Genomic DNA, 128,441 nt, shown 5'->3' on the forward strand with positions numbered 1-128,441 from the left:
TCTAAGACTCCTGGGCAGATTTTCTGAGCTGCTGCCTGAAGTTAAACCTCACAAGAACAGCAGCAGCCCTGCATGGAGGGAGGAGGCTCCAACTCTGCTTGTGACGGCCTTGAGAATTCCCAGAGGCTGATTACCCAGTTCAGGTGGCACTGGGAAATCCCAGCCGCCATAGAAGTGAACCTAATGAACTTTGTAGGAATAATAATTGGGCTCTAGAAAGAGGTCAGGGAAGGACAGGTATGTGGAAAGTGCAAGTCGCATTTTTTTTTCCTTTGGAAAGTGTTTTATCAGCTGGATTTCAGCTTTTATTTCCCCTGAAATTACTGTATTAGTGCAGCTTTCTGTGACACCTCTCACTGTCATTAGCAATGTTGGCGTTGTTTGCAGGGCTGTACGTTTCTGTCTGTAAAATTGCCAAGGATACTCAGCCTTCTGTCCTACAGATGTTGCTGGGAAGGTGGTGGTTTTTCATGCTCCCAAAAATAACATCTTGGAGATGGGAAGCCTACACATGGTGCACTGCTGTCAGCATCACTGGCTTTCTACAAAATGAGAGAACACTCCTGCAGTAGAAAAATGGACCTTTATTTTCCTCTCTCTTGAGCTCACAGTTGTGGCAAGCACCTCAAATTTGTTGAGTCATGGAAAGTCAGAACCAACCAAGGTGCCTTGAATTTTAAGTTCATTGTACTTTGTGATTATGTACCAGGTGCAGTTTGTTTCTTAACTCTTAGAATGCAGAGAAAAAACAGACTCTGTTGCAAGGAGTACTCAGTAAAAATGAGACTAAATGACTCAAATGTGCTGCAAACAGGATTGCTAGGTGACAGCCTTATTGCTTAAAGATCAGGAAAACCTGCCTGAGACCTGCTACATTGGCAGCAGAAACAACTCATGGTGAGTGTTCTCACTTTCATAGGAGCCCATAGAATGGCATCCACGTTCACCACTTTATTCTTCTCTCACCCTTTGGAGCATAATGATCCTTCTAGAAGGAGTCTGGTCATCTAGCCCTTCTAGTAATTAAATGGTGTGAGTAGGAAGGGACCCTTTATAGCCATCTGGTCCAACTCACCTGTACTGAACAGGAACACCCAGAGATGATCAGGTGCTCAGAGCCCCATCCTGTCCATTTGCTCCCCCTGGCTGGGAGATGAGTTATAATGAATTTCTTTGAAGCTTGAATTGGACAAAGAGAACAGAGCCAGCCCAGTAATTCAATGTGGCCCTTTTTAATGCTGCTACAGACCCCAGCAGTGGCCACGGGCAGGTAAGTTGTTATTTCAAACAAGCACAGAAATCTCCTGCTTTGGAGATACAGCAAAGACAGAGGGAAGGATTTCAGCGGATCATTTTCATCTGGTTTTCTGGGCTCATTGCCTCAGCTCAATAGCACAGCAAACTGCTATGCTAACACATCACTTTACTTTCTGTTAGTTAGCAGTATTTTAAACCCTGAAAGTAAAAAGAACCAAGCAAATGATTTACTGGGGAGAGGCACGAAGGACAACATTTGCTTGAAGTCTTTAGGAGACGTTCTAAATTTAAAAGCACAGTCAAAAGGAAAAGGAAAAAAGGAACAATTGAAACACAACACCCCTTATGGCTCATACCAGAGAAAACAAAACAGTAAAAGCAACCAACCAACTAAAAAGAAAAGTAATCTAGCAGAAAAGCCCGACACCAAAACTGTCTGTGTGGTCATTTCAATGAAAAACAAACGTGTTATGAAATAACTATCATATCTAAGGAACAGACCAATAAATACCCTGGAAGAGCTGAGCTGTCAGTCGGTTGTTGAACAGGGAGGCACCAGCATCTAAAAAGCAGCGCTGCACAAAATGATTTAACTGAAGAGCTTTCCCAAGCCAGATGGAGAGTATATCATATTTGCAAACTGCAATAAAAGAGAATTGAATTTTAACCTTCCTGCTAGGGAAACATAAAGGCTTTATAATTGACTCTGGTTATAACATTGAAGAGAGTCAGATAGTGCAGAATGCCCATCTATGAGAAAAGTAAACTAGTTTGTGTATGAATTTGTTTACCACAAACTTCTCTCTGTATATATAGATAGATAGATAGATCATAAATATGCTGTTATCTATATAGTAGCAGAATAATTGTGCCAAGAACAGACTCCATAAGATAAAAGAATTTGGGAATAGCTTGCTTTATAAAATTCCTTGGTGTAACAGCACAGAGCACATTTGTTGTGGTGTATTAACAGCCCCAGCAGTAGTCTGGGGTAACTTGTGGGTGTTCTACAGACAGAGGCTCATGGCCACAACTATGAGCTGGAGGTCAACGTTGGCCTGAAAGTCATCCTGTCCCTCCTGTTTCTGGTAGAGAACAGAAAAAATGGAGAGGAAGAGACTGAGCAAAGCCTGTTCAGGTCACTTTGAGTCTTCAAAGAATTCAGTGTAGATAACCTCTATCTCCTTCCAAAGAGTTGAGCAAAAGATCTTTTTTCCTTATTCAAATAATGTATTTCCAATTTGAAATCTTTTCTTTTTCCTTCATAATCTTTCAGCTGGTTTTGCAGCCTGCTGCTAGGACCGATGGAAACAGCACCCAGAGAAGGACTTCATTACTACACGTCGTCTGATGGTAGCAATTAGTAGAAAACTGGCCTGACATTGTGTCCCAGAAGAAAAGTAATTATAAAAATTGGGTATTCCCATATTAAGAGAGGGGACACTAATACTTGGTTTGATGTGTGAGATTAGACTTTGCACATGCATTAATGAAACTGTTATCATTGTTAAACTGTGTTTAAATGCATGGGGCATGCTCTCCATCGTAACTATAATGCTGATAGTCTGCTTGCTGTTATTCCAGAGCAATTTAACCTCATCTCTGTGAAGAATGCTTACGTTTTCAGCAAAAGCGTATAAATGTAAGCTAAATAGGGATGCAAATTTTAGGAATCTGCTTTTAATACATGTATAGGAACTGCTGAGTCACGGCTTGAACCACTGATTGAGCACCTGGGGAAAGGACCAGGTCAGCCCTGGGAGCACAGGTGAAGGCAATTCAGTTGTGTGACTGGAAGGGGTGGAACCTGGCTGCACCTCTCTTAAGCCTCATTGAAGGGCTGACTGCCATTTGGGAAGGATTCCTGGTTGGTGTTCTTTCTCGTGTGAGTCAAGATCTTTGGAGATGGGTGAGCAATTTTCCTTTAAAATACTTTTCCATCGCTGTAGAACCTTTGTTGTTACATCTCCTGTATCATCATTCTACTGCACTGATTTTTCTGATGGTTACAATATACAACTTCAGTCATTTTGGGTAAATTTGCCTGAATAGGTTACATAGGAAGACCTTGTGTAAGTGAATGCATAAGAGCCATTCCTGTCCCACCTAGAAGGGCGTTCCCAGGTTGATTTCATTCTGTTTCGTTGCAGATGCTATGGTTTGTGGAGATGAGCAAAAGAAACGGAGTATTTAGTCACTGAATGATCTTATTTGAATTAGAGATGTGCTTTCTAATTTTATGGGGAAATGGGGATTATCTTAATTAGCTTTTTTCATTAATTAGCAGACTGCATGTTGTTCTGTATTCTGTTTCATGTTTTCATTATTTTTGCTCTCAGTGATATTCTTATTGACTTGCTGCAAAACACATTTCTATATATTATACAGTCCATACATTTTCTTCCATAACAATTTCACTGAGTTCAACTTTTGCTTTACTCTTTTAACCCTTCCTGTGTAACCATTCTCAAGTCAATAATGAGGGGAAATCCAAAGATTTCCCCAGTAAAATAGAGACAAGAATCACGGAACTTGAATTTGGTGGAGCTTCAGGTGTTTGAGATCATTTTTTACAAAAATTGCCTGAAAGTGCATAAAAAGCAGTACTATCCCTAATAAGCCTTCAGTTTGGCAAAGAAATCTGCCTTGGGAGGATGTGCTATGGACATGTGGGAAGCCACGGTTTTGTGTTTCAGCATGGGGGAAAGAAGAGCACAGAATGTTACTGAGGAAAGAGGATGATGCGAACAGAAAGGTATGCAGACAGCCCTTATTATCTGAGATCAGAAGATGCATTTTCTCCAAGTACATTTTGCATGTGGATTTTGCTGTTGGGTTTTTTTTGGGGGGAATTGCTTTTGGAATCTGGAGGCTTATGTGTTTCATTCAGTTCTAAGGAATTTTTGACTTTGAGACCAGAGGTAATTATAGTTTGAAGGGCAATTTAAGTGGAGCTCTTTTGGTTCTGGCAGTATGAAGATGAGAACTTGAGGTGGCTGTGGCAAGAGACAAGAGCTACTTAAGGGCCTGAAAAACATCAGATGAGAATGGCACTTGAGAACAAGATCGGTTTAGCTTCCTCTTGGATATGCTAAAGGAAGAAGTAGAATAAAAGATTAGGGTTGGAAAAAAACACTGAGTTCACCCAGTCCAATCATCAGCCCACCCCACCAGGACCACTGACCACGTCCCTCAGAGCCACATCCTCATAGTTCTTAAACACCTCCAGGGATGGCAACTCCACCACCTCCATGGGCAGCTGTGCCTCTGCATCACTGCTCTATTGGAGAAGAAGTTTTTTCTAATAGCCAACCTGAAAGTACCGTGAGACCTGGAGGCACTGAACAAATCATAGCCACAACCATCACATACTGGACATGCACTACCACGTGCTACTTCCAGCATGGATGAGTTAGCTAGAGCAAGTGTCTGTCCTCTCACTGCTATTCATTATGGTTATTTCATAGCAATGAGAGATAGCTTGAACAATGTTAATTTAACCTATCAAACTTCTTTTGGTACTGAAAATTCAGAGGTATTGGACAATTTATTTTTACATAGCCAGTTCCCAGAATCATCCAAGGGAACAAAAATAGAATGATTTTTCTCAGAACTATTTCCTTTCACCTCTGTCTTTGGGAAATTATATGATCTGATGAGCTCTTTTCTGTACATCTTTATTCTTATTCTCTTCAGAGTTCATATAAAACATTCAAAATTCCGGGTCAAAAAAAGCACAGTAACAGAGAAAGCAATCTGGCTGTAAATGAAGGATTTGAAATAAAATGAATCCCTTATGCAGCCAGATTCTCCAGCAAAGAGAAAGATAAATGCAGTGCCCCTCTGCCTGTGCTGCCCATTACTGTTCTTCCAACCTAATCTAGAGGAGCTGGGATGAGAGAGGATTCAATTCTTTGGGTCCATAATTCTCTTCAAGGCTGGCTGACACAAATAATACTGGTTTAATGCAAGCAATGCATTAAAGAACCTAGGAATAAATGTTAAGAAGTAACACTATAGTAGACTGGTGTTCTTCACTAAAGAACTGGATTGCTCTTGTCTTTATGGTTTCAGTATGATAGAGAGCTAAATGGGCCCTTTTGCAAGCAAAAAACCTCTCGTTGTTTTGCAGAAACCGATGTGTCTTAGTGGAAATGAAACAAAATGACTGTGGTTCATTTTGTGATTGCTCTGGAAAGGTTGGTGACCTCAGGATTTACTTTAAGGAAAGATTCTTCTGTTCATTTCAGGTGGCCCTAAAAGCAGACACCATCTACTAGAAGGTGTTGAGCACACAAATTTTGGCTTATCAGGTTATGTCTGGGTATATCAAGTGCCAAATATTGGATGTGAATCTGTTTTTTAATGCATTATACATAGCAGCAACTGCAAACATATGTAAATAAGATGCGTAGCAAAAACAAAGCTGAATTGAGAAACAATTATGTTATATTTTCTCAAATCAAATATAGATCATTGCAGGATAGGTCATAAGAGCTGTGGGTCATCCATTACCCCAGGGTCCCTTCAAATACTTCCCACTATGTGTGTATCCCTTGGAACAGCATGCAGATAAAATATGTATAATATGTGGACTGTGTAAGTCATAGGTTGAGGAATAACAGCTATGAGCACGTTCATTCATCTCTGCATAATTTTCACATTATGTTGTTGTTACTCAGTATCACAAGATGTTTCTGACTGAAACCAAAATGAAAATATGGACTTGGAACATGAGTTGGTTCATCATGCCAAGTGGAAGATTTTTCCTTCTAGGGAGCAAATGACATCTTTCTGCCATGCATGCTTTGGAGTTTCTATGAGAGAGGAGAGCATCTTGCTGTAGTTCAGAGAACTGCAGGAAAAATGTCTTAAATGAACAAACCTTCCAGTCTTCTCCATTGCCAAAGGGGATGCACAGAGGCCTGTTGGGTTAAAAAGTGATCTGTCTTCAGATTTCCTTTGCAGAAAGGACAGAAAGTAATGGCCTTCAGTTGTGCCAGGGGAGGTTTGGGTTGGATGTTAGGAAAAATATGCTCTCAGAAAGAGGGGTGCTGCAATGGCACAGCTGCCCAGGGGGGTGTTCAAGAACTGCAAGGATATGACACTGAGGGATGTGGTCAGTGGGCATGGTTGGGTGGGGTGGGCTTGGACTAAAGGATCTCAGTGGCCTTTTGCAACCTGAATGATTTTCTGATTCTGTGATGCAAAAAAAGCACACCTGAGATTCAAATTGGGAAGTCTGAAACCCCAAACTCATTGAGTGTTCTGCAGAGGAGTGGAGCTGTCCTGGAGTTAGTGAGCCAAAACCTGATAGCCTTAGGGAAGTTCATGTTTCTGCTTTGCTGTCCCTGAGCCTTTCTTTTCAGTAGAGTAACTTTTGGCTGTATCAAAGCAGAACTTACATGCAGCATTTTTTTCCATTAGACAAAATAATTTCCTAGGCTTATCTTCTGCATTTTCCAGCGGGTGCTGTAAAGCAGCATGTCAAGCCCAATTTAGATAAGAACTATCATCTCTGAGGTCTTCCACCTGATGTGCTTGGTCAGATGGTATTTAGACTGCACCTGCAGGCTGATTATCCAGCTACAGCACAAACCTCACTCTGGTTCTGAGTTCAAGCTGCACAAATAGGTCTGTTATACTGCTTTTGTAGCTATTAGGTATTAGTTTATTCTGTGAGTGTGTGCTTAATTCAGGACAAATTATCAGCTCACATCAGAACCAGAGTTGTGTGGAGGGAAGAGCAGAGATACCTCCACATCTTGATTTACCAACTTCATTTATATTGTCCTTATACAACATTATAGCCTTAAAGTTACCAGATATTGGAGGAAAAGGCTGCATTCAGTTGAGGAATTTTCTTAGAGATTCTGGCACGTTAGAATTTCATTCATTGCATGGACTCAGCTGAAGATGCAAGAAAAGTTTCAGTTACTATTTCCAATAAAATCAGCTCCACTTAGTGATAAAATAAATCAGCCTCAGGCACAACAAGCAACAGTTCCACCTGAGACTTCCATTCCTTTGTGATGGAGCAGTCAGATGTTCTAAACAGATCAGGAACAATTTTCCTGTAAACAAAACTCTCTCCATTATAATAGCATCGGTGATTTGATCTTCTATGCTCAGTATAGATGAGCAATGAGAATTAAATGCTTTTCCTTGGAAGAGAAAATAAAAACCTAATGGAGTGTCATTTAATTTTTCTTTCCAAAGAGAGGGATCTAGTTGCGCCATATGCAGGTTTGTTCTGCTGCAAGCATCTTTTTAAATCAGAATAACCTCAGTTTCTCAGTTGTTTAAGAAAAAAAACTCTGCTCCAGTAAATTTAAGCTCAATTATAAGACTTTATTGCAGCAAACAAAATGCTTCAGTCCCTAGAGAAGAATAACATTAAGAATGACGAATTGTTTGCTGCTTTATGACCAAGTGCCTGTGAAGGGTCCAGTGCTGAACAAATTTCTCTTAGTTTTTGCTCATGAGAGGATTATTTTTACCTTATTAAAATAGTTTTTAAATGTCTGCCACAAATTAAAGGCCCAGAAAAATACTCCCTCTAGACCTGAGCTTCGTTGTTGTAATATAATGAGTTTTAGGGTTTTGAACTTTCAGTGTTTTAGTAACCTGCAACTTCTTTTTATGTTTTAAATAAAAGTAATAATAAAGATGGGGATTTGTATTGATTTAGCAGTGCTAGGGATTGTAACGTAATGAAAATGCAGAAAACAATCTGAATTCTATCTCAGTGTTGTTTGTGCCTGTCTGTAAGGAAGCAACCATCACAGCGTGACTGATGGAAGTTTTCACAGGGAACCCTTTGCAGACTTTCTTATTCACTGCTCAGCTCAGAGGGGAGCAGGAGGCTGTGCTGTACTTTCCAAGAAGCTTTCCATGTGGGTAGTCCCAATTTTCACTCCTTCATGCTATTCTGACCGTGCTGATGGCTGTTTTCATCCTGTGCTAAGGAATCAATCATGAATTCCTTGCAATGAGTCCTACTGTCTAGAAGAAGCTGAAAATATAGGGCAGGCTTTTATAGGCCATCCCCAAATCTGCATCCTATTCTAGGAGTGGCTCAATAGAAAGCCTTCAAAGGCTTGGAGAGGAGAGCTCTTCCCTACCATAGGGTCTGTAGTGTCTGCAATGTAGCTGAAGCTATTCCTGTTGTGCTATATTATCCACTCTTTTCTTCTGCTTTCCTTTCTCATGCTAGTGCAGTCTCTCACTCACCCACTCATCCTTCAGTGGATTAACATTGACATTCTTCTTGGATGGAATGTGATCTTCAGAAGCTCATGACTGCAATATGTGGCTATTTATAAATACCAGTGAGTTGAATAGTTATCCTGCATTGCAAAGGAACATTTCCTAATTCTGCAATGAGATAGTGCCTTTTATATAACAGTTGGATGTTTTGTCTGGGTGGATTTGGCAATGGCTCCAACAGTTTTATACAGTGCCATGAAGCCCCTAACTTTGCTACTCCACTTCTTTCTATTTGACTTTGATGCTGAATTAGAAGAAAACTGTTCAGCCTGGCACTGAGTGAAAATAGAGTACTGGGTGTTGGTGTTAATAAAAGAAGTTTATTCTTGTTAACACAAGGAGCCAGCTTGTTTAGGAAGGCCTCCTTACATTCTCCCCTCATTGCTTCTGCTGTGTTGTGCACCACATTAGCAGTGACTAATGGTGGTAGCATATTTGTGGTATCAGAATATACACAGGATTGAACTGTTACATAGATCTGATGGGTTGATGGGCCAGTAGTTGGACCAGATGATCTCAGTGGTCTCTTCCCACCTTAATGATACTATGATCAGGATAAAGTTAGTGACAGCAGTTGTTGCAGAACTATCTCCTTTATTCCCACCGCAGCATTTTGTAACACGCTGCTGTCAGTTGCTAAATGGACATACGTGCTGAGTTAAGTTTAGCCAAAAAAGTTGGAAATGGATTTTTCAAGTTCTTTTTCCATTTCCAGATACTGATGCTTGTCTCCTGAAGCTTGAAGTGTATCTTAGTTTAATAGGAAGTATGAGCAGTGGGAAATTAGCTAAAGAAGCTGGGTGAAGTATTTTGTGTTTTCAGTGCATTGCTTTACATTCTAAGAGTATTTCAAGGGGTCTTGAAAATTATTGTCCGTCTTATGACAGAAGTGACCTCTTGGATTTGGTTTCCCCTGTTTTTTGAAAAGGAATCTTTAAATATAGGAATCCTCAGGCTTCAATGGAAGGATATTCTTGGTACAAGATGGGATGTAAAATGAAACAGTGTGGAAACAGTATTGGGTTTTTCTTTTGTAGAGAGAAAGAAAGGTGGAAAACTTACAAAGTGTGAAAGCTCCGTTTGCTACATTTTATTTGAAAGATACCTACTTACACAGTACCTCAGGTGAAGACTGGCCTGCACTTCACCCCGTTATTCGTATGAATTACAGAAAGCAGAGAAAGCCTACAAAAGAAAGCAAATTCAAGAGTCAGAGAGCCTGCAGGACGAAAGGATCTAACCAATAAATCTGGGAATTATTTGCATGATGTTCTAGATAGCTGATCTTAGCTGCAGTGGTTTGGAGAACCAGGGGAATTTATATTGCTTTCATGAGGAGTCTATATGCTTCAGTCTGTGCATGTGAAAATTATTTATAGAGTTAAGTCCGAGAAAGATGTTTAGTCTGGGGGAAGATAGAAACCAGTGGGCAACAAAACAGTGGTCTAGACACGATACCTGGGGTAAACAACTTCAAGGGAGTTGAAATAACAATAACTCAATAATCAGTTGGGAAAACGCTCTTTTCCAGGCCCCAGGCACTTACACAGCTGGCTTGCCAAGTCTGAGAGCCCAGAGATCAAAAAGAATATGAATCTTAAAAGGACCTTGTTGGAACAAGAAAGGAAGGAGTGGGCTGCAAGCAGCTGTCAGGGGATGAGAGGCAGAGTCTGAAAAAGGAAGGGAATGTAGCTGAGACCAAAGATGGAGATAACTGAACACTCTGGAAAAATGAAGGCTGAAAATGCTGCACAGTGCTTATTTCAGCAGCAGGTGGAAGTAAATCCTAATGCACCTAGGAATATCATCACTAGAAATATCTGATCACTGTAAAGACTTGTACTGATACTGAGGCTTTTGATGGGGTTTGATTTTCAGTGAACGAGAAAGAGAATGAAATCTAAAACTGGGTTTGGGACCTGAAATTCCTTTTCCATCTCAGATTCAGCTTTTTGTTGTTGTTGTTCTAATATTTCCCTGAATTAGTCCAACTGTTCTTTCTGTGCAGTGGAGAAACTTAGTTATATTGCTATACTCAGAGGGATTTGTAAAGTGCTCTGTTATCAAGTGAAGTCTGTACTACAGTTGTGGTGCAGTGTAGCTGTGGGGTAAGAACACTTTTAAGAGGAGGGTTGATTCTTGGAGATGCCCAGACAAGAAAGCAAAACTGTATGCTACTTAGTTCACCACAGGTTTTAGATCCTTTTCAACTAAACTGAACAGTTTGCCACTTTTCAAGTGGTGCATTTCTTGCACACATAATAAAGTAATAAATTAAGGTCAGCAGAAGGAAGCCTCTCATTTCTTCTTCTGAATGACAATGTAATATTTGGTAACTAAAGAACATCCGTGCTCTCATCCCACTCCTTATTCTAACGAATACAGGTCATTTAGTACTTAGCAATATTCTTTTAGCATATTTTCATTAGAATTAAGATAAGGCATCAGACCAACAAATGATTTGAATAACTGATAAGGTGGCAAAGGCACAGGTTCTTACAATTTCATTTGCTGTAGGCTTGGCTGACTCAGGGATCTTTGTACCACTGTCACTTTAATACTGCTTGACTTACTATTCCCAGCAGTAACTACCAGCTCCTTGGCTATTCTTTGTTCATTTTATTTCTTTTCTGTTGTCACGGCTTCATAAACTCAAATTTGTAGAAAAAATCCAGAGAATTTAGGGATTTCTCATCTTTTCTGTCTTCATTACAAAATGTCTTCTGTTTCTTTCTCTCATTTCCTTTGTGTTGCAGATCAGATCAGATAGGTGTGTTTTAGATCTCCCAGCTACTTGAAATGAATACAAAAGCACAAAACAAGCAGGTAATGAGGATATTAGGGGAGAATTGGTCCTCGATAATACCCTTGTGTTGAAAGCTTAACAGAAATAAAAGCGCTAACAACAAATCTATAAGGACAAATTTGTTCGAACAGACAGAAGTACAGAGAAATAATTAGCAAAGTCAGTTGAGAAAATATCGTGGATTTGCCTAAAGAGGAAACTTGGTATTTTGTAGTTGCTGATATAAAAGCCACACAGAACTATGAGCTAAGGATAGGGAGACTTGCAGGGAGTGCTGTGATCCTACCTGGATGAGTAATTCAAACGGTGCAAATGGAAAGGGGGGAAAAATATATATGTTAAATAAAAGCAAACATATTTGATCAAATAAAGCTATTTCTTTAGAGACCAAGAAGTTTAAGGTTACATTAGGAATGAAAAAAAAATAAGAAATGAAACTGAAAGCTCAGGTTTAGAAAGAGAGCTGTGGGAGGTGACAGCAAGGCACTGCTGGCTATCTGCAGTATCTGCTTGTGTCATTGTCTGTTGTTGGTTGGTGGCAAAAAGGCATCCTCAAGGTTTGCTTAAAGTCTCTGCAAAAGAACGTAATGCACTGAAACTGTCTGGAAAGTACATCCCTTAAGCTTGAGCTCCTCTGGAAAATACACTGAGTTTGAACGTGACAGTGAAGTATCTTTATTTTCCCCCTTTAACTCTGATCCCAAGCCATGCAGGCTGAGACAAGCCACATTCAGGCTCTTGGTAAATTAGTTGTGCTCTTCAACATGCATCACTTCTCTGCAGACATCACATCTGTTAACTCCTGGCAGCTCCATTCCAATACAGGAAGCTTTTCTTCTGCAAACAAAGCCTCACTGAGACAACAGCATGTAACCACAAGCATTGTCTGTGTGGAATGAGAGTTTATGTTTGGAATGATTCTTTTATCTTTGAAGCCTTGAAAACCTTAATAAATATTTTGGAAGCAGATTCCCTGACTGGGAGTTGTTAGGGGTTTTTTGGAATCCCATCATGCCTTGGATTGCCATCCCATCCCACAGATTAGTCTCATTTATCTGCTGTGGCTTGAGCTGCTGTCTCCAGTGACTGTCTCATTGTGCTGGTCACTGCATGCTACCCAAATATTAGGTACAAAGTACTAACACTAAACTAAGTGGGATTCTGTTAAGCGTTCACTTATTGCTTTTGAATTTGGAATTTCTTGCTCAAATCTTCAAGAAAATATTATATTTTCCAAGAGGAAATCCCTCTTGAGGATTTACCATATAAAAGCTGTAGCCCAGAGCAGGACAGACATCATTCAGTAGTGATTTCTGTGTTGGAGTCTCTGCCATTGGAAGTGAAAGCTGAAAATAGGCTGCAATCTAGTGATAAAAAATTGCCGTTTTGGATTGGCTCATTGGTGGACATTGGGATAAATACAGTGTTTATAGATTATTAGAATTCTCCCAGTAGACTTTAACTACAATTCAATTGGCTGAGCAGTGGCTAACAGACCCCTGTGGTATAGCTGAGTCCATTCCCTCACTCCTCAATAGCATGAATGTGTGCCAACCTTATTATAGGCACACATCTGCCCCAGTTCATGTCAGTGAGGGCTCAGTCCAGGTCCACCCACAGATCAATGTGTGCAGGGAGTAGCAAGCAAAGCAACAGCTTGTTGGTTTTTTTTCCGTCTTTGCAGAGAGCCAGCCTCATGTTTCCTCTGAACATAGAACTATGCTAACTCATATAGCAGAGGGTTCAAAAGTCTATCAGAAATACTGTGCCACAGAGTCTTCAGAGTGATGTATATCCTCATTCCTCTTTAAAGTTAACATCCACCTAAGCTGTATCTCTCTGTACCGTGGCTAAGTGCCAACCACGCTCTCAGCACAAGGCAGGGAAAAGGAAGGCTCAGCCCTGCTCGCAAAGAGCTGCCATCACAAATCAGGCATTGACAGCCATGTGAAACCCATGGGAAGTGCAGCTTTTAAATCGTCACAGATTTACAGTTCTGAATCGTTGCTTTGTGGCATCCTTATTGGAGAAATCTGTTGACATGGAGAAAGTAAGGCTTGAAAAAAAGACATGAACAGTTCTGGCTCTGCACAAAATCCACCATCCAGAGAATTCTGTGCATGGCTACAAATGTTGTGCTGGCACCACTGTCTGTCATTTCAGGAATGGGATATAAAGAGCACCCATGCTGTTTTGGGACACGCATTGTGCTTGTTCAATGAGGATCTTAATGGTTCCTGCTGCATCTTCCTTCTGCTTTATCTACAGCTCTTTACCCTTTCCTAAGAATTCTCTTATTTCTTTCTGCTCTTCTTTAGCATAACAGTTCTAGGCTTTGCATTTGGTTTTGAAATGCAGTGAGTTCTTTGAACTCACCACCACCAAGATCCTTGTCCTAGGGAAAAATATACTTACAAATATCCAATAGAACTGGAAAGTATCTTCTTAAGTAGTTATCCAGAACTACTGACATTAACTGAACAGCAAAGTACAAATGCTCTTCTCTGTTGCTAATTCTCACCTAATGTCCTCCACAGAGAGAGGCTGCCTTCATGCTCTTACACTGTTTTGATCATGCAGCTCCCTGCTTTTTCTTCCCCATTGTTCTAAAGTGATCCTTAAAATAGAAATGCAATGCCTCTATATCTGTCCACCTATTTTCTACTTCCACCATGTATTCCACCAGTAATCTCTTGTAGTAAGTAAACCAATAACATACAGTATTACTTCTTGTTGCTCGGTGTTTGCTGTCCAACATTACTTCATAACCCTCTGAGTTTATTAGGGGGATTTTTGTGAGGCATTTCTGGAAAGGCCGATCAGATGTAATTCCACCAGACTGAAAGAAATATTTTTTGACTTTGCTCTGTTTTGTGTCAAAGCCAAATTTATGTCTGGGTGGATATTACTTCTTATTATTGCCAGATAAACAGTAATGCAACAAGACCGCTGTCTCTGCATTCCTCATATTTGGGGATCAGTGGCATAGCAAGCTATTACTAACAAGCTGTTTTATTTGTGTCAGAAGCATATCAGAGATGAGATAACCAGTGCCAGCATTTAGTTTGGTGGATCCTAAACAACTTTTTATTACATCTTTAAGTGGAGGGGATGCACTGGGACTGCATTTACATTCGCATCTCAGATTCTTTATTTACCTCGAGTTTGTTCTTTGCTGCAACTCTGTATTTCCCTCAGCATCTCCATCTTTCATTTTCACCCAAACAGTTTTCCTTCTATGAGCTGACTGTGAGCTTCTCTGGAGGTCCAAAGCTATTTATTTTATTGGTAGTTAACAATGCCTCAGCCTTAGCAAACTGAATTCATGAACCGAATCTGTTGAAATATTCTCACTAATAAGTTATTCTGTGTCTTATTTTTGGCCATGAATCACACGCCTGAAAGAGCAAAATGAGTCAAGATTTTACTCATCAATGGAGCAGACTTGGAATAAGATGGATTATGTTATCCTAAGTACTTCATTGTTTACCTACTGTAAACAGACGTGATGTCTCTTGACTAACTTAGAGGTAAGATGGACAACTCTATCCATCCACCTCTGTTGTTTCTGCCTTCTTGACAAGAGCCTGGCCAAAAGCTGAGCCATGAGTTAGAACTTCATTTGTTCTCACGCTTCCCCAGTGCCCCAGCTGTCTCCTTGCTGCCTCCTACACACGGATGTAAAAAAAATATGCAGTGGAAAGCAGGGTTACTTGTGTGAATCAGACTTTCAAGACAAAATATTTTCCTAGGTACAATCAGTGTCCTTAATAAAACCAAAGCACAGAAATCAGTTGGTCGAGGTGCTAAAGACCTTCATGCCATGATCACCAGCCACTGGGTGTTACTAATGTGGGAACCAAGAAGCAAAAGTATATAAGGAAGTATATAAGGAAGAGATCTTTGCAGCTTAGTAACACTGTGAGGCTTTTTTTTTTTTTTTTTTAATGGTTTGTTTGGTTTTGGTGCTTTTATTTCTGCATCACAGGTCTGATGCATGAGCTAAACTTACTGTCTTGATGACCTAAACCATATTCAGTACGTAAGTCTCATTTTACTATTTGTTTTACTCGTTCCTTAAAATGAGAAGGGCTTGTGGCAGCATTCTGCTTTAAACCACACAAAATAATGAGCGCTTGCTCATTAGGCAAGAACTGCATAATTTCACTGAATACTAACATAAAGCAGAGAAGACACTTTGAGAAATGTAATCTGAAATTCTCAGCATTGTAAACCTCTCTTTTTAACAAGTAAATCCCAATGGAAGATCTCTTACATGATTCCCCGTTTGTGCTGGACATTTTCTATCTCTAAATCACTTTTCATGTTTATCAAGAGTCGGCTTTCTCTAGTGAGAGACAAAAGTAGATCAAGTTTCTGTCATCCCAAAACTTCACCAAAAGGGGTGAAATGAACAGACAGACTCTTGGCTTCACTGAAGAAAATGAAAGCTTGTCATTGATTTGGGCTCTTGACTAGGAACTTCAGCATTTATTCTATCATAGTGCTGCAAGTTTATATCCAGGTTGAAATGGAAGGTATCTGTTTTCCTGGTACTTCTGTTTCCACCTTAAAACTTTAAATATGAGAAGTAAGCAATGTTCCCTTACTTTGCCTGTTTGTTGATTCTTTAGATTTAAAGCTTTTCAATTAATTGAGCACAGTGATGACAGTAAGGAGTTGCTGTCATATGATTTGTGGGACAATTTGGCTTCCTCAAAGCTGTCGTAGATCCAAAGGAGCAGTCCTGCAGACTAGCTGCTTTGTATGAGGGAGGAACACGGATGCTTCTGGCTATTAACTCTGTTTCCATTAAGCTACAGTTTACAGTGTGAAAGAAGTAGCGGGACCTGTGAAGCTACAGCTTAGCATTTTGTTCTTCTATTTTTCATGAAAGTATTCCACAGCACATTATGCCAGAAACACTTGCATGAACCCGCAATAGAACTGCTCTGAATCTTCTTACTTAACCCCTGAACTTTGACATACCTTAGAGATTTTCTGGGTCCTGATTCTTCTACATATGAAGCTAAACCTTGCAGAGGGAGGAATGTCCTTGATTTGCAGTGGCTCAGCCAAGGTATTAATGGATAGTCCAATCTGAGCATTGAAACCAGAATCTGGGCATCCATCTACATCTGGGTGACACTTAATTTAAATAACCTCCCGTGACCCTCGTGTGAATGGTGTTGTTCGTGTAATTACAGACAGATTGATCTTGCCCATAAATCAGGTGAACTGTGTATAAATCCTTGATGTTAGGGAGTAGGATCTTGAATGTAAGTTATGTGCGGAAAGAATATAGAACGCAGAATAAATTATTCTTGCCAGAAAAGGGTCGATTCTCTGAGTTCTGTTTAGTTTTTAATTTATAACAAACTCGCCCCATCTCATTCTTTGCACCTTCTGTTAAAATATTAAATGACGCTGTATGAAATAAATCCTCTGTGACATTAAAGGAAACAGAGGACTTAACCACGCATTAATTACACTCCAAAATGTGGCATACAGCTTAATAAACCTAATTTGAATAACCTTCAAACAATTGCACCTATGTTTGAACTGGAGCAAAGGAAAGCTGTGATGATGCACACTTTCAGACAAACTGTTTCTTATGTGGAACTGTGCTTTTCTGACCAGGTGTACTTCCTGCAGCTTGTCACATGCCTGTCTCATTAAGTAGGCTAAATTAACCTCCTGGATGTGATGGCAATAAAAGGCATTACGAGAACCAAGTAGACAGCACAGGCAACGTTAAACCAAACTTTCTGAAGAACAGATTGGATTTTGCTAAGAAAATGAAATCATTTATTTCTGTTTAAGGAAAGCACGTTGAAAGGACTGTATACGCTTCAATCCAACAATAACAGTTTAAGACGATAAATGTTATTTTAATGATCCCTATCTACTCTATTATTTGAATCATAGCACATATGTTTAGAACAGAAAATATCAAAATCTGCAAAGAAACTGTTGACATGGGGGGAAAAAATCCCTTGCAAAAGCAGAGAGAGATTAATAGTTCTAATTTACTTAAAAGACATTCGCAAAGTGTTATAAAAAACAGATTGGTCATAAGAGTTAAAGTTGTTAGCATATGCATCTCACAGATCCTGTTATGTTCCTTATGCTGACAAACTGACTAATGATTTCAAGATTGCTCTCCAGACCGAAACATGACAATCCGTGTGTTGTGTGTTGGAGCTCCTATTGCTCTGCAGCAGAATGAAATATACATTTTGCAGACAATTTTAGATATTATCTCACAATCTCTTCTGGCGAGAAGGAAATGATATAGCGGTTTAATAGATATTTCAAACAGAGACTTCTTGCAGCATGTAGGTGAATGATATATCAAGTACACTGCCCTTGTACTTCATCTTGTTTTGTTAAATACTGTAGCCACAATCTTAGTATTTGACTGTCCTGTGGATTTTTCTATTGAGAACATCTGCAGACTGTTTGGCTGTTTTCTTACAATAATGGCAATTGAGTTGTGCGTTCTGAAACCTAATGGTACTAATTAAGAATGTCGATGCTGTCAACAATCCAGCATTATTAGCTGGACGGGGCTCTGAGCACCTGATCAGCTGTAGTGAACCTGTTCAGTGCAGTGGAGTAGGACAGGATAGCCTTTAAGGGTCTCTTCCAACTCAGATTCTATGATTACCAGTACTAAGCAAGGGGAATTGGAAACATAGCCAAGGTATTTCATAACAAAATCTGATCATAAAATGAAATTTGGGGGAAAAAAAAAAAAAAAGAAAAAGAAAGAAAAAAAGGCCACACTTTACTAGCAGTAAGAGGTCTTTCTCTAACAAATCCTGGCAGACTAGAAACTGAGGGCTCACTTATTCTAGACTGTGAAAGTCTTAAGTCTTAACAGAACACCCAACTGCCTGAAAAATGTGTTCCTGTGCTCTTCTGAGCAAAAAGATGGTGCTAATGAGCTTTACAATTGATGTCAGATGACTGGGGAGTGAAGCTCCAACCCCCACATGATCCAGTGGTGAGGAAAAGTCTTGGACTTCCTGAGCCTGGCAGTGAGAACAGGAATAAATGAGCAACTACCAGCGAATTCCTCTCCTCTGTTTTAATCCCAAGACATGCCCTGCGGGATCACACTTAAGAATTCAAAAACATTGAATCACGCTATTTAATTGTGGTTAAGTAAACCTCCATTTGGCTATGCAGGGTTTGCTTCCAAAAACAAGTAAGTAAATAAATAAATTGGAATTAATCTATACTTATAACTGTGGGGTAAATTTACTCCAGAAAATAAATCATGAATAACTTAAGAAATACCTTTTCTTCACTATTGCCATTCTTTTGTCACAATACAACTTTGCATGCAGGCAGGTTTTGCAAGTGGCTCTGTGCTTCCAAGTGGTAGTTGGATAATTAGTAATTCAATGTGACCCTGAATGCTGTCACCCACAAGATGATAACCATACAGCTTATGTCTGTTTTGCTATTGCTTTGAGCAGGAGAAGGTGGAAGGATTTGCCTTCTTCACCAAGTATTTTAGTGGCAGAACTAATCTGATTCCTTTTGGTATTAATAGAAGTTCACCTTCTTTTTTCTTAATTTCAAAGAATGTTTGAGAAGAACATTTGATACTGGATATGATAGTATGAAAATATTGTGTCAATATGTTTTCCATGGAAAATATTGTAAGAAAAGATGTGTTCTGTAGATGCTGGCCTCCAGAATGCACTCCCGCTGTGGTCCTATAGTAGGGCAGTGACTGGTACATCAAAAACCCAAACACATGCCAAAGGATGTGTTTATAGGAATGAGAAAATAGTGTTCTTCATTAGTAAAATGCTGAGTATACCATATTTTTAATGACCACCTTTCATTCCAGTATGAGTGGTTGGCAACCCTGCCCATGGCAGGGGGGTTGAAAATGGATCATCTCTGAGGTCCTTTTCATTCCAGGCCATTGATTCTATGGTTCTTAAAGGTTTGGTTCACCCTAAATTCAGTGAGACAGCTGAGGGTAAACAAGGGATTCAGCACATCCAATTCTCATTTTGGCACTGGTCAATATCAAAACCATGTACACATTTCTCACTGCCCAGCATTACTATTCAAGATGAGAATCTACCCATGTGTTTCTGGTAACATTAAGCAGCTTTCAGGTAGCCGAGTCACAATTAGGAAGTCTGTCCATTCTCTCTGGAATATCTCTCCCAGGTAATGGGGATAGCAGAGGAAACACTAGCCTGATGCTTAGTATGATTAAAGGCAAATTTAGAAAAGAATCAGCTGTTAAGCACTATTCCAGGAAGCACTGGGAGCAGTACTTGCCTGTGATCCTCTATTATTACTTAGATCTGGCTAACCACATTGCACACAGCCCCCTCCTGCACTTTGTCAGTGCTCTGGTCTGTCTCCATCACGCACAGTCACTGCCAGAGATGCTGATGATGTCACTGCAGCATGGGAGAATGTGTGCAGTTCTTGTCTGTACAACCTTAATACCTGCCCCACTTGGGTCTGGAAATTGCCATTATCTCTGCAATCCTCTAATGCACTAAGGAAAATCATCTCTGATTTTGCTTTCAGTCACCATTCAATACTCTTAACTGACGGACTGTAGCTTTGAGGTAAAGCACAGTGTTCTTGAATGGCAAATCCTGGCAACATCAGATTGTGAAATGATAGCTCAGGATCTGAAGAATCAGTCACCAATCCTCCACCCCTATTCCAATCTCTTTCTTTGTCTATCCTTCTCCTTCACGCCCATGGACAGGATAAAGCCCATCATGAAAGAAGCAGCATGAAAAACAGTGGTTTACTTACATCCAACTGATAAAGCTTAAAGGGCATTTCCTTACCAAGTTCAGTGTGAGCGTGCTGGAGTGAATTTCATGCACATTTAGGGAGAAATGTCACTCTGGAGTGGGTCTTCTAAGAGGGGTTTTAATTATGCAGATGAAACTTCCTAGATCAGGAATCCCCTTAGATGCAGTTTGCTGGAAGATGTAAAAGTGCAACAGAGGGCAGCATAACTATTTGTCTTGTCTTTGCCTTGTCTTCTCAAGCATTGCAGAGATAGTGGATGTTTTTAGAATGAAAATGCTTGGGCAGGTGGGTTTTTGGGCTGATTAGATCTTATACACTGGCAGGTTTTTGCAGTGTAAGCATTCTAATGCACCCTTATTTTTACATGCTAACAGATAAAGAATTTGATTGTACTTGAGGTGATCTGGAAGGATGGATGAGAAAGAAAAATTATCTACTACTATATATATACAGCTATTAAAATATTCAAGATGGTTGTTTCTTCTTTGTCAATGCAAATGCATGAACCATAAAGCATATGGTAAGGGATGCTCCATCACTTCTAAAGCACACTTTTGCTAGTGTAGAAATGAATTATGTTGCATTCCATAATTCAGCATGTCTTTTTGAACATAATTAAGCATGTCTTTGAGAAACAGGTACACGTATCCACTCTATATCAGAAATAAAATCAAGTTGGAAGCTACCAAAAATATTTTGTGTAAGCATTTAAATGAATGGATCTGCGAAGCATTTGCATAACGTCTTGCTCATGAAATGCAAAAGCTGTCATAAATCATAATTCAATTTATATTATAATTAAATGCATGTGTCTCTGTTCTCTTTTATGCTTCTTGGAAACTGTTATCTTGCATAGCGGAAGGAAGAGGGGTTGCAGAAAGCTGAGACTGAGCACATAGGAGTAGAAATCAAATATGAGGCAGCCACTTCCTTACCTGTTTGTTGTGTGGTTTTTTTCAGCTGCTCTACACTAAACCAAAATAGTTCAGCATGCTTCAGATTCCTTCTAATTTCTTGTTCCATTGATGACACAGTGCCACCTACATCTGGTGGGACTCTTCATTGAAATGAATTCCGAGAACCTTTCTGCAATTTTGGTCTTTTTGAAGCTAATAATCCTCAGCAAATCTCTCTGATGAGAAACTGGAAAGGGACTAAAATTTGGTTTATAAAACTTACCAAAAGGCTTTTCATGAATCCTCATTTCAAACCAGGCGTACGCCTCCGTTAAGTTGGCAGCAGTATTTTGCCAACATGCTGCATTTTGAAAGTATGCTTTTCAAAATCCATTGCCATGAATCTGAACTTGTTCGAGTCCTACTGTTAGTTTTATTGTTCTGTCAGAGCACATCAATCTTTTGTGGATTACAGAACGATCGATTCTAGAAACAGAGCTGGAAACCTTGGAAAGCTGAACTGAGACATGAAATACTTCTGACACAGTGTGCAGAGGTTACATTACTTGAATCTTTTCATTTTACTGCAATCATTGACTTTGTTAAGGAGAAGATGGGGTAGCAGGAATCTGGGAAAGTAGAAGTTTAGTGCTTACCTAAGTAGTGAATATGAAAAAGGCTCTTCCTTCCATACAAATGATTGATCCTTTTTACTCAACTAACTAATGTAATTTTAAAACGCAGCTGCTATCACAGAACTCGTGAACTGAGGGATGTCACGCAGAGGCAGAATTGTAAATCATAGAATCATGGAATATCTCCAGAGTTCAGCTCTTAGACTGAGTTTAGCTCCCAGCGAAAGCCTTCCTCCTGCTGTGCAAATTTGTCCCTGCAGAATTTAGCTCCAGCCCTTACTTCTGAAGATGGCAAGGAATAAAAGTGCCCAGTGACTTGGGACTCTGCTTCTGTGAAAGGTCTCACCTCATGCTTTAAATCAGTGTCCTGATTACACTATATGAGAAGAAGAAAATCCCTTCAAGTGGGTTAGCTTTCACTGTATTTCAAGGTGAAACATCATTTTGAGGAGAAAGGCTTCACTTCCTCGTGTCGTTTTGCTGACTCAGGTCTCAGTGGTATTTTGGGGATCTGCATGCTTGTTCATACCCTGGCATCTTGGTAAGCAGAACACCACTGTTTATAGCTTTTTGGGTTTTGCCCAGTTGCTTAAGAGACTTGTTCTGGAGATGTAATTACGTATGCACCATATAAATTCTATTCCTGTATGCTATGGGGTCATTTCTGCCCAAAGGAACCACCATCAGCCTCTACGGTTTTAAGCATTTCTTTGCTTCTGTCAGTAAGGGATGTTAATGCTAGGAATGTTATTTAATGTTAGAAAAATGCAATTGAATTAGTTAACTTTGGACAGAGAACAAATCATTTGTTAATGATGTCGAACCAGCAACTCCTCCCTTTGGCCTGATAATCGAGCTTCTTCATCGTATGTGGTTAAATATACACAAACTGCGACCATATTGAATGTTAGAGCTGAAAGTATGAGTGTAAACAGTGCAGGAACATTAGTCCGATTTCAGTTGCTTTTCTCAGGTATGGGGAGTTCTGCCACTGACATTTCATCTCTAACAGGATTTCTCCAATACTCAGTGCCATTTTCTCTACAGGAAAAGCAATGTAGAATTTAACAGCAATAACTGTAGAGAACATCATAGAAATTGCATTTCTGTACCTCCAGGACTGAACAGAGATTAATGTAACTTCCACATTCTTATCAAGGTATTTTATTGCACTTTATAGGAACAATACAATTTCCTCTTAAACGATATGGGACGGTTTAAAGAACAAGGCTGTAATTTCCTTAACAAATGCTTTCAAGACCTTCAGGTGATGGTTCATTTTTAAAACGTCATGATTTTCTCTATAGCTTATTTAGGCAAGTGTGGTCACGACAGAACAAAACTGAAAAGGGCACTTAATATTCCAGTTGCCAGCAGTTGGTTGGATGGGGCTGCTTAACAGACACATATTGTTCCAAACTACCCAAGACTTTTGGATAAACTGAGTGCAATATATTAATGCAATTACAGTGGCAACGCAAATCAAAGAACGTAGCTGGGAGGTCTTCTTGCAGTATGAGACATTAGTAACATGTCCCTGGTTCTCATTATACCACATTAACATATTTGAAACTTTACCTAATTTCTTTATCTCCCCAGAAATGTAAATTCTGTTGAGGAGCTGAATTTTCACCATTTCAGACCTTGGTGTCCGGTTATTTTAAAGTGGAATTGCCATAGATTGGAAAAATAGCTGAATGACCTTTTATGTACATACATACAAATATATATATATACATATATTTGACACATTTTTTCATTCACTTCAAATTATTACCTTTTTCTTTTGCTTCTGGACTTTATTGATTTACGATGGATAAACCACCTTGGAAACACTCATTTCTTCATACGAAATAATAATTTAAATAATCAACACAACACAACACGACTTTCCACCATGTAAAAGAAATGAAAACCTTTTAGAAATTACTATTGTATGGCATGGGATGAAAACACACGGGGAGACACAAGTTCAAGTTTTCCAACCTGTAGATCAGTGCTGAAATTTGAAAGGAAATGTGTTAATGAGAAACAATTATAGTGTGCTGCAGTGCTTAACTGATCTATTTGTAGTTCCAGTGCCAAGAGGCAGAAGACACATCTATGCTGAGCACTAGTATCAGTGATAATAGGCCTCTAAATTGGAAATGATCATTACAAAGACACCAACCAGACTCTTTCTCTGGTACATAATAACAAGGTTGAGATAAAAATTGCTTTTCCTAATTCATTCACTTTCCTGTTGCTACACATCCTGTCAACATTTGTTTGTAATTATATTAATACGGTAAATGAAGCACCCTGTTGTACCTCACTAAATCTCTCATATTGCTATATGTATATATTTTCACTTGGTACTGGTAATGTGTTGTTTAACCTCTCACTGAGTATAAGGGTATAGATCAGCACTGTCCTTGCTTTGAGGAACCCCATCCCCTAGGAATTATGCTTCAACCAGCAGAACGGGGAATGATCACAAGGTACAGTACCTAGTTTATTTCACACTGTACTTCCTACCCACTCTTTGTCTCACAGTGAAAAGTAAGCACAGACCATGCATTTCCACCATTACTAGAACATACTTTAATAGCAGTGATGATTTCTTTCATCAGTTCCCGCTGTAACAGATCTCAGCACAGATATGGAAGGGTTCAGGAAGACACAGCAAGGAAATTGTTCATTCCAGATAAGTAAAGGACAGTTCAATTCATTTATGGATTGTTTCTAAAAGACTGCTAAAACTACCAATTAAGATAGAGAAGATGGGGAGGAGGGAGAATCAATCTAAGTGAACAAAGAATTGCATGTGAAGCTGAACGGAGTGAGTAACAAAGCTCACACCAAACCCAAAGGAAAAGAAGAAAGAGCCTTATTTTGCATAATTATGTCTGAATTGCACTAAATTTGACAGAACACGTTCCATTATAAGCCCTAAGGTCTTATTTAGGTGGAGCAAAACATCAGATATACTGGCTGCAGCGTGCTCTTTCTGGGCTAATCTAAAGTCTCATGGGACAGCATGCAAGGGGATGGCATGCACAATTGAATAGCTTTGGTTTAAATTCGGTTGTTGTTTGGCTTATTCGATACGTGTGTTGAAAGCCATGCCAGCACTCTGTCAGATCTCTCTACGTTTGTTTCTTCTGGGGTGGCTTTCTTATCTCTAAGATAGAAATGAAATAGAAGATGTTAATGTTACTCTGTTAAGAGAGTGATAAGGTTTAACTCACGAATAAATTGCTTCACAGGACACTTCAAAAGTGCCCAATGCACTGTGTGTTTTTTAAATGGTGTTCTACTGCGTTAGGGGTTTGGTTGTTGAACATTTAGGCATGTATTTACACTGATGTCACAGAGGCTCATGGCAAGGCTTTCCTGATCAGTATTACCTGCATAATTTGAACACGGGTCTTCATAGAAACCCCAAGGAACTGAGCTCTGCCCTGTTTCCTGGGGTAAGCTACTCATGTAGCTTTTCCTTCTGTAAGAATCTAGAAATACTGTGATTGAGGCTGTCTGAAATGACAGTAACAGAGTCCAGTCTGAATGAAAGCCTGTTGTATTTACAGAATTGCTGATACCAACAGCAATGTATTATCAGCATAAATACCTGAAAATGCAGGAATTAAGAATGCTGGTAGAGCAACTCCAGTTCAACAGCATGAGGAGGCACTAAAGCAGCAAGATGTTAGAAAAACAGCTCAACATCTCATAGGCAAAAATAAATGAATCAAAGATAAAGCAAACTTTCTACATAAGCAGGAGCAATTTAATGCTATTCCGATAAAATTAATCTATGAGAAACGAGTAAACACAGGTTCCATGCTTTCTCCATCTTTCTGTGAATTTACATCCTAATGGCTGGCCTGTTTCGGGTTACTTATTGATCAAAGTATGGGAGTGATGTGCAGTTTTTTTGCCTGGAGTGATTCCATTAACTTCTGCAGGGCTGCTTGGGGCCACCAAGCACAGCCAAGCGAAGCTGCTTAACAATTAACGAACCTCACCGTGCTCCAAGGGTGTGAAAGAGCCAAGAGCCATTGCAATACAGGTTTGCTTTTTTAGTAGTATTGCTTATACGCTACATGTGACTGCCACAGTTGTCACATGGGTTGCTTCCACCAAATCATGCAGCTTGTTAATTAGAATTATAGAATCACTTGAGTTGGAAGGGACCCTTAAAGGTCATCTGGTCCAACTACCCTGCACTGAACAGGGGATGATGTGACATAGCTGTAGATACATGGGAGGAGTGTGGTTGCCTGAGTTCCTTGATTCTTTTTTCTATTCAAGAGCCTCAAGAATTGGGAGGTCAGGTTGGATATAGAAGGTTCTGCACCAGCGGCTGTTGGGCAGCCCTGAGCTGCCAGATCAAGATCTCCTGGACATTGGGTCTGATTTTTGGGTGGCCACACGTGAAGCCAGAGGTCGGACTCAATGATCCTTATGGGTCCCTTCCAACTCGAGCCCGTTCATCGCAGCAAACCCCGGCACGCTGAAGGCGCGGGAAGCCCCGGCTGCGGCCCTCGGCTCGAGAGCGATCGTTCGGGAGCCGCACCTGGCCGCCGGTTCGAACCCCGATGTGGGCGGCAGCTCCGGCGGCGGAACCCGCCGCGCTCACACCGGGGTTCGGCCGGCCAGCAGCCGGGGGTCCCGCTCGGGGCTCCTGCGGGTGCGATCCCAGCGCACATGTGCGGCCGCCCGGCACATGCTCACTGCGCGCGGCGCATGAGCAGAGGCGGCGTGGGGCCATCGGACATCTTGGGCCGCCCCGCACCGAGCGGGGAACGCCGCCACCGCCGGGCCCCGGGGCGGGAGCAGCCCGACAGCCTCCGCGCCTCCCGCCTCGCCCGCCCCGGCTGCCACCCCCGCCTCCCCCGCGCCGCTCAGAGCATCCCTCCTCCCCTTCGCGTTTGTCTTAATTCCGCCCAGAGACAAGATGGCAACGCCGGCGGCGGTAAACCCTCCCGGTGAGTAGCGCTGCTGCCGGTTCGCCCCGTGTATCCCGGCCGCACGGCACGGCCCCGCCCGCCGCAGGCACGCAGCGCCCTGGGGACGGGACGCGGAGAGGCTGAGCGGCTCGGGGGGTCCCTCCTAAGCATCGGCCCCATCCATCCTGGGCTACGGGCACAGGGAGCCGGGTGTCGGCACTCGGCGGTTCAGGTGGTTGTTGCTGTGTTTGCCAAAAGGTGCAATAACGGTGTTGGGTTTATTGTTTGTTTGTTAATAACTCAGGAAGGGAAGGAACTTACCGCAGTTTTCTCTTTGAGTTCTTTGCTGGGGAAGGCGGCGGGTCTCTGTGGAGTGCCATAGTGGACATTGCAGTGATGCACTTTGACCAGCTCAGCGTTGGGTTGCCTGGTGTCCAGTATTAAACACGGTGGGACAGCGGAGCTTGCGCTGAGCTCAGTACCAATGAGCGCTTTCATCAGAAGTGGGTCCAGTTTAATGTCTTTTATTTTCATTGTACTTCCTTGCCAGTTTCAGCTCGGATTGCAAATGGTGCGCTTGAGTGAATGCCACCAAACACTGAAATGTTGCCCTTGTAGCTTTCACCTCAAACCTGAACATGGTGACACACACAGCTGGTGCATTTCAGCCAGTGGTGGTGAAGGAAGCAGGAGCAATCCCAATCAGATTGAGTTTTCGTTTGTGAGTTGTATGTATTAAATGAAAGCCAGTATTTAATCGTGGGTAATTAAATGAGCTGTATTTAGCTTCCAGGTTGCCATGTTGTGCACGATAACAGAAATACGCGGTGTGTGTGCACGTGGTACCAGTCAGCAATTGGTTTTGAGTAGCTGAAGCTTGGTTTCTTCCTATCTGCTCCTGCTAAGCTGTGTGCAATAACAGCCCCAGGCACGTGGAGGTCTGTGCTCCAACCACTGGGTTCGGTAAATCTGGCAGCTCTTTGGCACCAGCCTCTTTCCTCTGTTCCTGCTCACCTGCAGGCACCGGAGCTGTGGTTGTATAAGGGGTATATGTGCACCTTGAGGAAGAGCAGCCTCCGAGCGTACCCATGCTTCTGTAAGGCTGAGGTCACAGTGCGTCTTGTTGCTCCTCAGCCAGGCAGTCAGAGCAGAACTGAGCTGAAAGGCGGCTCATTAGCCCTCAGTGATCCTCCCATGGTATCTGTGTGTGAGTGTAGCTGTCAGACAAATGTAGCTGTGCATAGCTGTGCATGGGCAAAGTCAAAAGGAGGAGATTCTGAGCTGTGAGAACTGCAGACCTTCACAGTGTTTGCTGCACCACGGACAGCAGGCGATAGAGCTGCACGACGTGTCTTGGTTTATGCTATGTTTTTCAATGTGGTAGTAGTTTCTTTGTAGTCTTTTTATTCTGGACTAGCTGTGAAGCAATACAGAGAAGCAGAATGAAAAGCTTTGCTGAGAGCATTTGAAGACTGCCGTTTTCTTCCTGGGCCAGATCCTCAGTTGGAGTCAGATGAAAGCAGCCCTATTAGTATTGGTGAAGCTGCGCTGCCTTCTGCCAGCTGACTTCCTGATCCACGATGTTAGGGGAGCACAATAGAGAGATTAACTTGTTAAGCGTCTTTAATGATGATTAGAAATTACAATATGATTAAATTTTTATTAAGCAATTGTCTGGGGTTCTAATAACATTTGGTAATTTAGGCAGGACATTAACCTACAGCTACCACAATACAAATACGTGTGGCATTAGTCATATCCTAAGTAGTGGAATGGGGATTATCAGATGCAGAAAGCTGGGTGTTCTGTGCTTCTCAGTATGAAAGTCCTTCCACGCGGTACCTCCCGATGCAGTGTGCTGTTATCTCCTCTTGCATGCTAGATGCAGATTTAGACATTTTTGTCCATGATTTTCTTGCAAGAAAGGGTTTGAGTAGCAAAAAACTCATGGAAGTTGGAGAAAATTGCAACCAATCCTTGTTAGGGCTTATGGGAATTGCAGTGACAGGAATAGGATGGTGGCAGAGACATGGCCACCCCTGCTGACAGGTGTTTGTGGTGAAGGGGCTCGTCCAGTGCTGCAGTGGGATGTTGCACTGATGAAAGTGAGGGGCTCTGAAGAATGATCTCCTGTGTGGCTCTTGTGTGCTTGACCTTAGGAGTAGGATCTGGTTGGAAGTACTTGGTTCATTTGTCATAATTCATATGACTAACTGAACACAATACAGGTGTGTGGGAAGCTCATCTGCATTGGCACAAAGCATCAGAGTTAATTTATTTCCTCCTGAAATAAGATTGGCATATTAAGTGGTTTTTAAGAACAAAAAAAAAAAATTGTGGGGGTGTAACAAGCATTTCATAAATTACTGCTTGCGGCAGAGAAACTTCATGCCACATCTGTTTGAAATACATGTATTTTGGGGTTGCAAACTTGTCTGTTAACTGTTGTTACTTTGAGGTCAAATTCTGCTTAACTTGCAATGAAGTAGATGATGTGGTGATTCTTGTATTAGTCCATTTGGGATGAAAATGTGGAACTCGTAATGAAAGCAACGTTTTATTTTCCTTATTTGACGGTCTTGGGTGAGAAGTTCCTTTTCATTCCCAGAATATCCAGCTGGGATGGGAAATGGGAGTGTGTTTTATCTCCACCTGTAACTCAGGTATTCAACACAGAGCCTGGAAGTTGTAGCATTTTACTGCAACAGTAGTAGCAGCTTTGCCCTTCGTTTACTGTATAGACCATACAATAAACTCCAAAATCAATTCTACAGCATCCAATGTGTTCTACTGATGGTGATTATTATGGGCTTTAATGTTTCTGGGGTGCAAAAAAGTAGTCTAAGATAATGCTAAAACAAAGATCTCAGAGGCTCAATGCTCATTAAATAGTGGGATCCATAAACTACTGATCCTTTTTTCATGTCTTTCCTTCAGCACAATTTGCCCTTCTTTCATTCAAACTGTGCTGTGAGATCATAGTGCCTATTGGATTGTTCTGTGATAGTATCCTGACCTTCAGGACTGTGTGCAGAGCAGCAAGTTGTATTGAAGAAATGCAATTTCTTGATACTTCTTATCATCTACAAGATAAGAAGCATTTCATTTCAAAGTATCTCTTCTATCACAGAGGATTTATTTAAAATTTGCCTATGCAGCTTATGGTGAGCTTCAAATATTTTTTTCAAATAGAATAATGTTTCCCTGTGCCTCTTAATAAAAATGCACAACAAAACAGGCAGTGCTGATGCCTGTTATACCGTATGATTTTTTTCTCTTTTTTTTCTTTCCAGTATGAAAAATTGCTGTAGAGATTAAGTAGGAAAGGCAAAAAGCAGCCATTTCAAAACAATCAAGGCAAATAACACCTTTGAGTTAGTGATTATTGTTATTAAGAGGACAGAAATGGGGCTGTAATTATGAAGATGAATGCAGAGATTACGCTTAAATGGCTTGTGAAGATCAGATGTGTGTGTAGTTGCGGGTAATTTTTTTAGACTTACTGCTTCGTAACTGACAAATAAGAATGGGAGTGCGTTAATTCAGTGCTAACTGAAGAAAGTGTAGTGCTATTAAAACTTGCAATAGAAAATGGAAAGTGGGGGGCCTTGAGTTTAAGACCCCGGGGGGATTTAGATCTGCCTGTAGCAAGGTCTCATTGGTGTGGCCAGAAGTACTGAGAGAGAGATTTGGGAAGGCAAATATAGAGGTATGCCCTCAGCCATTCAGTAGGGCAGTTTGTGCAAAAGAATAGATTTGTTGGCCCAAACAGGCTGTAATTCTGAAATTCCAGAAATCTTGGGTCAGTGTACAAACAGTTGGCACTTGTTTGTTCTTGCCAACAATGCTGCTTTTGTTCCAGTGTAAAGCGTTTCCTCTCACTCCATGTGTATCCAGCATTCTGTTTAAGGAGGAAGAGAAAGTTGTGTAAGGCCGCTTTTGTACATTTTAGCTTCTAATTCAAAGTGGATGCATACTGTAGGCAAAGTAGGCAATAAGGAATAATAATAATATAATAACTCGCCATCTACTACTGGAAAAACCAAAGCCAGAAAGCAAATCGATCTTGGTAGGCAGGCATCTAAATTAATCTTTGAGTATGGAAGGTGTACTTTCGGTCAATGAAATGAAATGCATTGCCCTGCTTAATTAGCGTGTTCTTGGAAGATCTTCAGGCATCAACTTGATATTCTTACACCTGTTTGACTTAAATTGCTTTTCAAGTCTGCTGTTCTCCATTGGTGAAGTAAACTCCCATGGACCAGATCTGTGCTTTGTGGCTACTCCTAAATGAGTCACAAAATAGCACTGGGTATCAGCAAAGGTTGGCCTGGCAGATGGATAAGTTACAATCTTGGAAACTTGAAAGCCAAACACAGAATGCAATTTTTTTCAGAAGAGTTGTTTGAAGCTTTGAGTGCTCACCATTTCTAACGGGTTTGTGCAGAAAAAATGGTGAAATTAATAAAGTGTCTTTTGTATGTCCTGGTATTACGGTTTACATGAGTTAATGGCCATGGTCGTGCAGCGGGTAATGGATCAGAAGCCTCAGCTCTAATTTCCCTTTTTGTACCTAAATCCATCTGAACATGGAGAACTCTTTTGTTTTGGATGCTCTACATTCTGAGCAGTGTTTCTAGATTTTCTGTTTCTTCTCCTTGTCAGCTGGTATTTCCATTTACCTTTCTTCCACGTTTCTATCCTCTGGTTTCCATTCCGTGTCTCACTTTGCATTGGCTCCTGAAAGACTGTTGTTTAAATGTAAATGCATCCTGCAATTGTACTGCTGCTTCTCTCTAGTCTATCAACAACTTATGAGTTCAGCCTTTACAATCTATAGGTAGCATCTGAGTTTCGTAAGGAAAAGCTGTTCTTTTTCTGTTGTAAGTAGCAGTTGCATTGCCTTTCACATAATGGAGCAGATATTTTAAGGTATAATCAATTGGCTCAAATTAGGACCGTCTATTGGTTTACTGCTTCCCTACACATCTATATGTTGCTGTTTTGTTCAGGGACGGTTCCTAACATCAATTTTAAATGTTTGCATTTGGGGCTGCTGCTGTTTTTCTCATCTGAATGTCAGTTGCATTTGACAAATAGAATAACAAAGTAAGCAATTTTTTTTTCTCTAATCAACGAAAAATGGTGTTGAATTGCTTAATTACTGGCTTTGCCAGCGTACAGATGGGAAGGCTTTTCAGGTAAGTTGCTCATACAAAATGCCTGAAATGGGTAGTAATTAACAACTGGCTCTTCATTGGTATGTTAATTATGCTGCCATTTGTCCTGGTGCCTGTCCTTGTTGGAATGCTCGGTTACACCGAACTGAAGCGTTCTCTTCCTGGAAAACACAGAATGTATCAGAACAGTTTGACTCTCAGATAGATGCAAATATTTTATGGGAAGCGGAGTGCCAGTAAATCACTGAGGTGCAAAGAACAAAAACACTGCAGGTTTGTATTCCTCAGAGGTAAAAGCAAAATGTATGGGCCTGATGTTCGAAAATGTTCTCCATTACGTTTCCAGTAATAATCCAGAACTCAGTTCTTATGCTCTGTGCTGTCTGTAATGAGTGGTGATTTGACCAGAAGAAAACAGGGCTGCCTAATGAAAACTTCCCTTTATTGTTATGGGATTTTCAGCAGCATTTGCGTTATGATGGCCAGTCGTTTGAGGTATGTAAAGGTTTTTGTGTTCCTGGGATAAATATTCTTTTGCTAATTTGTCTTGTGGATGTTTTCACATAAAAAAAACGGGTGACTTTGAATTTGCTGGGCAGTCAGCTTTGTGGGAACAGCAATTGCTGCATTGAACATTTGGAGTGTGCATTTTCATTGTTGAATTTCAAGTAAATGAGCCATCACTGAGAGAAATACAGGAGCGTTTTCAAGCTCTTTTATAAAGGCTGGAAAACATGAATGCTTTCTGAATATGTGGGTACAGTCAAAATGTGGACTGCAAGTCCAAATAATTATTCTTCAGCCTGCATTGACTATGAGGCACAGCTTGGATGGAAGAGGACTGACTGTGTCCACCTCCACTGTACTAGTGCTCAGTGTAGGGCTGGGTTTGGCTATGTCTGACAATAACCATTAGCATTTGAGGTGCTGAGGGCAGGTTACCCATCTCAGTCATCGTGGTGGTGATTTCCTGCCTAGAAAGCATAGACTGTAGCATTAAAAATGAATACAGTAGTCTCTAGAAGTCTCCTGCTAAAGAATAAAACTGCAACAGAGAATTTTCTTCCTTCATTGTAGCTGATGGCATTGTGAGTTATGTAGTTTTATAGCAGTCTTTTGTTGTTCTTATAGGTTAGTCAAGCTTGAGAGCTGGTTCTTGAATGAGAGCAGTTTTTGCTTTTATTTTTTCTAAATGAGATTGAGTGGTTTTGTACTCGCTGTGAAGCTGCGCTCTCCGAGATGTAGTTGTAGATTAAATATGTTTCGTTGGCCTTTAGCTCAACAAACAAGCAAACATCAGAAAAAGTGTTTGCTGACTCCAGACTTAATTCTTACTCTTTTTTTTCTCTGTCCTCCTACAGCCACTTCAGCCCTTTGGTTCTGAACTGGGAATGGAACCGAGGCTTAGGATTTTAACATCATAGTGAAAGGTGCCAATCTGAATTCCTTTTACAGTGTTCCTGTGGCCCTGAGATAAACATTCAAGCCATCATATACACTAAACATTCAAAGTAGCTTTCTCCAACCTTTTCCTTGTTGTTGATTTGTTTTTCTCACTTTGGTTTCCATTTATGTTTTAAAAAAGGAGGCCATATAAATATACCGAGGCAACTTTTGAGGTTAGGCAGCTGTAGGTTGACACTGTAAAAGGAAACCTTAATTCTGTGGTACAGTAATTCAATTAGAAGTAGATAGGTGGTTTCACTGTTGGCATTTTGGTTGGATAGAATCAGTTGGAGATCTGTGGGTGGGAAGAAGATTTACATGAAGTTCATGCTGAATTATGTTTTGCTTGAGGAAAACTATTCATTACTCGCAGAGCTGGCACATGCTTTTTTTAATTCCTTCTCCTAAGTGTTATCTGATGACTGTGATGAAAAGGTTGGTATATCACTGAGGAATTGGTTCTGCCTCATCTACTGATGACGTGCAAAACCTCTCCTGCCTTTGGCCTTATGGAATAAGATGCACGCAGAACACCAGCCCTTGCATTACCCTGGGAGGGCTGTGCCTGTGGGAAGTGCTTTGGGATATGCAGGGTGATGACCCCAACTTGGGATGGGATGCTTGGAGGTCAGTAACATCTCAGTGTTTGACTCTGCATCTCCACCTGTACCCCCTGATGGGATTGGGTTTTCAAGATGGTCTTCAAGACAAAATGTTCTTTCATCCTTGTTCGATTTAAATGTCTGTGGTAATTATGAATAAGAATTTCAAAGGCCAATAAATTCTTGCCATGCAGGGAAGTTCTTGGCTGTTATAAGCTGCCTGCATTTTTCAGTTTTATTGCTGGCTGGCTGCCTCCTGTCTGAGAGCTGACCGAGAGAAGGCAGACATGTCTACAAGCTCTAGGCAGGGGTCAGGTCTACTCCAGCTTTTCTGCTCAGCCTCTGATAAGTCCTGTGATATCCCTGTGCCTGCTAATAGCCATCTAACTTCTTCCTGTTGTCCTAGGTACCATTTGTCTGTCCTGCAAATGGGATAATTTTTCTGTAGTGTCTTAGAAAAGCGAAGATGTGGGCTTTGACATACAAGCATAGACATGACATTGCTAAACTACCAGTGATCCACCTGACTGTACAATCTCAATATAGGCTTTACAGTTTATTTCTTGCTTTCTTAACTGATGATCACTTAGTCTGCCTTTGAAAATGTATTGGTTTGTTCTCAGACAGATATAATTTCAGTTAAGATTGAGAGCAAAATATTGATTGGCTTGTGAGCACAAAGATATAAAACCATGTGAAAAAGGCAGTTTCACTGTGAAAATTATGCGTCATTTTTCAAGGGTTTGGTGTTTGCTTGGGAGCTGAATTTAAAACACAGGAAAATGCATTATAGAGGGGCATGTGGTTAGTAGGTTAACTTATCATAGTCTTTAAATCAAGTTAATGAGCTCTGAGCTCTCTCTGGAAGTAAATATGCTTTCAGAAATCATGATTCTTCCTGGCATTGCAGCGTAATGATAAGCTGTTTGTGGTGGGTTTTTCTTGTGGTGGAAGCATTGGGCTGTTAGCAGTTGTTTGCTTTCTTCCGTAGAGCTCCTCTTGCGGTTGAAACGTGACTGCCAAGTTAGGCATGCAGAGTAATTGTATATGTCCTTTGTACTTGTCTGTGCTGCTCTTCTGTCAGCAAATATGGAAGTTAAAATTTAGTTTGGTCAATATTTGTAGGCAAATACTCAGCTTGTTTTTTGACAAACATCCAGTTTGTTTGTACTGAGACTTTTTTTTTTTCTTTCCAGTGTCATTCTTCAGTTCTGTGTTTGATGTATCCACAGAACTGTCTGTATGCTTTTGGGAGCAAGTGGCTTGTAATGGATGTCAAATCTTGTTTAATATAAATAAGAGGGCGTGGGGGGGAAGGGGGAAAGTTGTATTATTATATATTTTCATTTGTGTAGTAGTTTACTGGTTGAACATCCATTTAGTTTTTCTGTTTTGTAATGGTGAAAAGCAATAAGGCCATGGCCGTCAGAGCCGGTTGCTTCCCAAAGCAGAGCTAATCTGGAAGCATAATTAATTTTCTCTTATTCTAAAATTGGTAATTCTGACTGAAGCAAAGTATTAAGATTCAGTATTATGAAAACTGTTCAATAAATAGGTCTTTGTGAAGAAGTTAAGCAAATACAAGTGTTCCAAAAGTCATGACAGATTCTTGGTGTATAGTAAAAGTAAATGGACACCAAGGAATGCTATGCAGCCAAACATAGCAGTGTTTTGTATTGACTACATGCCTATCAAGATTGCCCTTACGCCATATTGTCGGTGTGTTCTATCTGGAGCATGTGTGGGAATGAAAACGTACAGAATATAAAACAAAAAAATTGCAAACGCAGCTACTCTTGAGTTTCCCAGAGCCTGTGGGCTTGTATTGTTTTTGGTTTCTTTTGTTGTTGCTGTTTGCAGACGTGAAAGATATAATGCTTAAAATTGCCTAAAAGGCAGAATGTTCTAAACAGTGTAATTAACGATCCTGGGGCAGTGGAGAGCAGGAAAATCATTAAGACCCTTATAAGTAATTTACTTTTTTTTTTTTATTTACTGTCAAAGACATTTCTCTTTTATGGAACTAATCTTCAGAGACAAGAGTAGCTGCTGCTGCAGGTTGGTATGTCAGAGAATGGAAGTTGCAGATGGTGTTCTCAAGGCTGTCCTCTGCTGTCTTCGTCTGTTTCTAGATGGAAAAAGATAGGAGGCGTTAAACAGAAAATCTCACTTTAATAGAATCATAGAATAGTTTGGGTTGGAAGGGATCTTTAACATTTTTACCTGTTGGAGGTTTAGTAAGGAGTAAAATAAATTTAATATTTTAATATGCTGGGTTCAGGCTGTGGTTTTTATAATGGAGTTGTGGGATTTTTCTTCTTCCTCAATCTCAAGAAGGCAAGCATTGCCTTAGAAATTGTGAGGAAGAGGAGGAATGGGAAGCCACACTATTTTTAGTTGTGATGCAGTGGTGTTCCTTTTAGGGTATTTCACATGAATGTTCTTCTTTTTGCTAATAAACTGGGATGTGGAAATACCTGGAAGACCAATTAATTATCGTAACATCAAATAAGCATCGTTTGCTTGTTGATCAAGCAGAACTGAAGTCATTAGTGCTATCAATAAAATATTGTTTAATGAAAACAAGAGAATTCTGATTACCCAACAGTGCCCAAGGACACTGTAAATATACTGATAATTAAGTGCTTGCTAACAGGAGTTGTTGTTCTGAATAAAATGTAGAATTAACATACCCTTTTGAGTCACACATCAGAAAAATCTTTGTAATAAATAATAAAGGCATTTGAAGGACACGAGTAACTAATTTAGAGTAATTTAAATCAAAGTGGTCTACATTGTAGTCTTTTAGTTGGACTGTGTTGTTCAAAGGCTTTCCACACTCATCAGACTGGGTGTTTGTGCAGGTTGGGCTGCATCCCAAAGGCCTCAGTGCCTAAAGTTCATTGAGCCCAGCTTGGGCCGTGCCTTGTAGGACAGCTCATGGTCCACTGCTGCAATAGCAACAGTCACTAAGATCTTCCGTGGTGGGATTGTCAAGCAGTTACTCAGAAATACTTTGTTTACATCCATAATGGTCTTCCTTCTCAGTCCTCCATGACTTGGACCAGAGAAAAATGGTGCCCAGAAGTGACATCTCTGGGTGTTTGTCCTGTGCTCTGTTGTAGCAGGCTGGTGGGGCAAAGGTACCACGCCTGGCCTGGCCTGGTTCTTCAGAGTCATTTGGAGTGGTAAATTTAGGATGAATGTTGTAAATACTCGTACCTGTGAGCTTAGACCATACTTACCATGTCTTTATATAATGAAAACACATTGTAAGAATATTTATGTTAACAGAGGATGGCACACTAATTCATTCGTGAGGAAAATCTCTGCTCAGTATGGAAGGCATATCTTGTCAAAGTTCTTTCAGCTTAAATCAAAAGTTGTAGGCATAAATACTGCCTTGATGTGCAAGGCATGCAGAAATGGTGCTTCATACTGAGAGGTCAGGACCAGTGAGTCCCTATGGGCACAGCAATGAAGTGCAGAGGCATCACAAACAATTTCAGTTCTGTGGTTTCACCTGCTGCTCTCACAGTCTACTGGTGGGATATATTAGATGTCTGATAGATTTGCTGCATTGCCCTGATAGCTGTTAGTGTCTTTTCTGGGGTCATGGCAAAGATGGTGGTATTTGACCTATATTTAGGGCATCTCTTGTATGGTTTCTGACCGTCTCTGCTGATCAGCTGGTCCCCCAAAATGATTGGCTTAACTGCATCATTTTTCCCCTTAGTATTCATGTGCGATGCAGAAGGATGAGAAATCTCTGATTTAAGACCTTAAAAAAGGAACATTTCTTTGATAACAACTCACTGTGCCCTAATTTTTCTTCAAGATTCTGAGGGGGCCTCCCCCCCTTCAAAATACAGAGCATCTCACTAGAGGGAAAATTGTTAAATTAAGCAAAATTTACATGTTAATCCTATAAGCTCTCCCTATCTAAGTAACTGGTTCCAGAACCTAAATGGTTAAAGTAGAAAATGTTAGTAATTTTGCTGCAAATAAATTGATCAGTATGCAAGACGGTTGTCACTGGCTGAATCATGGTCCACAGTTAAGGTAAACAGATCTGTGATGACATTTTCTGAGCAGAATACCAATGCTGCTACATTTCTTCCCAGAGGTTTCTGACACTTCTTATATGCGGATAAAATCCTTCTCCAAGAAGGTGTTGCTCACAGGAAAGAAAGAGCATCTTTGAAAAGAATCTTCTCTAAAGGTGGGATTTATTGTATTTCCTGATTTATTTGCTGTGAGAAATGTGTTAAGGAACATAGAAGGGGATGTTTTTGCTTTCCTGCTTATTCTCTCAGTGCAGCAGATCTTTCTGATTTGGAATCTATTTTAAGTCTCTGGCAGTGAAATGCAATAAAACAGTATTTAGCAGAGTTATCGAGGGGAATGTAAATACTGTCATTTTTATGGTCTCTGAAAGAGATCTCTCATTTTATAATCTCTGTGGTTAACATGCAAATGCGATGACTGAATATACAGTTAGGTTTTAGCATAGGTGTTTCTGTGAGATTTTTTTGGCTGTGTGATGGCTTCATGTGTTCATTGCCATATTCTGAAGAGATACGATTTGGTTTATTCTTGAAGGTCTCTGTGCTAGGCAGAAATCCCCCTCTGCAATTGAATGCAATCAGAACCTCTTTGCTGACATGCAGCAAACTCCTGAATGACTTCAGAGTATGAAAAATACAGTATCCGAAGAAGGTTTTGAAATCTGTTTTCTCAGAACGTATAAAATGTCTGTGGATTTTGCTATTGAGGGTACATGTATAATTCTGTATTTAGCCTTAGATCTATGTTTCTTTTGTGGTAATTGATGTCTCTGTCATTCTGTGGATTAGCAGGTGGAAGTCTGTTACGTTTGCATTTATATAAGTAGAATCTCATCAGTTTAATCAGGTACCAGTATCTGCCTTTAATCCTGTTTATTGCACTAAATACCGGAGGATAGAAGAACCCTGTGAGGAGCAGAGCATGCTCAGTGGTATCTGACATGTCAGAGCAATCTGGAGCTGGTCCTTAAAGTCAGTGTCAGAGATCCCAAGTCTGCTGAAGTGGGTAGCAGCTCCTCTAGGCTGGGAACTTGAAGTTTGGCTTGAAGAGCCTTGATTTGATAATCTCAAACTTGAGAGGAAGGTCCAGATGGACCCAGCTGTTATCCCCTCCAGTGGTGTTCATCATTGTTGTTTGCACTGAGCCACTTCACGTCTTTTGCTGTGTGAGGTGTGTGCTAATTGCTACAGCTCTGTCTCTGTGACAGTTTGAGATGAGCTTGGAGTTTCTTGGGTCTATATTTTATCTGCTTATTTTTAATGTACGCTTTCCTTTTTTTGTTTCACAAGAAAAAAAGTAAATCCATAAATAATTTTGGAGTGGCAAATGTGCAGCACTGGAAAAAAGTGTGATATCAAGGCTTGACGTGTTCAGCAGTATATTTAACTCTGGAGGGAAAGAGGACTAATGCTGTTTTTACAGTGCATGCTGATGCTGCCTCTAGGTTAGCATGGCTCCTCGGGTCTTTGCAGGGTGAATGTGAGGAGCAGAGCCAGGTCTTGCACCGGGCAGGGCAGTGATGAGGTGAGGCCTTGTAGGTTGTTTGCTCTGTAGCTGGAAGAATATCCACTGAAGTCTGTTCTGGTGAGTACTATTTTAATAGCATTTCTGTGTTCTTTGGCAGAGCTGTAGATTACTTTCTAACTTTGACATGAAATACTGTGTATATTTCTCAGTGGAAAAGTGATGTACGTTCAAGTCTAAGAGACATCTTTTACATGATTCTTTAGAATACTGCTGTGACAGTTACTGATGAGTTTTCTTGAACATTCAGTGTGACATTATTTTACATTCTTATTTTAATTTTGGGTACAGTAGGCGCTGTTTGCCTTATTACTGTTGGCAGGAGGAAGGTCTGTTTGAGGAAGGTCCAATCTCAGAAAGAGAACAGCTTGTTTCCTAATGTCCATTGCTGCTGAAGCACTTCTGTGGGCATCAGAATCAACATCTGTGTGGACATGGGTCTGGGACATAGTCCTTTTATTGATTTATCTAGTTGTTTATTTATGCGATTATTGTTTATCCTACATAGAACTTGGTTCTGCAGTGCTGGGTCAAGCACCTGCCTGGGTAATCAGGGACCTGTGGAAAGAGGTTTACTCATCCTAATCTGGATGCGTATGCATAGGATGGTGCTTCCTTTCTGTTTTATTGCTTAATAAGGTTACCTTCAACAACCATCTTTTACTTCTAGAACTCGTAAGAGGAGACGAATCCTACCCTTCTCTTGGTTTGCCGTCAGTTTTGTTTTATGCTTGAGGAAAATGAAGGTACAAGAAATTCTCATCCCAATTACAAATGCAGGGTTAGTTTCACTCTTAAAATGCCACTCAGTTGATTTATTTATTTATCTATTTATTAATGATTACAACTTAAAAAGAAAAATCTTCTTGGTGATTGATGCCGAAATGTGGTTCTGAGCGATAAGGGACACTTTGCAGGTAGATTTATGGCATTTTTACCATCTGTTTTAACAAATGAGTCAGCAGAGTGTTTCCAAAACGACCTTCGGTTGTATTCATGAAATGTGAGTTTGAATGCTTCAAGTGAATTATCGACATTAGAATGCTACGGGTACTTCTTCCTTGAAAATAGTTTGATCAGTTGTTTAGATGCTCATGCTTTCATTTATATGGAAATATGTTAATGTACATGAATGCAGTGTTTCCATGTACCAGAAGCCTTAGAGACAGCTGGGCTCTGTGGTATGGTAATCTAAGCAGAGGTCTCTTTGTCCTTGCATGCTTTTTTTGAAAAGCATTGGATGGGTATTTTGCTGTTGTTTTTTTTTTGTTTCAAAAGGAGTTATTAAAAGTAAATGCGCCAGAAGAAATTCATGAAATCACTGAACAGATGAAATGTTATTGTTTGAAATGCATAATGCTGCATAATGGATTTATATATATATAAAATGTGGCAGAGATGAAGTGCTCTCCAAACATAATGAAAGAAACATGGATTCCTGCTTCCATAATTGAAGTTCTGTTGTACTTATCTGTTGGGAAGAATGGCAGGATTTTTGAGCAGCTTTGCTTTCCATTAGCAGATATATTTATCTGTAGCTCTGGATACCCAGCCAAGTTTGGGTTTTTTTAACACCAAGTTGGAAGGAAGATGCATTTTCCTTCATGATAATTAAATGTTGTGACTGTAGATTTTTACCTCTAAAATGAGTGTAGTTCATCTGCATTAAAAAGTTTTAATTGCTTGCGTGCTCTGCACAGAGATAAAATGTGCTTAACCCAGGGAACAAGAGAAAAGGATATAAATACATTATAGTCCATTTATCTTTTTTAAACTGTAATAGTTTGTTACTAATAGGTTGTAAAAATACTTGCTGTTAGTGGTCTGATGGTGTCGGGTGTGCTGTTGTTATTTCTCAGGTCGAAGATTTGATGTTGAGGATCTCATTAAACTGGGGTTTTATCATGGAGTCATATTGTGGCTTGGGTTGGAACGGACCTGAGAGATCATCTGGTTCCAAACCCCAGCGGTGTACAGGGCTGCCAACCACAATATCTGGCACCAGATCAGGCTGCCCAGTGCCCCATCCAACCCGGCCTTGAGCACCTCTGGGGATGCAGCACTGGCAGAGGGGTGAATGGTTGTGTTTGGGGCTCAGGTCAGCTCTACGGGGTGCCGTGCTGAATACAGGAAGGCGTGCATCTCTCCTGAGTTCAGGCTGGTCTGTGGAATGCTGCTAGAATATGATAATAAAAACAAAAGCATCACCTGGGAATCCATTGCTACTCCAAACTCTTGACTTCTTTGGAGGACTGAGATGTGTCTGAAGCTTTATTTTTCTCAGTACCTACAGCTACATTTACCTTGGAAATGCAGCTCTGTGTATCTGTATGGGGCAGTTTAGCTGCTGTAAGAGGTTGCTGGCCTTCATCTGACAGCCTGTCTGAGAAACAGACTGCAGCAGTCTCAAGTGAACTGAAATACAGAGGTACCTGCTGTACGCTGTGTTCTCTTGACTGCCTCCTAAGGCACTCTTAATGGCTATTGACAAACCTAGGCTTGTTGTAAGGGGGCTGAATATTTGCTTGACTTCGGTGGGAGAGCATTTCTTTCTTTTAGAGGAGAAAAGCTTTTCTCCACCTTTGTCACCTCCGTTGTCTCCTTGGGGCTGGTGGATTAAATGTTTTTCTCTCTCTCTTTCCCTGGTTCTGTCTTACAGAAATGGCATCCGATATTCCTGGCTCTGTGGCTTTGCCGGTGGCACCGATGGCGAGTGGCCAAGTGAGAATGGCAGGATCCATGCCTTCCAGAGGGGGAAAGCGACGCTCTGGGTAAGGCATATCTTCAGGGCTGGAACTGGGAATATCCATCTCTATGCGTGTTTGTTATGTAATGTCGGTGTAGGTAACTGTCTTACGGCATTAGTCACTGGTGTTCTGTTTTTCTCTTCAATGTATCTGCTCTTCCTGCAAGATCGAACTTGCTGATAAGGGCCCTGTTTGTTGTTTTGCACACTTCAAAAGATTTTCGGATTTGGCAAAGCATCCAGAAGCAGAATTTGGATCCTGTGGCTGTTTTTCATGTAACGATTGCACGTTGCCTACATCTGTTTAATCTCAAAAAGAATTCATCATGTGAATAAAGGTAGCAGGATTTGTTCTTGCTTGTGCATGCCGACTTAATTCAGCTTCATCTGAAAACTGGACCTGGAATATCTAAAATAGATGCTTTCTGTTGAGAATGATTTCTATATAGTTCCAGGTACACGGAAAGCTCAGGCAGCCTCTTTGTTCGATGTTTGTGGTCTGTGACATTCTTAGCCTCAGTGGAACTGCAGCAGAGTCTCTCCAGCTTGGGGAGAAGGAGCCTAAATCAAGCTGAGCTCCTCACATAGATGAGTGTCCTGCTAGAGAAAAAGTCTGTTATTTCGAAATGTAAAAGTTGATGTGATGTAGCCAAGAGCTTTTCCACATTGGGTTGTTCTGTGGCAACTCATAGAGTCATAGTAATCCGTATTAGGAGAAAGGTATCTCGAGAGCTTCCTTTGGACGTGACAGTTGTTCCCCTTTGAGGGTTCTTCCATATGCTGAGCCAGTTGTGTAAGATTGCTTGGAAAAATTACCCCTAAGCTGTTTTTGTCAGATGTTGCATTTATAATTGGGGAACATTTTAGTGACAAAGCATGTTCAAACATGCCCTCAGAAGAAGAAATATAGCATTAGCAACTTTTCATTGCTACGTAGCATGTATAACCTCTTGTGCTTTTGAGTTGAAGGATACTTGATCTCTTTCTTTTTGATCGTAAGCCACAACAAGTATTTACACTGGTTTGCAAATTGTGGTTGCCAAGGATAGGTGCTACTGACTGAAATCTTCTGATTATGCTAGGTACTGATTTGATAATTAATTGAAGGCTGTACTTTAAACACTGCCTTTTAAATACCATCAATCTATTTGCAAGGAAGGGGAGTGAGGAAGGAGGGGAGGGACATAAAATCAAATGGCTTGAAAGGTATTTAATATGCAAATTCGGTGAATAAGATAGTATAGATTTGCAGCTACATCCAGACTGTGGTGTTTCATCTGTGTGCTGTGGCTCTAAACCAGCAGCAGCCCTTTTTCAAGCCTGAGCCAAGAGTGCATTTTCTTCCCTTTGCTGTGCAGTATTCAGGCCTGGAGGGAAAGAATGCCTGCTGTGTCTGGTGCCTTGTAGCGTCTCTTTGAACAAAGTTGCAGCTAACACTTGGTCCTTTCATTACTGCCCTGGTGGTACATCTTTGTGCACCTAAATCCTTGGGCATTTTAGAAATGAGCGCTTTGTGTCGGGCATAAAGGAATATAGCTCTGAACTCAGGCGTCTTTTCTAGCTTCAGTTATCTCTGAAAATTGTTTCTTTTCTCATAATTGCTGAGGCAAGCTGGCAGAATAATTGCTGCATGGACTTGAATGTAGATCAGTTTGAGCTCATTGGCTATCCAGGAGGTGTTTCTGCGCTGTAGCGTTCAGCTTCACTGACAGCTCAGAAAAATATTTTTCCTTTCTACAGATTATACCGAGTGCTTCATAGGAAAAAAAGTGAGAGCCTAGTAGTGTGTAAGCTCACATGTCGCTGTGATCAATAGCTTCCTCACATAAGGTAGTTCTCCTTTAGGCTTTGCTGTATTGGAGGGTAGGGAGCTTTTTCTGCAGACAGGGAGGGCTGAGGTCTTGTGTTTTTGCAGTCACATCGCTTCTGTTCCATTCCATCACACACTCCTGTCTTTTCTCTAATGCAGAACCTGGAGATATGAGCAGGTCTCCCCCCCAACCCTGTTCTGTGGGAGGGGCTGCAGTGCAGGCCCCATACTCAGCTCAGCACCACCCCCAGCACTCCTCTCTGCCCTGAACATACTCAGCATTGCTTGGGAATTCTGCATAGCCATTTTGCTTCAGTGCTCAAATCCCCTCCCATCTCATTTTTAACCTGTGCAGAACCTCCCTGTGGTTGTTTGTTATTTTCTGTATGGAAATATTTCTAACTAAATATAAATTAAAAAAGCATGTTTTTGTCACATTGCTTACATTGCTCACATGTCTTTTCGAGGGGAATATACTTTAATAAGTACCTCATACATCAGCATTAGTTTCTTTCACAGATAGATGTGAACACTGTGAAAAAGGAAAACAGGATTTATACTCTTCAGAACAAAAAGAGCGCAGTGCAGCTCTTTGTTTAAAGTCTCTTTTTAATGGGAATGTTAAATGAAGATAAGGTACTATTTCAGTATCTTCTGAAATAATATCATTCCTCATCTTTGAGGCTGCTAATGTGCAGTATGTTCTATCTGAACAGAAGATCTTATCTGCCAGGGTAGAGGAGTTAGTTGGAATATTACTGTGGTGTTTTTTGCTGTGTTCAGCTAAGGGTTGCAGCCGATTCCCTGTCTTTCACTTTGCCTTACTCTAAAGCAGATGCAGTGATTCAGTCTGGGAGCAGAAATCACTGGATTTAAACCTGAGATTTATTTCATGTTGCACACCAACATTTGTTGACAGCAATGGGACAGGGTAGACTTCCAGCTTTACATTGACGTTTTTATGAACTTCATGTTATTATTTTTGTTTGCATTTGGGAAAAAGTTGAGATTTTCCTGTAGTCTTACAAAGCAAAGATCTTATTTAAAGATTTGAGACTGCTGCAATCTGGTAGCAGCCTGTGGTGAATGCACTGTGGATGTGGTAGGAATGACCTGTGGGTGTTGAAAAATCAGGATCTCGTAAGAAGAGAAACAGATATGCAGCCAGTCGGATAAACTGATGAGTTACTTCCAAATGGGTGAGTGGGGCTGTGCATACAGCATGGGCAGCAAGAGTGAGCCTTAGGCTCTCATCAGTTTCTCTGTCGTTTTCTGTATTATATTTTGGAAATAATGTAATAGTCTCGGTACGGTAGAGCCATTATTTGATTTGGTGTGGCAATGGAGAAATTCACCTCTTAGCACTCAGTTGAAGTATTTCATTGGAAGCCAAGAAAATACCAGGGTGTATGATCCTAGTGCATTGGAGTGGAAGAAAAAGGGAATACAAAATGAATGCATTCCAATTGAATCTGAGGAAGGGTCCTGGCATAGCACAGGACATGTGGCCGGCCACTGGGGGTCGGTGTTGCTCTGCACAACGCTGCTGTGAGGTCACAGCCAAGGGAAGTGATTTACAGGCTGGATTTGGTGATAATTGGGTGAGCAAAAATGCAATTTCTTGTGAAAATGATGATTGCATCAAACTTAACCAAATTAAAGATGTATTTCTTCTTAAGACTCCTTTGGGAAAATGGTTTTCTCTCTGTTTCCTCTAGCAATGAATAACCACTATTGCCATCTGGAAAATATTACTCTGCCTTTTCTCATACCGTTTCCAATTCCTTTACATATTTGCTGCTTGTGTCCTGATTGAACGTAGGTTGCTGTGAGTCAGATGCATCTATAATAGACCAGTCTGTCTTTGGTATCGAAATAAGGAAGCAAGGCTGTACTGTCTAGCAGCAGCACATACTGCTGTAAGTTCATTTAATTATGAAGAGTTCTTACACCGTTGTTCCCACACTCTGAGCATGGAAACATTAATTTTTAATTTGAAACGTCTTTTTAATATTGAGATAAACATCATTGCTGCTTTGCAGGGTTTTGCCTTTCATATGGCATGCCTATTGTTAATGTAAAGTGGTAGAGATGTTGAATTGGTAATTATATCAGATTTATTACATTGAAATGTTAGAGAACGTGGAATGTGAAGAAACCCAACAAAACCCTTTGTAAAACAAAGCGATGATTTCCCATATACATGAATCACTTTTAAGTGGCTGCTCAAGCCTCTGTCACACTAACATACTTCATTATTGAAATTAATACACCAATACAATAATTGTGTCTGAAAATTTTATGTCGGCTTGGTTCTTAGTCTGGTGTAATGCCAAAGTCACCTCTGTTATTAATGGGATATCTGTTTGTCAGCCTCTTCTTAGAGGTGTAAAATGCTTGGAAACGTTACTATTTTTACAGGATTTGTAGCAACTTAACATCAACAGGAAGGAGAGAATCATGCTGCCTGACATAGAGTAATATAGTTGGCTAATTTAGGAGGTTAATCTGCCCAGTCTCACTGTGTTAAAAGCAAGGAAAGGTTCCTGCTTTTTGTGGCTCCCCAGAGCAGCCCAGCTGGATGGCTGGGATTTGGCCCAAGGAACAGCTCGTTTCTTCTGTTGACTTAAGGAGGTCCTGGACATGAAGCAGGTAAGTTAGGTAGGCTTACAGGTCACTTCAGCATGGCCTGGATGAGGAGTACTGCAATGTAATCACTGTCTGCACGTTGGCTGGTAGTTCTTGTGAAATGATTGGCAGTATAGGACAGGGCTAAACAATGTACCACAGTTAAAAGCAGTAGAGGCAGAGTACATGATCTTCTCAGCATAGAGACTGGGAGTTTGTTCTGCTCTACCTCTGATGTAATCATCTTTAGAATGAGGCAAAAACAGCCTGCAGAGAAAGTTCATATGACCACTTCACAGGAGCTGCACTTGTCTAACATTTCCTATTATTTGTTCATGTGGGCAGTGCAGTTTTTGAAGAGCAGAGCAGTGTGAGGATTTATTCGTTGTTTGTTTGTTAACCTGTGTTCCTCGTGTTCCTGGCTCCATCCCAAGCTGCTTTTAGAGGCATCTGGAGAGTGTATGAGATTGGAATCTACTGACATTAACACCTCCAATTAAAATACAAAGTAAACAAGACTGAGAACTGCTGGCTTGAATGTGCATGTCACCATTGCCAATTTCATGGTTACATATTTGGAAATCTTCCTTTTACAGAATGGATTTCGATGATGAAGATGGGGAAGGACCCAGCAAATTTTCAAGGTGAGCCTTTATGAAGAGTTGGCCAAATAGTTGACTCTTTCAGTGGAGGAAGACAGCTGTTTCACTACTGCTGCTCTGAAGTCTGTTGGCAACTTCTTCAGCCCATAGCCACTCAACTTGTCTTAAATTCTAGTTAGTTTTTTACCTGCTTCCTTTGCAGATTAGGCATACTGGCAGAAATTTGCTTAGTGTAGCTGTTGGCTTGCAAAGCTGACTGTATGTTTGTGTCATAATTTCATCTGCAGCTAAAAACTGCTCTTTTTCTCATTTGGTATAGCTTAGTATTTCAGCTGCTATAAATGAACTTTGGTTATTTGACATTGCTGAAGTTGTCTTTCTGCCACTGAAAACGAATCTTATTTTGAACTCAGTTCTGATGTTAACTACTTGTTAAGACCATACGACAGATCCTAGAGGTGTGGATAATGTTATAGTTAACATGGAATATTTTATGCTAGAAATGAAAACAAGCATTAAAGCATCATTGCCATTTTTCACTTTTCCTTTTGTTCTGATCACATTATCTGCATTTTTTCATCAGAAACCAAGTGGCTACTCTTGGAATAGGTGCTTTGAGGCCTACAGATAACTACTGATCACTCAACTTGTAATTGCAACTAGATAGCTGCAGACATATTCAAACACAGCTGTCACTATAGGGTTTTAACATTATCATCCTAGCCAGTCTGACAGAAAAGTGTGCTTAAGATGTGTTGTAGCACCATAGAATAACCTTGTAGATGAAGCCAGCAGCACTCATGTTCAGCTGTTATCATTTACTGAGCGCATGTTCCAGTCTATGGTACTAAAACTGATGGTCTGAGGGCTAGTCCTAACACCTTCTAGAAGGTGCCTGCTGATGGTATAAGATTTGTGACTAATAAAGCCTAATTTATGCCTGCAGAATTGTCAGGGTTTCTACACACAGTGCTACACACTTACCTGGCTCCACCCTGGCTTCAGCCTTTGAAAATTTGGGAGGGACAGCCAGTATTTCCATAATTCTTTTTGGAGAAGTACGATGTGCTGTGCTACATCTCTGGTTTTAGATGCTAGATCAAAATGGGATTTTTAAAACTTAAATGCTGTCGAAATCCCAGTTGGTTCTACTTGTAGAGAGGGTACGACAGAACAGTGCCGAGGTGGAGTACCATGGGAAGCATGCACTCAAAGAGGTCAGCTGTGGGGTTGGAAGGGAGAAAAGAGTAGCGGAGACAGCAGCATCTTGAGCAGCCAGCCAGATAAGGATGATCAAGCAAACCCCAAGCTAGGGCAGCTGTGTAGATAGTGGTGTTAGTGTGGTGCTCCACGTGGGTTAACACAGCTTGCTTCTCAGAGAGTTCGCAGCCAGCTCAGGTATTTGCATGGTTTGTCGTGGGCACATGAAGACGCATGTACTTCTCACCTGATGGCATATGGCATTTCCTCATTGAATCTGTCTTTTTGTTTAAACTTTGTAGAGCACAGTATGTTCTCTGGGCAGAGTTAAGTGGAAGAAAGTGACGTTTTCACTTGAACATTTCGAGGGTGCTACTGCTGAATGTAATGTAGGAAGGAGTGTGGCTCAGGTCTCACTTAAGCTTTTGCATGAGAGCACGAATGAGATTTAATGAGGAAGGAAAATTAGTCTCATAGAAGATTTTGCATGTTTTGACTGCTTAAAATTACTTTCAACTCATTTGTGAAAAGAAAGATTATTAGTATTTTAGAACAGAAAAGATGCTTTCTTACCATCTTTAGTTACCAGGTAAAATGTGGAAGCTCCATAGGCTCTCTTTAGTAGTAAATTACATTGTTTTAGAAAGGCTTAATTCTAATACAAAATCTGACTTTGCTGTTGAGCAGTAATACTCTCAGTTCTAGAAAAGCCATTTGCTTATTTTGTTTTATTTTTGTGTGTTCAAAAACCTACATTTTCTGTTTTGTAACGAGAGTTTTGACTTATCCAAAGGTGTTTTTCAAGGTGCAAAAATATGTCATTTTGTAACCGCTTTAGCAAAATTGATTTCAAAGGCTTTTATGCCTTTCATAGGACAGGGAAACGAGGAACATGTTATTTTGTTTTAGTGGAATGTTGCATTGCTGCCTGTCTCCAGGTCAACAAATCAGAAAGAATGAAAGTTTAATCACATGGGGCTGAAGTCCCGTGGATCTGGATGTCCTCCATAAAGTTGGCATTGATTTGCTGCAAGTATCTGTTTGGGCATCAGACTTGTGTTAATTCAGAAAGGAATGAGGTGTCTGTTTACTTTTAGGGATCTCAGCCAGTTATAATTTCACTTCTATGTACCCAGCAGTTTCATGCCTGCCCAGCTTTTGCCAGTCTTTCCAACAAGTGGTACAGTGTAGATACCTACTAGAGCTTCTTTTCTGAAGGCACCTCTGTATAATGCGTTGCACTTCAGTGTGTGTCTCTCTGCCCTGCCATGTTATCTGTAGACCATCAGTGCCCTCTGCTGAGTTGTGGTTGCAATCTGGAAAAGATAATGCTCTTCCACTTCCAACATAGCAATGAATATTTCATGGGCTGCTGTTGATAGAAGCTCGGTGGTGCTTTCTGTAATGGTGCTGGTTGTGAAGTTTCCCAGGCGATGAGTGTATGTTAGTGTTTGCATAAATCCAATGAAATGTATCTTCAACTGTTTTTTAAATGTACAAAGGAAGTTTTTGAATTGGCATGGCTTGGAAGTTCCATTAAACTCTGTGGTTTCTTTGCTTTATCATTTTCATGTCCTCATTTTTCTTGCTGTTTTTTTTTTTGTAGTAGTTCGCAGTTGTGAACCTCTTTGCTTTCTGCTGCGTGTTGACTTTCATAAGTGCATAACCCTTGTGAACTTACTTACTGTCTTTCGTTTCTAGGTATGATGGTGATCAAATATCTGGTGATAAGGAAAAGTTTGCAAGGTAGGCATGTTCCTGAGGGGTCTCCTGCTGAGAGAAAAGGAGGGAATGGTCATATCCAAAGCATCTCAGTATGTGTGCCTTAGCTTAGAGAGCTGGTTATTTTGTTTCTAGGCGGAAAGGTGATCAAAGTACTGCTGACACAGAAAGGATAGCCAGGTACAAAGAAAGAAAATAACGATTTCCTCCCAATTTTGTTTCCTATGATGCCCTTCAGACTGATCAAAAGTAGGAAGGGTTGGCTGATCTAAACATTCTTGAAGTCAGAAGTACAAACCTCGGACTTAGGTGGGTTTGGATCATCTCCCACAGTCCCCTAGAATGTAATGTTCCTCCAAAACTTCCGTGCAAAAACAAAGTTAGAAGTTGCAGGATTAGGACACCATATCGTGCGCATGTTTACGAATGCCAGGGTTCCATGGGCAGGCCCTTGTGGAAAAGGAGCACAATCTGTCTTTTAGGAGTTTAAGTTTGAGCTCATTTCAGGAAACGTTCAGAGTTTTGGTTGATCCCTTTCAAAGCCAATTGATTAACATGCTGTTGTTTTTTATGATCATAAATAAAATGGACCATTGAATATTCGCATTTTTTCTTCTTTTGCTGTGTGTTTACACTTTACAGTAGTTGTGTTTGATGATTAGGAGTATCAAGATAATTTAGTGGCAGATAAGGGGATATACATATGTAAACGTGAAATACGTGTTGAATATTTGTGTTTTTTGTCTCTTTTGTCTCTCAGTTACCATTTCTGTGAAAATGCTGAACTTAGATCAAGCTTTCATTACGTAAAAATGCATTTTTCTTCCTTCTGTCTGTATTTATCTGCATATACATGCTGAGTTGTACACACGTGCTCGTATGTACACACACTGTCACACAGGATGTTCTGCTTTTGTGTGCAGTCTGGCTCTCACAGGCTTTGTTCTCTCCCACGGATGTACAGACCGTGCAAAGGCTGCATATCAGCCCTTTGGAGTGGAAAGTTTCATTATTAAGTTATAATAAATAGCTCAGTCAATAGTGACCTTATCCAAAGGACTGCTTGTTATTTACTAAAACGCAGTGGCTTCTCACTGCAGGCATACATTCCTTGATTTCATGATGTAGTCCTTGATTTCATGGTGTAGTAGCATAGGCATCAGTAGGAACAGTAACTGCATGCAGCCCTAACACATAGCATTTCTGGAGACCCTGCCTCTTGCATGTAACACCTCTATGTGCAGGAAGGAGGGTACATGCAGTGATGTAGGGCAAGCCCATGCACTCCCTTTATTTCAGAAAGCAGCATACTACAACTTGGATTTTTCTTCTCATTTTAAGAAAAGGCTTTACTATTGAACTTATTGCAAAATGTGACGAACCTTTCACGATCGTTCTTCATAACATTCAATTTCAAAAAATGCTGGTATTTCTTTTAAAGTTGTGTTGTTATACTGATCAGTGCTGGTGGACTCTCCATGTTATCACCTTTCACATCTTGTTGGATCAGCCAGCGATCCCACAAGAAAATGCCAAGCAGAGCTCATTGAAATCAGTGGAAGATGCTGCTTTGACATCTGAAGCATCACATACCTGTTGTATACTTGTATTTAGCTGCCATCTGACAGGTACAGTATGTGAAAAACAAGTGCTAGGCACTGAAGTATTCTAGGTCTCTTTAGACCATCTCTCACAGTTATATGTGCTGGTGATCAGACAGTGGTGATTTACTGTAAGAGAAAACTGAACTCTAAGATCTTCACTTCTGGCAGGCTTTGGTGACTGTCAGTTTTGAGAATTCTCAGAGTTGGCTCACTAACTCAGTCATGTGTTTTCTATAAAGGATGAGAACATCGGAGCTCAGCCCGTAGCAGGGCAGCATCGAGTGCTGTCACGGTTACTTCCCTGCTGTGTTAGTTTGTTCTTGTCATCAATTCTGACCTATGTCTGAGGAGCCAGATGTTTACTTGCTGTCTTCTGTATTTATTTTATGTATGTACTTATTTATTTAATGTAGTGTTACACCGTATTTGGTCCCGTTCCTACAGTCTGATCCTGCAGTATCTCCTTGCAAGCGTGAGGCCTTGTACTGGGAGGCTGGACTTGGCACACAGCATTAGAGGACATGGAGATCTTTGTCATTAAGTGGGTGTTTTCAGCTGGGACACAGGGTTGTTTTTTTTTCCCCTTCATAGTGAGGCACGATCCAGTCGCTGGTAAGAGCTTTCCTCTAAAGGAGGCCTCCTATGAGCATAGCCAGCACCTTGAGCAGGGACTGGATGGTGTGTGGTGCATCACTCCTTCAGCTAATTTGGGACTTTGGCAGGAGTTGGCAAGTGTAATTCATATCTTTGTACTTCCATTAGTTGTCCTTAAGCCAGAGGAAACTAAACACGTTAAGAGATTAAGGCCAGAAACAAGCAGAGTAGAAATTTGAGTTCTTTCCACAGCTATAGGCAAATCAGTCTTCTGTGGCCTGGATTTTCTGGCTATAAACTGAGAGATAATAGTGCTCAGTTTTGTAAAGCACTTCACTCTCCTGATGTGATAACTACAAAACAAATGCAAAGTATTGTAATCTCTTACCTCCATTTGGAAATCTCACACTGATTATGTCTGCTTTTCTGTTGGTGTTTCTCTGAATGATCAGGGAGAATCACAGTGAAATTGAGAGACGCAGAAGAAATAAGATGACGCAGTACATCACAGAGCTGTCTGACATGGTGCCCACTTGTAGCGCGTTGGCTCGTAAGCCCGACAAGCTGACAATCCTTCGGATGGCTGTTTCACACATGAAATCAATGAGGGGCACTGGGAACAAATCTACTGATGGAGCTTACAAGCCATCGTTTCTTACAGAACAGGTAGATCTTTTCACAAATGTCTGTTCTTGTTTGTGCTTGTTCAGGTTCTAGACAGCTGAACTGGGCTGTGATGAATCCCATCTGTAACATCTGGGGTACTTTACTGGTTGCATTTTTAGTGCAGGAGGGAAGGTGCACCCAGTTCTTGAAGAAAAACTGTGTTTGACTGAATGCACTGGAAATTCCTACTGTCTTCACTGTTTGTGAAGTCCTGTGGGTGTAATGCACATTTTTGTGGTCTGAACAATTTAAGTACTTACACATGTAAGTTATGGCTAGAGGCAATGCTTTTTTTTCTCTTAGAGAAACAGCAGCTGCTGCTGACTTCTCAGTATTCATATCTCTACTTGTTTTGGCTTTCCTAAAATGTGCTTCTGGAGGTGCTGTGCCATTCAGCTGCTTTTTGGTAGGGACACCTTGATTACTTAACATTGCAGCTTGTTTTTTGAGCCCTGCAGAATGACATAATTTATTTTAAGCTTTGTTAATCATATATTCAAAGCAGATCTCATTATCCTCTGTATAGTGCAACAGTGAGTTTTTTTACTTAGTAAGATGTTCAGAATTAGTGTGCTTTCTTTCTGGTGAAAAAGTTGAAGCCAGCAGTAATCTTCATTCTGTTAAGTATCTCTTGAGATGGGTTATTCATTCTTTGGGGCCTTAGCAGAATTCATCAGGTTATATATAGGTTATACCTTACCAGGTAGTATGTGCCACTTGCTCACTGTCTTACCTGAATTGGGGTTTGGATTGTCCAAAGCTCTGTCTGAGTTCCAGACGCAGTAACTCATTGCTCTGTCTTACCGAGTCCTTTCATTCACTGTAGCCACTAAGCAAGGGCTGTGAAGCTTGTTTTCTGTGAATTGGGGTAATAGTTGTCATCTTGTCACACGAGAAGTTCTCTAGCTTTGTTAACCAAAGGTAGCATGTCCACGTGATGCATGCAAACAGCTGTTTGTATATGCAGTTCAAGCTATTGGGTGTCCAGTCCAAGTAGGTGTCTGAAGGCGAAGGACAGGTTGGAAAAGGAAAGCAAGAAATGATACAACTTCCTTGTGCTCAAACATCCTAATGGGAGAGGAGGCTGGGGATTCCCATCCTTGTCCATGTTACATTTTCTGTCTTTCATCCAGTGACTGTTTAATTTACAAACAACTTATCCTGAGGGGGAAAAAAAATCCACAAAAACAGAGAAAAGGGTTTGTTCATATCATTCCAATTAAATTACCCAGGACACGCAATTAAAGGATGAAGTTGCCATATGAGTTACAACTTTTCATTTCCTTAATACTCTTAAATAACTTTTTCTTTTAAATTCTAGATACCAATCATGCAACACACAGCAAGTTTTACTTAATTTTCCTAAAGTGATGAAAGACAACAAAGGAAAACAAAATCTTGTTTGTTACTAAGGTCAATTTATGTCTTGATGCAAACTTGAATGTGCTGTTATTACAACACTACAAAGAAAGCTTCTCCCGGTGTTCTGATCATCTACTAAAGTCACTAAAAAATAGTGTTCTTTGCCACTGGCAGATGTGTTATTTAATTCTCTTTTCATGCTGTCCTTCTAATCAAATCTCTTCTTTGGAAGGAACTGAAACATCTTATCCTGGAGGCTGCAGATGGGTTCCTGTTTGTGGTTGCAGCTGAGACTGGGAGAGTCATCTACGTATCGGACTCAGTGACTCCTGTGCTCAACCAGCCGCAGTCTGAATGGTTTGGCAGCACATTATATGAACAGGTTCACCCAGACGATGTGGAAAAGCTACGGGAGCAGCTGTGTACATCTGAAAACTCTATGACAGGTCAGATACGTCCAAAGTATGGTTCATTGTATTACGGATCCCTGCTGAGGTTTTCTGGCACTCAAACAACTGTTTTACAAATCTCTAAAAAATTGAGTTCACATAGACTAGAATGCCTTTTTCTTGCAGGCATTGAAGTAATATAAGTCACCTTTTGTATTACTGCATTTTGTTCGACTTGAGTAAGATCACTTTCGTGTAGCTCTACCTTCAAGCTTCTGGCTTGGGTAGGTTTGGAAACTGAATTGTTTACAGGCATCGTCTGGAAATCTAGATTGTTTTCCCTTCATCCTCTGTGAACTTGTGACTTCTTTACAAGTATGTATCTCTTTATGACAGTGTTTATTTTGAAGGCAAAAATCATCCTTGAGACTTTTCCATTTTCATAAAAGCTCCTTGTGGTTTGCTAACGGGAATCCTGGAAAAAAAAAATCCAGTGTTTGGCAGCTGAAAATCTGGTGTGGATTTTAAACGAGAGTTCTGCTCCTGTAGCAGTGGCGTAAGTTAGCTGCAGTTGACAGTGTGTTATTTAACACAGAAAACTAAACCATGCTTGTAGTGTAATTCTGGCTTTTACAGTTATTCATGTTTGAGGCTGCCAACAGGGAACTATCCTGTCTTTAATAGAATATACATATGTCAGAGCAATCAGAAGTAACTAAATCTATTTTAACTCAAAATCAGAAAGGGGAAAGCTCAGTGTCCCTTTTTATTCTTCCATGTAATGTGTTTCTAGCTAAAAGAAAAAAGAAAACAACAACTGTAGCTAGGAGAACATTACACGGAACCAAATCCTGATCAATATTAAAGACACATAATTTCTCCTTGCTTTAGTAGTTCAGACTTCTGACCTAGTTTGCTGGAAGTTTTGTTGTGTTTCATAACTCAAAGGACAGTGAACCAGTTTTGAGTGAACCTGCACACTGTTTACAGCTTCCATGTTAAAACAGTGCCAAATTCATGGTTTCCTGTGGTTTGAATATGATGTGGTTTTGGCAGAGCGTTCCTCTATTCATATTGAAAACTCAAAGCAAAATTCTGTGGTAAAAATCCAGATGGATCAAAACCAACCAAATGATTAGGGGAACCTGTGCAGAACAAAACAGCTGAGTTCTGTACCACCTTAAAACGTGTATGGGAGATTTGCAGGAGAACAGTCACTGCTTTTACTATATAGTATGTAACTCATTATAACTCACATAGTATTTTCCTAGAGAAGTACGTACTTCAGAACCTAGTTGAACACTTGCATTTAGACTTCCAGAAGTGCTCTCATGGTTAGTGGAATTAACCTGCATGAACTAGAGCAGGGCAAGACAAATGCTGAGCAGTTCTGAAAGTCCAAGTCTGTGCTTCTTTCATTTTTCTTTTCTTTTTACGCTGAGCTCATCTTTAGCCACTGGAAAGGGAAGTTCAAATAATGGTATTTGTAGGGCTAAATCCTTTTTTTCCTGTCTGAGTCTTGTTGTCAGATTGCCACAGAAGTCTCATAAATCAACAGCACAGGGGCAGCAAAAATTTTCCCAGTGTGAGAGAAGCAGCCAGTTTAGAGCCAGGGTGGCCTGCTTAACTGCAGTCTTAAAGGTGTGAAGTCCAGCTGGGTGTAGAAGGATATTTTTTAGGAACTGGTGAGTATGTGTAACTACCGTAAGTGAGTGAGTAATACACAGCATAGTAGAATCCCAGCAAGCAAATGCAGGTAAGAACAGTTCACAATTTGTCCTAATGGTACAGAGACACGGTGCAAGTGTTCCTGTGCAAAGTTACTGTGGTTATTTGTGCACTGCAATTCTTGACCCTGGGAAGTACCATTAAACAAGAGCAGCGCTTCTCTTTATGGACTGTTATCTAAGCATCAGTTTTGTTTTAAATAGCATGCAGTAGGATGTCAGGAGCATCACTCACTCCTTGAGATGCCTTTTTGAGATCAAGGTCATTCCAGAGTCTTTTCAACCAGTTCTGCTTTCCTTCCTGTGACACAAGCCATAACAGCGTTGTAACAGATAGGAATAAATTGTAGTGGACAGAAATAATGAGTGCTTCAGTGATTTTTTAGAAGCAAGTCAAGTAGGCAAATGCACTTCCTCTAAGTCAGTGTTCACCAAACCGCTTGGGCAGCCCGAAGTCTCTCTAGGCTTTCAAAAGTTATGTTTCATGAAGAACAAAGGCCAATGCAGACTTGAAGGAGCTGTAAACTGCAAGGCAGCCAGCCGTAAGTTTTATTTCTTTCTTTATTTACTTGTTTATTTTCCTTCCCAAAGTGGAGTTCACCACAGGCAGCAAGAAAAACCACACTGTTTAGTGGCCTCTGGCAGTTGAATACAGGGGCTACTTAAAAGAAGGGATTTTCAGGTGACAGAGCAATGAAGTGCTAAGATTTGTAATTTTATTTTCTTCCTCACCTTCTCAGGGTCTGTTTTCTCAACACAGTGGCTTTCCTCCTTGAGCCCTCAGACTGAGGAAGTAATGACAACAACAAAGGAGAGCCTTCATTTGCACCAGGATCAGAGCAGTGTCCTCTGATTGTATTTATTATCAGTGCTGGTCACTGTCAGTGCATTTCTGGAGTTTTCCCAGTACTTCCTAGCAATCATGTCGTGCATAAGATGCTCCAGACCCCAAGAACTTGTGAGGCTGCCATTGCCAGAGGGAAGAGAGAGAAAAGCTGATGGAGAAAGCAGTTTTCCTCTCACATTTCTACCCTCGAGAATAAGACTGGGACTGTGGTTGCATGAGCGTCTCTTTGGCAGTCGTACCAGCTTATGCAATGCTCACCTCATTTCACCCACTAATATTTTGGTGTTTGCCATGACTCACTGTAGTACCAGATAAAGAGGGCGACCCAGCTGAAAGCTAACCTAAGCAAAAAAAACCAGCCCCTTGTTTGTAGTTGAGAGCTCTTTGGCTTGCCTTATCATGGGGTTGTTTGAACTCTGTGCTAGCACAGAGGAGAAGCAGGGAATAGTTTTGGATCAGGAGAGAACAGGACTTCGGGAGCAGTAAAAGCCTATGCCAAACTGAAGTGGCTGTTTAACTGTGGACTTGAAACCATGGTGTGTTTGTGGAGTTAATTGCTTTCTCTATTTTTAACGCTCGGGATATGGAGAAGGATGGATAGTTTCTATTCCATTTTATTCCTGTGGAGATTTTATTCCCTGGAAACGGAACAATTGTCTTCTTGTTTATTGTACATTAATTGCTAACACATTGTAGCAATGGGAAAGCTGAACTGTGGTGTGTGTGTGTGTGTGTGTGTGTGTGTGTGTGTGTGTGTGTGTGAATGGTTTGAAATGCTCTAGAAAAGACAGCAGCTGAGACTTGACAGCAACAAATGGTCTTCCCGGGAAGCTTGTTTGCGTTATGGATGTGATTAATCAGAATGGTGTAGATATTCCAAGTAATAATGTATTTTCCCTTTTTGTTCCTGGAAATCTGCAGCTGGGAAAAGCAAATCACTTTATAAACATACACAAGATAAAAACAACAGTAGGATCCATTCACAAAGGCATCTTTGTTCTCAGGATGCACTGATGATGAAACTGATGGATGTTGGGGTAAGGATGCAGGTTCAGGACTGGAGGTTGTGAACTGAGTGAGTAATGCACAGCATAGTAGAGTCCCAATGCAAGCAGGAACCCCTAAACTGCTGCAAAAACATGTCTCCAATGGTGTGGAAAATAGACCTTAAAGTAGTAAGAAGGACAACTTGTGAAAAATACCTCCATTACATTTATTCCCCCAAAACTGTCTGAGGAAATACTACAGAAGGCCTGCTCAGGACACTCATGTTCAGCAGTCTTTGCAAACTGCATAGCAAAGTGGTGCTGAAACTGTGTACCTGTGACAATGAAAACCAGAACCTCCACAGCTTTCAAGTGATCTAAAAGGGAATAAGTCAGTTCAGTTGTTAACTGAAAATGACTGAGGTTACTTCTGGACAGGACTTGTATGCCAAGTTTAGTCTTGGCACGATATTTCATTGCTGTAATTTATAAGTACAAAAAAGTAGAGTTTTATGATGGAAATGGTGACTGACGACAGCAAAAGTTGAGCTGATAGGTATTATTTTAGAAGAAAAGACCGTTTTGTGACACTTTGCAATGATTCATGAGTACCATGGAAGCATGAGTCCAAATTAGTTGAACAGAGGATTGGATTGAGGAACCTGTCTCTAGAACCTTCAAGTAATGCCTAGTCTCCTAGTGGTGGTTTCAGCAAATGCAGTTTTCTGACAGCTGCAAAGCTTGTTACTAAGCCCAGTTTGTACATAGAGCCACAAAAACCTGATGGTGTAGGTAGGAGTCAAATTGTCTGTAAATAAAAAACAGAAACACAAGAGAAAAACAGTGTTTAACTCAAAAGAGGGCAGTGCTAGAGACCAGTGGAGAAGCAAAGCGAAGAGCACTGAACAGATGGGAAATGCTCAATAAATGGTAAATATCCACGTGGGAGACAAGATTAGGAGGAACTTCTCTTTACAACAGGTGCATTTCCTGAAATCCAGCACAGGTATTTTTTTGTGCTCTGAGTTGTTTTGTACCTCCACATCAACCTTCCAAATCTGATTTCCACTTGGTCTTTTATGAGATTTCTTTCCATGCACACTGGTAGCCTATGAATGCAAACATGACTTTGATGCATAGGCAATATTTGGAACTCCCATTCAAATTAGTGAAAATCCAGATGAGACAAAGAAGAGTTGGATGAAATCCTTACTTGGCTTTGCGTGCAGAATTCTTTCAAGGGATTCAAAAATTCACTTGAAGCATGCCCAGAAAGTCAGCTCTGGCAGACAGAATGTCATTATGCCTTAAATGTCATTATCAACAGTGACAGTAAAACTCATGATTAATGAGAAAGTAATGCGTTATCAAAACATATGATGTCTGGGATGGCTTCTGCAACGTGTTAGCAAATCAAAGAGCTTCTCCAAATCCATTTTGGAAAATTAGGTCAACCTGTTTATTTACAAACTATCTATAGAGGTATCAGTGCCCAAAATTGTATACCAAAAAATAAACTCTGTGTTCTGACACATTTTCCCTGTCATATTTCTGTGCTTTGTGGAAATTAAGAGACTTGCCAAAAATGGATGTTTTTCCAACCGGAGCTGTTAACGCTCCTTGAAAAAGGAAAAAAAAAACCCTTTTTGTTCAGATAAATGTGTCCTCATTGAGACACTTGACAAAAATGAAGAGTGGTAGTAAAACTTGTTTGGGAATTTATTCTTCGGGCTTTGCTTCTGAAGAATACATTTGTCAGAGATTTATGCATCAGAAGGGCACTCTGCGTGTAGAGGGCTGTTTCAACTGGCAGCATTTTATTTACTTATTTATTTTTACTTCTGTGATTTCTCTTAAGTGCATGAACTCTAAACAACCATCTGCCTCTGAAACGTGCCCATCCCAGCAGCTTAGGAAGGCAGAGTACAGAGAATTAAAACCAGATCGCAGTACTTCCAATCTTAATGTCTTAGCACAGCGTGACTGACCTAGTAAGACCGCAAGCCTCTGGACAGGTAGAGAACGAGCTGTATTATTTTCTGTTTTGTGTTTAGAGGGCATTAATAACGACACGTGTCTCTTATTCTGGGATAAAACAGTGGTTCCACCATCAGATGTTTTCACTTAATGTCCTTGAAATGTAACAACCAGCAGGGGGAAGAGAAATGGCCATCGAGTAAATAACGTACACGACAGCAGATAGGTGGAAGAGAAGTTTCCATGTACGTGGCGTGAGATGTCCTGAAGTTGTTTTTCTCTGCAGGACTGCTTGAACCTTGATGCCTCACATTTTAATGGGATTTTCCACCCGCCCACCCACACCCCCACACACCCACTTTATTCCATGGAAGGGTGGAAGCCTGAGAGGGCTGTGCCAGAATTACTGCACCTGCAGGGGTAGGAAACAGAAATGTGGGGGAAAAAAGCTCTCACGTTGTCTATCTGCTTTTTCAGTATGTGAGTTCTTGGAACGTACCACCATCGTCGTGTATAGAATGTATGACTGATTCACATGAACTGAGTATTTCACATCTGAGACTGGTTTTACTGTAGAAAAGGATAATTCTGGCAACAATTCTGCTCGTTGCAGGCAGCTACCAAATCTCCACGTGATACCTGTTTTTCAGTGGAGTTGTGTGGTCCCACCGGCATTGCGGAGAATGAAGAGAGGATGTTTCAGATGTAAGACTTTCCATCCATGCCAGCCCACTGCTGTGCCATTTTTCCACAGAAAAACATCTGCTCACAGCTTTGTGGACTGTTTGTTCTGGTAGCAAGAAGGTCAGTTTGCCAGCCAGTGATGGAACTTGGGCAGTGTCATGCACAGGAATGAGTGGACTTTGGGCTTTAGTCTTTAGTTCATCTGATGTTTACATATGGGATGAAGGAAATTACTGTTTGCTTCCCCATTCCCAAGCTGATAGCAGGCAAATGACTTAGTATGGTAGATGCTTAGGAGCAGGAAACAAGCATGCTCTGCGTGTATGGCATGTACGTCTTGAATATCCCATGGATGTGGCTAGGAGTGATGCCCAGTGCCTCTTGCTGTATTGCCAGCTTCTCTTCTGTTGATGTTTGATTTGATCTACTGCAGTTTGCCAGCTTAGTGGGTAAATGAAGTTTGTCTGTACCTGTAAACATGATGACATCCATTAGGAAGACGAGGAAAGTTTTAAACATCCTGTACGTAACGGTAGTTGTGTGAAACTTCATGTTTCCTTTCCAGTGGATTGCCATGTTTTTCAGTTGAAGTGAATGGAACAAATCCGTCCTTCGTTTGTGGCTGTGAGCAGTTCCTGTGGTTGTGTGGTCTTATAGGGGTAAAGCAGGAATTTGGGTTTTTTTGGTGTGTTGATCATGTGATAAGGAAAGGACTTCAAGGGCCATTTGTACCCTTTGACACAGTAGACAGTACCGCAGAAATGGAAGAACCAAGTCAGCACTCAAAAATAGTTACTTTCATATGATTGTATTTTAAATGTATGGTACATTTAATCTCACTAACTTATTCCAAGAGCATTTTGTTTTGCTTTGGTCTCTGAGGCTGTTTCAGGAGGGAAGAAAAGAAATCCCAAATGCTGGGAGAAGCCAGCTATGCACAGAGCAGTTCATAAAGCAACTCCTACACATATACAGTGACCCAGTGGTCTCCCTGCTGCTGAGGCACTCAGATTGGGTGGATAGTGCTGGAGGAAAGACTGGTGGTAGTAAATTGAATTTTTGCTAATTTTAGTGGTCATTTAAAGCAGTTAGTGCCTGTTTCTACTATACAAATAAGGAAGCAGCTTTGGACTAGCATTCCAAGACAGACTTATTACACCTGAATAGCAGTAGGAAATACTTTCAGGGTTGATTTTCAGGTGCTCGGGCATGCATGTCCAAGTGGGTTTTGTGGTTTTTATTTCTCTGTAGTCCTCACCATGAGTTTCTCGCTTCAAAACTGCCATGTACTTTGGTCTGTTATCACAGATGTTTGACCGGATCATTTTCAGTTGTTGGGTTTTAAGGTTTTTGGTTTCCTTTTGAATGTTCAAATATTTATTCAGCCTGCTCTGTTTTGTTATGATGAAATATATGGAGTTAGCGATATTTCTGCTTTTGAAAAAGACAAGTGTTTTACAAATATCTCGCCAAAAACTTCTTTGGTTAGCACGTTGCCACTAATGCAATCTGAGTGTCTCTTGCAGCCCACTTGGATGCCTCAGTGGACACTCACCACATGCTGGAAGGGTATGGTACTGTCCTTAATGTCTGCCCTGTGGAGAACCAGCTTTTCCTTCAGTCTAATTTGTCTGCTGTGCTAATGCAAAGCACTAGAATATATTATTGTTGTGTGATGAGTCCTAGCTTAGAGAGGAGCAGAACCTCGAAGAGTCTTCCACCCCAAGCTTTAAGCAGAGAGTAACCACCTTCCCCACACTGCTGGCATCTTTCCCTCTTACCTCGAGCTCTCCTACTTCATAACAGAGGGACAGCAGTGGTTGGACTTGCATGTTCTTTTCCCTTTCCCACCAGCTTGCTGGGGCCATGGCATCACTTGCCCTTCACTGTCCTGCCATGGGGAGGGAAATTCTTCCATATATTGGCACACAGCTAGCACAGTGACGAGGCCCACTGGCAGCTTTCTGTGCTTTGATTCCCAGGGAGGTGGTGAAATCACTGTCCCTGGAAGTATTCAAAAGCTATGAGATTTGGCTCTGAGGGACGTGGTTTAGTGGGCATGGTGGTGGGGATGGTTTGATGGTTGGACTGGGTGACTGTTCTTTCATATGTCACTGACTTGTGGAACTCCCCATATCCTAAGTTTAGAACTAGATGATACTAATTTTTACTAATACGGCATATATTCCGGTTATTTTACTTTGCTAATGAAGTACAAGTCATTCAGAATGCAAGAAGCTGAAGCTGTTTTGGCAGTGTATTTCAGTAGGGCTTTCTGCTGAGCATTCGAGTGAAACAAATTGTTTAATTTAAAAGCTACTTACAAGCTTTGTGTATTTATTTATTGTGCAGCTGTGAATGGTAAAAGAATAAATTACGTTGTTAGTTTGGATGCCTCTGCTAAGGGTTGGAGTAACTGGTAGTGGTGTTTTTGATTCTTTTTCTAGATGTAGAAAGTCTGCTCTGTCTTTTGGGGAGCTTTGTATCTTGGGTCATTGGCAGGCCTAAAATTTTCTCCATTTCCTTCAAATATATTTGATAGCTGTCAAAGAGGTGTTGGTGCAGCTGCCCAGATCATGGAGCCATGAACTTGGTGATACTTACTTGTCTCAAAGTACCTACAAAGATCAGAGCACAGCTGTGTAAGACCATTCCCAACCCTATAATAATGTAAGGACTCTGCTAAGCAAGTTTAAAAGGACAGTACAAGGATGGAAATTGGAGAATCACCATCCCAGTTTACAGGGAAGGTGCTAGAAATAGAGATGTCTAAGGGACAGCTCACACATCTGTATGGCCTTGCAGAAGCCATTCTATTTTGCACGCTGAATGTTTCCCATACATAAGATAACTGTTGTCAAGAGTTCCAGATGCACTTAGTCATTAAAATGTTTTTGCACTGCTTATGTTATAACTTAACCTTCAACATGTGCTTTGAATTATTAGCTTGTTTTGTTTTGTTTTTCTCCAGTTTTCCAGGTCCACCAACAGAGAAACCTGCATGTGATCTCTAACGCTGTCCCTTCAAATGGTCTCTGAAAACTAATTCAACAGCATGGCTTGAAAGCCCACATAGATTCCTTTATAATTTGATTAAAAGGATGCATATTTGCCCAACACTGTGGAGAATTACATGATGCAGACTGCTTAGTCAAGCACAGCAGAGACCTTTTGGCCTTGTGAGCTTTTATAAGAACAAGTTGTATTAGGCAAACAGCTGTGTAATGTGAGGTGTTTCTTATTAAAAAATGAGGAGTGTGGAGAAAACAGGGGAGACAGGGAGAAGGCTTTTCAAAGTCCCTTGGCCTGGTCAGTGTCTCCAATTAGTAAGTAGGAGACAGATGGATTTTAACTAAAAATAGTTACATTTCAATTGCATTACTACTACTACTTTTTTTCTTTTCTTTGACTTTGATTGCTGCTGATTGGATCCGTTCTTCATTCTATTGTAAGAATGTCATAACTTGACTCTAATGCTTATACAACGCCTTTAGCAATTAGATGATGTAAACCTTAATACCACTAGAGAGGCTCAAATAGCCCTCCTGAGAAGCTGGGCCAGTGAGAAGAATGAGCTTTGATGGTTTATAAATATATGTGGAACATTATCCATCATTAAGGGATAGGTAGTTCAGGAATTTTTTTCATGAGTGCAGAGGGAAAAATTGAGCAATGGAGAGCATTTCCTGCTTCTAAATAGCATCATGAACGTGGAGTATTTGATATACGTGAAATATATTTTCCTTATTTAGGTAATTCATTTCAAATTCCATACTGCTACACCAAGAGGTTATCACTGGATATAAAACCAGATAAATCAGCCACCCAGCCTGTAGTCTTCTCTTGGAAGTGTGGCCATGTACATTTCTCATTTAAGCTCATTTTGCCCCGATAAGCACGTAGTCATCGTGAGATGGTATGGAATTCTGGAGAATCACTGTAGATTATGTAATTGAGAATTACCTACATCTACAGTGTGTTGAGAACTCATATTGCTTATGTGAGCTCAGGCCCTGCACTTCCTGCTGCTGGATGACTGCAGGCAAGTGGAAATGTTCTCTTGCGACTCTGTCGTCTTCAGAGCAAGTGCAACTGCATTTTATCCTTGCCCATCCCACAAGCTGCTTGGTTGATACAAGTGCAGGATAATGACAGCTGGGAGGCCCTGTGTGGTCCCTGACTTTGATCCAGGCTGCGTAGGGCTGGCTGATTTATCACTTTATGTGGTGTTCTCAAGGGATGCTGGTATATCATCATCCCTGTGGTTCTGTTCTTCTAGATGTCTGTGGTTATTTTGCATGGCATACTGTGCGAGCTTGCCCACACAGCTCTGTTGAGCCTCATTCCAGCTGAATGCCTACACATGATCTCCAAATGTGCCCTGTTTTCCATGTTAAATGTCAGATGGGACAAAAGACCTGCAGCTTGTTCCTCTGCATCTCCAACTACAAGACTCCACGCACACCTTTTCTGTGTACCTGGGGATTTTCAAGAGCTGGAAACACTGCTGTGGTGGTTGTGCCTCATCTGGCTTTGCCCAGTACACTCTTGTTCCACAGTCCTGGCTACACTATGCCTTCTCCATGCCCTGTTCCACTTAGCTGCCAATCCTATTGGAGACATGAGGGGGGACTGGAACCAGTGTGTATTTCCTCCATCCACCTCTGCCTCCTGCTCTCATGCTCCTTTTCAGTAAAACGTGATGATTAAAGCTGCTTTGCATTGGGCCTGTTGGATGCCTGGAGATCCCAGCAGAAGTTGCACCAGGGCAGGAAGTCCTGTTAGCAGCAGAGTGAGAAACAACAGTACTGGTGTACAGTTGTGCAGGTAGGGTGAAGTGTCCTGTCGTCAGTTCCCATCACCTGCACAGTCAGACCAGCTGGGTCCACCCAGACCCTCAGCTACTTTCCATGTGTGAATTTAAACAGTACTTATAATGCATAAATCTGAAGTCTGGAAGAGAAGAGCCTCCAGTCTGCTATGAACTCATCTGTTCTGTGTCATTACAATCCTGGCAGCAGTTCCACGTGGCTGTGCTGTGTCTGATTCAGGAGAAAGTGAGTGTGCTGGGGAATGGCTCTGCCTGCAGGCCGGGGTTGTTTGGGTTGTTTGTGGCAGGGCGTTTTGGTGAATGAGTTAAGCATCACGAGTTAGCAAACGTTTTGTATAAACAACCTCATCAAGCTCTTTATTCTAGAACCGTGCATTCTTTGTGGCTTCTCTGTGTATTTTAAAAGCTGTGAAGAATTGGTGTTTCTGTCGCAGGTTTAAAAGGTGATTAAATGTTCAGTGAATATGAAGTAGTAGTGTTAAAATAAACACCAGATTAGCAGGCACTGCCTGTGAGATGCCTCTGATGTGAGTGAGAGGAATGCTGTGAGCATTGTCCCTATCTGTGTGTCGAGCTGCTGAAGGGATGCTCCCTTCTTGGAGGGTACTTGGGTGACCAGCAGTGAGTGTCTGAGCTGTGGCATTTCCTCTCAGTCTGCGTGCGTTTTGTTTTATTTGTATGTTGTGAGCCACCTCTGGGTTTTATGAACATGATTCCCTGGAGGGAGAGCCAGTTTTGATTCTAACGTATTCATAGGTCAGCTGTGATTTTATTTTTTTATGTTGAGATCCACAGGGTAGAAGCTTATTTATTAAACTTAATAGAGCTTAAAACACTTGCTGAGATGCATTAGATATGAGATACAATTGTGTTCCTTACCATTATAATGGTATAAATTCTTAAAGCTTTTTTTTCTTTCAATTGTTGAATTAATACAGAATAGTTGGTTTGCTCTGTCATGAGCTTACCAAGAGTAATTTAATACAAATAGCTCAATTTTAGGCTGTCTCAGCTTCTTAATGAATTGTTTTCAAGAAGAGTTCTTCCAGCTGGTGCCTCACTTGGTGTAAAGCTGAGTGTTCAGCAGTAGTTGGTGAATATGTGCATACTGCTAACAGAGAGGAGGAGTTGATCTTCTGGACCTTGATTACTTGTCCAAAGCAGTGGCCAGCATCTCGTATCTGTTCATTTGCAAGGTTGGGCTTCTGTGTGATGGGCTGGCAGCTGGTAGATTTAGTTAAGAGCTTATCTCTGCTGCTACTTTCTGGAATCTTCATGTACTGATAGACAGCATCAGCACAGAATAAGTCTTTCATTTTCTGACATTTCAGCTTACGTTTGGATCTGTGTTCAGAAGCCTCAGTACTTTGACCATCAGTTTTCTTTTGTTTGTAATAATTTTCTCTTGTTCCGTTCTCTTCTTGCTTTTTCCGTTTTCATGGTAAGATAAAGATGTTTTCAGTTTTTGTAAGGATTTTTTTTGTGCAGTATTCCTGTGTTGTGTTTGTCTTCCCTGAGTAGCCTGTGGAGTATTTTTGATGAGCACAAAGGTACCTTTTGTTATTTTGTCCAAACCAAACTTAGTTTATCCTTCATTTTATTTTGCCTGGAATGAAGCATGCAGACAATCCAGTGGCAGAGATTAATTATGAAATGTCTTTGTCCTGCAAAGAGCAAGTTGGATGCTCTTACAGCATGAGTTTGCTGGCTTGTTGAAGGCTGTTGTGTTGAGGGCAAGGTGAGACTCCATACATTAGTTCGGATTACTATGAGACTCCATGCAAGACATCAGTCTGTCTACTCTCATGACTTACTGGAAGATGGAAGATTGTATTGTGAACTTCAGCAATCGTTTTTCTTGTGTGCATGATGCCAAAATATTTGAAGGTAAATGCTTGCAGCTTTTTGTTGCTGAAGAGGGATATTTCCTTGCTGCAAACTCCAGTCCTGGAGCTGGATACCATATGATCATTTTTGTGACAGACATTTACAAAACTACTTGTGCAGAACTCATTTGCAGAAGAATACTCTCACATAACAGGCCTTTCTTTCTAATTACAGGCTGTGGGATTCTTAGGAACTAGAAATCCAGCAGGGAAAGCATTTGTGATAGAATTAGGTGTAGATGTCTGTGGAGCTTTGATTCCACCAAAAAAAAGAACTGAAAGACTAATAGAGAACAGACTGTGTTTGATAATCAGGCTATGAAGCCTAGCATGCAGTGCTTATCCATGAAGGAACAAATTTCCAGCAGGCTGCTGCTATTGTATAAAGATGGATTTGAGCCAGACTCCCAGATTTGAAGCCCCATGAACTCCAGTAGGCCCAGACCGGTCCTTGGCTTAGGTTCATGTCAACCACTGCAAGCACAGAAAAGATATTTGAACATTCACAGTAGCAAGTGAAGGTCCAAAAGGAGGAAAATACATCCGTGATCTATTGACTGTTTGCACATATGAGGGCTGTGTTACTACTAATTTGAGCATTGGTCCTCTTGATGGCTTTTAGATCGTCTTTAGAAACACACTGCAGCACAACAGAAAGGGAATGTATCCTCCCTCACTGTTTGCATTGTTTGCTGGCTGTTCTCTTCAGTGGGAGAGTTTAGCTTTACTCGACTTATCTAATTTTACCCCAATAGTCAGTCTCTTGCACCGTGTCCTCAACTATGTTGCCCACTCTTACAGCCCTTTCCTGTTGTAGCAGAGGACATCAGCTTCCTGGGTTACATTATGTGTTCTTGCTCAGCAGGCAACTGGAGTATTACAGGTTTAAGCAGCACTGCCATCCGAGTGTGGTCTCTGATGGATCATTTCAATAAATGGTCGATTATATCCAGACTAACTCAATTTATGTTGGTTTTATAAGCTTGTGGTCGTTTATTTGCTTCCACTTTTGCAGCAGAGTAAACTGTTTTTCTCTAAAGTGTGCAGCTGCTGCAAATAGTAATAAGATGGCAGTGTCAGACACTCATCTTGCTCTCGCTGTGTCTGAGGGTTGTCACTGAAGCTGGAGAGGGGAGAAGTTTAATGTGGAAGAGAACTATGTGCAATTACCCATTTATGTGGAGCTCGCCGGGGGATTCAGCTGCGGGTGGCAGTGAATTGCATTTCCCTTTTAAAATTGCTCCACTTTAGAAGAAGAAAGGAGGCAAAAAGTGCACATGTGCACTGTTCAGTTAGAGGAAGTTGTCAGAGCATCCTGAAATATTTCTTACAAGACTATAATTACCAACTTTTATATCAGATGTGCATTGTGTGGGTGTCCTGTGGAGAAACTTAAGTGAGTATTTATCACTGAGGAGGCAGCAGTAGTGTAGAAGATCAGGAGCAAGCAGATAGGAATACTTCATGGCTCTGTGACAGAGCTATCATTGCAGTGTACCTTGAACCAACCTGCATATGTGGAATGAAGTTGTGATTTAAGTTAGTGTAGGACTCACTGAGATCCACTGTGTGAGCAGCTGCTGTGAGTTGTTGGTGATACTGAAGCAGGTAGAAGGTGATTTTCTAACTCCATGCTGGCAGAAGTGGAGTCCTGTTCACACAGTCAGGTGTGGAGTGACTGAGGAGCCCTGGGAGAAGACGTGGCTGTGCCTTGAGACCAGGCCTTGTTGTGCTGTTGCAACTGCAGACTATTAGGTGGTTCCTTTATCCCAAACCAGCATTTAGCCATGGTACGTAGCCATGCTGGTTACAAGCTCATATCAATCTCATAGCAAGCTGTTGCTCTGTTTCCTCTCCTACATACACTCTACACACCTGATGTCCTCGGTATTGATAACTTGAAGCTGTGATGGAGCTGGGAGCTGTGTAACAACTTGCTTAGGAGATGCCTCTTCTCCTAGGGATGCAGGCTGCTTTGAGCTGAAGCAAAGGCTTTGTTCTTCATCTATTCAGCTGCAGTTCTCCACATTTTAAAGGGAATTTGGGCATTAACTTCTAATGATATATGTCGCAAATTGTCTGTTCTTTATGAGTATGTCAGCTGGCTATGTATTGTTACAGAACACATGGATGGCAGACTATTGAAACAAGCTGCTGAGATAACTGTGTCATACCTATGTACCAAACACTTCTGTGACTCATACCCACACCCCCACCATTCCCTGCAGTGATTTTGTAAGCCAGTGCAAAATTTAGACCACTATTTGTTATCTGGTACATATTTCTAAGACATTGCCAAACAAAGTTGAGTTTAAAAACTATGATATTGTTGGAGGCTGCTCTCTTGCCAGAGCTATTTCATGTCTGCAGTTTTAAGCTTAGCAGCCACGTAGTTCTGAAATGTATTTACCGATATATTGCCATTAGTTGTTTGGGTTATGTTTACTGTACTGCTTTTGGATTATTAGTATCACATTTAAGAATTTGTTTTAGAATGAAGAAGAAACAAAGTGCACAGAAAACAGCTCTTCTTTGGTTACACACATAGCAAATTCAACGTGTTTAATGAGAAAAACACTTTCAGTGGTTTGCCTTGGCTTGCACGCTCATATAGACAGCACGTATACTAATCTTTAAGCTGCTCTGTAAGGACTTGAGTCCCCTTCTTGGGTGGAGGTAAATATCCGGTTAAAGTAATTCTGCAGTGTGTATGGTTGGCAGTAGAGTTATTTCAGAACTGATTTTTTGGACAGAGACTTTTAAGTAAATGTGATGAGGAAGACTTTGAATTCTGTATGATTTCTCCAGCTTAGCACAGAGAGGGGTATCTTGCTATAAACTTGCCTATTGTTCTATCTCAGTAAAGGTTTGAAAGCTGGTGACCGTGATTTAGTTGTCTAACAGCTGTTTCAGTGCATTTCTCTTGCCCGCTGTAATTGTTGTGGCTTTATTCAGCCCTGAAGCATTGTGGAACTGGGACAGTGATTCATTTCTTGTCCATTTCTAGTCCATGTTAGTACCATGTAAGATTACGTGTTCATCTGTTAATAATCGAGCTGTAGTCGCAGAAGTCTGTCAGCTCTGTAGAGACATGCAGTAGGAAACCGGGTGATACTCAGACACTGCTGCTGCTGATCTAAAGCTGTCCATAGTAACCACTGCTTTCTGCATTGTCAGGAGAGTGCAAAGATTAAGCCATGCTACTGCTGCGCTACCTTTGTTTTTAATTTGGTAAGGACCTTCTCTAAGTTCCCTTAGGAGCATCAGCCCAGCTTTGCCCCCATCTGTCCTCTTCTCGTTGCTATGTCTATCCCTGAGGGGGAATCCTTGATCTTAGATATTCCTCACTGTCATTCTAGCCCTGCATCTCTGAGGTGTTGTTACAATGGGTGTTCAGGATAGACATGAAAGCACAGTGAAGGAAAAGCAGCAGCCAGGGAGATGGTGTATGTTGCTTTATCTGCAGTTCTGGGAAGGACTGAAGCAAGCAGCTCAAGTGAAAAAGCTGTTCTTGCTGTCATCATCTTCCCTGTCTCCAGATATTTGACCCTGCTTTAACAGTTGATCTTAGACTAGTCAGGGGAAAATAAATAAATAATGAAATTATGACTCAGCTTCACTGAGACCATTGGTTAAGCCAGCACATAACAGATGTGAGACAAGAAATGAGCTTTTTCGGTTGGCTTTTTTTCCCCCTCTAAGTAGGCTAATGGCATTAAGTTTATGAGTGTATTGTCATCTTCTTTTGTACTAAATGGGTTTAAATCTATGTAATAAACATCACTTCCTTTTGCTGGCTTTTCTAGGACGAATCCTGGACTTGAAGACTGGAACAGTAAAGAAAGAAGGTCAGCAGTCCTCAATGAGAATGTGCATGGGATCAAGGCGCTCTTTCATTTGCAGAATGAGGTATGTGTATACCTGGTATTTCTGTTGTGATATTCTCAGATTACAGACTTTGAGTATTTTGTTACCCTCTTCTGACCTTGTTTGAAGACTGAAGCTGTAGTGACATACTCCCATTAAGCATTTCCAGAATGCTTACTTTTGTAACTCTAGTAAAACTGAAACTTGTTTTCCTTTATGATTAATGGCAAAGCAATACCTCGTTTGTGTTGCAGTTAATTTTTTTTCAGTGTGGGATGTTGTATGCTTTCCCCAGAGACCCTCATGACAACTTCACCCCTGGCATGTAACCAGTTGTCTCTTCAGGTCGAATTAGTTGAATCAATACTTTGGGAACAGAGCTTTTGCAAGCGTAATGAAAGCCCAACTCTGTGTGTTTTTCTTCAACAAACCAATAATATTAAAAGAATCTTGAAGACAAACAGGAATTCAGCTGCAGATTTGCCAGCTATGGAAGAATTAACCTAAGCCTGGTATGAATTAACTGGGAGTCAGCTAGTTGATTCTAGATACATGAGTAATTGTTAAAGGGTTTTTATTTTGCAATTTTCCACCTTCTCCTTTGTTGCCTGAGCTTCCTGAGAGGTCTGCCTGCTCAATGGTTCTGACTTTTTCTGTGCAAACAGGATAAGTCTGTGTGGTTAGAGGGGGAGGTCCGTAGTTGCATATACAGCCTATATCCGACATATATGCTGGGAACAATCGGTGCACAATTTGTTATGGAGCAAGACATGCAAACCAAAATATCTGATACGTTACTACAGATGCACGTGCTTCTGTTAATTGCGATGGATGTTCTGTGCATTGTGCAAGGAGGCTGACTGTATGGTATTTGAAAAGGGTTTATATACTTCATGCCTTCAGGATAAGATGCCAGAGCTGTAGCTCCTCTTATTTTAGCTGTTCTTGAACTGCACAAAGGATTCCTATGCTTTAGACTTCATAGTGATACATGCAGGCCAATAGCAATAATTTTAAGCCAATAATGAGCGCTGGAGGATGCAGTAAGAATCATGTATTTCAATGGAAGTGTTCATCAGACAAGGGGAGCATGTCAAGATGAAAGGAAAAGGGCAGTAATCAATAATCTAGAGAGTGATTCTCACACCAGCTTTTCTTAGTTCTGTGCAGTACGTGAGGTTGTAATCTGCAGGAATAGCAGCTGTATATGACTTTGAAATTCTGAATCCAGTATTGTGCACATATCCTCACACATACTGTTAATGGTGATTTTTTTTTATACTATAGCTTGTTAGGAAACAAAATATGGTGGCTTCAGAGATTTCTTTAGAGATGTTAAGCCTGATATTTGCTACTCAGTGAGCATCTTTTCTTCTCTAACAAGGAGACAGAAATAAAAGTTGGGCCTAATGTGCTATTTACTGCTGTTCCCCAGCTTTTAAAACAACAATTAAAACTGCATTTAGTTCTTCACAAGTCCGGTGCGTGAGGATGATTGTAGACATTCCAGTATCCCCCTTGTTTTTAAATTCTGAATCTTACTTTAATTATTCATTCTTTCTCATTGGCAGTGACTGGTAAACATAAAAACAGAAGTTTAAAACAGAAACAAAAAAAAAAAAGAACTTGTTGGAAGAACAGTCGTCAAATAATGTGAACTTTCCTTGTGTTTACTTCTTTTATTGCTATTGTTCATCGTGTCAACCGAGAATGAACTGTTTTCATCTTTCAGGCTATTTACTGAGCTTCCAATGGATTGTAAAATTATGCTGTTAGGCATAGTTAGAAATACCACAAAACACACCAGAACAAATGTCCGTTCTGGCAAAGATCAGAGTGATGTCTAAAATTATAGCTGGTGTGCAGCAGTTGTAATGCTCTGTCCAGGGAAGCTACTGATACACTGAGATCATTTTGTGTGGGTATGATGTGTGGGCCTCACTTGTTTGGTTTTCACCCCTGTTTTGTGGTAACTGGAAGTGTATCTATTTTTTAGCCGCTCTTGGAATTCCTATTGCAAGTAGCCCTTAGATTTGGGAGGGAATCTTTCTCTATTGTTTTTCATAAAATCATGAAAATATTTGTACTGCACCCAAAGAATTCGGGCTGCGAAAGCAGCAAGTTCGGAGAAAACATGTATGTGGGACTTCCTGTCAGAAATAAACATCCATAATCTTATGCTTTCATATACTAATAGCGATCTTAAAATGCATTTTCATCTCAGCTATTTCTATTCATTTTTGAGTTCTTTCAAAAACTTTTTTACTTTTAGGTGTGGAAATGCTCCTCTGGATCACTTACCTCTGAACAGAATAACCACCATGAGGAAAAGATACAGGTATTTAATTTACTGCAATGGTCAGTTTCCTAAGTACTCTCATTTTTCCACTAGTGTAAGGCTTAGAGTACGGCCTGGAAAAACGTGCATTAGCATACACTGCAAAGTAGCCCAGGATCACACGGAGAAGAACTGAGTACTCACTTGAGCTGTGGCAGTCACTTGGTCTTGCAGAAATCATGAGCAAGTGACTCAACTATTTCTCTTAACCTGCTCCATTTCTGAAATAAGCTTCATTACATTTCAACTAGAAGTACTGTGGAAAGGAGGTGAAACATGAATAGTGTTGTAATACAGCACTTTAGGGTCATGGTAGGATGTTTCTAACACAGCTTAGGATATCAGTAAATCACTAATAATAGCATAAAAGCATAAAGCTATTCTGCGTGTCAGTTAACATGGTATGTTTATGTTCTCTTTTCATTTAGGAATGGCCTGGGTCCGGTAAAAGAAGGTGAAGCACAGTACGCTGTTGTCCATTGCACTGGCTACATCAAGGCTTGGCCACCAGCAGGTGTGTATCTCGTGGGCAGAGTGTAATGCACATCTTCAGGGACTTGGGAACCTGGATTAGGATCCCTTTACTGGTACAGAGCCAGGCTGAATTTCTGTAAGGGTACCTTCTTCTATCTGATCTTGATAAGCTGTTGATATCAAGAATTCAGCTGTTGTTACACACTCAGAATCCCCCAGTTATTCCTCATGAACCCCTTATCAATTTCATTGCCACAGAGAGCTGCAGAAGAGTTGTCAGTAATGTGGGATTGCAGCAACTGAAGCTGAAAGATTTCAGTCTGATAGCCAACATAAAAATGGCCTCATTTTTAGAAGGTAAACCCAAAGCACTGATACACCTAGAAAAGAACAACTTACATTAAAGTACCAGGATGCAAGAACCTGTGTATGAAAATGTGCAGTGTCAATTTAGGTGCACAGATCTTCACTTCAAAGTAGTGGTTTTAGTGGAGAATGTTCAGCCATTGTGATAAGTTCTGTTTTGAGGATGTTTTTCTGGGAAATATGTCTTGATATTTTTCTTTGAACTGGAGTTTACCTGTTACTCAATATTGCATATGGGAATATTTGCATTTGAAAAATTCCAAGGGGAAGCAATGGAGCTCATCTAGACATCATCATGAACTGGGCTGGCTGACCTTGGCATTTTTAGTAGTTGAAGAGGACTGTTTCAACATAACAGCACCTGACATGAATCAAACCTTGAGTCGTCCTGCCCTTTTGTGGTTGTATACCACAATCATAAATCACATTTAATGAGAGATTTTGAATGCTAAAAGTGGTTTGTACTGTGTCTGCACGCTGGTGTACAGTGATCAGAATATGGGTGTAAACCTCGTGTTTATTTCCTGCTGAATTGTGGTTTTGAGTTATATAATCAGTTACCCATGTTTTTCATCTCTCTTACTAGTACACACATACATACAGACATTTTTTCAATAGCACAGAACTGAAGCTTTTGAAGTTTTTGATAACTTTTGCCCCTAAGAATAGGTCTAATTTATATCCCATGTGACCTGTGCTTTTGAAACAGTACAGACAGTGAACACCTCCCCTCTTCTTACTGATAGGGTTTCATATATTTCATTATGCTGTAGAAGTCAAAATGTTTCGACTTCATTTCAGTCGCAAAAGAGCGAATAGAGCAATGTGTGTCAATTGCTTTACAAAAATGAAACTCTTTTCTGTTGGTAATTCCAAGGGTGAGAAAATTCAGCGTTGATACACGAGATGTCTCTTCAGAAAGGTGTAGGTTAAATTAGATCTCTTGCAGCTCCTCGCTTAACTCACATGAAAGCTTGCTGCAGGGTATCAGCTCCTTAGAGACCTGACGCTTCTGGGGTAGGTGGTGTTTCGCTCTACTCCAGCTCATCCAGAGTCAGGCTGCTGTCTCATGACTAGCAAGCTTTCCAATCCTTGGTCTTCATTAATTTATAGGAAGATTATGGCAGTGTATTCTTCACGTAAAATCTTCTTGCCTTGTGTCTGTCTCTCCAGTGTTCTGGGACTGGGACAAGAAAGTAGTCACTTGTTAGCTTTGACTTTGCTCAGATAAACTAGCCTTCTAATCACTGATCTCACTGTGCATTTTCTTTTCTTTATCCATCTGTTTTAGCTTCACTTTTCAGAATGTAGGTTATCAGAACTATAGAGACTTGTTCCAGGTGATACTGTAGTGATACGTCATGCAAATGGTACTTCCTGTCCTGAGAGGAAAAGTAGGATAAAATCTGTTTCTCTTCTGTATGATGGCATCGTAAACCTCCTAATAATATATATACATATATATATCAGGCTGCCTTAGTCTCAGTTTTTGTCATCTGAGTCTTTGTAACAAAAATAGCTTTGAATCTTTTGATTCACAATGTGAAGTTTCATCCCATTACTATTGCTGTAGTTTGTGACAGTTATTAGTCCCAAGTGCATGCTTATGCATTTAGTAATGTTGGGTTTCATCCCATTTCTATTACTGCACTCCTCAGAATCACATGGTGATCCCCATATGATATCCCACTGCTCCTCCACAAGTCAGTGTCTCCGAACTGTAGCACAATCCAAAGGGATGTTTTAGCTTTTAGCCTTACGTGGAATTTCAGTGGTCTTTTATATTAACATCCAAATTGTTACTCATCATAGTCATGCCTGTGTCTTTTTCAGGGCATGTAGTACAGAATTGAGACATCTTTCATGAGTGTTTATTTGTCCTCATACCCTCACAAGCCTTCCCCATTTTGTGTTGGTGATTTTCTTATAACCATTGTCTTTAGGAGTTGAATGAGAATATCCGAAGGCTGAATTGGCTTCTAGTATGTTTGGGTAAATCAGTGGCAACATTACTACATTTTGTTCCCATTTTCAGAGGTAATTCAGCCATAATGTGCAAAGCAAATGAAATAACTGCACAAGTAATTTAATTTGCTAAAGCTTTTCCTACTCTGTAATAAAATCACTTTTGTTCAAGCCAGGTAGCAAGTAGTAAGCCCCTGGCCTTTGCATCATCTCTGCGTTCTTGGGCGTAAATGGTTTTGTGCCATGTCTCAGCTGGTTATAAACAGCCATAGAGAGGATGATTTTCATTTATTTTTCAATTGCCAAGTAGATGCTCCAGTGTAAACTCTTTACCTTGTTCTTTCAGAGCATGCAGTGTGACACGTGCATTATGCAACTGATAGACAACATTTATCCTTTCATGAGCACAGTAACAAATATTTTGCAAATACACTTAATCTGCACTTAATTTAACACCTGTTTCTTTTCCTCTTTCTGGGCTGTATTGCCTTGTTCATTGTCGATGTGCCCTATACTCTGTGTATCACAGTGAGTACTGATGCAGAGATAGCAAGGCAAGAACTGTCCTGTGGTCACTCTTAGTGCTACCTCCCCCGCATTTTTCGCTTTTTTCTCACCTTTGTGGAGCAGCAAGACTCATTCACTCACTCGCAAGCTGCTTCTTTTTCAGTGTGTGAGATGTGGGAGAAAAAACATCATGCCTCATCCTCCACCCAGAAGAGAGCAGGGACCTGTGGGCAGCACCTCCTTTAGGCCTTTCCTAGCCAAGCAGACCAAGGAGTTCTTCAGGCTGTGCTTTATCCCTCTGTCTTCTCCTGGAAAAGGAGCTATTTAGCTGTTCTGAGAGACTTGCCTCTGGGTGAGTGAGCCACAGAGAGAAGACAGAAATGGTTGGAGTGTGGGTCTGTTCAGGCTGGGTGCATTAGTGGTTTCTAATTGTCTTTCATTTTGCTGGTGACAAAAGGGTAAAGCAAAGTTCACATACAAAACCCTCCATAAATATTATGTATTTTCTCATAAATTACATCTTGACCTTAGGTGGACTCTGCATCAAGTAAGTTTTGTGTGGAAGTCAGTGTTTAAAAAAAAAAAAAAGTAGTCAAATATTCCAGATTCCAACTGATATGTTGTTAATTTATTATGTGTAGCGTGTATTAGAATAAGTAATGATGGTGCAGTGTTGGATTATTTTGAAGGAGCTTAAAAGACCTCTTGTTTGAAACTGGCTGCATCCCAACTCCAGCCTTTGTCCCTCTGTTTCCCATGCTAGAAGGCTGTGTGATTCTTAGCCCAGGGAGTGCTTCAAGCTCCTAACCAGTCATAAAGCTGAGAAATGCTGACCTTTTCCTGATCATTCAATTTTAAACTTAAGCAAGCACTTCTCTTCATTTTTTCCCTCAGAGCATCTTATTCCTGAAGGGAAATGAATCTTATGTGGTCCATATGATATTTTCATAGTTTGTTTTCATGCTGTAACAATTGATGGAAAATATTTGGTGGAGAGAGAAGATACAGACTGTTGAGTTGTCTCTCCTTTTCTGTAAATCAAAAACAGGACCCGCAGGAAGAAAACATTGCGAAGAAAAGGCTTAGATAGATCCTCGGTTCAAAAACTTCAAATAAAAAGTCCCAGAATAGTGTTGAATTCAAATAATGTTGAAATCTTTTTATTTTTTATTTTTCTTCATTCGTTTTTTATCTTAAAAAAGAAACATTTTGGTCTTCCAAGTCAGACTTACGGTAACGTCTAAACCACAGCATGCCAAAGCTGTTAGGTTATTCTAAAGTTTTGGCAGAATCTGGACATTTATGCAGAAGTGCTCCCTCTTTCCAATGCAAAACAAAATACTTGCTTTGAATATTCTTTGCACTTCTGTCACTTGTAAAGCTCTGTTTAAAGAAAGAAAACAACTCAGCCTTCGTTGGGATTTTTCATAAGATCCATCTTTGGTATATAGTAAGTATCCACGGTTTCCAGTGTTGTGTGTAGGAAATAATCTTGTACAGTGCTGTTCTGTGCACAGATGTATAACTGCAGCTGTAATGATGGAGATAGGCATTTACAGGGACTGGTAGTGATCATGGAGCACTTATTTACATCCTAAATACTCAGAAATAGTTTATTTTTGACTGTAGTAAAGTGAAACCACAAATCCACTAACACAGTTCTGCGTCTCAAAGAAAGTGTGGGGCAGAAGGATGGAGAAAGAAGGCAGAAAATGAAGTTGTTCTATCATTAGAGCCAATTGGAAGCTCAGTGGGAAAACTAAGAAGTTCCTTATTTCCACACAAACACATGCCATTACCCTGTGGGAAACTGCTGGCATACAGGGCACGTGGAAATTAAATAGAACCTCTAACGGCACAGTGTTCTATTTGTGATGCTCAACTGCAGGCTTAGCTTTGCAAAATGTTGGTATTAATTTGAACAAGCATAGCACTCTATTTATTATTCAAGAGAAGCATATATTTGGTGTTGAGAAATAAAGCCTCTGTCAGAGTTGCGTATAAAGAATGTGAGTAACTGATGTATGTTTATTTAGTTGATACCTCCAGAAGGTCAGTGTTGTGGCTGTTCTCCTGCAGGCTTTTGAAACGGTTTTTGGATATTCTGATGGTGCTTGGTGAACCTAAGGAGCAACATTATGTTGTGTTAAAAGATAAAGAAACTGCTGTTAAGTGCAAAGCACGTGTGTTTGACTGTCCTCATTGGAGTATGCTCGGTAGAAAGAACGCTAAAGCAAAAGTGAATCTCTTCTAGAAAGCATCTTTGTACAGAAGCACGCATAGTTGAATCTTCATAAATACCTGTGACAGAGTAAAGAAAGTTATTGCCATCTATATAGAGTGCTGTCAATAATAGCATCTGCACTTCAAACAAGTGAACAATCGTTTTGGCATATCTTTGCCATAGGCAATTCTAGGGCAGGAATGGTAATTCACTGGGTCATGTATCAATAAATTCCAGGCAGGTTGCTTTTTTTTATTCATAGTGTGTCTTGTGGGATAAAGCAAATAAATCTTGCATTGTGTTGTATGGACCAAATGTAATCTCATCTTGTAAAAAATAATAATAATAAAAAAACAACAGAAGGTGAAATTTAGATCAAGCATTTCCTTTGCCAGTGCTGGAGTTCCATCAGAAGTGGCGTTGCTTAGCTAGGTTTAATTTTGGAGATTGTTTATGTTGCTTTCAGTTTATTTGGGCAGTGGTGAGCCTGTACAGAGTTCCTAAAAAGGAAAGTGTTGTTGAAAGCTGCAGAAAAATGATTATGCAAAGTGGAAGCCATCCAGCTGAGTAACTTTGCTGTCCTTTGCAATAAATACACTGTGTGCAGCTAAAGAAATGATTGAAAAAAAAAACAAGTTGGGAAAACAGTTCAAAATTATCCTCTCCAAATGGAAGACTCCATTTAAGAGAAGGTCTTTGGGTTAAGATTATCCAACCAGAATGCCTAAAATCGTTTCCTTAAAAACTCTTGTAGGGTCCTGTATTGAAGAAGCCTGCTTGTCAGGAAACAGCCACCCAGAAAACCCTCTGGAAGGGGAGAGCCTGGAGGCTATCTGTGCTATCTGTGAAGCCAGGGCATGAGTCTGTGCTTGCTTCAGGCACTGGCTTTTAGGTTATTTCATGGGGCTGGCCTTTGGGCCTTCACATTTGCTATGGTGCAGGGTTCAGGCCAGAGGGATGCAGTCCGTGCTGCAGGCATCCAGCCAGTGTCTGGCCTTCCCCAGTTTGCTTTCTTTGTGCAGGTTGTTTTTGTACTCTGCTGCAGCCCTCTCACATCAAAGTGGGTGTCTTCGTTCTGCTGCCTAAACCACTGCATCATTTAATTCGTCCTGCTCTTGGTTCACCCCTTTGTTCACAGCTTTTTAAGATGAAACACTGCTGCATTCTCAGTTGTCCATTTTATACCTATTTAAAATGAAAATTGGTCATGTGGAGGAGTCTGATTTGAGGTTCAGTAGCTCAGCCTTCCCTGCCCACCACATGTGTGTGAGCAGATAGCCACTTGTCTGCCAAAGTTTTGTCTGAAGTAGACACAGTTCTTAGTTGATGTTCCGTGCTGCTTTTTCAGGGTAATCTTCTCTGTTTTCCTTAAGAGGCTGCCAAGTTTAATTCCTTTGCAGAGTTGAGCTGTCACTAGCTAATTACTACGCCTTTTGTTGAAGAAATAACTCTGTAAGCACAGCAAGGAAGAAAAGCAAAATACTTCTGCAATATATCTCCGAACTGCAGCTTTATGTCAGTGGTCTGTGCTCTCAGATACATAAACGACTGTCTCAGAGCGTGGGACTTGTCTGTGTTTGGAGTCTTTTCTGTAGTCTGCCTAATGTGTAAAGAAAAGAGAAGGAATAGCGCTGTGTGAAACATTGAAACGTTGCTTTGTGATGGAAGTGCTTGAAACTGCAGATTGCCCTCATTTCAAGGGTGTTCTGCATCCAGATCAGGTAAAGGGCTTCAAGTGGAAGATGTGATTCCATAGAGGGACCTGTATCATATGGCACAATGGGAACTGAGAAATAGTGGTAGAAACTGATTGTCAAATAAGATCAAATTATTTTGGTACAAAATCCTTAATTCGGTGACTACTTCAGTTCATTTACCAGCAGTTACAGACATTTTTCAGAGGCATCACTTTAAAAAGTTGCATGCTCCATCCTTTTCATAGTCCAGAGGTTGACCTATGTGAGGAACTATATATCTTGAGAATAAAGTGGTGGTTTGAGAAGAAATTGGTGGTTCATAATTGGCTTTGCAATTAATTCCATCGATGCCTAAAGTGCATCTTAAATGATTCACTGCCTGTTGTGACTGAATTCCTTGAAAAGCCTTGTGAAAGAGCTCACAAATAAGTCAGCAGTGTCACTGTTGGAAGATGTTTTGCAAATCCTCCATAGCAAACTGGTATCTCAAAACTTAAGTTGGGAAATAGCCTTACTAAGGCTTAGCTTGTGAGTAAACAGAGCTAGTCTCGGTGTCCCCATTTGTGAAACACTGAGATGGAAAACAGCACACATGCATGTGCTGAAATTTTTCCTGTGTTTATAGTAGTTACTCCTGTTACACAACTGAAACATGCACTGTTAGCAATGCATCCGCATTTTTTCAGTCTTTCAACGTAATGACCCAGATTTAGTTTATTATAGAGGAAAGTAAAACCGCGTGTTAAATGTTAGCACGAAGCTTGTGTGCCTTGTTTTTAAGACTGATGATAATAGGTTATTCACCAAGAATACTGAGCATAGTGTGCAGTGACTGAGCGTACTAAAGGGACAGCATGATTCCAGTAATGTGCTGTAGAGCAGTTCTCATGGAAATGTTGTTGCCTATCTCATGTCATGGAGTTTTTGTCTCTGTTTTGTCTTCAGCATACAAAATTGCTTCAGTACTTGCATTTGAAGTGTGTAGGATCAAGCACAGCTTTGAGGGAACATCTGTTCCGAACCAAGTGTTAATGCCTGAATCCTAGAGAAGACGATCACATTGTTTTGTATGATGTAGAGCATCTAGAGTAGTATGGAACCAGGCCAGCAGCTTCTCTGCTCATCCTCATTTCCTAATTGTAACAGTATTTGTTGTTGTTTGCTTTAGGAATGACTATACCAGAAGAAGATGCTGATGTGGGACAAGGTAGTAAATACTGCCTCGTGGCAATAGGAAGGCTTCAGGTAATGCTGGTCTTTTTTTTATGTGAAGTACTTCAAAAAACATAATCAGTGTTGTGGTTTGGTACCTCCAAAACATGATGTGCCTTGATGGCTGTGTGTGCACTCAGTGGCTTGCTTAGAACACGCTGACTGAACAAGCTGAAAATCTGATTTTGGTGTATTTATGTGTCTCACCCAACAACTGCAAGAAAGATGCTCCTGGAATGTGAGTGCATCTTGACCTGATGTTCTGCAGAGTGCAGGGGGATGGGGTATTTTAGGTGGTAAGGAGAGTGGGAGAACAGGTGCTGTAATGAATAAAGTGGCTCCCAAAGACAGTGGTGTGCTCCGTGCTGTTCTTTGGGCTGTTCTATCTCTCTCTGGCTAATCGATTACTTGAAGAGAGATGATTGCAGGAGTTGGTTTGAAAGTGATAAAGCAGTAAAGAGGCACTTCACAGACAGTAGCTTTTTTTCTCAGCTTGTGTCATTTTATGTATTCATATGCATTTGTTATCCCAGCCAAGAGAACTGAGAATACAATTTTACCTCTTTTTATCCAGACTGTTGCAATTGATGTATTATGTTTTCTTCTTTTGTCTGTTGCTATAAGAGTTCTGAGCTGGAGATGGAGTAGTTGCAGTGAATCTCTTTCACCACAGCAGAAAAACAAGCTTTTATCTTAGCAGTACGGGGATTGTGCCATGAGTGTATGTGTTTGAGCTTCTCATGTGATCTCTTGTAGGCCTGCACTCATTGCCATCTGCTATGATGGCATCGCTCCTTCTTAGAAGGTAGAATGACCCTTCCTTAGAGCACAGGTACCAAACCTGTCTTATTTGGGCTGACCAGCCTGCACACTGCTGGAAGTGTTAGCACTTCTTCAGCTTGTCTCCATTGTGATGGCAGACCTACAAAAGTATTGCACGATGTTTTCTAAGTTAATCATACTTTTATCATCAGGGGTAATATATTCTACTAATGGAGTGGAGTAAGTAATGGGGATTCGTATGTTAGAGCTGCCGAGAAAATCGCATTAGTAATGTGGAGTGTCAAAACATCTGTTATGTTAGAGAAACCAATGGGAATTTGTGAGGGAGGGGAGGAGGAGGTTCTGGAGGTGGCTTTAATTGCAGAGAAGTCAAGGTGCAGAAATTATAAACTGTGCTCTGTAAGAGTAAATAGAAATCTTGCATACAGTTGAATGGCAAAGCTGCTTCAAGACAGCAGAAAAAAGGTTTTTCCTTCCTTTGGTTTTGGGGCCTTGTTAGTCCTGTTGACTTTAAAAGTTCTAGGAAAAACAGCGGTCTTATCTGTAGTCCCAGCACAAAAAGTAAGGTATAAAGAGGCCTGGTTTCTGGTGAGGTTTGTTTCACCTGACTGAAAGTTGAGTGTTTGGTCTGAGCTGGTCCTGCTGGATGCATTAACAGGTGATGAGTTGGTCTCTTCTGTAGAGTGGCCTTCCTGTCCTAAAACGGCAGTCTCAAATTGTCCTCTGGGAGGCTCTCATCTTTCACTGACAAGGGCAGGAACCACGAAGCCTGACTTCAGTGTGGTTCTACAAAGCAAGTTGAACCCAATCTAACTTTTGTCCTCCCTTACTGGGAACTTCAGATGCGTTTGTTTTCCTGCTGTGCTGTTGAGCCTAGCAAAGTGCCATGGGATGAGGTAACTGCACTGCGAACTAGCATTAACGGCAGGTCTGTGTCATGTATCCGTGCTGTTGTTTTATTTACAGCTTTCCACAGTTGTCAGTAATCAGCCAACAGATTTTGTTCTTCAGCTGCAAAAATGTGAGCTAGGTCTTTGGTGGACTAAATGTTGTGGATTTGGTCCTAGGTAACCAGCTCTCCGGTGTGCATGGACATGAATGGCATGTCGGTCCCAACTGAGTTCTTGTCAAGGCACAACTCTGACGGAGTCATCACCTTTGTCGACCCCAGATGCATCAGCGTCATTGGCTACCAGCCCCAGGTCAGCGAGCCCTGTCATTGATGAGATGCATTAGAGCTAATGGGGAGAATCCTGTTTGCTTGTTAAAATTGACATCAGCAAAACGTGGAACATTTGTAGCTAACAACCTGTGTGCCATGAACTAAGTGCTGTTCATTTTTCTGTGCTGACTGTGCTTCTGTAAAATCTAGTTTTCCCCTTTGTTCAGAGGGTTGGCTTTTCATTCTTTTGAGATCCAATTAAAATCCTAACAGCAAGATGCTTTAAATCTAGTGGAGTGAATACATTCTATGACAGAAAGTTAACGGAGCTTGAAGGGAGTTTTAGTCCTGTAATTCTAAACTTCTGCCCATTTCTTGAATCGGAAGGAGAGATCATTTATGGCATTATTTTCCTTTAGACTGACATCTGCTCCTCTCAGTAGGAGTCTGCCCTTAGAACTGAGCAGAATGATAAATGAATTTCTGACTACTGTGACCCTCCCTCAGATAACTCTCCACGCTTCTACTTTACAGGCAAAAATCATATCTTACTCGTTCGTTTTTCCCATTTATTTTGATTTTGGGTGGTTTTATAATGACTGGATTTTACAAAAAATAGTGCAAAAAAAATGTGTTTTAGTAGGTCAGTCTCTTCAAAACACCACGGGTATTAGAATTAACTTAATGCTTGTTTGTAAACTCATGTGCCTGTGGAACTGTACAAATAAATGCGAGACGTGATGCATACAGTGCTGCCTACAAACCTTCCTCTATGTTCATCTTTGATTAACTGAGTAGTCCTGTTGAGGAGGATGGATCCAGTGTCTGCCGGGGTTACTAACAGACCCGTGCATAGAGTTGTGTTGCAGTTCGTGTGTTTTACACAAATTTTGTTCTATTTTTTACACCGTGTTTGTTTTATTCTAGGATCTTCTGGGGAAAGACATCTTAGAATTCTGCCATCCTGAAGATCAAAGCCATTTGAGAGAGAGTTTCCAACAGGTACTGCATCCTCTTCCTTTTCTTCTGCCATTTATTTTCTAACCACTGTGTTATTCAGAGAAATAACTTTTATGTTACATTCCAAGGTATTTTTTTCCATTATCCAGGAGGAGGAGTGGCAAAATAGAAGGCGATCTGTTGATTTGTTGATAAACAGTTAAGCTGATTAAACAGTAGTTTAAGCTGCAGCGTCTGTAGGCTCTGTTTTCAGAAACAAATCACCCGCCCTGCCTTCCTGTGGGTGTGGTGGTGCAGCTAAACCTACATGACGGCTTGCTGCCATCAGGAGTCAGGTCCCACTCCTTGTTTCTCCCATCCCTGACCTCCCCACCCTTCCTACTGTCCTGATGCTTTCACAGATGGACTTGCCTGGTGATTTAGCGAAAGGGCTGCTTGATTTTGCGTAGGGTGAGCTTTCAGATGGCTCAGCTCCCTGAACTCGTTGCCTGATGGCACCAGTGGCGCAAGAAAAGCAGCGAAAACACATACGCTGTGATTCAGTAAAGCCCAGATGATTGATTCCACTAATTCATCCAAGAGACAGTGACAGAATGCTGCTAGATAATAACATGTCCAGCATCCGTCTGTGATTGTCTGAGTGCAGCCTGGGGCTCGGGAAGGCTGGATAATGTTCTGGTTAAAGGCTCAGTCCTCACTGTGCTTGCTGGGAGTGCACCAGGCCACAAGGGCTGCTGCTGTATCCTGAAGTCAGTTCCTGGGGACTTTGCTGTCACAGCTCAACGTTAGGCGTGTGCGTAAGTAGTGACTTGCTGCATCAGGGATTTGTGTGATTTTCAAGGTCATGCAGAAAGGCAGCGGGGGAAAAAAACCCAACACAAATTAGAAGTGAAAGTTCCTCTTCGCTCAACCTGTGTCCAATCTATGAAAATACCGTACTGTTTCTTTAGCAGGCCGTTCCTCTTTCTGTATATTTTTGTTCAGTACGGTAGCAGTGTGATCGGGGCTGTTATTTCAATCGTGGAATAGAAGACTGATGTAAACAGTTGAGCTATGCACCAGGTGGTTTTTATTTCTAAAGAATGTAGGAAAAAAAAAAGTGAAGGTTAAACATTAGCTTGGAATCTCTTTTGTGCTATTTTATTTGTGTGCACTGTTGGAAGACAGTTCATGGTTTTCCCACCAGTGATCTCAATGCTTTATATATTATTACAGAATTAATGTTTGCTTTATTCATACTTCAGGACAATAGATCACTGCAGTTTATTTTATTATTGTTAGTTTGGCCTTAGAAGTCTTTTCATGAAGAAGGTAACTGATTTCCAATAAACCGTGCTTTGTTTTTTTCCTCCCTCAAACCCTCTAAAACTTGATATTTTTAATTTGCTGGCAGTGCCAGAACCAGGTCGGTGCTTAACAGAGGTGGGGAGGAGGGAGGGATGGGTATGCAGGTTTTGGTCAATTGCCAGCATCCATCTCAAAGGCTTTACTTCCTTGGGAAGATAAGTTCATTCATCAGGGTGGGAAAATCAGGCCAGAATGAGATATTCTCAAGGCCAAGATCAACAAATAGAGTTCAGTATCAAAGGATCCAGAATCCAGCTATTTGATATCCAGTGGGATACTATTCAGATTAGACACTTACACAAGGTCTGTTGTGTTGTTTTTTTTTTTACCCTGGGTGTGGTAATAGAAATTTCTTGATTAAGGAATGTTGCACACTGAACTCCAACTATTTAATGCCTTATGAGTCATTATTCTGATTTTTTTTTTGCCTCATGAGTCATTATTCTGAATTTTTCTGGGCAATACTAATAGTTTTTGCACCTTTTTTTCTTTTTTCCCTATTCTTTCCATTAAATCCTGTAGCCAGTTGATCAGCTTGAAATGACAAAAACAGAATTGCAGCACATTTTCTAACCTAATTGCTTGCTGGTGGCGACACAGCGTAAATACCGGGTTTCTTCTAAGATAATTACTTGTAGGAAATACAGTGAGAATCCAGAAAAAGATGTGGCATTTATTTGCATCAGGCCTCTTTTTTCCTCGGCTGAGACCCAGCAGAAGTAGCTTGGTGGAAGAGTAATAAAAAACAGAGAGATCCTAGGTTAGAACCAGCCAAATTACCTTAAACCATATAAGCTTTCTTCTGACTTAAAGCCAGGATTATTTGATAACTCAACACAGTGCAGTTATAGTGCCGGTGTGCACGTTTGTTTCTAGGGTTGCCAGGGCCTTGGACCTCATTGCTCATTTGGAGACAAGCTGCTATTGCATCATTTTCACTGCCACCAGTGCCCCTGGTTTTATCCATCATACTGGGAGACTGATGGTGAAATTTTGCACCTGATTCCCAACTTTTGACTTCAGTGAAATTTCATCTACCAAAGGCAGAGCTGGAAACGATCACTGCCAGATATCCGACTTCAGACTTCTTATAAGCAAGTCTGCTGTCCAAACAAAGAGTTAGCTGTCCATTTTTATTCATTAATGCTATTAAAATGGGCAGTGGCTTATTGCTCTCTCCATTCAAATGCTAGCTCATCATTTCTTCTTGTGTAAACAAGAAGCAGTTGTTTCTTGTTAGCAGTTTGCCATCCTATTTTTATTTTGGTTTTGGTGTGTACTCATGGATGCTTTTCTCCTGATTTATTATATGGCCCGTTTCTTTTCAAATTCAGATCTCGGATTTCCTCAAGGACGGTCTTTGCTTGTGATGTGTGAGATCTGACTAACTCTGTATAATTATCGGATCAGTTTCTAGTGGATATTGTTGTTTATTGATCAGCTTTAAATGACTTCTTTTGGAATGGTCTGTTTTAACTTCAGGTATCACAGAAGTAATCTTCGTGGCTCATTTCACCAAAGCACTGCAACATGTACTTAACCATAAGTATGTGGTAAATTCACTTATATTCAATTATGCCCTGAAGAGCAGTTTAATTTAGCACGTGCTTAATTCCCACTACATTTGAAGCTCAACACACTGCCGAGTGTTTTGCTGAATTAGAGGCAAACCTCTTTTGTCTTATTCTCATCTGTGGTTATATCTTTATGTACCTGTTTCTGTCCAATATAATTGCTGGCTTCTGTGCATCCTTTGCGAGTTCTCATTCCCTGCTGTTCAACACCCCTGGCAAGATCTTGATGGGTCTGTTCTGCACTGAAAAATTCATCTACACATCAAAAAGGTCACAAGTATCTTCACTTCTTATTTTTTTTTGTCTTTCTCATCAATTTTTCTCTAATTCGTTATCTTTCTCCATTCAATTATTTCCCTGTTCTTTTTCTTCTGTCCTTCTAATTCGAAATAATTACCCTTCTCTAACTGTTTTTCTTCATTCTGGTTTATCCCTTCTTGACAAAACGTAGTCAAGTTCTTCATCCTTTCTCCTATCTTTGTTTGCCTTATCTTGGGCAATTTAAATACTGTTTTTAAATACTGCTGCTTCATTTGTTGGGAAAAGTAAGGCGTTAAGGGAACTTGTCAGCATTTGGGCAGGAAAGCTTATTGTAAGGAAACAAGTGTACCAGATAACGATGATTTTTTTTAAGGCATTTGCTATCGTTAGGAAGAGGCAGTGAACAGAAGAGATAAGGGAACAGATGCTTAGCAGAGCCATAGCTAGGTGGGTGCCAGACCAAGTCACCACACAGAGATTTCTGAAAGGGAACTCTATAGGCTTTTTTTGGATGGTCTTTCTTAAAAATAGCTTATGGCTCCTGCTAGCTCTGTGTCTTGGAGTCTGCACGATGCATCTGTTCTGGTGCTTCAAGGGCAGGGCGCATCTTAAAACTTCTTCTACCATGGCTTTAGTGAGCGGTTGCTTTGACTGGGAGTTCATTCCTGAGTAATCCTGTTACTTAGTGCAGCAGCGTTCAAGAAGAGGAATCGTGTCACGATGTGGCATGAAGTCACCAACATCCTACTGCTCTCTCTTACTGTGGAAACAGAAGAGACGTGCAGTCTGGAAGATGGGCTGACACTTGGTGGCTGTCTTGGCAAAAGAAAAGCTCGACTGCCTGAGCAATGCTTTGAGGTCTTTTGTTCTGGAGTGGTTCCTTCTTTAAGAAGGATGACTCCAAGCCGTGCAGGGGTAGTTGGAGCCCCCCATGCTCTTGCACACCCCTCTCACAGAGGTTAATGCCTTGAGAGCAAAAAGGCTGAACAAACACAGGTGTTTGCTTCTCCACTACCACTGAGGTAACACCCAGAACCCACCGTCAGTTTCCACTCATGTTAATAACAGGCACAAAAACCGTAGAGAGTGAGCATCTGTGCTGGCTTTGCATTCTATGGGAAGGAGAAATAGTCGAGTTAAATCCCACAGGGAAATACAAATCAGAATCCCTATGGACAGACTTCAATAGGTAAAGGTGCTCACTATGCAATATTCAGAGTGTTTCAGGATCAAGTATTAGATCTGAGTACAGATTTGTGCTTGTAAGGTGTTTGGGGAAGGAAAAAAACCTCAGATAGTCACATACAGTGTCTATAAATAGAAAAAAGAAAGCATTTCTTAAGTATTTTCCTAATGTAGTGTGATGTAGTATGTCGCACGTATGAAGTGATAGATACTCAAGCAGAAAAGCAGACAGGCAGCCTTATAAAATGTGTTTTCTTCTGGACTTCTGTTTCAGGTATGGTTTTTATTCATGACAATACGTATATATTTATAAGATACCTCAGAATTGTCCTGCTGTGTCCATAGCTTTCCATAATTGAAGTTCAGAACACTCCGGTTTCTGCTGCTTACTATTCATCTGCACAGCAGGTAGCCATCTCCTTTTAATAACCTTTCCAAATGGTTTTGCAGGTTGTGAAACTGAAAGGTCAGGTCCTGTCTGTGATGTACCGTTTTCGTACCAAAAACCGGGAATGGATGCTGATCAGAACCAGCAGCTTCACCTTTCAGAATCCTTACTCCGACGAGATTGAGTACATCATCTGCACCAACACTAATGTAAAGTATGTGCCTTTCCAAGTGTTCATGTATATACTTTGGGAAGAAGTGAGGCGTTGCTTTTTGCTGTTAGCAGCGTGTAAATGCATCTTCAGGTTTTTATGTTACTAGCCATGTTTTGTTTCTCTGTAGCAATCTGTAGCAGAGCTTTTCTGCATTGCCAGATCCTGCAGCATGGCTGCTTCTCTCGTTATCCTGCAGTGCTTCCAAGGCCTGGCTGCACTAGGAGAATCCTCACTTATCTGTGATGTCATTAGGCAGGCCGCTTGATCTCAGTCCAGGCTGCTTTAAGCTATCACAGAGCTTCCAGCAGCAGACTAGCTGTCATGTTGGAGAAAGGTTAGCCTGATTGCTAAGCCAAAGAGAAAATTACATATGTGTGTTAATAAGTATCACACAAGAAAACAAGACTCCTGCTTCTCGTTCATTGTGATCACACTGTTACATCTTCCTGGGTATCTTCTCCTTGAGCTCTGCTTGCTCTTGTGCAGCCTACAAAAGCTGGCAGCATCATTTCCTACTAGGCCAGACTGGGAAGGGCTACTCCGCTACTGTTAACATCTGGTGGAATATCCCCAAGTACGGGGATAGATCCGGCCCCTTGTATGAAAAGGGGAATGTAATCATCATGTTTTTGAACAAATACTTACAAAAATCTATCCTTGGACTGTTCAGGAGGAGGTTGGCTTAGTGGGCATCTCGTTCTGTAGCTGATAGAGCTGCTTGTAAGGAAAAGTCTTGCTAGGAGTATGGCAGGGGTCTGTCATTGTCTAACTGAGCAGAGAAGATTTTGGAGCCTCCTGAGTTCTGAGCCAGTACCTGCAGAAGCTGATCTGGTCTTGATAAAGCTGTCGCTTTTGTAGTTATTAGGATTTTTGTTGTTTTGTTTTGGTTCTTTTTTTTGTCTCTTTATAAACATTTCCTCTTTCCAATGTAAACGTAATCTGTTTCTAAAACTAAATCTACTTCTGGTCTGACCAGAGGTTTTTTTTTTTGGTGGCTTGTTTGTTTTTCTGTTTTGCCAAGTATTTAATGTATTGAGGAAATTATTAGCTTTAAAATCTCAACCTGTTAGGCTGTATAATGGGAATGCTGAATGAGCAGTCTACTAGTGGAGCTGCATGCTGAGAATTCTACTTGGAAAACCAAAGCCCCGGGGCATTGGCATTTGATCTTAGAAATCTCATAAGTGTCTCTGTGTGCTCCCTGACTTGCTGCTGAAGGAAGGTATTTGGACGTGACACATACCTGGCCTAGAAGAGCTGTCCTTTCAGCATCTAGAAACCCATCATTAGAATCAGTTCGCTTAGATCTTTTGTGCTTTAAACTCTGGATTTTAAACAACCAAACAGTTCATTGAAAACTAGTGTCCTGAAATCAGGGATGTTCATCTCCCTGCCTGCACTGATATTTCCACGTTTGTGTTGCCCCCTATTTCTTTTCAAAACGATTTGTGTTTGCAAAAAACAAACCAAAACAGGCTGGCAAAGTAGAAGGTAACTGCTGCAGGGTCTGTCCTAGGATGACTTAACTGTACTTTGTTCCCAGGAGTCCCCAGCTCAAAACATGTAACTGCAGACTGCATTGTGTTTACTCTGGGAATGCTTTTTTTCGGAGAGTCCTCTATACTGTTCAGCTTGGCATTGCAGCACTTGCTGAGATGAATAGGGCTGTGCCAGATTCTGGCTCCTGTTATATTTCTTTTGCTGGGTCTGAATAACAACCCAGCAATGCTGCCCTAATATGGAAGTTGCCTGCTGCTACTTTGACAGTGGATGTTCCTTCTTTTCTGTCGTGTTGAAAATGTTCTGGTTCTGTGGCAAGATACAGCCCATTATATGTCTTATTTTGAATGGTAGAAGGGAATGCATTATTCAAACTGTTTTCTGTTTTTCTCCCTGTGCTCTCACACTGCTCAGACAGATGTCCAAAGAGAACTCACTGTATTGAGGTGCAGTTCCAGCCCATCTGGGGATATATCTATGCTTTTGCACATTTGGGGTCGTGTTTTGACTTTCGATTTCCTAGATGCCTTGAGGAATTATTTGCCATAGTAACTGCAGCTTTTTACCTCCTTGTTCAGCTCTTGCTCAGGCTGGTGATTCAGTAGTTTGTAGCCATCCAGACATGTCAGTAGTTGCAGCCATTGCTCCAGATCCAGCAAAATGCTTCACCTGGAGACCAAGCACTGCTGCCTTCCACTGCACAGCTGTAGGCTGCTACACATGAAGGCGTTTTATCTCTCACTGTGATAACGTAGCCAGCTCCACAAAATACAGGTTTGAGGGAGCAAAAAACTCAACAAGCAATTAAAAAAAGGCAACATACACAGCAAATCTAGGTTATAATAACTTTTTAACTGAAGATAATTAAAACCACAGTGCATACGTCTCTCTCTCTCTCTCCATTCATGGCATAGCTCTCATTTTCTGTTGGTCAGTGAGCTGTGTTTTCCCAACAGACTGCAGAGGGCAGTGGTGGTTCCAGTTGTGGAGGGATCTGTTGGTTATTGTTTGTTTGGTTTGGTTTTGCTTTTTCTCTTTTTTGCCCTTCTTCTGCTCTAAGGATTTTTCCTGTAGAGCTTCAGTCGCTCAGCTTTCCAAATCTGCTTTTGGTGCAGAGAATTTTGGGAGATGAGGTTCAAATGTTCACTTCGTTCCTTGCAGGAAAAAAAAAAAAGAGACAAGAAAACTTCTCTCAGTTTCACTTGGGTACAGTCATCCAAGAGAAACTTCCTGGAGAAATGAAGCATTTAATGTTTTGCATTTGTGCTGTGTTCGGCTGAAAAGAAGAGTCACCCATCCAACCACATCTTCCTGCGCATTTGGAGCTGTTTGATTTCCAGATAGAAATAACAGTTGGGATTAATGTTTATCTAACAGAAAGTACATAGAACAGCGTTTGAATGAAATAATCCGTCGTGGTGACAATAGAAGTCTTCAAAAGTCGTAGAAATCAGATATTTTTCTGACCTTTATGGAAGTACTGATGTTCTGATTTTTGTCAACCCTGGAGCCCTGTGTTCCTTTGCATGCATTTATGAATCCTCCAGATGCCCCGAGTCTCCAGGTTTTCATCTCAGAGCCAGCTGGCTTGGGTCACCTCTGGAGGCAGCCTGCAGGATGAATCAGCCGTGCCTGGGGAGAGCTTGCTCCCTGGTTCTGATTTTCCTGGGCCAAAATGCTGATGAGATCAGTTCTGTCTTTGGTAGGGGTGGTGAAGGCTTCCCCTGATCCCTGTACCGTCTGTGGGCTACCTGATCCATCACAGTGTGTAAGATGGACCCATTCACAGCAGTGACTTTGAAACTAGAGAGAGAGAGGAGTTTCAAGAGTTTCTGGAAGAAGACTATATGAGGGCAGTTGTAAGACTTGTATTACTGCCTTTTTGTCCAAAGCAGGGAAATGTATGTGCCTATATTATGTAAAAATGGCGTGGTAAGGATACAGTATTGTATCCATATAGACAGTATTAAATTTAAAATCCAAATCCTTTCTATTACTTTGTTGCCTGAAAAAGGAATAGATATGTTCCATGCTAATATGGAGAGATTAATTCAGCTGAAATCCTCTCTGGTGTCCAAAGAAACAATTTCAGAATATTTCCTTCTCCTACAAATGGAAGTAAAATTGAGTTCATTGTCAAAAAGCTTCAGCTTTGCAGAGAGATTTCTTGCTCAAGCCACACACTGCCCTGGTTTCATACTGGACCAAGGGGTGAGCCTGAAATTCTGCAGTATGGGCTGCAATTGTTGTCTTAGGCAATACTTTACTTGCTGTGTTGGGTGTCACGTAGAGCCCAGAACTTTCTCTTCCTTTCAGGTGTGAAACCGAAATAGAAACCAAGGATTGTTTGGGTTTTGGTTTCAAAGTCCAAAGGTTATGGAATCACAGAATTATAGGTCAGAAGGCAGTTTCATAACATTGCTGTTTGATGTCACCTGACAGGAACAAGCTGGTACCCCATGGCTGAAGGGATGTGTGTGTGCTGCCGTTCAGTCAGCAGGGCTGGTTGGGTGGCAGCACCTGACATGCCCACAGAAGCAATTTTCAGCTTTCCCTGGTCAGATGCTCCAGGAACTGCTGTCTGGCTCCTTTCTGGCTTTAGACATCATTCAGACTATCTACACAATAGCAGCAAAGATGCTAACCTGGCTTTGCATTCCAGTCTGAATTAGATTCGGCGTAGCTTACACAGAGCTCAGGGAGAAACACTCAAGTATTTGGTGTTCATAGGGAGTAGATTTAGTAGGTTGTTCACTGAGTTCAGTGCTGTTAGCACAATGTGATATCTGTAACGTGTTGCATGAGTATGATATGAATAAATATCAGAGAAGATAGAGCAGGGCAAAGGAGCACTGAGTTAGAGGACTGCCTACAAAACAAATAATTGGTAAGCACGCTGTTTGGTTTGGCTCATTTGTATGGATATAGCTGAATCAAGAAAACATGCTTTCTACGGAACAGAAGAGACCTAATGTGCTGTTTATTGACACACGCACCAAGGCATTGGTAGTAAAAACAAATGAAACAGTGTAATTAGCTTTCACGTTAACAACAGGATTTAATGGGTGTTTATTGTCCACAGGGCGGTATTTAGAAAAACTTCCCCATAGATTTACCATGATTAAATTACCTCCCATAGTTCTGCTGGAAGAATATGCATTTTTTTTGCTTGCAGAACAAAGAATTTCTTTACATTCCAGGGGTAATTTTGTTAGGGGTTCTCTGTTGGCTTTAGCAATGTGGAAAATCCATGCTTCTTTTGTTACCTGGAGGAATGACCTGTTTGCTTGTTACTCGTGGTACAAAAGTGATTCTGTCTACCATGTACTCTACATAGTAATGCTTGCAGAATGTGTTGGGCCGTTAGTTAGGTGACTTTTTCAGACAGAACTGCATCCACTGTCATGTATCATTTGCAGCTATCAAGCTCATTAATCCAGCTCCAGTCTTATCCTCATCTCTGAGCTTTAGCCTCGTTTCGAAGGGTTTGTATTTCCTTGGGTAACTAGGCAAAGGGTGTCATAGGTACAGCGTGCATCCCTTCAGCTAGGTGTAATCCTGCTGCTTGTGACCAAGTGACAGAAAGCAGCTGTTATGGGATCATGCAAAGCATTCAGGTAATTTCTCTGTAGAAGGAAAATTAAGCGGTGTGATCCACAAAAGACAAAACAAAGTCAGCAGGGTGCCAAAAGTCGAGTGTTGTGTCCTGTGTTATCAAACAGTTATAGAGTTCATTAGGAGGATGCTGAGAATGGGGTTTGAATCGCAGCAGGGTGCTCTGCTGCAGCTCTCACACTGCAGTCCCAGCTGGGTCTTGGGCCACACTTGGGTTGGAAGTCTGAATTTGTCTTTTCCAAACTTAAAAAACGAGTGGATAAAAGGGTTCAGAATATCACCGTGCTGGGTGCATGACAGCTATATAAAAGATGCTTATATTTTTATAAATAAGATCTGTGCACACAGAATGTGAATGTGTCTGAGTGATCACCACCTGCTTGTTGTCCCTTCATCTGTCACCTGTTATTTCTTGTGACTTCCAATGATTTTCTCTGTTGGTACTGGCTAATTGTTGTAGTTAAGGAACAGTGCCTGATGCTAAAGACAAATCAAGTGCATTTCAAGCATCTGCAGATACTAACGTTCTTTGTTCTGGCATACAGCCCCTAAGGTTTATTGGCTCTGGCAGTTTCTTCTGAAGTATTTTTCTATTACTGCTGCACATTTAATTTTTCCTAAGTTCGTATAATTGGATTAAAGCTATTACTGCCACTGATTCTTTTCTCCTTTGAACGACTGACATTTTTTCTGTTTGATCAGCTCTAGCAGAAGACTTGTGCTTTCTGTAGCATTTGTCAACACGGATTTATTTTCGGTAATGACTTCATTTACATAGCAGTGCAAATTTATTTCCTGGTGTTCACTTCCTTAAAAGATTTCAGAAATGAGATAGGATCCTTAGGAGTGTAGAACCGAAGTATATTGAAGAGATTTCATTACAGAGACGGATTTACATTCAGTTCTATCTCAACAGATGGTTCCATGTGCCATTCAGACAGAGTTCTGATCAGTTGTTTCTTCCTAACTGGTGTAATTCTGTATTGGTGTTTCTGGAGTTTTCCTGTTTACTGCAGCAGGATCAGGGAGGAGGTTTGATATATTCATCCTTAACATGAGGAAGATGTTTGTGATGTGTTAAAAGCAAACCCTTAATTCCTGTATAAGGACGTTGTATTCTATCCTCCATTACTTACCTACCCATATTTCTGTGCTATTACAGAACAACTCTCAATGTGTTGTATTGCATTCCCATGGTGCAGGTGTTCTCAGTGCAAAAGCTTTAAGAACAGATGAATCTCACAGGAAAGAACTTAATAAATACCTGAGAGACGTTTCTCTTGGTATAGAATAGAAGGCCCTGGCTGTACCTTTTTCTGTATCTGAATTGTTTTTTGTAACAACATCATTTTGTCTCCTTCGCAGGCAGCTCCAGCAGCAGCAAGCAGAACTTGAAGTACATCAAAGAGATGGGCTGTCATCCTATGATTTATCTCAGGTGAAGTTTCTAAGTAGTTTTTATATTTGGGCCTCTCATCTTTTACAATGTAAAGCACTGGCAGATATCAGCAAAGTGACCAGCCCTGAACTCCTTTGTGTGACACGTGTTGGAGGGAATTACCTTCCTCTGTGCATCTCAACAGGTCCCTGTTCCAAGTATATCAGCTAACGTTCATGAGGGTGGGAAGTCTGTGGAAAAGCCAGATGCCATCTTCTCCCAGGAGCGAGATCCTAGATTTGCTGAGATGTTTGCTGGAATAACTGCTTGTAAGTGGTGTTTAATTTCTCATGCTGTTTGTAGTTTGGTTACATAATGTGGAGCACAACCATGTGAGAATGTTCTGCATGGCAAAGAAATGTCCAACAAGGTCAGTTTGCAGCTTATTTCCAGAATTTGGTGCTTCCCCCAGAGGTGATGAGGAGTAAAACTCAAGGAGTAACAACGACTGTGGTGTGACCAGAGTTACTTATTGCCATTCATTTCACAAAGGGATCGTAAACATTGTTCGTAGATACTAAACATTCTGAGCAGAACTTTCAGTTTCCAAGTATGTAATTTCTTTCTGAGACAGCAGATGTGAGTTCATCTCTCTAAATAGACACTAATCAAGAAGTTTACCAAGCAGTCCTAAGCCTTCAATTTTTCATCATATCAGAAGCTTTTACTTTGATGTTTTGCATTGATAGACATCTCAGAAATAGTTACGTTCTTCTGTATTTCTTAAAAAGTGCTTTGAGGACTGACTGCTCACAAAGTGCCCTCAGTGAAGGATTTCCCAGCCCTGTTCCAAGAGGTAGCAGCCAACTTGTCAGCTGGGCAGACATTCCTCAAGCTCACCTCAGCTTATATCGCCTGTTACCCTGACAGGCAAAAGTCACTGAGAAGACTGACAGATGAAGGGGTCATCTGAAATGGATGTGTAGGAAACAAGGCTCATTATTTCCACTGCTCGTGGAAGAACTTGTTAATAGTTTATTGTTCTTAACTGTCCTCACTGAAAAATAGAAGTTTTTACATTTGTTTCAAATAAATCAATTTGCAAGTGTTGTGCAGCACATGAAAGAGACAAGCCATGGGGTTTGGCTCCAGGGGTTGTTGGGAGATGACCTCACTGTGTTGGTTCCTTGTGTCTTTCATGGCCTTTTCTAATGGAGAAGGCAGTGGAGCTGCAGGATAGCTCTGGTAGTCTGTCCTCCTCTTGCTGGGACTTACTCTGTTATTCCTGTTCATGCTTTTCTGTCTACTCTAACAGTGAAGTCTACAGCTGAGGCCATAAAAGGGGTCCATTAGAAGGTAGCAGGACTCTAACCTTAAACACTGAAATATGTTTTCCCAAGCAAGAACATTCTGCTTTTTGGCTGCCTCATTGGCTCTTTCTCAGGCAGCTCTCAACTGTGGGGAGGGGTTAGGGTTAAGGGTGCAGCAAGCTGTGAGGTAGCTGAGAGGTTGTGTTCTTGGAAATGCCATTTCTCTTTTTATTCTCATCAATTTACAGGGTATGCTTTTTTTGGTACGCTCGCCCTGTCTGAATTTCTCCTGGGAGCTGTGATCAAGGTCTTCTCTGAATGATAAAAAGAAATGGTTCTCAGTCGGAGCTGAGATAGGCTATCCAAAACCAATATTGACAGGCCTGTGCGCTGCTTGCAAGACTTTTTCATTATGTTGATACCAGATCTCGTGCTCTGCTATGTTCTGTAAAAATACAGGTTTGACATGCAGGAATTGTTGGATAATCTCGTGCAGTGGCCACATGTAATTAAAAAGTGAGGCAGAAAGAGGAGGACTGGTTTCACCCATCATACAGGTGCCCTGCGGTGCAGTTCTGACAGAGGTGTTCATTCTACAGGCAGAAACACTTTGTCCCACTGCCAGAAGAGTAATGGCTGGCCAGTATAAGGACCTCAGTGCAGGGAGGGAAGTTAGAAATCAAAATAAGGATACAGGTAAAGCATCAAAACAACATAGATATATGGTGTTGTATGGTAAGGGCAGTGAAGTAGTGTGTCAAATCATGAATGGGAATATTCTTAAAGCTGATTTAGCTGCTTACAATTAAGTTCAGCTGCTCCCTTTGTCTTGGCCTCATCCTGCAGCGTGGACCCACTAGCTGCTATGGAAACTTTTCTCCACTTGAGCAATTCGAGTTCATTTAGGGCATTCTCAGTATTGCTGTTGAGACATTTTCAAATGGCTAAAATAGCTGCAGAATTTTGGCTCAGTCTGTTCCGGCACTGAGAGGTTGGTATCCCAGCAAAGGGAGATGAGAGATCTCAAGCAAGAATTACACTGCTGAAAAAAAAAAAACCACACAAAGGCAAAATCATCTCTCCTTCTTCTTGGGGGCGTCCTTACCCCAACCCATTCTCAATTGGTCCCTCCTACCACGTGCACAACTTTCTCTAGCCCTTGTTCTCATTTCTCACTGCTGTCTTTATATCAGAGTGCAGGTTTGCAGCCCAGACTTGCTGTCTGTGCTGAGCAAGTTGTAGCCAGTGAGGAGTTTCTACTATTTCCTACACTGAAGAGGAAAAACAATGCCTGCTTGCCTCAGTAGCACACATAGTCCTTCTCTGAAGTTCTTGTGAGGTAATTTGAGGTGAATTCTTCATCTTGGAAAGAGATATTAGATACTTGTTAAGCAAATAAGATAATAAAAACTTAGATAACAGCGAAGAGGTGGCGTGTGTTGGAGATCCTTGATGAACCAAGCTCACAAGATCTCTAAAAGCTAGAGAAAGCTAAAAAAACTGCTTGTACTGCTTGTGGGTTGTGTGGGCCTCGTGTGTCCAGGAGGGCACTGTGAGTGGGAGACTGAAAAGAGCAAAGGGGAATCTGAGGAGGCAGACTTGATTTCTCAGCCTGTCAGAGGTGTGTAGCAACAGGTGATTGCAAAGCCATCTGTGAGCTGTGGGTGTTTTGCACTTGAAGATAGTAAGGGAAAATGGGGAAAGTGAATAAGGGGCGGTGAAGCAGATCTTCCAATTATTTTAAAAGAAGCAAATAGTAGTGAGGTTTCCCTGGGATTTAGAATAATTCAGTGCAAGAAGATTGAATTAAGGGACTGAATGGCATTGTTGTCTAATTCAACTAGAGATTGATTTCCAGTTGCCACATTAAGAGCGGGCTATAAAAGTTAATGGCATCTCCATGTGTGTATTACTCACTATGCTACTCTGTCTTTCCACACCACCACAATGCCTGCACTGTATTTCTTGGCTCCCCCAAGCCAAACGTAGAACCCTTGGCTGGATGGGGCAGGGATTCTCCTGACACAATTCCTTGGTGCATTTAACACTGGTGCTACCTCTGTACAAACAGGCTGCAAGATCTGGAGCCACTTTCAGTGGGCACCACGAAGGTCTGGACTGTGTGGCTACAGGGCATGTAGCAGTGTCATGTTCCATGCAAACAATAGCATTAATGAGGTACATCCTTGGGAAGGGCTGTGAAGTACACACAAGCCAGCTGTGCCTCTAATTTCGTATTGAATGGTCATACGGCTCTTTTGTGTCATAATGTATTCCACAGGGCTTTTTAATAAAAGTTGAAGAAGGGAAGAGCAATGCCTGCTGTGTGTATACATTGCTGTTCTCTTTAAATAATTTTTCTCGTCCCTTAAATATTTCTTTTTCTTTCATTCACTTTTCTTTTATAGCAGATAAAAAAATGATGGCCTCAGCATCCACAGCAGGAAACCAGCAGCTGTATTCACAGGGAAGCCCATTTCAGCCAGGACATTCAGGAAAGAGTTTCAGGTACTGTAGTCCAGATCCTGAGCACATCAACTAATGATGGAGTGCAAGCTGTTCCCTTCAGTTTGGTGGAAACCACACTAACCTATAGCAAAAGGGCTTTCTTTGCCTGTATGAACTTACCTTCTTGTATCCTGTGCTTCTACATGATGTCTCTGCATCTCCGCTAGGCTTACAAGCAGATTTGGTTCACCCTGATAACAATAGTGACTGGTAAGTAGGTAGTTGTTGCTGTGATGGTGTCATTGGTAAAAGCTAAGAAGCAGTAACAGATCTTAAAGTCAAACAAATCTGAGGGGTGATGGGGCAGGTTCACATGTCTGTCTGATGAATATTCACCCTACCTAGGGAGGTGCACAGATTTACCCAGAGCTGCCTTGTGCTGCTTGTGCAAGCTGCCTCAAGGGCTTCATTTGTCAATGATCCAGCCTAGTGGACTCCACTGTTAAAGGAAACAGTATGTTTAGAATGCCATTATGTTTGATAGGTCTGTAATGTTTTAAGTCATTTTTCATTAATACAGAATGAACAGTTCTAACGTGATCTTGGATCTAAAAATTTCAATATCTGTAATACTATTTGTACACTGAGAGAGTATCCTACAAGCTGGGAACTGTTTCTGTTTCTTTAGTTCATCTGTGGTACATGTGCCTGGTGTGAACGACATCCAGTCTTCTTCATCAACAGGCCAGAATCTGACACAGATATCTCGCCAGCTGAATCAGAGTCAGGTTGCCTGGACAGGAAATCGCCCACCATTTCCAGGACAGGTATCAGTCAAAGCTGTTCTGTTTCCATAGTCGTGAGAGATTTGCCAGGTGTGAATTCAGAGCAGAGGGCACTGAATTCATTGCCCTTCCCATCAGAACTGCCCAAAGCTATTCACGCTGTTATGCATGCTGGAGGAGACGGCACTTCTTTCCATGAGATGCCTCCCCCTCCCAGCAGCATCAGGGTTTCATTAGCCCAGAAATCACCTCTTGTTTCAAAACAAAGAATAATGTGAAATAATCGTGTTCTGTCCATCATTAATGCTGTTCTTAATCACTAACTTTCCACTGTTTGCTAGGCTAGAATGGCATCTTAGGCTGGATGCTAAACACCTTTTGAGTAACTGAGTTACCTTCATGGTGAATACATTGATGCTGCTCAGCCCTCACTGTGCCATGGTTATTCGGTCACACCTGTACAGTCAGGTACATTTGTAAGGCTGGCACTTTGTTGAACAACATGGAGGAGTCTATAAATGACGTTAAAAGATTACTCATCCCTCTTTCTGTCCATGTCAACAGAGTTTATGTGTGAGCATGAGGAAATTGGAATTCATTCATTGTAAATAAAGAGTTAAGCCTTGCAGAAGTAACACATGCTCTCATTGTCATTGTAAAAGCCTTCAGAAATGGGCGATGTCTTAGGCTGGAACTGAGCTGAAGAATTAACAGCATCTCCATCATGTTATATGCCTGTTGGGGTCTCTTTTCCTCCCCCAGGTTCCTTGTGTTTATCTCAGAGAATCTTCACTTGGGCACATTGATTGCCAATAACAGCTCGCATCTAGAGATGTAATCACCTTTAATTTCTATTTGTGGAACTGGCTAGGCAGTGTGTTTTTCTTGGAACTTCTGCATTTGTTCATAATGCAGGAGATGGGAAATAGTTTATGAGCAGATTTTATCTGTAGTGTTACATGTTGTTGTAGCACATGGTTTTGGATGACACGCTTCACCTCCCTTAGTCTCAGTGTACATCTCAAAGCAGTCTTGCAGTGTTTAATCATTTGTATAACATTCTTGGAGATCCTATGATGAAACCATTATGTAGGTGAAAATGACAGCAAGTTGTTTTTTAATGCCCTTGAGTGAATTTGGCTGCCCAGTTAAATCCAAGCTGAACTGTTTATTCCCAACTCCCGGGGACAGTGATTCACGTTACCTCCCATTTTTTTTTACAAGGCAAAACAACTTTGTTCCCCATACTCCTCAGGCTGGGAGAGAAAGCAGATCATTAGCTTCTTTGGCCAGTTTTCCCCAAGCACTGGTGACTGTAACCATCTGAAAACTCTATATCAAATTCTACAAGACAAAGAGATAGCTGTGATTTTCCCATGGCACTGCAAAATCAAAACACGTGGCAATTAATTCTTCACAGCTCCTCAGTTTGAGATTATTCCTTGTAATAGAGGTGAAGGAAATCTTGTTTTTACCAGTAGCTTTCTTATGGACTCCATGTAAGTTAATAAGCAGGAGAGTCGTAAGTGTTGATTTATAGCTTCTTGTGTTCCTTATGCAGCAGCATGTTGGCTTTGACAGAAATTAAACATGGCTGAGATGGGGATGAAGTGCATGTTCATATCCGCAGGATTTCTTTAGTTTATGCTGTGTATTATTAAAAATGTGTGTCTGTTGAGATGCTCCTCAGCAACAAAAATCGTTCCTTTCTTTCACCCCCTGTTCCTCAGCAAATTCCGTCGCAGTCTGGCAAGGCTCAGTCATCTCCCTTTGGGATTGGGACAAGTCACACCTACCCAGCAGATCCATCATCATACAGCCCACTTTCCAGCCCTGCCACCTCTTCTCCAAGTGGAAATGCCTACTCCAGCTTAGCAAACCGAAGTGCAGGGTTTGGTAAGTTTTGAACCAAGTAGCACAGAAATGCACGCAAAAACGAAACAGCATTAATTGCATTTAAAATCCTTCAGCTTTTTCCTTTTGGTGCTTCAGTTTGGGAACTTGGGGTGTGAAAGGGTTCTGCTCTCTCATTTTATGCACAGCAGTCTGCAATAACCTGTTCCCTCTGCGATGCATCCTCTACATCCAGCAGACTTGAATGTTGTGACATTTTGTAATACAAAGTTATATCTTTTTCCCTATCAGTTGTGTCATGAAAGATTCATAAGCTGCTTGCATCACTAATATGTCTTCCCAAACTGTAGCCAGAAGGTTCAGTCTCTGCATCTGATGATAACACTTAAATGACACGATTGACTGCACAGTGTTATCCCATTATCTGAGGATGGCTTGCTATTATTTGGCTGGGGACAGGATTTTCTGTACCCACACTGCTGCTAGCCTGATCAGGGAAAGTGCCATACTGGGAAATGGTTTTCCTTTTCTGTTCTCAGTTAGTGGCTTTCAGACTTTGACCCCTTGGTGAAGATCTCTGGAGTCCAGCAGCACAGTAAGATTCAAGAGCAAAAAAATTAAAGATTCATCAGTGATGAACGTGCTCAGAGTCCATGAAGGATGCTGCTGGCTGGTAGTAGCCTGCAATCCCAGAAAGCTTAGGTAGCATCATGCTAATGTGTGCAGTTTTTCACTTCTGACTTGAGACTGATGGGAGCAGCTCCATTGCGGATCAGCCTCCCTGAGTTCAGACCTATGCTGCATTGATAGGAATGAGTACAGTGAAATGGAGCTTTTCCCGCAGAGCTTATTCATGACTCCATTTTCATTTCCATTAGGCTTTGTACATTTGTTTATGAGACAGCCTTGCGTTTCAGTCCTAAGCTACTTGGCAGGAACCCTTTCACCTAATGAGAAACATTTCCTGACCTACATCGGTTTGGATGCTATTAATAACAGCCTTCACAAAGACAAATGTCTTCAACCTCTGGCTTGCAGTCACTGTTTTGCTGAAAAGGAGCATCATTTGCCTCACTGACTTAATTTCAGCTTATTCTTCCGAGAAAACAAATGTTGCAGTTTTCTTTCAAAGGATTACTTAGATGAATTTTATTTTAGCCCATAAAATGAATGTAGGGTTTCTGAGTCAGCTGAATTATTGTGTAGTAATGCCAGTAAGGAAGAGCTGGAATTATCTACTTGGGTTGTGATAGAAATACATCACTGCAGCCTGTATACCGTCCTGTAAGATGTTCATTTTGTCTGTTTTGCTTGGCTAAGCTGGCAGTCAAAAGGATCGAAGCACTGATTATGGGATAGTCATTGATTTGACTTCATAGAATCTGATTATCAGAGACCTGACATAACATGATGCAAGGAAGTTTGGTATCCTTGGAGAAGGTGCTGATAATCTGGGACAACCAGATGCACTAAGCTTGGTTCTCTGCAGCATGGGGAAGACAGGCAAAAACAGTAGGAATAGCTATTAAGAAAAAAAAAAGAAGGAAAAGTGTTAGCCTCTCAGGAAGCTTTCTAGCATGCTAAGTCTTAGAAGGAGATATTCAAAGTAATTAAACCTACCTAAAAATGTCTAACTTTGGGGGCCAGTTTGTAGAAATATAGGGCACAATGAATTCAGCTTAAGTGTGAGCTGTGGCTGCTCATGTACGTGTAACAGATGACTGAATTAACGTGTGTGGCATCGTATTTTTTTTTCTGGCAGGTTATTTGGAAGAAATTCATCTCCCTGAAGACATCATTTTAAATGTATTTACCATAAAACCTCGCCGTTCTTATTACATTCTCTGGAATTTACATGGCCTTAGTCTTTAAAAGAAATTATCAGCATAATGACACGATAATAATTTGCTATAAGCTACATGTTAAATAAATCATTTTGCAGCTGTAATATTGGCAGACAAGGCAGTGTAGCTAACAGCACTCCACATTTACTACAGCAGTGTCTGCACTTAATACAGCAGAGCTGTTGCCTGTTGATCTTAATGTTCTTACATCCACATAGAAAATCAGAAAGTGTGCTGCTCAGATGAGAACTGTAGACCCGCTGCTGTAGAAAGGATTAGGCTTTTAAAGAGATGTATTTGGATTAAAGAGGTATTTGGATGCTGCAGTTCGTTTATTTTTTAAGTGAAATGGCAATTGAGTGGCACTCAGGGTCTTTTTCAGGGGGTCATTTGCAAACATAGGTGTTGGTGGATGAAGTCTCCAAAGCAGCTTTTTAAAGGACTGATCTCTGACTTCTGCCTTTCCTTTCTTCTTCCAGCTGAAGGCGGTCAGAGCAGCAGCCAGTTCCAGGGGAGGCCATCCGAAGTTTGGTCCCAGTGGCAGAGCCAGCATCACAACCAGCAGAGTGGAGACCAGCACTCACACCCGCAGCCCAGCCAGACCGAGGTGTTCCAGGTGAGCAGAGCCCAGCAAGCCCTGAGTCCCTCTGTCACTGCTGGTTCAATTACTGTGGCTGTCGATGAGCTGGGGTGCTTGCAGGACTCAGAGCAGTTACGTGTTACTGTGTGCTGCTGTGGGTTTGCATTGTTCATGTTCCTGCTGTTAGCTGGAACTGACTGCTGTCTAACAAATAAAACTGTTTTTCTGCTTTCTTTTTAAGTTGTTACAACACTGGATTTCCTGTACCTGGGGCATGTGTATTTTGCAGAGAAGCCATGAAATGGTTCCAGTGTTCTACCTTGTTGCTGACCTCTAAAATCCCAGTCAAGTCCAATTAGACTTAATTTTAATTCCCCTTGATAGTTCAAGCAGGAAAGGAGTCTGATATTGCATAGATAGTGTCCAGGAAGCTTTAGAAGCTAAATCCAGTCAGAGATCAGATAGGTGGCAAATAATCCTCTTCACCTGCCTAATTTTATAATCAAGTAAAATTTTGGGCCATCACTACAGGTGGAGTGAGTCTTTATAAGTTAACTAATAAGTTCTTGTCCTTGTATAACATGCTTTTAATTTAAATGAAGACAGTTTGCAACAAAACAATGGTGGTAAATGCAGAAAAGACAGCTCGAGCCCCGAGTCAGGTTTTGATGTGGGGCACCCGATTATCTTTTGAACAGTAAATTTCCCTGCAAGACTGGGCTCGTGCTCAGTTGCTCTCAGGAACTCTGCAGAAGAGGCATTAGCCTGAAAACGTTCCTGTGTGAAAGCAACAGCTCGTTCACACAAACAAATAACATCACCTAGAATAGCTGTCTGCATGCCATATGGCCCAGGCAAGGTAAATCTGTTGTATCTCTCCCTAAGCAAAGTTGAATCATTTTGCATGTACTTTAACCTAAAAGAATCTTCAGGGTAATTTCGCTGAGCTGATGGCAGCAGAATTCAATGGCCTACAGAGACACAGGGCTCCCTCCAGGCACTGTCTTGCTTGTGTCTAAAACAAATGCTGTGTCCCAGCAGATATTTTAGGAAATTATGGGAAAGGAGCGCCAAGGATTAAATGGGAAAAAGGAAGAATTGGACTCACTTGAAAGGCCTCCAAGAAGCTGCTTGTGCTGTTTGTGCCTGAAGCCAGCCCTGGGTTAGGTGGACGTGAGGAGAAAGGCAAACTCCGAAGAGGAGCCATCCTGCTAGTCTTGAACTAAGGAGACGTTGCCTCAAAGGCCCCAGCAGCAGAAATGTCTTGAAAGGGATGTGAATTTAAACAGGTGGGGGCAGATAGAGCTTCCCTTTGTCTGGGGAGGAATGTGGGGAGAGAGAAAGGCTGAGCCTGGCAGCTTCCAAGCTGCCAGTTCTGCCCACTGCCCTGTTCTCCACCACTGGCAACAGTGCTACTGAGAGCTTGGATGGATTTTAATCTTCCCTATTTTTGGGGTGACTGCTCAGTGCACAGCTACTCCCAGCAGTTATTCCTTCACAGAGCAGATCCTGTGTGTTTTCTCTGTTTGCTCTTTGGGTTCTGTTTCATTGTAAGGATAATGATCCATCCATGGCGAAACTTGGCTTTACAGTAAGAGCTTATTATTGTTAGGACTGACAGGAAAAGCAAGTGTAAACTCTTAGTTTTCTCAGCAAGAGATGTCTTTTCCCCGTGGCTTCAGTCTCCAGCTGAGGGGAAAGGTTTAGTATTTTTGAAGCCTCCTGCAGAGAGCTCACTTGGATCACGACACGTGGGAGCAATTACCATGAAATCCCATTGCTTCTCAGAAGTTTCCACCATTTCCTCTGCCACTGAAAGTGCACGAAGGCTGCTTGGGCAGCTTGTCAGATAGGGTGGGTGTCCAGGCTTCAGTGTCCCTCAGAGCAGCAGCGCATTCACTTACAGAATGTGTGCTCCCACCACCGTGCTGACATAGCAGGAATTGTTGTCGGTCGGGTGCAGGAGCGTCAGAGCTATTGAATACTTCTCATATAGTGCTGCCTTCAGTGAAGCTGGAGAGTTTCCTTCTCTCTGTGTGTAGCTGCCCATCACAATGGGAATTGTTTCAGCCTGTGAGGGGTATTATGGGACAGCTCAGCTGTGGTTTACTCAGAGGAGCAAACTAAAGCTGATGTCCCACATCCTGTTCGGAAAGCTCTGGCAAAACATAAGCAGCACATAAACCTTAGCCCAGTACCCTTCACAGGTCCGTTCTCTCCGTATTTACCTAACCTTTTGCCTTTTCTGGTTTTACAGAATGAAAGAATGAACGGGAAACGGTTTGTGTCTGGATAACATGTTAGAAAGTGACACATCACTTTGATTTTTTTCCTTATCATGCAGGACATGCTGCCAATGCCGGGGGATCCAACGCAGGGTACTGGCAACTACAACATAGAAGATTTTGCTGATCTGGGCATGTTTCCACCGTTTTCTGAATAGCTTGTGAAGCAGAAATGGAAGCTCATCTTCAAGGCCATTTCAGTATATTTTTGGCTCTGCTTTTCCTGTGTTGCATTTCTGTAGAAGCTACTAAAACCAGAAGATGCATTTCTCGTATTTCAGATAGTGGTGCAGGGCTTGCTCTCTCCTCCACAGGGTGCGTTAGTGCTGACAGAGGAGCTCCAGCTCTTGGTAGTGTTCATTGACAGCTCCGTTATATCTCATTTTATTGTCATCTACCTCAGAGATGAAAAACTTTGTTTGATTTAGGAAAAAAAAAAAACAAAACCCACATATCTCTGAGTCTTAAATATTTGAATGTGAACGATATCTAATATTTCCTTTGAATGGTAATTTTTAAATAGATAATGCAGTAACAAAGACTAACAGAGAAAAGGTAAGGTGGTGTGTTGTTACAGTGCCTACCACTCAGTTTCGATGCCTTGCTTTAAGCTTAGGTTTCTGGAAGCAGACAGAATATTCTGTTTTCTTTCATTCTTGTAGTTTTTTGTTCACTTTCAATGTGAGATTAAGCAACGTAATGTAGGCCTCTCTCACCAGAAGATTCAACTCCACCTTTTCTAACTTAAACTTGAATGTGTGTACATTTTGGTACTTTATGTATATCTTGTGATGTATGAAGTGATTTCCTGTATCGGTTTCTTTTGCCTTTTAATAGGGTCTATTCTGGAGTGAGAAGTGCGAAGGCTGGCAATATGTGGAGGCTTTAGATACTGCAGGAGTCTCCATCACTTCACATAGTGTTCTTATTTTTAATTCAGGTGGTTCTCTACTCAGAACAAGCATTTACTCACAGAAGCTATTAGTCTGTTTTTGCACTGAATTGAGGCCTATGTAACTGTACACATTTCTCACTGGCTGCTTTAATTTTGATTTTTCTTGCTTTCCCAAAATTACTGCCTCATAAAAATGACTGTAAACCCATCAAGATTACAATTCCTGTACTAGCTGCATTTCCTTTCTGTGAAGTACTTTTTATACTGTGAAGTCCCACATTTTAGCAGTGCAAGGTGGTGGCCTATTACAGTGAAATAGTTCAAGCTCATTTGCTGCAAGCAGTGAGATGGTTTTGTAGCGTTCGCTTTTTTAGAGTTGGTAATGGATATCAGTTGGACTCTTGTCCACTGTGAACACAGTGATAACTTGAATTTTTGCTTGGATTCCCAAGCAGTCATTTCTGTTCAACCCCATTAACCCTTTTCTGTTACTATTCTGAATGCTGTGTGCTTTTCCACAGGGGTAAGTTCATCAGCCTTCCTTCCCAGCTGGCCATCTACCATATCCGTTCATCAGAAATGTGGTAGCAAGTTTTTTGTTTGTTATCTCATGCATATGATGAGTTGCAAGAGGTTGAGTTTGGATGCTCAGCCTTTTTTATTCATTTCTTTTGGGGTGGGAGAAGGAATTGCTCAGAAAGTACAAGGAGCCCAGAGTTCCTGCATGCAGATTTTGGGCAGCCTTTGTGGTTGGAAAGGTGAAAGCCAGCCATTGGAAAGGAGTAGGGGGAGCTTCCCGGAGCCTTTGCATATTCAGGAGCTATCGTGGACCTTGAAACAGGAACCCCCACCTAGATCACAATATCCACAGCCCTGCTTCTAGATCCTTATGTGCCCAGCAATTCATAGACTTCGCAGCACTACGGTCTAGCTTCTTCTAGCTCCTCTTCAGTCATGGGCTATGTTCCAATGGGAAGGACCATGTACATTACTGTGGTCTATATTGCCAGGATAACATCTTGGAAAAGCAGGCAGGCCCCTGTCCTGCAGTTTGCCCTGGCGTCTTGCTGAAAGGCAGTGCAGGCTGCCGGGCTGGCAGTGGCACAGGGACCACGGGGTGTTTTTCCACCTGGCTTTGCTTCCTCAGCCCTCTGGCAGAACAGCACATGGTTTTCAGTATCCAGGAAGAACTTTTTCTACTTTTTCTCTTGCCAAGTCCGGGACCAATCTCTTTTCCTACTTGCAAGTGGGGATAGAGACACTTTTTTTGTTAGGAATTTTGTAATGTATCTAGATGCAGTACTGCAGAGGCCTCAGATCCCCTGGTCTGTACTTGCCTCATCAAAATCACACTGAAAACAAACAATAAATCATCTCTCTTCTCTCCCAGAGACAGGGAAAGAACCTTCTTAGGTGAGCAAGCCATGCACTTAACGCACAATTCATTTGAACACATGAATGTTAATCCTCCTGGAGCCTTCTCCCTTTCCATCCGTGCTGCTGAAGGGAAGGACTGCTCACTGAATCACATAAACAAAGCTCTGCTGTCCTCAGAGAGAAATGCGCTGCCTCTGAAAAAGATGCCTTGGTGCAGAGCAGGCTGCGGGGAGGCAGGGTCAGCATCCACACACGTTGGTAGGGAGCAGCTGTATATAGAATGTGATCGTGAGGGAGAGAGCAGCAGATGGGCAGTTTCTGTCTCTGTGCAGAAGATGCTGAAGATTTCATACATTTCAGTTCTTGGAGAATTTTTAAAAACCATTAATCTGCAAAGTGAAAAATGAGTCAAAAAAAAAAGCTATAGCTCTGGTTTATTTTACCTGACAGGCTGTTCTAAGCATATTTATAATTAGTTCTGAATTCAGTCTGAAAATAAGATGTATGCAGTTGTCTTTATCCTACTATCAGCAGTGATGACTTCATCTAGAATCACAGAATGGGTTGGGTTGGAAGGGACCTCAAATATCACCCAGCCCCAACCTCCCTGCCATGGGCTGGGTGCCCCCAGCAGACGTGGCTGCCCAGGGCCCCATCCAGCCTGGGCTGGGGCATCACTTTCCTCTGAGTGAAGAATTTATTCCTCGCATCTGATCTGCATTTCCCCCTTTTTAATGTAAAGCCATTCCCCCTTGTCCTCACAGAATTTGACTGTGCAGTTAAAAATGCACCGTTAGCAGAATTTCAAGCCCTTTTTCCCTTCTTTTATTTGCTCTTCTTCTTTTTTCCATACAGTGACATGCCAGTGCACCTGAAGTATAAGGGCACGAGCAGCTGCTTCTCATCTGGTAACCCCTCACCTTCCTGTTCAGGAATGAGGGTGGCTGCTTTGTTAAGGGACAATGAGGGTGGCACCAGGTTGGGGCTTTCCCTGCAAGCTGTAGTCATTCATTCCTCTGCTTTCTTCTCCTTTCTGCCCCTCCTTACCACTGCATTCCCATAGCTCCTTGCCATACATACATGGGGAGGTGTGAGCAGCCCTTCCCAGTGAGAAGGGAGCTTAGCGAGCTTCAGGTTCAGCAGCTCTGTGCTTCTAGCCGAGTTACTGAGCAGGTTCAGCATCCGCGGTGACAGTGTTAGCTGCTCAGCAAAGCCCCATCCCAGCTCTTGTGGCAGAACGCGCCGCGCAGACTGAGCTGTGCTGCATCTTTTTGTCACGTGTTTGGCTGCTAAAGCAACTTCCTTTATAGTATAGCTGGCGTTGTAAAGTGCATTTGGAATGCTAACGTCCTTACTATGTGCCATTGGTGTAAGTTTGCTGGTGCTTTGGCTGCCAGTCTCTAGAATTTCACAGGTGGTGGATTTCTTGTTTCTTTTGTGTATTCATTGCTAAGCTGCAAATCAAGCAGTGATTTCTGATCAGGCTGTGTTTGCAGACACAGTGTTTCTCAAAACCGAATCTGCTGATTTTTGAACTGTCTGTCATGTCTGGGTGAGCTGTTACCACGAGTGGGCATGCGACCGAGACTTGAGATACTGAAATATGTACATTCCTTGGTTTGAACAAGCCGTCCTGTTTAACGAGAGGGACTCCGTCACATTCCTTGTTACAAGCACTACTGGCAGTACGTACGGTTATGCTTTAACCAGGCAGTTCCATTTGTAGCTTTGTTGCCTTTTTTTCTGTTGTTGGAGTACAGTATGAAACTGTAAATACTTCTTGCAGTACTGCCTTTTTAACTCTTACTTACTTTTGGCACAGTGTTAAATAGTGTCGGATTGACCCAATTGCTATGACATATATTTTTATACATAGGTGTACCCTTTCCTCGAGAATAACAGCCATTTTGTCATCAATGCCTTACCAGCATCACACTGCTGTTGCTCTTTGTTTGCAAGGTATCGGGTGGACTAATTTCTAGTTGAGATATTCTCCCTTTTTCCTGGCAGTGCTCAGTTGGGATCCAGGTGATTTTTGCCAGTCCCATTTGTTTTTTTGCAGTCGTGACCTGTGAGAAGAGGAGGATGTGAGCTTTGTGTTCTTCCTGTTAATGGAGCGAATGGAAGGTGATGGCATCTAGTTGTCTATAGAAGGTCGGCCTTTTCTTGCTCTAAGCCAGAGTGCATTTCATGGGACTGATGGCTGTGGGCACTGATTACTTTGTGTAGATTAATGGTCTTTAAAAAAAGAAAAACAAACAAACAAACAAAAAATAAACAAAAAAAAAAAAGAGAGAAAGAAACCTCCAAAAATGGACTTCTGTCGTTGTTAGGCACTTGGTTACTTATCTGTTTAAACTCTTCATATTGATGTGAAGTTGTGCCGTGGATAAAGTGTATTTTGTACTTCTGAATGTTCTATATTTATGACTAACAAGTACAGAATCAGTTGTGTGTACGTATAACTAATAACTGCCTTTTTAAATTTCATTAAAATAAAAAGGTCACGAGCTGTTGTTAATTCCTGTCTTTCTGTGAACGAGTACGATGTGCTGTTGGGAATCACGGAGTGGGAAGTGACCCTGAATGATGCCAACAATCAGGCACTGGTCTGTTCTTTGAAATCCGTTTCTATGCTGCATGGGTTGGATGGGAAGGTCCCTTTTATCTTCTTCATTCATACAGAGGCCGTCCAGTGGGAGAGGAATGTTAGTTTGAGACATCAACTTTTAGAAAGAAGTTCCAGTAAAGCGTTAATTAAGAGCCCTGTTCTGCTGATGGCGTTGAGGTGTGTGATTTGGGATCTGTATTGCAGAGGGCTTCATTAGAGCACAGTTGGTTTAGAATTGATTCATAGTCTGTGGCCATTTTTGTTCTCTCTCTCTCGGGTGACAGCACAGTGCTTTCTTTGTCCACCTTTTGGTCTCATTATTCAAAGTAGACAAATGCTTGCATCCTTCCCACAGACATCCTGGTGACCTTTCCAGACTTTCTTATGTAAAGCGCATTTGCCTTTCACAGTGGTTTGTCAATGTATTTATCCTGTATTTCTTTGTCTGCTTTGATACATTCTGAGCAGGATTTACCTTGCTAATAAATCCAAAAAGCTGATGTCTGGACCACCGCAGGGAGCTGAAGATGCTCCAGGGCATGCATTCCTGCTGCAGGGGACGTGGTGTTTGCACAGCCCACTTGCCGTTTTAAAGCCTCTGCCTGTGGAGAGCAGGTACAGGCCCTAGTTGCGAAGCACCACCTGCTCTGCAGGGCTCTGCTGGGTAAGTGCTCATCTCTAGGAGACAGATTGGCCCGTGGTGCTGAGGACAGAAATGCCGGGGGTTTGTTACTGTGGCAGTTGTTAGGTGCTTTTTGTTGAATGTTGGTAGGCTTTTAGTTGCTTTTGGAAGGACTATGAAAGTAGAAAGGAGCACACAAAACAGAGCTGGTGGAGGAACACCAGGCAGAGCAGGGGTGATGTGGCTGGGCTGTGTTAGGATCCCTCCTAGCAGTTCTCAGATTGATGGCCTTTAACCTGTACTCCCAGGCACTCAACCCAGTGTATTTCTAGGCAACAGGGTAACAACTGGCTGTGGAGTTGCTGGGCAGTGTTAGTTTGGGTGTGGAATCAGGGTTTGGAGATGCAGATATGGAAGGGAGCCAGATGTGCAGTGATAACTGCAATAGGTCTGCATGGTGGGACACCATCCACATGTAAAGGCTGATGTGCAGGAAAGAAATACAGTTGATGTATCCCAACGCTCGCCACATTTGGCTCTATAGTGTGGCATTAATGACTCATAATAACAGCTTAAGTCTTCATTATGATGATAGAAATATATTTTTCTTAATTTTTCCATGGGATCTAATTCTTAGCCACGTTTCCATCAATATATCATTGTAGTTCAGGATGTATTACTCATTTAATTTTCCCAGTTTCTCTCCAGGTTGGATATAACAGGGACGGATCCTGAGTTCTTCCATCCTTTTTCACCAGGGTTTGGCAGATTCCTGCTTGGCAATTTTTGGCAGCATCTTTCTTCAAGTATCTTGTTCTGTCCCATGTTAAATGAAATAACTTGAGCTGCATTAATGGATTTGGGATCACGTCCAAAGGTTGCTGGGGCATCTTTTCATTAGCTCTGGGAAAAAATAATAATAAATTATCTTCTAATTATAGATTGGCACTAAATACTAATATACAAAATGTGTCATTTGGGACCCAGCTGAAAATAATGTCATCTGAGTGGTCACACATGGAAGATGCACATGCAGCAGTGCTTAAGTGCAATTACCACAGCTCTTGCAGATGAAATTTAACAGCTGTACGCACATTACTGCCAATACAGCCACGAGGGCACAGCTCTGAGGGACAGAAGAGGACCCCAGAGGTTGGATATTAGGAAGAATTTATTCTCAGAGCAGTGCTGCATTGGCACAGGCTGCCCAGGGGGGTGGTGGACTCGTCATCTCTTGGAGGTGTTTCAAGAGCTGTGGGGATGTGGCGCTGAGGAACGTGGTGAGAGCTGGGGTTGAATTTGGGTGATCTTTGTGGCCTTTTCTAACCTTTATGATTCTGTGATAACATAGAGAGCTGTCTGAGGCACCCCGGGCTGGGCTCTGGGCATGAGGAAAGATGGAAGCTATGCAGCCTTATATCCAGAAGGGTACGGCTTTGTCAGGACTTTGAGGAGCTGGTAGTTTGTGGACTTCAAGTACTGACATGTTCAGCTGTCTCTTCAAAAACGGATTTGCTGTTGTTGGAAAGAAAAAAGGTATTCATTGAAATGAAGTAAATTCCCATGAAACATTTAATTATTGTGAACCTATAAAGTGTTTAAAACAGTGCAGTTCCTACAAGACATACTGGTGCCCACTGCACAGAGATGCTTAATCTAAAGGGGTTTGGAACTGAAGGTTATTTAGATTCTTAACATACTTTTAGTGACCCCCGTGATTTAAGGTCAGAGACCTCAGCGGGGAGTCAATGGAAGTTGTCACTTTAATCATTTTAGTTCTAAAGATTCATCAGAGTTGATGCAAATTGACCTAAATTTCCAGATCTTGCTGAGGGAGCGGGGTTCTGCACTACGCTACCAGGGCTGACCTGGATATATTGCCTGATAATGAAATGCTGTAACGAACCCATGGAAGCAAGTGTCAGTTATATAAATAAGGCCGGTAAGAGGTGAAAGCCCTAATTGGGTAAATGGTGATACAGTCACCTACAGATACATGACACCTCAGTGCAGTCTGAACGCCCACTCTGCAGTAGTGTCAGTCAGTGACAGGCCCTCCCCAGCAAATGGAATGTGGCCATGAGACTCTGCAGCCACCTCCATGTGATGCAGCACAGCCTTTTCCCATGTCCTGAAGAAGCCCCAGCAGTGCTCACCAACACACTGCCCGGTCAGGTTTTGTGCCACCCTGCCGTTCCCACACCCATTCTCCTTTGCAGACATTTGCCTTCCAAAGTGCAGAGCAGTTCTCTGGTATGACTCCAGGTGTTGACAAAAATCCCCTCGAGCTGCTGACAAAACCCCAGAGATGCAGTCTGTCAGCAAGGCAGTTCCCTCAGCTTTGCAAGCAGCTTTTCCTTTTTATTACAAGCCCTGAGAAACTGAGATCAGGAAAAAAAGAAACCAGAGTGAAGAAACAAAATAGCTGTTGCCTGATTGGAGATGGGTTTTTGCTGGAGGATCTCTGGTTTTCCACCGATAAAACCTTTATTAATGCAGTGACCAGATGTAACAACACTGGGAGAAGTAAACAAGAGTGTTTAATGGGTAAGATCACAGTTAGACTATCAGCTACAATATCTCTCCATAGGATTGTTTCCATCCTCGTCTCCCGGAAGCTATATGGATTGGTTTGCATGCAGTTTCTGGGTTAAATGGGAAGTCTACTCGAGCCAATCATTTTGTGGTACTTATAATCCCACAGCCACGCAGTCTTCTGCGCAGAGGCAGTGTGTGATACCTTCCTTGGCTTATTGAGAACCTGTTGGTTTCTGTCATGAATGTTCATAGGCTAGAAGAGAAGTTCCTTGTTTGCTTTTTCACTGCACTAAGGATGCAGAAAGCTGATGTGGTCTTAGAAAGAGGGCTCGACTTCCTTCACTGCTGGGTGAAGTGAGCAATGGCAGTGCTGCACTTACAGGTGCTCTCAGTTATAAGCAGACCGACTTCCATCCAAAGCATCACTTCTGATACAGACTGGCTAACCCAAACCCATGGGGGGTGAAGGTAGGAAAAGGTCTTTTTCAGGGTGTTTTTGATGCTCTGTATGTCAGAATCCTAGTTCTCTCCTGCCCCAGGATTAATGCATTGATCCCCAACATCACGTGGCTGCAAGGAGGCGATCGTTACCGCTGCTCGTTAGCGATGGGGACGTATGCAGGCACACGGGTTAAATGGCTCTGCACAGCAAAGCAAATCACTGGTGACCCAAAATTACAACGTGGGAGTTCCTGACTCCTTGGCCACGCTCGTTCCATGAGACCACACTGCCTCCTGAGAAAATGTTTGCGTGGTATCTGGACAGCTGTGTAAACACATCCAGAGACAGCCATGCAACACTGAGCTGCTCCCACTATGCAAGCCATATTCTGTTTCGTTTGCAAGCACAAATCCTAAATCCCTCTAAAATGGATATTTTTGCAAGCAAAGCGTTGGGAAATGAAGAAGAGTGGAATAATTCCAGATGATGTTGATGTTCGGGGCTGCAAGTGACACAGTGAAGCTCACTTCCCTTCAGACATTGAGCCTCTGGCTCCATGCCCAGGCTGAAGGGCTGATACTTCTCACTTCTGAGGTTTCCTCAGTGGTCAGAGTGCCTCTTCTGAGCCTGGAAATGCACTGCTGTAAGAATCGGAGCTATGAGCCCAACTCCTGAAAAACGATGAGGTCTGGGCACCATCAACACGTAGTTTCCTCATTTTCCTCTGTTCCAGGAAGACAAAACTCTCCTGGAGTAGGACGTGTCCAGCCACCAAACACAAGACAGTTCTACTTCTTTAATTAGTTCCCTTTCTCTTGGCCACGAGTGGGCACCGACCGCCTTTGCTTTGGCTGCATGGAATGAGTGCAGTTTGTCGCTGTGAGCAGCACAGCTCAGGGCTGCTGTCTGCGCGGTCGCTCCATGCCAGCATTTCAGTGATCCCACCGCTCTGCGCTCCGCTTCATCCCGAGCTGCTGAAAGCTTTATCCCCAGGAGGAGGCTGTTGCAGCGGGTTCCAGCGCTCTGCTTCGCTCTGAAGTACGCATCATGTTGTGTCTGTGGTGTTTATCAGCAGCATGTTCTCTTTTTGTTCCTCTCCAGCAGCTACACGCACAGCTGGGCTCTCCGGAGGAGCTCCATGCTCTGTTTGCGCTGCTGTGCGTGAAATAGAAGTGCTCACCCTCTGTGCCTCCTGCAGCTTTCCCAAAGGGTTCCTCAGGGTCCTCAGAGGTCTTCTGCAGTGTGGATTTGAGTGAAAGCGATACTGAGCCCAGCGCTGCAAAACGCACAGCTGTCAGGTCAGGCTGCTGCTCTGCTTTAGTGGGGATGTACTGCGATGGGGGAATGGGGATGTTGGGGAGGATTTGGGGAAGGCCTGGCTTAGGGCAGGCCTTCAGCAGGTGTTCAGGTCTCCATGAGGCTGGTTTGCAGCAGGCTGAAAGCAGCCTTTCAGGGCTACCAGTGATGGCATTGGATGAGAAAGCATTTTGTTTAAACGGGAGTTTCTTCAAAGCATGATGGGTGGGGGGGGGGGGGGAAGATTGAAAGAAAAAAGCCTTTCTAGAGCTTGAATTTGCTCCATAGAGCAGAGCACTGAAAAACTAATGAGAGCCAGATGGCCTGTCCTGTCCCAGGGATGGGAAAAGGAAGAAAAGCCAAACTCAGCATCACAGGAAGCAGCGGCCAGGGAGCTGGGAAGGGCAGCAGCCTGCACAGGGAGCACAGGGACCAGCACTGACCAGAGCAGCACTGGATATGGACTGCTGCCAGGGTTTGCCCAGGATGGCAGGGAGGAAAGTGAAGTGACTTCAAGGTGCACAAAGCTGAGCCAGGAGCCTGGCCTGAGGGTTTGCTGATGCAAAAGCTGTGTAGGAGTGCAGGGTCCTTCCTGGACGGAGGCTGCAGTGAGCAGCTGAGCTGTGCCGAATTTCACAGCTGTGTTGTGCAATGGTTGAAGCCAATCCCAGTTCCACCACTCTTTGCATGGGAGTTATGTGTTCCTTGGTGGAAATATACGAGCATGGCAGAAATGAGTCTGATGCACTTCCTAAAGGGGCAGGAGCACTGTACAAGTGAGTGTGTAGGCACAGACATGGGTTTGAAGTGGGGCAGTGTGTAAATGTGTACATGCACACAAGAAGAACACGTGGGCTGGGAAATACCTGCAGGTATGGGGTGTGGTGGGTGAGGGGTGCGTGCTGCCCTCTGCCTGAGCTCCTCTGCCAAAGCCAGGGTGGAGGAAAGTGGTGTGGAAGCGGAGCCGGACAGGGCTGCCTCCATTTCACCCAGACAATACAGAAATTTGGAGGCTTGAAGCCTTTTTGCATGTGTCTTCCACTTGAGCTGTGTCCTGCAAGCCTTGGTAAAGCCATACTGCTGGGCCCTCCTGTCCACCTCAGGCTGGGTTTCTGCCATTGCTGCTGGTCCTCCTGGTGTCAGAGATGAGTGCCATGGCTCAGGCCAGAGAAACACACCAGGTCTGGGCAGCGGCTGTGATTTTAGATGGAGAGATGCAAGGCAACAGAACCTCTCTTGGAAAACAAATGCTCTCTTGTAGACCCTGATACTGGTTTGAGAGGGTTAAAGTGATACAAGGAAGAGCAAGGGGATCTAATAGATCCTGAATCAAAACTCCTCTCTTTGCCTTGTATTTCCCTAGGAAAGGCACTTGAACTGATGCTTGGATTTCATGTGAACATCTATTTAAGCCTTTGAGGACACTGCCAGGAGCCACAGAACAATGAAATAACTCCGCAGTGCCAGTATTGCAGCTATTCATTGAAAACTGGAGCGAACAGTTCCCTTAGCAGTAAGGATCAGACTTGCTGCCAGTAAAGCACGAGAAGTGTTGCTCAGCAGCCAGCACAGGACTGAATCTCAGACAGCCCAGGTCCAGCCCTTTGCAGAACTGGGTTTTCTCATATTTGCTGCTGCCCCTCCAGGCATTCAGAGCATCCTCTATGGCCAGAATGTGGGATTGGGATGGGGCCGGGCAGGCCGCACGGATGCAGTGATCCCATAAGCATGTGGCCCCCGCGATGCTGGCTAAATGGGAAGAGCAAAGTCCCTTAGCGTGGGGCTGCTGATGGGGCAGGCTCTGTGCTGAGTTCAATCACAAAGTCTTTGTGGCCAGGACTGTTTTCATTTTGGTGGCTGTGCCCAGAATAACAGGAGCAGGATGTCAGTGGGAGCCCCCAGAGCTGCTGCAGCACAAGCGCTCATCAGCCGCTAACAGATAATGTTTCCTGTCTCCAGCTTTTAAGGCAGCATTGTGGCCCAAGCGGATAGAAGCCTTCCTTTCTCCACAGCTGCGGTCTCCAGCTCAGGCAGGTGGAATAGGGCAGTGCTGCCCGCTGCTCCATCAGCTTTGGATGTTCTCCAGATGCCACTGGGGAGACCTGATGGCTCCTGAGGAGGAAATCAAGGCACCCACAGAGCTCAGAGGAGTGACTGCTGGCTCCCCACCTCAGGAAAGCAGTGCTGGCGGTGGCTCTGCCCAGAGGCGATGCCTGGACGTGGGCCAGGCCTGGGAGAGATGGCCGGGCCGGGCAGACAGGGGAACCAGGAGGAAGGAAGTGAATGAAGTCAGCCCTGTGATCTGCACCAGATGTGTGCTCCTGCTTCTCTGCAAGCTCATTACCACTGACCGAGCGGTGCCCTGTGTGCCACCACAGCTGCTGGGGGGCAGCCAGGCACAGCACGGGTCTGCTTGTCCCCACAGCTCCCATCCAGCACAGTGAGCAGCCAAATGAGTAAGGCAGATACCTCGCTGCTCAGGAAGCCGTGGTGCAGCATCAGAGCATGGTGACTTGTACTGACCAGCAGCTGATGTGAGGCTGACACCAAAAATGTTGGGTAGGTAGCAACTTCAGGAAACATTTGCATTATCAGGATATGGAAATTCACAGGGTTTAAAAGGCTACATCTACCAGGGAGGAGCTGCTTAAGACAGCCTGCTGGTGGGACAACCAAACCAGAGCTCTGTGGCAGCCAGGCCCTGTCCTTGTGGGCTTACTGGTGGTTAGGTTTGTCCCTATGCACCCAGCCGTGGAAGTTCTGGGATCACTGCAGCTCCAGTCTGGGCTGTGGCTGAGGAAGGAGGAGGTGAGATGGGCCGTGGGAGCTGCTGACACTTGCAGATGAGGTGAAGTAGTCAGGGCTCGGCCTTTCCACCTCTTCTGGTAGCACTGGTTTGCTTGTCAAAGTAGCAGCTGGAAGGAGAGCAGCTGCAGCTGTGGAGTAGGAGGTCAAAGGAGAAAGGCGAGAGGAGGAAAGACCACTGCAAGGATGCTCGTTCAGCCAAGCCAGCTGCAGAGCTCTCATGGGTTTTGTTGTTGTTGTTTAATAGATTTTTATACTAATAGACAACTAAAGTGATCTCTTCCTTCCTTCCTTCCTTCCTTTTTTTCTTCCTTTCTTCCTTTCTTTCTTTCTTTCTTTCTTTCTTTCTTTCTTTCTTTCTTTCTTTCTTTCTTTCTTTCTTTCTTTCTTTCTTTCTTTCTTTCTTTCTTTCTGTCTTTCTGTCTTTCTGTCTTTCTGTCTTTCTTTCTTTCTGTCTTTCTTTCTTTCTGTCTTTCTTTCTTTCTGTCTTTCTGTCTTTCTGTCTTTCTTTCTGTCTTTCTGTCTTTCTTTCTGTCTTTTATGTTTCTCTAGTAATGAGTCATTTCCTGGGGGTGGAAGGGAAACAGCATTTCTTCTCAAAGCTTCAGAACAGTATTTTGGTGTTTGGGTTGTGGGTTTTTAACTTTATTTACTTGCCTGCTTGCTCTCAGTGAAGCACCTACATCAAAACAGGCATGGAAAAATAAAAAGCCACGCATGGATAACCCCTGAACTCTACTCTTTGCCCACCGGAATGGGTGTCCATATAGCAGGCGGCCCAAGGCAGCGCACAAGGTAAGGGGTGGTGGCTGCCAAAGCAGCAGATGGCTCTCCCACCATATTCACCCACAGATTCTGATGCTTTTTCCAGCTCCTGCACGTCACTGGTGTCGGTGTCTGTCTGCTCTGCAGCACACTGACCTTTTGCCTGCTTTGCACATGGAAACTGGTGGTGGTTTCAGTTTAGTAAGCCGCGTGCCTTGAGGCTGTAGTGGATGTAGGGCGAAGCTGGCTGTTGTCCCCAAAGCTTACGTGTTAGTAACTGCTGTCGGTCTGGGGAAGCCCAGTGTGAAGCAGTGGAGAGTCTGAGTCTTTTTTTGCTACAAAGTTGTAAGTAAAAAGTGCTTGTTAGAGTGTCAGCTAATAAAAATGGTCATGCAATCAAGCTAATTTGCTAGAGATTAGAGCCTAATTAAAGCCAAAGAAGCGAGAGGGCTGCTAGCCTCAGTGCTAAGCACACACACAGAACAGCACACGCTGACAACCAAGAGAAGCACACTGGCTTTTTGGCAACAAGCAACAGCAAACCACCTTGAAGGAGAAGCCGCTCCTTCCCAAAGCTTCCTGCTCCAACTTCACTCCAACCTGCTTTGCCTGTGGGTTGGGATGGGCAAACCCCCAGCACTGGTGGAACAACAGCAAAAGCTTCCATTGACATCAATGGGTCCTGGACTCATCTCATGGCCTGTTTTGTTTGTTTGTTATGCATTTCCTGTACTGCTCGGCTTCCAGAATGAATTATGTGTAGTTTCTCAATGGAAAAAGAAGAAAACATATACTTTCGGAGTTACTGCTTGTGTGTCACGCAGGAAATACTTGTCTTGGTTGAACCCTGGCGTAATTAAGCTGAAAATCAGAGTCAGTGCAGTCATTTCAGATCTAGAGAGGCTTGTTTCACTGCCATGTGTAGCTGGTTGCTTTCCTCAAGTGTTATGCCAGCCACTGGCTGGGGGAAGGAAAACATTTAAAGGACCATCACTGACCCAATGGACCTGGCAGGAAATCCCAAAAGGTGTGCTGGGTGTGCACAAAGAGCACAAGCTCATGTCCTCAACTCTGTTTGCTCATCTCTTCCCTCATGGTGTGGGTGCTCACCTGGACGCTCAGACCTGCATGAGGTTCTGTGGAGCCAAGTTCTAACCCTTGGAAGTCAATAGGCACATGGCCAACATCAGGCGCTTGTAAAAGGCAGCCACTGCAATGAAAACAGCTTCACTTATTCACAACAGCTTGGGTTAACCCATTCCCAGCTAAACTGGGAAAGGACAATAGTTTCACGCATTAAAACATAAGGAAGCAGGGAGTAGTGGTGACTAATTTCCTTCAGATCACGTCATGAAGGTCATCATCATCACAGGTCGCCTGTTTTGCTGACCAGCCCTTAGGTAGATACTCATAGAGCAGCTGTTATTTGCTGTTGTGAATTGTGGTTTTCTGCCCGGCAGCAAGTCCAATTTCCAGGGAAATCGGGAAGCCAACTCCTATCTACGCAAAAGATGAGCTGTGTTTCCTGCAACTTTATGCCTCTAATGTTACCAGTTGAGTAACAGCCGGACACAACCGTGTCTTCTGTAAGGAAATACGCCAACAGTTGTTGCCTAGAAGTGAATAAAAAGTACTTTTGCTGTTAAAAGTCTTGAATGACTTGAAGCTGCAATAACAGTCCTGTCCAATCAAAGCTTACGCTTCTCAACAACAGGATGCGTTGCTCTGTTTAAGCAAGGAATAACATTGTTTTAGTCAGTACACATGCTTTGCTTCCTGTTGGGAGTATTGCACAAAAAAAACCAACAAAACAACACCCTAATTTATTGCGTATCAAATAACAAACCAGTGCATATTTACAGATTTTATATACAGGGATGTTTTCTAATCGCATTTGTGTGTAAAGGAAATATAAGCTGGCGTGATCTGTTTATTTAGCCGTATGAGCTACTGCAAAATTAAGCAGAGTGCCCTCTGAATAAGAGACTGCATTGCTGTTAGTACTAGCAGAGCCACATTCATTGAGGGTCTTGATGCTCCTGACTTATGGTCAGAAAAGTTTACTGTCAGAAAATATTCTTTCTGGTGGTACAAGACCTTTCTTTGTCCTTCAATCTCCCTGTTGCTTAGAAGGCAATTACTGGGAGCAACGGCAAGATTTAGCCTAAGGACTTCTGCATTTGCCCCCTGCTAATGATGTGCTGGGATCCTGTCATCTGCCAACACACAAGCAGGGCAGCAGTAACTTTGATGCCTGTCACTGCTTCCTTCCTTCTTTCCTTACTCCCATCTTGGGAAGTCCGTTCCTCCATGTCAGGCTGTGCTAATGAACAAGAACAGATTCTGAGCTCTGTGTCTCACAGGGAAAGCACCAGCTGGGCTGACACCAGTGGAGCCACTCGGCCTTGACCCTGCCTGAAGATGATCCACATCCACCTCTAGGTAAATGCCCCGGGGCTTCAAGCCGTGCTGCAATCACCATTCCAATTATCCCTGCACTTCAGTCTGGGGTGTCTGTCATAGCCTTATAGTGCCCAGTGCACTGCACAGCCCACGTGCAGACCCTGTGATGGTGCTGGAGGTGTGAGAGAGAGTTAAGGCTGGAGACAGCTTTTGGCCTTGCAGATGTGAATCAAGGTTGTGCTGTTGTCTCAGTTTGTATATGTAACCTTGTAACTGTGTATTCCTATGTCTGCAAAGGGATTTTAAGCACAGAACTGGAGACTGAGAGTTTCATTTATCCTGTGAAGACAGACCGAATGCCTCTTGCCGGGAGAAAGTGGATGCTATGCCATCATCCAACCCAGGTTTCCTTCTTCATGTAAATCAGGAGCTTCCCTTCAGGCCAGTGGAGTCAGCGATAAACTCACAGCCAGGCCAGACCGTGCTTGTCTCAGCACCGAGGGTGTTCCTGTGTCCAAAGTAGTGCATGCATAGGGAAAAAGGTCTAAAACATCTCAGGGACAACCACGTCCTTGAGCTTCACCTTTATCCTCTTGCCACCTGGATTAATTCCCCAAACACTTCAGCTCAAGTTGTGTTCAGCTCCTTTATCACTCACAGCCCTTTTCCATCCGTTTATCCTTTGACCAGATCTCACACTGCGTCTGACTGACCTGGATTCACTCATTTCTGTGCAGATCAGCCAAGTCTCCCAGGCTGCAGAAGTGGGTCACTGTGCATAGAATACGGGGTCATAGCAGAGGTGTCCTTCCCTCCCTCTGAGCAGAGATGCCTTCCTGCTGCCACTTGAAGCTGCCTTCCTACCTCCTGGACCGTGTCTGGCTTCTGCAGGTGGAATGCTGGTAAGCAGTGCAAGGAAAGGGAGGTAACAGGGGCTGGCTTTGCAGGAAAACTTTCAGCCCTGAAGCAAATGCAGCAGCTTGCGGCTCCCCAACCAGGGGGTGCTGCCAAACGGATGCACTGCAGGGAGCGCTGACAAGAAACAAATGTATCTGAGATGGAGAAATAATCTTTCTGTTAAAGCTTACCGCAAACAAAGCTGCAAATGTTGCTGTTGGGGTGGAAGCTTGAGCCGTGACAGAGTGGATTTTCCATCCCTCAATAAACCTGATTTCGGCCAAAACTGTGAAGCAGAAGGCTTTCTGCTTAAAAGCAAACAAACAGAAGCCAAAGATCTCCCCTTTAAGTCTGCTTTCTTTTTGGACGAGGCTAAAATTATGCTTATAATTGTATTTATTGCTGCTCTGAAAGGACCCAGTCCAGAAAAACAGGAAAGCAGCTTGGTGCGTGTGGACAGCTTTACTCATTTCATGGAACTGTGGAACCAATTTGAGTCAGCACTTGAAGTTCAGAATGAAAACTCATCTGATTTCTAGAAGAAACAAAAACTCAGTCCTGTTTCAGTACAACTAAAGAAGTGCATTGAACTTTAACCCATTCCCTTTTGGAAACGTAGGCAGTAATGGTAACCTTTGAGAACAGACACCTCCCAGGCTGGATGCTTGGAAATGAACAGCACAGTTCAGGTAACAGCATTCACTGTAAAGCCAACAAGGAACCCACTGCGTCGTGTTACTCCCATGCTGCACTCTGACACTGTTCCCTAGAGCAAGCTGCAAGTATTTTTATTAGTACAGTGTGAATGACTCAACCCCACAGGGTTTTTTTCCTTCAGTCCCTGTGAGACCGATGGGCAGGAAGAGGAAAACTCTGTGTTTCACATGGAAAGTTTTCCAGCGTCTTTGTGAAACTTGTCAGACTTTCCTCCTTTGCTTTCCAACTGCGCAGCACTCCTGCTGCAGGCTGGTGAGGGCTGTGAGTACACGTGGAAGTGATGGCTGATGTGTCAAGCTATGCACTGCTCCAGGTCCACCTATCCCTCAGTGGAAGCCAAGGCAGCCCAGCATATGCTTTGGGTTTTATCTTCTGTGCAGCCCTCTAATCCTTCCTTGGGAAATTACCGTGTAGTTTATCTGTACCTTGGCATTAAGTTTTAAAACCTCAAGATTTGAACCTAAAGGAACTGCCCCTTTACTGCTTTTCTTTCTTATATACGTAGCTGTTGTAACCTCATTAACTATTTAGCATCCTGTCCAGTTATCACCATGAGCTTAGCTCAGCAAGATCTCGGGGTTGGAACACCCAAAGGAAAATGTCAGCGGTCTCCTTATCTGATACGTTTTGGTAAGCAGAGATTTAAAAGAATCAGTAACAGACCCTTAATGAGAAATGCTTGGCAAGAAGATAAGAAATAACTATTAAGCTGGTTTAGAGCTATTTCCTTTTTCATTCGTTCTGCCTTGTGTAAATTCATCCTTAACATTAATCTGCTGTTGTACTAACTTGGATTGTTTTGCTTCTGGGTTTAGCATCCACATCTCTTGCTATTTAATTTCACTGCTTATACTTCACCAGTAAATATAGAGTGTCTTTTGAACTGTGCACCCATCCTCCTCCAACCCAAGTGATCAGCAGAACATCTCTACAAAACCTCCAGTCTATAATGGTCTATTATTAAGTGAAATATTTTATTCCTTTAGGAAAATGTGAGTGTTTGCTTCTGTGGGACACTGTTTGCCATTCAGGGGTGGAGGGCTGCTCATGGGGTAAGGTTGGGCCATAGCTGACATTTTGCCACACAGCAATGCCCTCGTGGCACCCATGGCCAACCTAAGGGCTGCCCAAGACCACCTCAGCCATCCCAGCTGACCTACAGCCACAGTAGTGCACATCATCCATAGAAAAGAAGGGGTCTGAAAGCAGGAACATTCCATGCTTCCTAAAAAGGCAGCTGGCCCAAGCACATCCCTGCACTCAGCGCTGTATTTGTTTGCAACTCTGCAGGTGCCCAGTGTGTTGAATGTATTCAAAGCAGAGAAATGCAACCTGATAAGAACAACTGTGATGTTTTGCACTTTGGTAGGAATAATCAATTGCAAAGAAATGGGGTGAAGAACCAACAGAGTGAGCAGCAGTAGTGCTGGGGAGGTGTGGAGGTTAGAGGGGGTTGCCGGCTCAATGGGAGCCAGCAGTATCATGCAGCTCTTAACAAAAAAATGAGGGAAAAAAAGAAAGCCAAAGTCATACTGAGATGGATCAGTGAAAGTTCAGTCTATAAGCTGTGAGATCATCCTATTGCTCTACTCAGCATGCGTTAGGCCACAGCTGAGGGACCTCATCCAGCCTGGGGCCAGGCACTTGAGGACAGCTGTGGGTCACCTTCAGAGAAGGAATAATTGAGAAACAGAACTTTTGAAGGGATGTTGAAGGAGCTGCTTGAGTTGGAAGAAACAGCTGAGGAGAGACAAGGATAAGGATGCACGCAGCCGCTGTGAAGAGGATAACAAGCTATTCTTAATGATGATGTAGGTAGGAAAGGTAGCTTAAGGTGGGTTTAAATGACAGAACCACAGAGTTCAGAAAGTAAGAAAAAGGACAGCACCGTGAAAGAACAGGTGCCCAGTGGAATAGGGTGACTGGTACTGCCTCACTAGAAGTGCTACCGAAGAGGTTAAAAAGCCTTTTTAAGGAACAGTGTGGGTTTGCCTTCAAGCAGGACAAGGACACTTCCTAACACACTTCCTAAAAGGTCACTCCATTCTTTTTTGTGCTTCTGTGCTTGGATTAAGTGGCTTTTTTTTTCTGTGTGTGCATGTGAGGAACAAAGCCAGGATGTGCCTTTTCTGCTGCATCTACAGCTCTTTCCACAGAGAGGATCATCTCAGGCAGTTTCCCCTCTTTCCTCCAGATGCATTCATTCAGTGCACCTGGCCTCTGCAGCCCCCCAGCAGCTCCACCAAAGAGGGAATGCATCCTCAGTTCAACTCCCTGCTCCCTCACACGCCGACAGAAGAATGTTACCAGAACAACCAGCTTTATCCTGGCTTTCTATGGAGAGCAGAGGTGACAACTGCTTAAAGAGATGGGAGGACCAGGTAATAACTGAGAGCTGTGCTGTCTTGTTTCCGGCCTCAAATGCATGCTCCAGCTGCAAACATCTCAGCCGTTCTTCAGATTCACAGCCCTTTCAGTGGGACCAGTAATGCTCCCAGGCTAACAGCATTTTTAGTTCTGTACTCTTAAAAAATGAAATCCAAGCCGATTATAACGGCTTTATTTCTGCTGAAGAATATGGTTTACAGTATGGATATAAAGACTGTCTTCACTTGAATGACAGCTGGAAAGGTTCGTACGCTTCAGTTAAACACCGCTGATTTGTTACAGACAGCAGCATGCATAAGCCTAAATGTATTTTGCTATTCCAATTACTTGAGTGGCACTCATGAATGGGAACCTGAGCTTTATTTCCGCTGACCCTGAAAACCCCCTGGAGGTTTATGATGAAATGAAGCAGACGTTTCTGGTGATTTCTGGAAAATGAAGAAACAACAACCACTCGTTCTGATTTTCTCGCAAAACAAAGTGAGACATCATCAGAGCTTCCATATTGCTGCAGGGGAATTTGAAGGGTCTCTATTTTTACTCCCTTGCTACACACAGAATTGGTAATGCTATGCAGATACAGAGGCTGAGATTGTGCACCCCACAGCCCCTCCCTTAAATATGTACACACACATAAACCAGATAAGCAGCAATTCTGGCTCTCACTGATAAATCAGATCATCTTAATGGGTGAGTTGTTGTAATGAATGAAGTGGATGTTTACACCTTGGTCACATTAGTGACTCTGCACTATAGTAGACATAAACAAATCAGCTTTTAATTGGTAGCTTGATTACTGGTCTAGACACAGTGGCACAGAGCTCTGGCTCTGTCCATATTTTGTTCAGTAATAACGCCTCGGTGCCTACTCCAGTT

The 128,441-nt window shown here is 42.0% G+C and overlaps 1 protein-coding gene across 5 annotated transcripts; it reads left to right on the forward strand.

Moving 5' to 3' along the window:
* Window positions 1-26,414: 26,414 nt before the first annotated feature.
* On the forward strand, window positions 26,415-108,898 carry ARNT2 (aryl hydrocarbon receptor nuclear translocator 2). Of its 5 annotated transcripts, none has more exons than XM_072345913.1 (20): window positions 26,415-26,644; window positions 42,085-42,196; window positions 47,206-47,253; window positions 50,113-50,157; window positions 52,784-52,997; window positions 54,592-54,805; window positions 71,493-71,595; window positions 73,826-73,891; window positions 74,320-74,405; window positions 82,293-82,369; window positions 84,187-84,321; window positions 85,209-85,283; window positions 90,059-90,210; window positions 96,691-96,763; window positions 96,909-97,032; window positions 100,422-100,521; window positions 101,150-101,288; window positions 102,977-103,142; window positions 105,424-105,560; window positions 107,869-108,898. In XM_072345913.1, exons 1-20 carry the CDS (start codon window positions 26,614-26,616, stop codon window positions 107,965-107,967), a joined length of 2,196 nt encoding a protein of 731 aa, XP_072202014.1. In that variant the 5' UTR covers window positions 26,415-26,613; the 3' UTR covers window positions 107,968-108,898. The 5 variants fall into 5 exon arrangements, with proteins under 5 accessions (XP_072202014.1, XP_072202010.1, XP_072202011.1 ...); XM_072345910.1 differs by lacking the exon at window positions 26,415-26,644 and adding an exon at window positions 37,898-38,055; XM_072345911.1 differs by lacking the exon at window positions 26,415-26,644 and adding an exon at window positions 39,320-39,485.
* The last annotated feature ends 19,543 nt before the right edge of the window (window positions 108,899-128,441 follow it).

Source organism: Excalfactoria chinensis, chromosome 10, assembly GCF_039878825.1.
Source record: "Excalfactoria chinensis isolate bCotChi1 chromosome 10, bCotChi1.hap2, whole genome shotgun sequence".
NCBI lineage: Eukaryota > Metazoa > Chordata > Aves > Galliformes > Phasianidae > Excalfactoria > Excalfactoria chinensis.

Excerpts from the sequence above, each read along its gene's own strand:
- ARNT2 (XM_072345913.1), top strand. The coding sequence starts at position 26,614 with ATGGCAACGCCGGCGGCGGTAAACCCTCCCG. Across the intron at positions 47,254-50,112 it reads GGACCCAGCAAATTTTCAAG|GTATGATGGTGATCAAATAT; the intron begins GTGAGCCTTTAT and ends TTTCGTTTCTAG. Across the intron at positions 74,406-82,292 it reads CAAGGCTTGGCCACCAGCAG|GAATGACTATACCAGAAGAA; the intron begins GTGTGTATCTCG and ends TGTTTGCTTTAG.